The 144,179-nt window shown below is 36.5% G+C and overlaps 7 protein-coding genes, 1 non-coding gene and 1 pseudogene across 15 annotated transcripts in view; 7 read left to right on the top strand and 2 right to left on the bottom strand.

Annotated features, from left to right (window-relative positions):
• Positions 1-14,662: 14,662 nt before the first annotated feature.
• LOC132177442 (PPR containing protein) lies at positions 14,663-25,315 on the top strand. 3 transcript variants are annotated; one of them, XM_059589787.2, is made up of 9 exons: positions 14,663-15,173; positions 15,599-15,722; positions 15,833-16,007; positions 16,074-16,174; positions 16,421-16,583; positions 16,685-16,808; positions 19,716-19,781; positions 23,958-24,209; positions 25,034-25,315. In XM_059589787.2, exons 1-9 carry the CDS (start codon positions 14,991-14,993, stop codon positions 25,133-25,135), a joined length of 1,290 nt encoding a protein of 429 aa, XP_059445770.2. In that variant the 5' UTR covers positions 14,663-14,990; the 3' UTR covers positions 25,136-25,315. The 3 variants fall into 3 exon arrangements, with proteins under 3 accessions (XP_059445770.2, XP_059445763.2, XP_059445755.2); XM_059589780.2 differs by having other exon boundaries at positions 15,833-16,174; positions 19,716-19,772; XM_059589772.2 differs by having other exon boundaries at positions 15,833-16,174.
• An 11,178-nt stretch (positions 25,316-36,493) lies between these two features.
• On the top strand, positions 36,494-36,600 carry LOC148587581 (small nucleolar RNA R71). Its single transcript, XR_015911612.1, has one exon. It is a non-coding gene; the product is annotated as a small nucleolar RNA R71 (small nucleolar RNA).
• Positions 36,601-73,642: 37,042 nt separating this feature from the next.
• On the top strand, positions 73,643-79,282 carry LOC132181135 (Protein prenylyltransferase superfamily protein). Of its 3 annotated transcripts, none has more exons than XR_009440224.2 (2): positions 73,643-74,866; positions 79,265-79,282. XR_009440224.2 is itself a non-coding variant. In XM_059594222.2 (1 exon), the coding sequence occupies exon 1, from the start codon at positions 73,792-73,794 to the stop codon at positions 74,785-74,787; it is 996 nt and encodes a 331-aa protein (XP_059450205.1). In that variant the 5' UTR covers positions 73,643-73,791; the 3' UTR covers positions 74,788-75,090. The 3 variants fall into 3 exon arrangements, 1 of the variants encoding a protein (XP_059450205.1); XR_009440225.2 differs by lacking the exon at positions 79,265-79,282 and adding an exon at positions 75,365-75,567; XM_059594222.2 differs by lacking the exon at positions 79,265-79,282 and having other exon boundaries at positions 73,643-75,090.
• On the bottom strand, positions 78,986-92,804 carry LOC132167266 (uncharacterized). Its single transcript, XM_059578181.2, has 13 exons — positions 92,748-92,804; positions 91,400-92,620; positions 90,952-91,279; positions 90,071-90,326; positions 89,760-89,976; positions 89,248-89,621; positions 88,558-89,091; positions 86,574-87,771; positions 85,844-86,197; positions 85,392-85,629; positions 79,982-82,614; positions 79,741-79,883; positions 78,986-79,500 (listed from the first exon to the last, which is right to left on the bottom strand). Exons 1-13 carry the CDS (start codon positions 92,796-92,798, stop codon positions 79,170-79,172), a joined length of 7,878 nt encoding a protein of 2,625 aa, XP_059434164.2. The 5' UTR covers positions 92,799-92,804; the 3' UTR covers positions 78,986-79,169.
• A 3,551-nt stretch (positions 92,805-96,355) lies between these two features.
• Positions 96,356-97,362, top strand: LOC132167275 (uncharacterized; annotated as a pseudogene).
• Positions 97,363-97,674: 312 nt separating this feature from the next.
• Positions 97,675-98,109, top strand: LOC132185359 (uncharacterized). The gene has a single exon (XM_059599143.2). The coding sequence runs from the start codon at positions 97,675-97,677 to the stop codon at positions 98,107-98,109; it is 435 nt and encodes a 144-aa protein (XP_059455126.2).
• A 1,967-nt stretch (positions 98,110-100,076) lies between these two features.
• Positions 100,077-101,315, top strand: LOC148587580 (uncharacterized). Its single transcript, XM_088512704.1, has 2 exons — positions 100,077-100,453; positions 100,862-101,315. The coding sequence occupies exons 1-2, from the start codon at positions 100,077-100,079 to the stop codon at positions 101,313-101,315; spliced, it is 831 nt and encodes a 276-aa protein (XP_088368830.1).
• A 5,112-nt stretch (positions 101,316-106,427) lies between these two features.
• On the top strand, positions 106,428-113,860 carry LOC132164354 (Pentatricopeptide repeat (PPR-like) superfamily protein). 4 transcript variants are annotated; one of them, XR_009438371.2, is made up of 5 exons: positions 106,428-108,322; positions 109,359-109,462; positions 109,809-110,154; positions 112,093-112,423; positions 113,807-113,860. XR_009438371.2 is itself a non-coding variant. In XM_059574865.2 (2 exons), exons 1-2 carry the CDS (start codon positions 106,468-106,470, stop codon positions 109,817-109,819), a joined length of 1,866 nt encoding a protein of 621 aa, XP_059430848.1. In that variant the 5' UTR covers positions 106,428-106,467; the 3' UTR covers positions 109,820-110,274. The 4 variants fall into 4 exon arrangements, 1 of the variants encoding a protein (XP_059430848.1); XR_015911484.1 differs by lacking the exon at positions 113,807-113,860 and having other exon boundaries at positions 112,093-112,606; XR_009438370.2 differs by lacking the exons at positions 112,093-112,423; positions 113,807-113,860 and having other exon boundaries at positions 109,809-110,274.
• A 22,004-nt stretch (positions 113,861-135,864) lies between these two features.
• LOC132166067 (UBX domain-containing protein) overlaps positions 135,865-144,179 on the bottom strand; it is a 25,298-nt gene continuing 16,983 nt past the window's right edge. The window contains exons 7-10 of the mRNA XM_059576822.2: positions 138,026-138,169; positions 137,692-137,794; positions 136,522-136,790; positions 135,865-136,226 (exon numbers count right to left, since the gene is read on the bottom strand). Coding sequence (XP_059432805.2) covers positions 136,062-136,226; positions 136,522-136,790; positions 137,692-137,794; positions 138,026-138,169 — 681 coding nt within the window. The 3' untranslated portion in view covers positions 135,865-136,061. The remainder of the gene's footprint in view (positions 136,227-136,521; positions 136,791-137,691; positions 137,795-138,025; positions 138,170-144,179) is intronic.

The raw sequence follows: 144,179 nt of genomic DNA, 5'->3' as shown, positions 1-144,179 counted from the left end.
GTTATTTTTCAAGAAAGCATAAATCTATGGAAATCGACAACCACATGAAGCCTAGGGTAGGTATCTACTCCCAATTCTCCATGTTGATTAATCCAAGAACCTGTGATGGGGTTCTTTTGTCACTCTATTAAGCTCAGGACTCGGTCATCCAAATTGACTTAAGTAACAAGTCCATACCACATGCATATGATGATCAAGCACATTCATGTGAGGAATAGGGGTGCAAAGGCGGTTACGGTTAGCGGTTAGCGGTTAGCGGTTAGTGGCCGGTTAGCGGTTAGTGAAATAGATAACCGCCCGCTAACCGCTTTTTAAAAATTGAGCCTTTTTTTTTGGCTTTTTGGGCTTTTTTTTACCCTTATTTTTTTTTCTTGTATTTTTAATATCTTCTTGTGCCCAATTGCTATAAAAAGAGCCCATATTGAAAAATCAAAAATATTTGACCCAAAATTTACATTTACTTGTACTTAAAAAAAAATTTCCTTAAATATTAAATCATAACTCGTTAACTTTTTTTTTTTAGGAAAAAAAAAAAAAATCAACACAACATACAAAAAAAAGTTCAGAATTCAGATAACTATCACAACATATAAAAAAAATATATATATAAAAAGTTCAACACAAAGCATATAAAATAAGTTCAAATAAAAGCTTAAATGATACAAATAGTCAAATAAAACATTAAAACTTCATCAATCTTCTCATTTGGTCCTCTAGCAAATCCTGTGGACATCAAAAGAAGAAAAGTTATAATATTAAACATAATAATATTAAGGCACAAGCATGTACACATATCAAAAAGTGCTTAATATAATTGTATTGTAATTAAAATACTATGACAATTCAAAAAATAATAATCTTCGTTACTAACAAACCTCTAGGAATGAGATTGATTAGGTTTAGTTTAAGGTTAGGAAGAGATGAATATATATGGGTATTAAAACGACGTAGTTTTGGCTTGTTCAATTTTAAAAATTGTTCAACAAATGGTTCAAAAAATTGGTCAAAAAATTGTTAAAAAAATTTGTTCAAAAAATGGTTCAATTTCTTTTTTCATAAAATGGTTTAAAAATTGTCAAAATAGTGTTCAAAAAAATGAAAAATATATTAATACTTAAATTGTTGTTATAAGTAATTGTTGAATCTAATGCTAATTGCTTAATTTGACATTTTATGAATCACATTGTCATTGTATATAAATATTATGATTAAATATTTGAATTGTCATTGGATCATATGATTAAGTGTTGATCTTATAAACTTACAAACAAACAAAAATACTTCAATTGTAGTTATAAGTAACACATTGTTTAATCCAATGTCAATTACTTAATTTGATATTATATGAATCACATTGTCATTGTCATTGTACATGAATAATTGATTAAGCATTGGAATTGTAATTGGATCATATAGTTAAGTATTTATCTTATACATTTATATTATTCAATATGCATATAATATAACTATAAGCAATTATATATATATATATATATATATATATATATATATATATATAAAATTCAAAATTGTTCAAAATTGTTAATTTTTTTTTTTTTTCTTTCAAAAAATGGTTAAATTTCTTTTTCTAAAAAATGTTCAAAAAAAAACATTAATACTTCAATTGTGATTATAAGTAACACATTGTTGAATCTAATGTCAATTACTTAATTTGATATTATATAATCATATAGTCTCATTAAATTATATCATATGATTCATATGATTAATTATTTAAATTCTTATCATATTTACTTATAATCTTTTTTCTTTGAATTGAACTTAATATCTAATGGTAAATGGTAATGTTTAAACTCCTAAATCCTAAATTCCTAAAGTATCTAATAATGCTTTAATTAAATTGTAGACTTGTAGTTATAAGTAACATATTGTTTAATTCAATTGAATCAATTGTGATTATCATTGTACATGAATCATATGATTAACTTGTAGACTTATGACTTATGAGTTATGTCATATTATATATGTATTATTTATTATTATATAATCATATGATTTAATGATCAAGCCATCATGTGATATAATCATATCAATTATAGTGATAATATATAAATTACTAAAATTATAATGATAATACATTAATACTTAAATTATGTTTATAAGTAACACATTGGTCATTATTTAATCCAATGTCAATAACTTAATTTGATATTATACGAATCATATCATCATTGTACATTAATAATATGATTCACTTGAAGTTTTGAATAAAGTATTTGAATTGTCATTGAATCATATGATTAACTATTGATATTATACATTTATATTATTTATATACATATGTAGACTTATATAGACTTATAGGTTTATAATATACATTGGAAATAAGTCTCTAGATATTTAATTGTTGTATTAGTATGAATTGGTATACTTATGAGTTATGTCATATTATATATGTATAATTTGTTATTATATAATCAAATGATTTAATAATCAATCTCATGTGATATAATCATATAAATTATAGTGATAATATATTAATACTCAAATTGTGATTTAATTATTTTTAAAAAAAATTATGATTTAATGATCAAGTGATTATGTTATATGTATAAATATTTTTATAATTATAATTATAAAAATATATTATATAAAAAGGCGGTTAGCGGTTAGCGGTTACGGTTAGTAGACCCAATAACCGCTAACCGCTAACCGCTAGGCGGTTATGGCGGTTAGGCGGTTAGCGGTTAGCGGGCGGTTAAAAACCGCCCGCCTTTGCACCCCTAGTGAGGAATTAAATAACATAGGAAATAATCAAGTTAAGTATCAAAAATATAATTGTGGCAAAGGCGCCAATATTGAAATCTTAAAGAGACATGATTAGGGCTTCAATCGAGTCTTAACTAAAGTATTAGCTACACATAATTTGGATGAGAATCATCCTCATAAAAAGAAAATAAAAAGAAAAAGAAGAAAAACCGATAAACCCTTCTAGCCTCCAAATCTTCTCCCAAAGCTTGAGTCTGCTTCTCTCTCTTCTCCCTTTCAATTGGATGAATTGAGGATCTATTTATAGGGTTTTGATCAACCACAGACGTTCTAGTGCAGCCTAACAACTCAAAAATTAAGTTGGAATCGGATTCTAGATTTTGAAACCATGCAAAACCGTGTCAAACCATGTCCTCTGCTGCCCAGCGGATGAGTGCACTCGATCGCAAAATGCTGCATAATGAGTGCCAAATATTGCATGTTTGGACCCCTAAATTTATGTTTGCTAAGCCTTTAGCTTTATTATTTTCTAATTTTTTTGTTAGTTTTGATGTTTTAGTATTTTGTAGGTTGCTAAGGGAAAACTGTGCCTTTAAAGGAAAAAATGCAACACATTCCATTAATTCTAGGGCTTCAGACACTTTAGGGAGCATTGGCAGCAAATTTGGATCAAGTGATGATTCGCACCTGACGAGTCCCACTAAAAAGGCCATATCTAAAGTTGTAGAGTTTGGATTGAAGCGATCTTGGTGTCATTGAAAAGCTAATGCAAAGATCTACAAAGTCATGTTTCACAAGAGTAAGCTAATTCCGAAAGGTAGTGCGCTCGAGCGTACATGCTCCAATCGAAAGTGGAAAGTGATGCACAAGTGCGATCGAGCGCACCTCGTGTGAGATCGAGTGCACTCATCCGACCTGGCAGCGCTGAAACCCTAACTAAACATTATAAATATCAATTTTTCTTATTGTAAATGTACGAAGACGCGCCAGGGGCGCCGTACTTTGTCAATTTTTGACTTTTCTAGGTTTGTGGAGCTTTGAACTCCAATTTTTTTGTAAGTTCGTTAATTTCAATGAAGTATTTCAATTTCTTTATAATTTATTTTGTCATGAGAGGCTAAATCTTCACCTAAGGTTGAAGATGAAGCCTCACCATTGATTTGTTTGCATATTTTTATGATTTGTTCATACAATTCCTATAACGACCTAGATTTTAAAACTCTCATTTAAATAATATTAAATAGATTAAAAAAATAAATAAATAAATTAGAACAATGATATGTGGATTAATGATATTAAATAACTATTTAGTGTTAAAAGGTATATTACATTTATTTTTGACCCCTTTTGTATATCACTTCAATTCTAAAATTTAGCTTCACTAATATGTTTATGGGCATAATTAAACCCAATTTAGTAAATAAATTATTTATATTGGCGTTTAGTGAAGTCATAATTAATTTGAAGCTTTTAAGTTTTTAGCCTAAGAAACAGTGTCTTAATTTTTATGCTGTCTAATGAGATTAAAAGTGCTAAAGAAAGATACCAAGGCTAGCCACCTTTGTTGAAAGCTTAAAGTCTTCTAGTAATGAGGGTTATGGGAAATATCATGATAATAATAATTTAATAAGGCAAGTGGCCAAATGGGAATGCAAATAGTTAAAGTCTAAATTGAATCGGAAACTTTGTACGGGTCAAAAATAGACTCAAAGGAACTCGGATGAAGTTGAACCAAAAATATAAAATGTTCGTCTCAGAGTCCTCTATTTGCTCCTCCTTTCATTTTATTTCTTAGTTCTAAGTCAAATACCATATAGCCTAGATCTTACTTGTAGTGTTCAAGTGTTCTTATTTTTCTAAACTAGCTACCTAAAGAAGATTTGGTGGAGTTTTACTTCTAAGGATTACTGGGTAAGTGTTTCTTGTATAAATATCATGATTTATTACTTGTATCACTTGTTCTCATTTAATTGTATAAGACCCAATCAGCGTATGATGTAAAGGAGAGATAAATTGATACAAGTGAATTAATAATAATGAGTTAATGGACAAAATCAATTAAGGGCTTATGATATTATCTATATACTATTTACTTTACAACTTTTACATTCAATCATTTCTTTTATTGTCATTTAATAATAATGAGTTAATGGACAAAATCAATTAAGGGCTTATGATATTATTTATATATTATTTACTTTATAACTTTTACATTCAGACATTTCTTTTATTGTCATTTAAATTTTAGTTCATATTTTTGGCGGTACGAACTATTAGTCTCATCCCCGAAATATGAATTCAGTATCTACATTCAGTCATTTCTTTTATTGTCATTTAAATTTTGATTTATACTTTGATAGGTACGGACCATTGGTCTCATCTCTAAAATATGAGTCATGTTTTATATATATATTATTTATAATACTAGTTTGTATTTAGTGATCCTGACCAGTAGCCTCGTCACCAAAAACGAATTCAGGCATAAAAGCTATTTATAAGTGACTATCTTAGATTAATATAATAAAATGAGTAAGTAAAGATGAAGTGACGGATAATAAATAAATATAAAAAGATGAGGGTCTTTAAACAATGATATTATTTGAGAATGAACTAATATGTAAATATTGTTTGTATGTATGTATTTATATGCAGAAGTGGAGCAGAATTCTACACTAAGGAGTGTAACTATGGATATACTTACTAAATATTAGTTCTGTTTTATTGTTATAGGAATTCTTATTTTGTCTTTTTAATATAATTTTGCAATACAACTGTTGCATAATGTGTCTAATAAAATGGGCTGATAAGATAGCCACCTTAAGAACAAGCTGGGTGGATTGTGCGAGGAACTGTCGATATCTCAATGGATGGGGGTATATAACCGTCCAACAAGCCGAATATATAACTAAGCTGGGGCGATGTAGTTGCTAGCACCAAACAGGTAAACCTCTAAAGTGTGAGAGACATAACGGACGTAAGCGGGTTGAGAGCTCATGACAAGAAGTCTGAAGAAAGATTATCATAAAACACAAACTAATCTGTCATTACGCTGCATTCGCAACTCATTCATTATTATATATTTTAGCCTTTAATCTTACTTGTTCAAACTAGTCTTTTTAGTCTTTTTCTCTAGGAAAATAGATTACTCACTTGTTTGCCTATGTAAATATGATAATGCCAGCTTTACATAGAGCTTGATGCAAGAATAGAAAGTGAGGACGATGGTCCTTTTACTATTTTTGATAGTTGATAGACCATCTGCAGCAAGATTGATGCTTACTCTATGGAGCAAATCTTATTTATGTTAATCACTTTTATTACGTATGGTGATGTGTGTGAACTTAATAAATATTACTATATTAATTTGGTGCCGTCTGTGGCATATATTTGGTACACCTAGTGTGTACATATGTTGTAATGCAAACCATGTTTCTATTTTTATTAAATAAAATATCACTTCAATGTATTTTAGTCAACTCAATTGTGTTGTGTAAGTTATTCCTAGGTCATAAAAAAAGAAAAAAAAATATATATACATACTCCATTGTCAGATTGTATTTTCTAAAGTTGCAGCGTCACGACTTCGATATTTGCTAGCTCAAATATCGGGGCGTTACAATTCCGTTGTTTAATGTAATATATGTTCGTTTCAATTCAATTGTGTGACAAAATTGTGATTGATTGTTTTTTATAAATCGTGAAAATGTTCGATATTCATTATGTTTCATCCAACAGATACATCGAATGATTTGATTGAGACTTATATCCATTGTGATTTGTATATCAAACAGATACAGTGAATGATTTGATCTCAATTGGATATTCATTGTTGTTTGTAATAGAGATGGATTCATTGAATGATTCAATAGGATTTTATAAAAACAATAGAACATGCATTAGGTCTAATCGCTTGTCGGATATGTATGAACTAAACATGATATTGTGTACTTTGATTTGGTGAGGTGAATTTTGAAATCTTAGTCGTTCATCATTTGATTATTGTCATTTTGTTTAATTTATGTATGGTTATTTCTTTATTCAAAAAGTCCAAAATTCGGAACTAGGTTAAAATAGGATTAGTTTAGATAAGAATTAGTTTTTACGACACAATTTTCTGTGGTTCGACCACGCACTTGCACACATTGTACTGCACACGACTCGTGCGCTTGTGAGTAATTATAATTTGCACATCAGTGCGCATAATGCGATCGATCCTACTGGTTTGGGCGCATGACTGCACTCAAGCGCTGATGCGCTCGAGCCTACTCTGGCACGCTCAATCCCAAAGTTCCAGCTTTTCCCAGAAATATCTTTTTGTGATAGAACTTGCCAGAAACGCCTGTTTTTCTTCAAAAAACTAAAAACTGCAAGAAAACACAAAAACAACACAAAAAATAAAGCTATAGCAAAACTAAGAGATTAACATATGTGAATTAAGGGGCTAGAATATGTAACATTCAACACTTATCACACCCCAAAACTTACATATTGCTAGTCTCTTAGCAATACGAAACTAAAAATAAAAATAGCATAAAACAATAACTACTCTGCCTCCTCTATCATAGGAAACACGATTGCATTTAGCGTATGCAACAAGCCTTTTAAACCCCTAGGCATTCCTAGTAGGACGAATGATGTCTCGTGAGGGTTTAATAGAAATGTTACCCACAAACATTATGCAAAATTCATGTCATCCATAAGATTGAAGTATCACACTTAAAACAGTGATTTTCATTCATTAGCAAGCTTAAAAGGGTAAACTCCATCTTCAAAATGAATTGGAATTCCAAAGTCTACTTACAAATGATAGGCTGAGGCATCATAAATTCAATTGAATGTAAAGTGAACCAACACATAATTATGAAGCTTCAAATTATTCCTAATGTTCAATGACTCAATACCTCAAAGTTCACTGGGATTCTCATCGGACTGAATACTATGGCATAACAATAAGATCATTATTTCTTTATTCTTTTTGCTCTGGCTATGCAATGCTTGGTTCCCTTAAGCTTTCTAATTGACCCATGTAACGAATGTTAGGCCAATGCTTCCCAAACCAGATTTTTTAGGGCATTAGGTGTAAGAACACCCCTATGGGCTTACTAACTCAAGTAAAAAAAAAAGCTATGAAACCAAACTACCTATGACTTTAACCAAATTAAAATTCTCACATTTTAACATGAACACTCAGTACTTAATGAGGTAAGAGGTCCAGTTACTCAATGAAAAACTCAAAATAATCAATTTTGTTTTTTTTATATGCCAAAGTATCTATCCCACAAGTCACCCAGCTTCACCCAAGACATTGAAAGCATACACAATCAGGTTCACATGTCATACCTCACAAAATATATGCTAATGTGCTTGTGGCAGTTCAAATCGAAACAAGTAAATTCTCAAATGCCGAAAGTAAGTAACAAGACTTAGAATTCTGACCATCAGATCATGTGTTCAACATTCTAAGCTTACCAATGAAATTCGAATCACAGCTTTTAGATCAACCAAAGTCTCAAGAATAACATCAACATGCATTTTTAAATTTTTGGACAAAGTGTGTGTGTGTGTGTGTCTCCCATACCCCCAAACTTGAACTACACATTGTCCTCAATGTGTAGAAAAATGGAAAGATCATACCAGGGAGATGAGAAAACTGGTTGGAATAGGTATGGCTCGTAGCATACCCCCAAACTTGAAATAACAGTTGTCCCTAAGACAAATAAATGATACTCCAACCAAATACCAGTCAAGTGCAACACATTGTTAAAAAAATATAATTAAAGAACGAAAATGGAACAACAATGGAGAAGATAAAACCTGGAAGGAGATCATGTACCCTAGCCTGATGGAGGACTTGAGTACATATGGCTTGCACTCGAACCTATGAAGCTAACTCATTTAGTTGAAATATATGGGATCTGCCAAGCCAATGGAATCCTCATCCTTGATGCGCTCAGTGCTCTTTAGCCCTTAAGTTCAAATTTTAAGCACCAATCTTTTCTTCTCTTGGACCAAAGAGAATGAATTTTACCTATAGATAGGTAATTCCTAATGTCTGCAGATCGGGGTAGATCACTCTGAATATTCTCAAATAGTTTCTCATCCGAAGGGAATCATGAATTGGAATAAAATGAAGTGAATACTCAGGGAGTTTTTCTACCTCGATGGTCTCTTTTTGCTCGTCTAATGGCCCTAACAAACTACTCTCATAGCCTTTTGGTAAGTCATAAGCAATAATGATTGGGAAAGTGTCATATGTCCCTAAAAATGAAAGAATTCAGATTATCTGGAATAGGGTTTCAGGGCTCATCTGGCATCTCAGGAATAAGAGTTGATGTTGAATAAGCCTCAATGCTCACTTCCTTGCCTTTTTCCCTATGTAGATCCTATGAGGCCACAATTTGCTCGTGACCTCTTGGATTAGGTATTGTTTGGGCTGAAAATTCGCCTCACTTTCTTTCGCTCAGCTCCTTGGCCATCTGCCCCACTTGTGCTGCCAGTCTTTGAATAGTTTGACTTGTAGTGGCCTCCAATTTTTGAATAGATTGACTGGTCTGTGCATTGGTTTGTTGTTACTCAGTCAAAAATTTGAGCATCGCACCTTCAAGATCATTCTTTTTCAACTTCGGATTTGGGAGGACCTCTTGTGGTGGAGCCTAATAGTTATTTCCTTGCTAGAAATTCCTTTGCTACCCTTGAGGGTTCAGACCATTTTGATTGTTACTCCATGAGAGATTGGGGTGGTGGCGCCACTCTGCATTGTAAGTGTTGGAGTATAGATTGTTCTTTGGAGGGTAATTGCTTGGTCCCACATAGTTCACTTGCTCCTGATTTGTAAATAAAGACTTGGGACACATCTTAGTGGTGTGATCAAAATGGGAACATATGGTACATACCTCGACTCGTGCAATTTGTTGAACGGGGGAAATGTTGTGAGTAGTCATGGCTTTTATGAGCATATACAGCTTTTTTTCCATGGTAGCCATTTGAATTTGAGCTCCACCAGTTGTGCTCACTTCATCTACGCCCTTCCCTTTAAGTTCTTGTCTCTCTCTGGATGAGATTTGTTCATGAAATTGTGGAGCATGATTTTCACAAGCTTGAGCTTGCCACGAGAGATTAGACTGGTGGCTCTATGCTGGGTTATAGGAAACAAAATAGAGGGAGGCCATTCCCCGATCTAAAGAACGGTGTGTTCATATGCTTATAAGGATAGTTAGAAAATTGTCCCACGGTAGTGTTGTGACAAATACCCACCTAAATTAATAAGCAAATATTCAGTACGTTTTACCCACGAGGGAATGGTCTATTCAGGCCCTTACTCTTTCTCAATAGGGTTTGTGCGTTCTCGAAAAAACCTTTGGTACACACCAATGCCCTAATGTGCACAAACTAGCGGTTATCATCTCACAGCTCGACCGAGTCCAACCTTGAGTGGCCTACTGTGCTAACAATGTAGTATGTCGTAACCACTATATGAACATGATTGCGCGTGGCTTCTCAACTAGCCTCTTGGATCTAATGGCAAATCATAAATTAAATTGGATCATAAGGCCTTGTGGGTTTAATGGTAGCCCATGACACAAACAAATTTGGGGTAATTACCTTTTCCCCCATCACTACAACGCATTGTCACTTTCCCCCCATGAACTGTCAATTGTACCACCTGACCCTATCAAACTACCATTTTGTGCCAAAAATTCTCATTCCGTCAGTCAAGGGGGTTAACTTAGATGGTCAACCCGTCATATGAGGAGCATGTGCCATTTTAGCCTTTTTTGTACCAATTTTTCCCTCACTATAGATGTATCCACCAAGCTGGACCATGTGCAGCCTTAAAATGAGAAAAAAAAAAAAAAAAAAAAAAAACCACATAAACCGGCGTCATCTTCCTCCTTTTGCTTTGAATGACTACATATCAGCTGTGAGGAAGATGGCCTGTGAGATTCTTGAATTAATGGTTGATGGGTTGATGATTCAAACGAGAACTATGTTCAGTAAGCTTTTGATGGATGAACATAGTGACTCTATTTTCAGCTTAAATCACTACCCTCCATGCCTAAAGCTTTAGGCCTTGAAAGGTAGGAATATGATTGGATTTGGAGAACACACTGACCCAGAAAATCATTTCTACACTGAGATCCAACAATACATCTGAAAAAATCATATATCATTTGCCTAATTGCTTGTGCTTGTCTTTTATTTTTTTAGGGTAAAAAAAATCTCCTTGAAGGAGGGAGACGACCCACAAACCCTAGAACACACTAACCCACAAATCATTTCTATGCTGAGATCCAACAACACTTCTGGAAAAATCATATATCATTCGCCTAATTGCTTTTGCTTGTCTCTCTTTTTTTTTTTTTTCTTTTTTTTTTTTTTTTTCAAGGTAAAAAAAATCTGCTTGAAGGAGGAAGACGACCCATAAACCGTAGAACACACTGACCCACAAATCATTTCTATGCTAAGATCCAACAACACATTTGGAAAAATCATATATCATTCGCCTAATTGCTTTCTTTCTTTTTTTTTTAATTTTTTTACAGTAAAAAAAATCTGCTTGAAGGAGGAAGACGACTACGCCGGTTTATGTGGTTTTTTTTTTTTTTTTTTTTTTTTCTCATTTTAAGGCTGCCTACACGTGGTCCAGCTTGGTCCATACATCTATAGTGAGGGCAAAATTGGTACAAAAATTGCTAAAATGGCATGTGCTCCTCACATGACGGGTTGACCGTCTAAGTTAACCCCCTTGACTGACGAAATGAGAGTTTTTGGCTCAAAATGGTAGTTTGATAGGGTCGGCTGGTACTGTAAGGCCCCAGAAATTAATTAACTTGTAATTAATTCCATGGTTCATCTCCCAGTCTTATCCCTCGAGAAACAAGACTCAGAGACCTCTACTCCTCAAAACAGATGATACTAAACAGCGGAAACATCAAGATTCTATAAACATTAATCATTACAGCCAGAGCGTCTACCAAGAAACATCAAAGTAGCTAAAATTATACTATACACATCATCATTACAAGGAATCTATGTTACACCTTAATATGCAAGTATGCATCAAGCTTTTAAGTCTATAGCATAACTCAGAAGTACTAGTTACCATGAGTACCCGCCTAAGCGTGCAATAAGTCCTCAAGCATCTTTCGGGTCAAATCCTCCAAGATAACCGGATGCTTCGCAGAATCGATGCTATCCTAAATTATCTATAATAGCATAGTTGTACGTATGGAGAAACAGAGAAATAATATAAGGGTAGGTTCGATGACTTAGTGAGTATAAATGCACATGACGTACCCGTCATTAAATGGTGAACTCAGTTGTTTATAAAGCACTTGCAACATTATGAGTTGACAGTTTATCGTGGATGTGATATAGATATAGTATATGCATATGATATAGAGTAACAGTAATAGTTCAACTGAATGGTCTACCCGAGATATTATACATTCCCAGCAGGGTTGGCATTGTCCCGAGGGACCTGTAATACGACATCGGTGCCCCGGATATTGTACGCTACCATACATAACATTAGTGACACGATCGAGTCTGACCTCAAGTGGCCCACACCACTAATGATGTCCATCCTATAGTAACCACCCATTAGGGAATAGTTGCGCCTTGGTCACGAAACCATTGGATCTAAAGCCTACACATACACACATTTGAACATAAAGTTAACCTGTATAGTAAGTCCATGGCCGTTATCCTGCATGTACCGGTGTACCATGTCATACGATGCAATTAGTCTTATCAGTCTTTTACATGTATAGTTTTACAAGCCTCATTTTTATCTTGTTAATCAACACACGTTTTCACAAAAGAGAGTTCACAGTAGTTCTAAAATGTATTTCACGAGAGTTGCAAAATATGCATTTTTGATATATATAAAATAGACGTGCAATACGGAAAAAAGTAACAACAAGGATCCATGTGAGTTTGTACTCACCCCGGTTGTAAGGCTCCTCCGTAAAATTTTCTTGAGGCTCTATAACCTTGAATACTAAAAAAAGACCTATCATTAGTTCTAAATTCAACTAAAACGAACCTAGAACATGAAGATAGAGGCTATCGAACGATTGGCCAAAGTGGCGTTCTCTAGAACACTTCTAACCGTATGTCCTCCCAGAGGGCTCGTACATCCATTTTCGTGGCCATACGTTCGCTCAAAAAGTTTTAGGTAGAATCTCATTTGGTTAAACCGTCCTCCTATCCTCCCAAATCGATTTCTAAAGCTACCAAAAGGCTTTCTAAGACTACCTATCTCAAAATAATGTCTCCATGCAATAGAAAACACAATGGAATGCTAAGCCCAACTCTAAACAAGATCAATGGTATAACATGTCTAAATTTTCAAACCAACTTCTAAGCTACTCTAGAAAGCATTAAAAGAGTATAACGATTTAGAAAGAAAAGTTAAGCGCAGAGGGTTACCTCCTAGAAGCAACCTTCAAGAAAACACCTCTCCTTCTCCACAAAACACACTCACAAAAGGGTTTCTAGGAGCTTGGGGGCGAGTTTGAACGAGAAAATGGCAATAGTAGGGTTAGTATTTATAGAGGAGAAAAGCTGGAGACGCTCACCAACTCTTCTGAAAAGTAGCGGACGTTCGGTACTATAGAGGCGTGCGTCCTGTACTATTTACACAATGGTCCAAAGGCTGTAGCATACGTCCAGGTATTATCCAACCGTCAACCCAAAAAGTAGAGTACATCCTATACTATAGGAGCGTACATTCGTGTACTATTTGCAGAGTACGGCATACTATTGTTAGCGTACGTCCAGTGGTTTCCTAGCGTACGTCCTCTACTACAGACAAGAGCGTACGTCCAGCAACTCTCGCGTACATCCGGTCAAAAAGTCTAAAATTTCCAAAATGCCCCTTTAGCTGTTCTTAGTGACCCAAAACCCAAACTAATCTTATAACTAAGGTACCTAAGCTTAGTTAATTATGTGGGTCACTACAGGTACAATTGGCAGTTTATGAAGAAAAAGTGACAATGCGTTGTAGTTGATGGGGAAAAAGGTAACTACCCCAAAAAATTTAAAAAAATCATCCACAAATCCTTCCCACCCTTGATTTTGAGAATTGTTTATGGATTTGATAATTATAGCTAATTCTTATCCAAAATTAATTTGTCTCCTCTCCAATCTTGATTCAACAATAATTAAACACATGTACTAAAAGTGAGACAAGGCTCCTCTCAATTTTAAATAAAATAGATAGTATATATTTCATAATTAAAATTTAAAGTTGATGCATTTAAAGTGTATATGATGTCAATGTTAACACATCATTTTAAAAAAAATAAAATATTATTCATCATTAAATGCTCAATAATAAAATAAATACCGTAAATTTAAAAAAGGAACCTATACGGTAATTATTTCGATAATTTCTAACGAATAAACTCCAGCCATCTTGGTTGAATCTCGTGGTAAAATATTAGGGAAAACTTCACTAAGGACCTCCAAACTTCCACCCGTTTTGAAATGCCCCAAAACTTCAAAATCTCTCAATTTAGTTCCCTGAACTTTTAATTGTTCTTAATTTGGACTCTTCCGTAAATTTTAGCCGATAACAATTCAAAAAAAGACAAAAATATCCCTGATTTTTGTTTTTTGTTTTTTTTTTTAAATAAAAAAACGTTTTAGAAGTTGAAATTTTATACAAAAGTCTGGGGTATAAATGTCATGTGACGTTTAAAATCTAACGGAGGGGTTCAAATTGAAAACAATTGAAAGTTCAGGGGACTAAATTGAGAGATTTTGAAGTTCAGGTGGGGTATTTCAAAACGAGTGGAAGTTTGAAGGTCCTTAGTGAAGTTTCCCCCAAATATTATCTTTGAATTGTAATTGGGAGGAGAGCTCATGCTAACAAAGGTGAGGTTGCCCTCATGTTACCCTTAACACCCCCACAGTAGTCAATTCAACTAAGCAAGCAGTGGAGACCCTGGTGGCTTGGGAGCTGGTGTGGAGATCGGAGTGAGGCTTGGAAATCCGCTTTTGGCATCCGAAAGCCCAGCTACGGTCTCAGGTGTCAGGCTTGGATTACTCAAACCCTCCCCCTTCTCAGTCTGTATAGCCGTTGAACTTCTCCTTCCCCTTCAAAACCAAAACATCGACAAACCCTTCAATCTCTCTCCGTGCTTCACAGGAGAAGAAGATCCAAGGGGAAAGCTGGGGTTTATATCTGCAACCAATCTTCTTTCTTGGGGCTCGAATTCGAATTTCTCATAAAAAAGAAGTCTCAAGGAGGAATGGGGAGTAGGGTTCCGGTGCAGCACTATAATCTTAGATCAACAAATTCCTTCATCGGAAGCCCTTTGCATGACCTCAACACCGTCGACGCTCGGCCCGCCGACATCGAAGCCATCAGCGACGTCGATCGCGACGCCGTCACTGACGACAGCTTGGACAACGACGACGATTCCAATGCCGTTGTGAGCTTCTCTTTGTTCTTCGGTTACACTATTTTATTATTATTATTTTTTTTTGATAAGTTCGGTTACACTATCTTATAGACATCTTGAGTTTGTGTGTGTGTTTTTTTTTCTAATATAATTTAATGCTTTCTGTTCGGTTTCTAGGAAAGCTGAGGAAAGTAGAGGCGATATAAAAGAACTGAAATGGTTGAACTGGGTTTACTATAATTTGAGCTTGAAAGAATTTGTTTATGAAGAGAAAATTTTAGATTACTGTATTCCAAGTTTCGTGCTTGTGCTTAGAACTCAACATGAGTGGAATTTAAAAGATTTTTTAATTTTATTCTGAGGCTCTGAGACTTGATAGATGTCATGAATTTGTTTGTCTAAGCTGTTTATCACCTTTATGCAAATTAATGAAATCTATGTGATATTTCTTTCAGGACCTTATGCATGATTCCTATAGGACTTCTTTACCGCTTCACGGTGTAGGAGTTGAAGAAGATCGCTCTAGCCTTGAGAACAATGGACCCGTAAGGGGTTCCTATGATATCTTGACAATTGATGGTAAAATTGATTTACAAATGGAACTCTTATTTGGATTTCAAATCGAATTTCTAGAGAATATTTGTGCCTTGTATGGGATTGCTAATTTGAATTGTTCAACTTTGAACTAGATGTTTCGCCTGTTGAATCAGCAAGGGCAAGATTTCTACAAATTATTGTGGATCATTTCATTCATGATCATGTGATTGAAGTGGCTGATTCCGAGGCTGACTATACTGTTCAGTCTGGACAAGATAAACTGAATAAAAGGAAGACAAGAGAGGTCCAGTATGAAGGCGACCCGAGGTTCGCTTTACCCTTGATGTATGTGGCAAATTTGTATGAAACTTTAGTTAATGATGTAAATAATAGGCTTGCTTCCTTGAATGGTATTCGTGAGAAGACCATTGCAGTAGCCCTTGAGGCAGCTGGTGGTTTGTATAGAAGGCTGGCTAAGAAATTTCCCAAGAGAGGTATTACATTTTCCCTCTTTATGCGCCTTTGAGATAAACAATTTGAATTCATCTACTTGTATGCACTTGAACTTTGAATTTTTTTTTCAACATATTGCATCTGGGCTTCTATAATATTTCTAATAGTGTTTAATGGTAAGTAAGTTTAGTGAACTTTGATGGTTTTTTTTTTGGTCCTAGTTTTGGGTTATGACATCTAGCCTCTCCATAAATTTAGTGTCTGTATCTTAATGCTTTTGTCAACAGGACCGTGTACTTTCAGAAGGAGAGAATTGGCAACTTCTCTGGAAACTAGGACAAGATTTCCAGAATTAGTAATACAAGAAGAAAAGCGAGTTCGTTTTGTGGTAGTCAATGGTTTGGATATTGTTGAAAAACCAAATAGCATGCCAATTGATGATGCCGAGTGGTAAGTTATATGCTTGTTTCTTATGTTGAGAAGGAGTACATTTCCACTTCACTATTTGATATGTGCCTATATATTTCTAACTTGTTTGCTCATGAATGCAGGTTTAAACGATTGACTGGTCGAAATGAAGTAGTTGTCTCTCCTCGAGACTATAAGTTCTACTCTCCAAGACACAAGTATAGGCGTGTTGCATCAAACTTAGTGTCCAACATGCCTGGTTTGCCTGTAAGTATGATATGCCTGTAATTATCAAACTAAGGGGTCATCTTGAATGTGTCTTTGAAATTATATGACTGAATTGTTTCCTATATATCATTTAAATTTAAAGGTGCTTATATTAAAAATAAAATGGAAAGAAAGAAAGAGAAGTAACAGTTCATCTTCTAGAATAAGATCATCGACTGATGGTAATGACCATATTATTTTTTAGGGTTAAATGCAATTTTAATACCTGTGGTTAGGGCCAAAATCAAACAACTCTGTCGGTTTCAAAAAGTGTCACAAATGGTACCTGTTGTTAGGCGAAATACCCACTTGATACTTCCATCTAGGTTCCATCCATTTTTTTGACGGAAGTCCAAATCGCCCCACTTAAAATCATGACATGTATCTCTTTTGCCACATATGGAGGACATAACTCAGCATATTTTATGATGTGGCCATGTGTCATAGGAGGTACCTTTGTTTTCTGTGCCACGTGAAAAGCAGAAAATATTAAAAAAATTACTCAAACTAAATTTTACCAAAACTTAAACAAAAACAAGATTAAACCCAAATTGATTGAACCTAATTTGCATGTTCTTCCCAAATCACAAGAACAAAACTTTCATGTTCTTCCAAACATTGAAGAGTGGGGTAGTGTTAATTGTCGGTGATTTCCATTGCTTTCATCGCTTATCTAAGCATCATCCCTTCAATGGCCCAAACATAGTGAAAGAGAAGAGAAAGTGAAATCAGAGAGGCCTCATCGCAACACGAGCACCAATAGCCGCTGCTGCTCTCGCCATTCTTCTCTTGTTGCCATCTTTCACCTCCTCTGTCTCCTTATTTTCCAGTTCTTGCTTCATTATCGCCGCATGCTTCCTGGCCTGCTTATACACATACTCCACCAACTGCGCTGGGTCAAATGCGCCCTTTACTAACCTTTAGGACCACTATGATAATCTGAGGTTGTGTATCGTACAATTACCCAATGAATATATCCAAACATCCAGATGAATCCACAACTACATAAGGGATGCTTGCTGGCTAGAAAGAGAAATGAGTTATGATTATTCAATAGTAAGCAATATTATAAACATAGCCATTAGCAAGGGTTTGAAGGAGATTAATCACAGTTGTTATTCAGGGATTCCATAAAAGAAAAGAACAAGATCTCTATTCTTCCTCGCTCCAACCAAAAAGTCAAAAAGAAAAGGAAAGGGGAAGCATTGAAAAGTTTGTTTATTTATTTTCTGAAAATAGAGGACCAAAAAAAAAAAAAAAAAAACAAAATCAAAAAACAAAAAACCTCTTCTTTCTTCTCTTCAGGCTTGGGCTTCTCTTTCTCCTCAGGCTTCTTCTCCTCCTCAGCATTTGGTTTGAGGATGGGAGAAATGAGCTTGACTTACCTATGACTCGAGCTTTGCATTTGTCCGAAATCGCTTTCTACTTGAGTAATTTATACTCTCTCTCTCTCTACTTGAGTAATTTATCTGAGTTGTTCCTCTCAACAGAGTACCCTAGCGGCAAGATCCCCTCTAATTTCTCCAATCTGACCTTCCACTGCAGTCATCACCTTATTCAAAGCAAGTGAGTGGGTTCAGGTTGAAGAGACTCTTGGATGTTTGGAAGAACATGAAAGTTTTGTTCATGTGATTTATGAAGAACAGGAAAATTAGGGTTCAATCGATTTAATCTTGTTTTTCTTTAAGATAGGGTAAAATTTAGTTTTGAGTAATTTTTTTAATATTTTCTACGTCTCACGTGGCACAAAAAACATGGGTATTTCCTGTGGCATATGGCCACGTCATAAAATATGCTGAGTTGTCCTCCCTATGTGGCAAAAGAGACACGTATCATGATTTTAAGTGGGGTAACGTGGATTTTTGTAAAAAAAATGGATGGAACTTAGATGGAAGTACCAATTAGGTATTTCACCTAACGACATGCACCATTTGTGACACTTTTTGAAACTGAAGGGGCTATTTGATTTTGGCCTTAACCACATGTACTAAAATTGTATTTAACCCTATATTTTAATGGTAATTACCTTTTACCACCATTTTTTAACATGGCCCAATGAACGGACACTTTTGACACTCGGTTACATTGAACTACCCTTTACTTACTAAAACCCCCTTATGTTAGTCAACCTCGTTAAAAAACTTGAAATGATGCAAATACCCTAAGTTTAGATACACAATTTACATAAAATACACTTAAGAGAGGGGCTGGTGGCCGGACCACCCCTAGGTGGTTCGGGGTGGTTCGGCCACCCCCCAAGCCCATAGGGGGTGCTGGTGGCTCACCGTGCCAACCCCATGAATTTTTTGGGGGTAGCTCCCTATGGGCTTGGGGGCTGGCCAATCCACCACCTGGGGGTGGTCCTACCACCCCCCCTGGTTTTTTCTTTTTTTTTTTTTTTTTTGTTAAAAAAAAAAAAAAAAAGTTTAAAGTTTAAGTTTTGTTTTTATTTTTTTTAAGTTTTTATTTAATTCTTAAGTTTTTAGTTTATCTAAATGTTTTTATTTTTTTACTTGAAGGTATTTCCGTCCTTAAACAAGATTTAACATCTCAAAAATGAATATTCTGTTTGATTTAACGATATTTCCTAATGGCGGGGCTTTTTGTAAGTAAATGGTAGCTCAATGCAGCCGAATGTCAAGAGTGTCACTTCATGGTGCCATGTTGAAAAGGGGTGGTAGTTCATGGGGCAAATGGTTATTACCCCTATTTTTTATTTTCTTCAATATTTTTTTATTTCAACATTTTCTTGTCTCCACAGTGACGATATATCTGTTCAAAAAGTTTGTATAGAAAATATAGTGTCATTCAACTTTAGTGGGATGTTATACTTTGTTATTGCTATGCCTTACTGTGCAAATTGGGGTGGAGGTAACTTTTTGTATTTCTGATGTGCTTATTTTTCAGACGTTTCCTGTTGCGGACAATTCTTGTCCATTGGCTACTGCTCAAGATTTCCGCTCTGTAAGTGAAGTAAGAGTTGCTTTCTTGCTCAATTTTATGCAATTGAGTTTTCTAATGCGTGAGTCTATGGTTTGTGTTTAATAAACAACCACATCTATGTGGGATTGGGTCAATGCTCAGTATCAAGCATTACTAACTTACAAAAAAAAAATGCTAAAATACATTTTACTCCCTCAAACTTTGGCTGCTGTCAACTTGGTCCTTCAAGTTCCCAAACTTGCTATGAACACCCTGAAATTTTGAATTACTATCATTGTGGCCCTTTCATTAGGATTTGTCAATGCTGAGACAGTAAATACCGAAAATGAAGACATATTGGTCATTTTCCCATTTTTAACGTTTATTTTTTATTTTTTTACTTCAACCCATCTCTTCACAACTAGTAATGTTCACACGAGACAAATATTTGAAAATGGGTGAAGGAACAATTGCAAAGGAGTCAAACTATAGAGCTATTAGAGCCTGGCTTGAGGTTGACCCTCAATCATCAGAGTGGGAAGAGTTCTTTCTAGGAGTGGAAGTCAACCCTCTCCTTTGGTACTTAGTTATTATGATTTCTTTTTGCTCCTTCTAGCTAGCTAGGTATTTTCTCTTGTATACTTTTTGTGTGTCTGGGTGCACTTTACGCTTTTAATGATACTTCAATTAATTATCATAAAAAAAAAAAGAAAAAGAAAAGAGTAAAAGTCAGCCCCTCTGGCGAAACCACATGTTTGACATCATGTTCATGTCAAAGGGTTGCTAGGTTGAATCCAATATACCTTTACCAATTACACCTCTCAATCTTTCCTAGCATATCTCGAAACATTCTGTCACAAAACGTGGTAGTTGAACTCTTTTAGAGCATCTTTAGTAAAAAACTATTTTGTTGAGCTAATTTGCTGAAAATGTAAAAAAAGGAGTCCCCAGTAGCCTAGCTAAAATAGTGAGGAAGGTTTGGTGAGTGAACAGTACTCACCAACTATAGTGAGCACTCTTCACTCATCAAAGCAATAAAAAATCATTTTAATTGTTTTTTTCTCTCTCCTCCTTCTCTATTTCAATTGGACAAGTGCCTGAATAAATGTTGTGTAGATTTATCCAACATATAGTTTAATTCTCTAGCATGAATGTCTGCTCCGATTAAAACATCAACACATAGATTGGAAGAATTCTAAGGACTTGGGTTTAGATCTTATTAAAATTATTGACTAGCTTTTAATTTCATTTTCTTAGAAGGTCTTTAAATAATTTTCAAATAAATGACCACTAAGAAAAGACAAACATTCAAAAATATAGATTTTTAGAGAAAGAACAAAGAAATCTTTGAAAAATAATATTTAAATGGAATAGTGAAAGTGAATCGCTAAAATGGTGAGACTACTGGGAATACTTAAAAAAGTTGATAGCTAAAGTAGAAAAAAGTGTGCTTGTAAAATTTGGTGAGGCTACTAAAGATGCTCTTAGAGTTTCATTTTATTAGCTGAATTGTTCAGAGTTCTTTTCTGTTTTTTCTTTTTCACCGAGAGAGAGAGATTAGATTTCTTTCTAGAATTTTATGCCTTTGCCATTGTTTGCAATTGAGTTGTTGGCCTAGGAGGAGGTGGTGTTCACTAGGTAAACTCAAAACTTCCTCTCGACGATTTGGGGTTTCATATGGTGAAATAGAAGAAATTATGGTCAAAATCATGTTCAAAGACATTTGAGCTTTGGAACATCCATGGCATGTATCATGAAAGCTAGAATCTTGTGCCCAATGGGAATGATTTAGGACTTGATACAAAGTCATTGTCGTGCTTCCTTTTAGCTTTCCATTCGTGCTTGCAAACTAGGAAATTTTGTAAATCACAAGAAATGGAAATAGGGCTGGATAGTGAGAAAAATAGAGAGAGAGAGAGAGAGAGAGAGAGAGTGATTGAATTTGGTTGGATTTTTGCGAGTATATGGGGTTTGTGACTATCAATCACGGGCTTATGTTGACAACATTGGTGGAGAGGGAAATCCAACTAGTGGAGATGGGACAAAACATGATTTCTCTAGGCAGGGCCAAAGTATAAACGAGAGGCCAAACCTAACTTTGATAGGGTCAAGTCTAAAACCGGGAAGCCATGGTCCCGCAGCCCCTTGGTTTCGTCCCTGTAGGGAGAGTGGTGGCTTTTCGTGGGTGGAGGATAGAGAGAGAGAGAGAGAGAGAAGGTGAGGGCATGATGTTGGAGATCACATGCTTTATGGGTGAGGTGTGTGGGTGGCTATGTGGATCTCTGATATGAGGAGAAGGAAAAAGAGAGTGAGATATCTGACAAGGTGATTTGACTGGAAAAAAGGGTCTAAAACATCAAGAAAATTTAAAATGTGGCCAAAACATTATCATTTTAGGCAGTTAGCGGCTTGACTGTTGATGGGTCTTGAAGGAAGGGCTATATTGACAATGGTTATTAATTGCAAGTTTTGAAAGTTGAGCATCAAATTAATAGTAATACGAAAATTTGAGGGGCTAAAATGATTCTTATTCTTTGCTTAGCAAAATCACATAGCTGGTTATTAATCCTCTTTAAATTGGTCTTGCGTATTTCGTCCGATTCAGATGAGGCATTTGGTGGTAGATGTTATAGACAAGATTGTGCTTATATTACCTTATTAGCTTTGATTATGGTTTATCTTGTGGCCAAAATTAAGAATCAAGCATTACATCTTTGGCTTTGTAATGGTAGTTGGTGGGGTTTGTTTCTAGCTTCTTTATTAGTTGTCAACGAAATCCTAATATGTAGGTGAGCATACTCAGAAATTGCATGGGTAGATCTCATTCTCTTTAGATTTGTGTGAGTTCTCTACAAGGATGGCTAGGAGCCACCATATCTCCCAGACTGCCTTTCTTGGACCATTTTCGAAATGATGATTTATGTAGGTTAATGCATAATGAGGGGCAATTCCAATATTAGAAGGGGACTATATAGGCAAGTTGGGGAAGTGGTGGTGTTGTAATCATCAATAATAAGGATGACGTTTGGATCTCTTTGTGATGGAACGAACTATAGGTTGAAATGTGAAGCAAAACTGATTCCTTAGAATTCCAATGCCTTGTTGCAGCCGCCTTCCCCCCACACCCCCCCCCCCCCCCCCCCCCCCCCCCAAAAAAAAAAGATCATTAAGGAGAGTTCTTCCTCTTCTCTCTCCCCACTCTCTCTGTTAGTGATAATTTATTTTTTTTGTTTTCGTTCTTGTTACACTGCGACGTTGCCATGAACAACTATATTGGATTAATTTCAAATAACCATCTGACTCATAGGACATCGCAATCATTGTACAACCCAAATAAAAATGAAATTTCGGGCAATTTAAATGTATGGATATTTCTGTTAACATGATATGCACTTGATGCTGTTAGAAAATATTGGAATTAGGTTAATGCAAAAGTTCATAGTTGCTTAGCATCAACATCCATAGAGCTTGGCTTGTGGGCACTAGAGTATCAGGATCTGAATCTGGAGTTATAATCCCCTATTATGGTCTCAGGCGCAAAAGTTCATAGTTGCTTAGCATCAACATCCATAGAGCTTGGCTTGTGGGCACTAGAGTATCAGGATCTGAATCTGGAGTTATAATCCCCTATTATGGTCTCAGCCTAAGAGTAACACTGTAGTCGTGTTGATGCCAAACTTTTTCTTGGCCAGCCAATGCTGTGGTGGGAGTGAAGACTGACATGAATCTGAGCTGAGAGCAGTTCGTGAGCTGGGAAAATCTAATAAGTATAGGTTCACTTCTTTCCAATTCCCATGTGTTCAAACTACAAGTTGAACCAAGGAAAAATTCCAGAGATCTTTTCATGCACTGTATAGCCGAAAGAGAAGTAATTCTGAAGTGGTAAGGCTGGTTAAAGTAATTTGGGTTTATTCTGCATCCATTTGCTGGATGACATGAAAGCTTTTACGATGGGAAGAGCTCAGGTGTGGGGTTGGCCTCATTTTCATTCACTTCACACTTCAGACCAAACCTCATTTACATTTATGTACAGGCAACAATCAGAAATCAACTAAAATAATTCTTGGTTTATATTTTAGATTAATTGTGGTATCATGTTATTATGTTTGTATTTGAGGTGTATGCGTATCTCTTGATATTTTTTTCAGCATTTAATACATGAACTTCTTTGCTAATTTTTATTTTGTAATTTTTATTTATTTATTTATTTTTTTTAACTCTATGCAGCCACAAAATCAGCAGCAGACTGTTTGCAAGCATCCAATGCAACCACTTTCTCATCAACCCCAGTTTCACTCGATTCACCAGAATCATCATCAAACCATGCACCACGCATCCCACTATGCTCACAATCATCAATGTGCTCCACCTTCTCACTTACCTGCAATTTCTCATGCTCATCAACCAACCATATCACAACAGATGGCTTGCCTACAACCCCTCACAGGTGTCCATGCTGGAGGGCGCTTGCATGTACTGGTGAGGACTATTGCCTTGACTTGATCTAATATAAATAAGAGCAGCTAGTTGAATTTTGTAAACTTTGGGTTTTACATTTGTTTGCATGACAAATTGCATGTTGCTCTTGAAGATAGGATATTAGGTTGAGTAAATCGGTAATGTTGCTGCTTTAGAACACATTTCTACTGGGTCATGTTCATTAATGGTCAACTCTCTCGATGAGCATAGGAGTTCTTAGACAATTACTTAGCTTATGAAGACCCAAACTCAAAAACTTTGTGTAGTAACTGAAGCCAATTTCTCATTCTATCCAAAAACAAATGCAGAAGCCAAAACTGTTGGCAGTAATGACACCTTGATGACAATAATGGCTTCATGGTATTTAAATCAAATACATTAAATTTTGTTTCTGTTCGAGTATTTATTTGCCATCCTTATAGTAGCCAAAACAAAGTTTGTAGGAGGTGGTAGCTGCAGGATAAGTGACCATAGGACTCCTTGGATAGCCTGTTATTTATTTGTGTTTTCTTTTATAGTTTCAATGGCAAGTAACTATATTGAGGGATGTTTTAAGAGATGTATAACCTTTTTGCATACTTGTGTTTAAACTATATATCAATTTTGGTTCATTTTATAAATGCTCAATTGATTAAGAGTCTTTATTGATGCATGACTTCTTTTCTCTCTAAAAGGAATTTGCTTTGCCTGCGGTGCTGCTTTTATTTTATTTTATTCATTTGTAATGAGTGATGTATTATTTGTGCATTTTTTCTTTTCTTTTTGTGAAATATTTTTCTTTCTACCTATGTCTTTACCAACCTTTAAGATTGCTATTATTTCAGCCATCCAGCCTAGCAAAGTTTTGTGACGAATGTGGGGCCCCGTACTTGAGAGAAACTTCCAAGTTCTGCTCAGAATGCGGTGTTAAAAGGCTAGGAACATGATATGTGGCCTCCACAGTTTTTTCATTTTTGTTTGACTGTACATATATATATCCATATAAATTTTTGTGTAAAAGATTAGAGTATAGACTGGTTTTCGTTTTGCGATTATGTATCTACATGTAATAAGATATTGGAAGTACTTGTAAGAGTATTACATCTTTTTCTATGTTATTTACAAATTGGTGTGGCAGTATATAATTGCTGAAAATGATTAAGAAAAAAATTGATTTGTCAAATTTAATTAGTTAGTGGCCGACATATCAATCATACACTTTTAATCATTTTACCATTTATAAACTGCAACATCAGATTGTAAAAAAAATAAAATAAAATTGTTGTATCCCAAGCATATTGTGAGAAATTGGTGTGCAAGAAGAAGTACAACAGGTTTACTTATTCTTCTTAAAGTTCGACTTTGGCAGGAGAATTATTATTCTTCTTAAATTGCCCAAATTCCCAATCATACAGATCCTACCAGATCATATGTTGGAATAAGGAAAATGGAGCAACATACTTGGCTGAGGACAGAAATTTGCTACAAAATGGTTTGTTGCTATTTTATACGGATCCATCTGATAAAGTGACATGTGTCTCTTAATATGTGAAAACACATGTATTTTTTAATAGTTATGGGACACATGTCACTTTATTAGATGGATTTCTATAAAATAGCTACAACCCAATTTATAGCAAATTATTGTCCCCGGGGCATTGGCACCAGTAACCCAAAGATGCCCCATCATTCAACAAAGAACAGACATCAACGAATAATGAACAGATTTTAGGCAACCCAGCAAAGCAAAGAGGCTCACATTGGACCATCACAATGAAGGGCCAATATCTAGAACCTAGCAAAGAAAGGCAACATTCAAAAATGAAGCCCCACGCTGATATCAATTGTTAATATAAAACACAGCAAAAAATTCTTAAGAGCACCCACAATGAGGTAGCTATTTTGCACTTTTATGTAAAATGACTAAGCAAATAGGTAAAAATATCCCTGCATCAGCTTATGTAAAAAAAAAAAAAATGTAAAATGCATTTTTAGCCATTTGTGAACGGCATCTATTTTGCATAAACCACTGTTAGTGCTCTAAGAAAAAGCATCAAGACAACATGGTATGAAATGATGCTAAAAAAATTGCAATAGATACTCACAAAGGTGCAAGCCCACTACCACAAGGACTTAGAGGCTGATTTGATTTCTTTTCAACTTCTCACAAAAACGTGTAGGGTTAGATTTTTTAGACCTTTAAAGCTTCTCCCCAATATTTATTTATTTATTTATTTTTAATTGAATGAGGGAAAAGGGTTACAAGGGAAATCCCCAATATCTTATTAAGAGACCAAGAGTGGAGGCTCTCGAGATTGTTAATCTAATGTTTACACAAGCTCCCTTTTTATAGCTACATGTAACCTAGTGGATGTAGGACTTGGAAAAAGCCTACCCCTCCATTCCACGTTCATGGCCACTAAGCTTAGAGTAATTGTGTAATTAGGTCAAACCCAATATGGGTAATAATCAGCTTGGGGAAAATCCTAGAGGAAAGATAAAACTAGCTCCAACAAGCCTAGTACACTTATCATCTCATGACTTGTCATAGGTTACTATTAAATATAATTAATTCTATTAGATAATTGTAATTGCACTCTAATATTTATTTATTTTTGTATTATTCAAATACTCTCAATGACTTCTTATATTTTGTATTTGACCATTCCATAAAATAATCAATAGTCAAATTAAAGTCTTAGGTAAATTGTCACTTTAATTCATTATCGCCTAATCTTTGAGTATCCAATTTAATTCCATGATTAATCTTGTATTTGTGAAATCTCATTTCACTTTGTACATATAGTTTTAGTAACTCTTACTAAAACACTCAAGCTTAGATTAAAAATAATCATTCAAATTAAATCTATTTGAAGGGGATATTTCATGCCACTTTGATTAAACCAAAGGATCATAGATTCCATCTTAAGGAGTAGTTTTTTGCATAATTTTTCTTTATCCAATTACACTTTAATAAATAAAAAATAAAAAATTACAACTAATAAAAGTGGAGATAAACTCCTTATTGGAATGACTCTTACTATAATGGTTACTAAGAAGTAATAGATAAGATTATCATGTAATTATATCCTTATTTCTACTGCTGCAACATAGCCACCAAAAGACAACAATTGAACAACTAAAAGATAAATCCTTCTCCAAACTTCGATGTAACATATTCTTCCATTACATTTGGCTCATCAACTAGTACTTGAATTCCACACTTGTTCACTTCAGCTGTTGCCCAAAGTTCGATGACTACCTCAATTTTCTCTCCACTTTCAATCACCAATTCATTTCTTATGAGTGACGTCTGGTATAGAAATAAATGATCTTCTTTTTTCGGGAAAAAGAAAGAAATGATTACCATAGGCTACAGGAGAAGGAATAGTGTTGGCCAAAAAACGTGCTGGTTGCTTCTAGTTACTTTTATTTTGGATTTTCACGCGAGGAGGAAAAACATCCGAAGGATTTGACCCTTTGTTGGTTGCATAGATAGCACAAACAAGCAACCGAAGGTTTTGACCCTTTGAAATTGATGGTACATGGAAGGATATCGAAGACCCAATTCTCTTATGGCTGAACCAATTTGGAACATCATTACTAGGGATCGAGGCTAATGATACAATACGGATCATCGTGCATGGTTTGTTGTAAAATTAAATGGATGGTACAAAAATTCTTATTGATGCTAAATAATATTAATCCGAATAATTAACAATAAGATAAATAAATTACAATAAATAAAAATAGGGCAAGGAAAAATCTCACAAAATTATAGAATCACGTAAGAGCGTTATCCTTAAAAGTTGATTTCGTACCTCTTTGAGAGTATAACTTGGTGCGATCGGATCACTTGACACACAACCTCCCAGGATTAGACTATAGCGTCTTCCTTCGTTAAAAACACACTTTCAAATAATGAAGATCCAATAAACAGCACTTTTTTAAATTGAAGAGGATGAAAAATTGAGTAGCAAATAACTCTATTTTTTCTCTTTAGTAACAAAGAAAAATTTGGAGCATGAAAATGAAAATCTCACTAAAGAGTGTAATATTTTGGATGATATTTTGTCAAAGTGGAACACTTGCTTATATAGACATGTGAATCTTTTTTTCTTTTAAAGCTCATTATCATGTAATCTGTGCATTAAAAACAAACGGTCAACATATAAAAATAAACGGTCAACAAAGCTCATTATACGTTGAAGACAAATGTTTTTAATGTAATAAAAACCAACGGTTAAAAAAATAATAGCTTGTAAAAGGTTTTTATTGCCCAACGGTCATAAACCATATTTGGTTTTTCCCCAATAAAAACTCATGAATGGATCTTACTGTCAAATGGTCAAAAAATTAATAGGTAAATAAAAACAAATATTTGTAACATCACAACAATCCTCCACATGTTACAAATATTAGAATAGAAGGAGATTGAAAGCATGCATCGATATGGTACCTAAAAGTTTTAACCACACCTAGGATAAATAAGTAGGAACTTAATGAATTGTGGTAGAGTTAGACTCTTTTAACCAAATTCAAAAGTTGAGCAAACTTATTGTTGTGCAAATTTATTTAACTCGCAAGTGCACAAATCAATTGTAGTTAATGGATTGCAAGTGCAAAATCGAACCCATAGAGAATTGTATTCTTGAAACCAATTTTAAATCTAAATTAATTAAACCCTAATCTAGTTCCAAATTTTTGAGAGATTTTTTTGTTTGAATGAAAAAGCAAAAGCATGAGCAATTTAAAGTGATTGAAATCTTATGACGAAGCACTAAGGTTTCGGAATCCGCACTCACAAATTCATAACAACATAATTTCATGATCTATAATATTCCTCAAAGTTCTCACATATAAATCTTAAGTTTGTTTTACTATTGCTTCAAAGAATTAATCAAAAGATCCCATGTGTCCATTCATAACCCACATCACAAAAGAAATCCAATATTCGATCAAATCATTAACTGTATCCGTAAATCACAAGAAAATATCCAATCTTTATCAAACATCAATTGTATCCAGAGAATAAATCACAGGGAAAATCCAATTTTTAACAAAGAAAACCAAGCAATCAATTGTATTGAATAATCTTAAATAGTCAAGTATATCCTTGAATCACAAAAGATATCCAAGAGTTATTCAATCCAATTGATTAGAAGTAAAACAATAGAGCAATTAAACCATTAAATTGGGAAATATTACATACATGAAACAAAGTTGCTAATCATAAGTGAGGCTTCATCTTCAACCTTAGTTGAAGGTTTAGCCTCTCATGTGATTGAAAGACAAAACAAAATTGATTGAATTCATAATGTAAAATCGAGTACTTACAAATAAGAATCACAAAATAGAGATCCAAAAGCTAGGAAAACCTTAAACTCTCTTCTTTCTTCTCTGCAATCTTCAAATTTGTAGCCCTCCCCCCCCCCCCCCCCCCAACTAATCTGATAGACCTAAAACTTAGGGTTTACAAGTTGAAATCGGATACAATTCGTCCAGGTTTGTATCATTTAATTGCGGGATGATTTTGGAATAGTAAACGTCCGAATTAGGAAAATCCTATTTCACAATGAATTGTATTATTTTGAGTTAGCTTTCCAACGCCACTTGAATCACCTCAATCGGATATGTGAGTGAAAAGTTATGGTCAAAATACTGAGACATGTAGAATCTGAATTTGAATCCAATTCGAAATTTTATCCAATCTTATCCTTAATCCGATTTACCAATTTCTTGGATTTGGTTAAACTTAACCACATCATCTAGGTCTTCTCAAAATATGTTTTCTTCCAAAAAGTAGTTTTTCTTCAACACCTACAAAATACTAAAAACACAAAACTAACACAGAACATCAGATAATAACACAGCTAAAGGATTAACACAAGTAAATTAAAGGGTTCAAATATGCAATACTTGACACACATCAAACACCCCCAAACTTAACTTTTGCTAGTCCCTTAGCAAAACAAAATGAAAAATAGAATGAAAACAAAACAAAACAAAACATAAATCCTCTTTCGTGGGAGAGACGATTGCATTTAGCATATGCAACAAGCCTTTTAAACCCCTAGGCATCCCTAGTGGACGAGTGAAGTCTCGTGAGGGCTTAACATGAATGATACCCACAAACATTGTAGTACTATGTTGTTAACAAGAAAGAAGTTTCACATAAACCATGATTCTTATTCATGAGCAAACTTAAAAAAAAAACAAACACCATCATCACTGTCAAAAGGAAATCCAGAATCAAATCACTTATAAATGGACAATTTAGACCTCATATGTTCTGAAAAGTGTAAAGTGTAATTAGGATACAACCATGAAGCTTTCAGCTTAAACTCAAGACAAGTTCCATAAAATTTGTAAAAAACTCTATCAAATGAAACAACCAAGGCAAGATATGCATTTTTTTTTTTTTTGTTTTACAGGCTCTGCAATGTCTAACTCCCTTAAGCTTTCTAATTGACTCATGTAACAAGTGTTAGGCCAATGACTCCCAAGCCAGGTGGCTTTAGGGCACTAGATGTAGAACATCCCTAAGGGCTTATTAACTTAAGTAAAAAAGGCTACGAAGTCAGATTAGCCATATCATAAATCAACACTGAGTTTCACACCTTTTGACGCGAACACTCAATGCTTAATGAGGCAAGAGGCTCGGTTACTCAGCGGAAAACTCAACATGATCTTTCTTTTCTTTTTCCTTCTCTTTATTTATTTATTTATTATTATTATTATTTTTATATATCTTGCAAGCCAATGGTTATTTATCAATAGGACAACCCACAAATCTCAAAGAGAACAAGCTTAAGCTCAAACATCATACCTCACAGAAAACATGCTAATGTGCTCATAAAAATTTATCTCAAAACAAGTAAAATCTCTTTTACCCAAAAATAAGTCAAAGGACTCAGACTCTAAATGACATAATGATGTGTTCAACCCTTTAAGCAAGCTAATGAAATGCAAACCATAGTCACAGTTTAACTCAAACTTGACAAAAACATAGCATAATTTTTATTATTTTTTTCTATTTTTTTTTTAACATAAAAAGACAAATAAAAATAAACAAATAAAAACAAAAATAAATAGACAAAGTGTTTTTCCATACCCCCAAACTTGAATTACACATTGTCCTCAATGTAGGCAGAAACACAATACCAAGAGGTATAAGGAACCAGAGTGAGCAAAGAGACGACCCCCAAACTTACTCATAATAACACCTGTCCTGAAAAACACAAAAATAAAACAAAAATGAAGATAGACGAAACAACACAAAAAATGACTAAAAATACCAAAGAAAAAGGAATGCCTCCCATAAGCACTAAGTTTATGGTCTTCAGCCAGACTTCTCACCGCTGATGATTAGGTAGACGACGTAGGATCTTCCAAAGGCAATTCCTCACTCTCCGAAATTTCCAGTTCCAAGAACGGCTTCAACCGTTGACCATTGACCTTGTGAGTACTTCCATTCTTAGGATCCTCGATTTCGATGGCTCCATGAGTAGAAACTGCACGCACTATGAATGGTCCAGTCCATCGGGATTTGAGCTTTCCTGGAAACAGATGCAGACGTGAATTGTAAAGGAGGACTTTCTGACCAACTTCAAATGATCTTCTCAAAATGTTTTGGTCATGAATCTTCTTCATCTGAGCTTTGTATAGCTTGGCACAGTCGTAGGCATCATTCCTCAATTCTTCTAATTCATCTAGCTGTAGCTTCCTTTGATCACCAGCCTTGGTGAGACTGAAATTCAGCTGCTTTATAGCCCAATAAGCCCGGTGCTCTAATTCCACAGGGAGGTGACAAGCCTTGCCATACACGAGTCGGTAGGGAGACATGCCAATTGGAGTCTTGAATGCAGTCCGGTATGCCCACAGAGCGTCATTAAGTCGAAGAGACCAGTCCTTCCTCGTCGGGTTCACCGTTTTTTCTAATATCCTCTTGATTTCTCTGTTGGATATCTCAACTTGCCCACTTGTTTGAGGATGGTAAGGAGTTGCAACTTTATGAGTAATACCATACTTCTTCATGAGTTGCTCAAAATATCGGTTGCAGAAATGCTTCCCCCCATCACTGATGATGGCACGTGGTGTCCCAAAACGTGCGAACACATTTTCCTTCAAAAATTGCAACACGACTCTGTGATCATTAGTCTTGCAGGCAATAGCCTCCACCCACTTGGAAACATAATCTACCGCCACAAGGATGAAAAGATACCCATAAGAATTAGGGAAGGGACCCAAGAAATCAATGCCCCAAACATCAAACAGCTCCACAATAAGGATCGGGTTCAGCGGCATCATATTCCTTCTTCCAATGCTCCCCAACTTCTGGCATCTAGCACAGGTTGAATAGTAGGCATGGGCATCACGAAAAATGGAGGGCCAATAGAATCCACTTTGAAGAATCTTCGCCGCGGTCTTTTTAGAACTGAAGTGGCCTCCACATGCATGATCATGGCAAAAAGATAGGACATTTTGCTGGTCATTTTCAGGAATGCATCTCCTTATAATCTGATCTGGGCAATATTTGAACAGGTAAGGATCATCCCAAAAGAAGTACTTCGCCCCAGCCAAGAATTTTGATTTGTCTTGCCTAGTCCAATGTGATGGCATTTGGGCAGTGACAAGGTAGTTCACTATGTCTGCGAACCATGGTGCAGGATTTTGAGAGATGTGCATAAGTTGTTCATCAAGGAATGTCTCAGCAATCGGCACAGCATTTTCATTGAAGCCCACAACCAGCCTGGATAGATGGTCAGCTACCACATTCTCGGAACCCTTCTTGTCCCGAATATCAATATCAAACTCTTGCAGCAACAGAATCCACCGGATGAGACGAGATTTAGCATCTTTCTTTGACAATAGATATTTCAACGCAGCATGATCTGAGTAGACTAAGACTTTAGATCCTAACAAGTAAGATCTAAATTTATCCAGAGCAAACACTACAGCTAACAACTCCTTTTCAGTAGTGGAGTAGTTGAGTTGTGCATCATTCAGAGTCTTGCTGGCATAGTATATGACATGCGGAATCTTCTCTACTCGCTGACCCAAAACGGCTCCCACAGCATAATCGGAGGCATCACACATTATCTCAAACAGAACCCCCCAATTAGGTGGCTGAATGATTGGTGTAGAAGTTAAGATCTTTTTTAGAATCTCAAAGGCTGTCTGGCACTTGTCATTGAAATCAAAAGGAACATCTTTTGCCAATAGATTACATAGAGGTCTTGCTATCTTGCTGAAGTCCTTGATGAATCTTCTGTAGAACCCAGTATGTCCCAGAAATGACCGAACCTCCTTAACTGTCCGCGGGGGCAGAAGGTTAGATATCAGATCAACCTTAGCTCTATCAACCTCGATACCTTTGTGGGAAATTACATGCCCCAAAACAATTCCTTGTTTCACCATGAAGTGGCATTTTTCCCAATTCAGAACCAAATTCTTCTCCTTGCACTGTACCAGCACCAATGTGAGATGATGTAGACATTCCCCAAATGATGAACCAAAGATCGAGAAGTCATCCATGAAGATCTCCAGGTGACGTTCAACCATATCTGAAAAGATGCTGATCATGCATCGCTGAAAAGTGGCGGGTGCATTGCACAATCCAAACGGCATACGACGATAGGCAAACATACCGAACGGACAAGTGAAAGTAGTCTTCTCTTGATCTTCGGGGTCCAGTGGAATTTGGTTGTAGCCGGAGTAACCATCAAGGAAACAGTAATACTCATGGCCTGCCAATCTCTCCAACATCTGATTGATGAAAGGTAGAGGAAAATGGTATTTTCTTGTCACGGTATTTAACTTCCTTTAGTCAATGCACACTCTCCATCCTGACTGCACACGAGTGGGGACCAACTCATTTTCCTTGTTCTTGATAACTGTAATCCCTGCCTTCTTCGGCACCACATGAATGGGACTCACCCATTTGCTGTCAGAGATTGGGTATATGATTCCCGCATCCAGAAGTTTAATTACCTCCGCTCGAACTACCTCTTACATGGCCGGATTCAACCATCTCTGTGGCTCGCGAGAAGTTTTATCATTTTCTTCCAGATGAATCTTATGCATCACTACTGTAGGGCTGATTCCTTTGATATCTTCTATTGACCACCCGATTGCTTCTTTATGCTCTCTTAAAACTTCTAGCAGCTCATGTTCCTGATCACTATCCAAGTCGGCAGCAATGATCACAGGCAGAGATTCTATAGGATCCAGATACTTGTACTTCAGGGTGTCTGGTAGAGGCTTCAACTCCTACTTGACAGGCTCAGCTGCTAATGAAGATGGATCAGGGGACGATGTCAAAGTAATTTCTGTAATCTCCGTCTCTATCTCAGGAGTTGAGTCTAACAAGGCGTCAGCTTGTTCCAATAAAGTGTCCAGTGCCATGTCACTTCCTAGTGCAATCAGGCATTCTCCCAAGAGGTCTTCAATATCTGGTTCATTGACAGTTTTCTCTACTATCTCCTCAAGTAAGCATGTGCTTCTGACCTCCTCATACTCAAATGGCTGCTTACTGATATCAAAGATGTTCAGTTCCACTGTCATGTTTCCAAATGATATCTTCATGACTCCAGTTCTACAGTTGATTAGGGCATTAGCCGTAGCTAAAAAGGGACGCCCTAATATGATTGGAACTTGAATTTCTGCATTTTCCGTCTCTGTATCTAAGACGATGAAGTCCACAGGGTAGTAGAACTTATCAACTTTGATCAGCACGTCTTCAATAATTCCCCTTGGAACCTTCACAGATCTGTCAGCCAACTGAAGTGTAATTGAAGTGGATTTCAACTCTCCCAATCCCAACTAAACATATATTGAATATGGCAGTAGATTTACACTGGCCCTCAAATCCAACAGAGCTTTCTCAACTCGATTGTCACCAATCTTGCAAGCAATGGTAGGACATCCAGGGTCCTTATACTTTACAGGCATCTTGTATTGCAAGATAGAGCTGACCTGCTCAGTCAGGAAAGCTTTCTTGGGGACGTTCGTCTTTCTCTTGATGGTGACCAAATCCTTCAGAAATTTGGCATAAGAAGGCACTTGCTGGATGGCATCTAGGAATGGAATGTTTATTTGCACTTGCTTGAACACTTCCAAAATATCATCGAACTTCGAGCTCTTCTTTGGCGGTTTCAATCTTTCTGGATACGGAGCTTTGGGTATATACTTTTTGGAAGGATCCTCAATAATCGGAATGGCAATGTCCGGTCCTGTGTCTTCCGCAGGCTTGTCCAGGTTTTCCTTCTCTTTTGCAGCCTTAGTGGCCTCTTCAGGCATGACCACTTGATTATCCACCTGTTTGCTTGACCTCAGAGTGGTGATGGCTTGTACATGCTCCTGACCATGCATAGAGGCGGAGGAACTTCCAATCACAAATTGCCCTTTTGGGTTAGGCACGGGTTGACTAGGGAACTTCCCTTTTTCTCTTTCCCCCACCTGATTTGCTATCTGGCCAACTTGTCCTTCTACCTTGATCATGGCCTGCTTAAGTTCTTGTATGTCTCTGCTATTAGCCATGTTGGAATTCCTCAGCTCCTGTATGGCTTGATTGGTGAAACCTTTTAGCTCTTGTATAGCTTGGGAGTTGGAATTCTTGAGCTCTTGTATAGCTTGGGAGTTGGACCGGTCGACTTTTTCTATTAATGTTTTCATCATGTCTTCCAGTGATGACTGTGGTGCAAGCACTTGAGTGGTAGACTGATAAACAGGGGGTTGAGCTTGTTGAGATGACCTGAACTGATTCTGAGCTTAAGTGGTATCTCTTTGGTTCAATGGCTGATTCTGCTTCCAAGAGAAATTGGGGTGATTCCGCCACCCTGGATTGTAAGTTTCGGAAAACAGTCCAGTGGTGGGTTTTTTTGTACTCATTGAAGGCATTGACTTGCTCAGTTGGGTACTCTATTGACAGAGTTGGGCAGTTTTGAGTGAAGTGCGTTTGACTATCACATAACCCGCATGCATCAACATGGTAAGTATTTGCTGCATTCACTGGTTTGTTTAAGACCATAGTGTCAAACTGACGCCTGAGAACCTTGAACTCCTCCCTTAATTCAGCATCGTTCCTCACCTCATAGATGCTTCCTGTCTTGGGAGCGGGTTGTTGTCTGTCCCAACTATCTTGAAAATCCCATTGTTGTGCTCGTTCAGCCATTCCATCGAAAGTTTTATAAGCTTCATCCCCAATAAGACTTAAGAATTCTCTACCATTCATCGTCTCAAGTGAGTTTCGCTCACTTGGTGTTAGTCCCCTGTAGAAAATTTGAACTAGCACCTCATTCTCAACCCCGTGGGGTGGGCATTTTATAGTAAGCTCTTTAAACTTCTCCCAGCTATCGGTGAATCTTTCCCCTTCTTTTTGTCTGAAATTGGTGATCTGTAGACGGAGGGCATTGATTTTGGAAATTGGGAAGAACTTGTGGTAAAACTTGCTTTCCAACATATCCCAAGAAGTGATAGATCCAGGTCTATTGTTGAGTAGCCAGGATTTCGCCCTATCATGTAGGGACAGAGGGAATAACCGAAGGCGCACCGCTTCTGCTGGGGCATTTTGCGTATTAACAATGTCGCAAATTTCCAAAAAAATCCTCACATGAACATATGGATCCTCATTCTCTAATCCTCTAAATGCAGGAAGGTGACCTATTGTACTCGGCTTCAGCTCGAAACGAGTAGCTGGCAACACTATACATGACAGTGTGTTGGTAATGTTGGGTACGAACAGCTCCCTAAGGGATCTAGGTTGATTTCGTTCTCCCATCTTAACAGACTTTTCCGAATCAGACTCGGAACTTTGAGAATTGGTGAGTGAGTTTGGTGGCTGTCTTAGATTCTCTCTCGCTGTTCTTTCAATTTTGGGATCAAAAGTGTTTAACTCCAGATTTAAAGATCTACGACCTAACATGCAAAAAGGAACTAACAAACTAACAAACTAAAAACTGAAATTGAATTGAAGTAAATTAAATTATATTAAACTAACTAAACACAATTGCAAGCAAAAATTAATTTAAACAGAAACTAAAAACTCACGAAAAAGGACCAAAAGATTTTGGCTAAAATCTACTGAACTGTTGCGGTTGCTGTCTTGGCCACAAGTGTGCATCGATCGTAGCAGGGCTGTAACACAAACAAAACAACAAAAAAAACAAAAAGGAAAATAAAATTGCAGAAAAATAAAACAAAACAAATTGCAGAAAAATAAAATCCTAATTATAACTAGTAGAAGAATAAAACCGATCTAGAAATAAATTGGTTTCAAAAAATAAACACTTCCCCAGCAACGGTGCCAAAAACTTGTTGTGCAAATTTATTTAACTCTCAAGTGCACGAATCAATTGTAGTTAATGGATTGCAAGTGCGAGATCAAACCCATAGGGAATTGTATTCTTGAAAGCAATTTTAAATCTAAATTAATTAAACCCTAGTCTAGTTCCAAATTTTTGAGAGATTTTTTTGTTTGAATGAAAAAGCAAAAGCATGAGCAATTTAAAGTGATTGAAATCTTATGACGAAGCACTAAGGTTTCGGAATCCGCACTCACAAATTCATAACAACATAATTTCATGATCTATAATATTCCCCAAAGTTCTCACATATAAATCTTAAGTTTGTTTTACTATTGCTTCAAAGAATTAATCAAAAGATCCCATGTGTCCATTCATAACCCAAATCACAAAAGAAATCCAATATTCGATCAAATCATTAACTGTATCCGTAAATCACAAGAAAATATCCAATCTTTATCAAAACATCAATTGTATCCAGAGAATAAATCACAGGCGAAATCCAATTTTTAACAAAGAAAACCAAGCAATCAATTGTATTGAATAATCTTAAATCATCAAGTGTATCCTTGAATCACAAAAGATATCCAAGAGTTATTCAATCCAATTGATTAGAAGTAAAACAATTGAGCAATTGAACCATTAAATTGGGAAATATTACATACATGAAACAAAGTTGCTAATCATAAGTGAAGCTTCATCTTCAACCTTAGTTGAAGGTTTAGCCTCTCATGTTATTGAAAGACAAAACAAAATTGATTGAATTCATAATGTAAAATCGAGTACTTACAAATAAGAATCACAAAATAGAGATCCAAAAGCTAGGAAAACCTTAAACTTTCTTCTTTCTCCTCTGCAATCTTCAAATTCGTAGCCCCCCCCCCCCCGAACTAATCTGATAATTCCCTATTTATAGACCTAAAACTTAGGGTTTACAAGTTGAAATCGGATACAATTCGTCCAAGTTTGTACCATTTAATTGCGGGACGATTTTGGAATAGTAAACGTCCGAATTAGGAAAACCCTATTTCACAATGAATTGTAGTATTTTGAGTTAGTTTTCCAACGCCACTTGAATCAACTCAATCGGACATGTGAGTGAAAAGTTATGGTCAAAATACTGAGACATGTAGAATCTGAATTTGAATCCAATTCGAAATTTTATCCAATCTTATCCTTAATCCGATTTACCCATTTCTTGGATTTGGTTAAACTTAACCACATCATCTAGGTCTTCTCAAAGTATGTTTTCTTCCAAAAAGTATTTTTTCTTCAACACCTACAAAATACTAAAAACACAAAACTAACACAGAACATCAGATAATAACACAGCTAAAGGATTAACACAAGTAAATTAAGGGGTCCAAATATGCAATATTTGGCATACATCACTTATCACCCACATAACTTTCTCCAAAAGAAAATTAATAAAAAAAATAATAAATAAATAAAAAAAATTTGAAATGAAAAAATTGGGTTGTTTTGCAGGTTGGTGCCTTATACAAGCCATGCGCCCCTGGGTTTCATGAGTGCTCTAGAAACCTACCCAAGTCTCAAAGGAAGCAACATCAGCTCCACACTCACATAGGTGGTATTCATCAAGAGTGAGTAAAGGGAACACCCCATCCTAACAGGTAGGGACTATAGAACCATTAAGAGTTTTAAACTCATCCTTAATCACCCTGCATCTTTGTCCTGTCTTACACCATAGAGATGGACTCATCAATAATCTTCTCAACAAGATAGTGAAATAACATAGAATGACAGTACCACACTATGATCACTTGTGACTTTGTTTCTCATTAAACCTCATTCATGAGATCTCCAATCACAGAGGTTGGGTATCGATCATAGTGTCATCATTTGAGTATCAGTCATATCCCCCTCGATGTTACACTCACCAGCTTTCTTGCTAGTGGCTTGGTCAAAGGATCTGCGAAATTCCTTTCTGACCTCACAAAGTCCATGGACATTACACTGGTCTCAATAAGCTACCTCACAATATTGTGCATTAATCGAATATGTCAACTTTTCCCATTACATATCTTGCTCTTAGCTCGAGCTATGGCAGCCTGGCAATCATAATTAATACAAACAGGTGGAACTAGGTTAGCATATAAAGACAAATTGATGAGAAGCAACAAGCACCATTAAAGGATCCATTGCATGTTCTAGTTGGGCCTATTACTAGAGCAAGATCCAAGAAGGTCAAAGAAGCACTTAATGGATTGATTCAAGAGATTTGAGCTGATTCTAAAATGGGACATTCCAAGCTTGGCCTAAAGGGAGATGAATGCATAATAAATTTGATCAAAGCTATTGATGGAGTCGATTGCGCATAATTTCCTTAGCAATAACATGAATTAATGGTTGATTATGGCTGATTGACTTTCAATTACATACCAATTAATTGGATGATTGACTTGCCAAATTACATGCCAATTAATTGGTTGATTGACTTAAATCAACCTTAATTTTAGGCTTTTATTAGTTAGTATTTTTTTACCTTATTTACTTTCCCATGTTGGAATCAATTTAATTTCTTTTCCATAGCAAGTAGGTAGTCATATTTTCAGCCATGCTTTATAAATAGCATGCACTCATTGTAATTGAGATCATGAATGAAAATTATAAAAAGTAAGGTTTGCTTCTTCTATTGGTTCTTCAAAGAACTTTTGAACTTATCAAGGATTTTTCCTTGTGGCGTTCAAACTCTATACCTTCGGTTCGTGATTCCATTATAATCATTGGGTCGAGGGTTGTTACTTTATATCTTTGATTCGCGTTTCACTTATAAACGTTGGGTCAAGGTTTTCTATCCAAAAAACCATATCTGAATTTTAGCTTTCTTGGGTCCGTATTCCAATATTGTTGTTGGGTCTCAAAGTGCGTCGATTGAGGTTCGCATCATTCACCCATGTCTTTCATATCAAAATTAGATGAAAGAAATCTTTTAGCCTCATGCACAACATCAATGTTGGTTTCAAAAATAAGCAAATCATCAACATATAAACGAATAATGACACCTTCATTATTACTAAACTTGCTATAAATGCATTTATCTGTACCATTAATAGAATATGCAATAGACAACATCCCTTTGTCAAATTTTTCATGCTATTGTTTAGGAGCTTGTTTTAATCCGTACAAAGATTTCACCAATTTACAAACTTTATGTTCTTGATTGGGGATTACAAGTCCTTCGGGTTGCTCCATATAAATTTCTTCTTCTAAATCACGATTTAAAAAAGCAGTCTTAACATCCATTTGATGTACAACAAGTTTATAAATAGAAGTAATAGCAAACAATATTCTAATAAACGCAATTCTAGTAACCAGAGAATAAGTGTCAAAATAATCAATATTTTGCTTTTACTTGAAGCATTTAGCCATTAAGCGTGTCTTGTATTTATCTATTGTACCATCCAGTTTGAGTTTCATCTTGAACACCCACTTACAGGAGGTAACTCAACAAGTTCCCATGTATGGTTAGACATAATTGAATCTAATTCATTATTAATAGCTTCTAACCAAAAAGGTGCATCAATAGATTTGATTGCTTCATTATAACATGTTGGATCATCATCAACAATTTAAGCAATAAAATCATTACCGAAATTCCTTTTCATTCTAGGTCGCTTGCTTCTTCTCAATTCTTGCACATCATCAACAATTTCATTAGAAATAAAAGAAGGTTCATGCAATAATTTTTTCTTATTTTTCAAAGGAAATACATGCTCAAAGAAAATAGCATTTCAGATTCAATAATAGTATTGTAATCTAAAACATCACTCTTAATAACAAGAAATCTATAACATGAACCATTGCAAGCATAACCAATAAAAACACAATCACAAGTTCTAGAACCAAGTTTCCTCTTTTTACGCTCGGGTAGCATAACCTTTGCCAAACACCCCCACACTTTGAGGTATTTCAAACTAGGCTTACTACGTTCCCAAATTTCGTAAGGAGTTTTACCAGATTTCTTATGAGGCACTTTATTCTGAATGTGACAAACCGAAAGAATGGCTTCCCCCCACATGTTAGTGGGTAGCCCAGAACTAACAAGCATAGCATTCATCATTTTTTTCAAAGTTCTATTCTTTCTTTCAGCTACTCCATTAGATTCTGGTGAATAAAGAGGTGTAACTTAATGTATTATGCCATTTTGTTCACAAAATTCCTTAAAAGGATTAGACTCATATTCACCGCCTCTATCAATCCTTAGTCTTTCAATCTTTTATTCTTTTGATTTTCAATTCAATTTTGTATTTTATGAACATTTCCTAGGCTTCATCTTTGGATCTTAATAAATAAAGTTTAGTAAATCTAGAGTAATCATCAACAATATCACATAATATTTTTTTACCACCTTTAGTCATTGTGTCCTTTATATTGCCCAAATCACTGTGTATTAAGCCAAGAAGTTCAGTTTCTCTTGTAATAAATTCACAAGGTTTTTTAGTGATTTTAATCTCAGCACATACTTCACATTTATCCATATTGGTTTCACTTAGTAAATTAATACTTCCAGTTTCTTTCATTTTCTTGGTGTACCGAAGATTTACATGTCCAAGTCTACCATGCCAACTATTATATTACTCGCAAATATACAAATCAATTGTAGTTAATAGATTGCAAGTGCGAGGTTGATCTCACAGAGAATTGTATTCTTGAAGACAAATTTATGTCTAAATCAATTGAACCCTAACCTAGTTCCAAATTTTTAGAGATTATCGTTTGAATGAAAAATCAAAAGCAAAAGCAATTTAAAGTGATTATAATCTAATGACGAAGCACTAGGGTTTTGGAATCCATACTCACAAATTCATAGCAACATAGTTCCATGATCTATAATATTTTCTAAAGGTATCACAAATAAATCTTATGTTTGTTTTACTATTGCTTCAAAGAATTATCAAAACATCCTATGTATCCATTCATAACCCAAATCACAAAAGAAATTCAATATTTTATTAAATTATCAATTGTATCTGTAAATCACAAGAAGATATCCAATATTTATTAAAACATCAATTGTATCTATAGAATAAATCACATGGGAAATCAAATTTTTAACATAGAAAATTAAGCAATCAATTGTATTGAATTATCTCAAATCATCAAGTGTATCCTTGAATCACAAAAGATATCCAAAAATCATTCAATCCAATTGATTAGAAGTAAAACAATAGGGCAATTAAATCATTAAATTGAGAAACACTACATACATGGAACAAAGTGATAATCTTAAGTGAGGCTTCATCCTTAACCTTAGTTGGGGGTTTAGCCTCTCATGTTATTGAACAACAAAACAAGATTGATCCAATTCATAATGAAAATTGAGTGCTTACAAATAGGGAATCACAAATTTGAGATCCAAAAGCTAGGAAACCTTAGAACTCTCTTCTTTCTCCTCTGGAATTTCGTAATTCGTAGCCTCCCTAAACTAATCTGATAATTATCTATTTATAGGCCTAAAACTAGAGTTTTACAAGTTGAATTAGAATAAAACTCGTTGCCAGATCGAACAGGTGCGCTCGATCGCACACTTAGTGCACTTGAGCGCACTCGAGCATCAATTCTTCTCTGCGGTGCAAGCATGCGCGTGCGATGGGCTTTGGACTAGGCGCGCCTGCGCTCGATCATGGGGTGTTGGGCTCGAGCACAGGTGCACTTGAGCGTAGTATCTTGCGCTCAATCATAGGTTCATTGGCAGCTTCTCCAAAGTGTGCAACTTTCACATAAATCCAGCAGTTTTCCCATAGCAATCTACGAAACACTAAAGACATAAAACTAACCCAGAACATCAGATAATAACACAGCTAAATGATTAACAAAATTAAATTAAGGGGTCCAAATATGCAATATTTGACCCACATCAAGAATCAACCAAGCACAAGAAGATGAATTTTCATTAATAGATTTAGCAACATTTAATATAAAAAGATCTTGATCTTCATAGCACAACAAACACGTCATGCTTAGTTAAGGTAACAATGCCACCATTAAATAAAACCTTAAGTTCTGCCTTACCAAGCAAGTATACCAAAACAAGATTGTGTCGGAAATGAGGAACATGTAGAACATCGGAGAGTGAAAGGAAAAACCCGAAGTTAGCTTTAAGAGAGTTTTCCTTTTGCCTACCACAAGCACAGATCTATTGTCTCCAACAATTACCCGCTTGGTGTTTTCCTTTATTGGCGTGTAGGAGGATAAATCTTCTTTATTTCCACAAATGTGCCTAGTAGACGCGGAATCAATCACCCATCCTTTTACTTCTGTAGTCATGTGAGCTTCGGATACGACCGCTGCAATGATCTCTTCCACTTCTATCACATTTGCCTTGTTTTTTGATATTGATCATTTGTAGTTGTTGGTAGTCCTTTGCTTACATACCTCTGCATAATGACCTGCTTTGCCACAAACAAAACAATTAACCATTTTCTTTTGTATTAGAGAATGAGATGTGTTGAATCTTTTCTTATTATTCCAAGGTTTTCCTTTGGGCTTATGGTCAAATTTCTTGCAGTGTTGTGGAGGCTTACTAGATCTCTCTTCTACTAAATTAGCTTTGGAAATAATTTCCTTAGCTTTGTTAACTTTTTCCAAAGACATATTCATTTCTTCTATTTTAATATGCACTATGATTTGTTGAAGACTCATGAAAGTCTTCTTTTGTTTGAAATGAAATTTATACTTCTTCCAAGAGTCAGGTAATTTTTCAACAAGACATTGGGTCATAAAACTTTCGGGTAGACCATCACCCTTTTGGCTAATTCAGCCACTATGTTATGAAACTCATGAATTTGAGAAGTACTACTATTCTCATCGGTCATTTGAAAATGTAAAATGCTTGCAAGAAATTTCTTAGTGCTCTTATCCTCAATCACATATCTACCAACTAATTCACCCCATAAATCTCTAGCAATAGTAAAATTGCAATAAACATCAAACAATTCATTAGATAAAGAATTCAATATAGTATTCACATATAGTTTATTAGCCATCTCCCAATTTCTTAATTCTTCGAATTGCTCTTCAGATTCCTTATCCGGTCTAGGCTCGGTTAGAGCACTAGAAATTTTTGTAAAATCTAAAAATGCGAGAACCTTTTGTTGCCAACGATTAAAATTATTTCCATCAAAATATTCAGTTTTTGTAGCATCTGGAAGAACTTTAGCAGCAGCAAGAATTTGTGCATCCAATCAATCTTTAAGATTGTTGTAAAATTAAATGGATGGTGCAAAAATTCTTATTGATGCTAAATAATATTAATCCGAACAATTAACAATAAGATAAATAAATTACAATAAATAAAAAATAAAGCAAGAAAAAATCTCACTAAGCTATAGAATAATGCAAGAGCGTTGTCCTTAAATATTGAGTTCGTGCCTCCCGAAGTGTATAACTCGATGCGATCGGATCTTTTGACACGCAACCTCCCAGGATTAGATTATAGCGTCTACCTTCGTTAAGAACACACTTTCAAATAACGAAGATCAAATAAACAACAATTTCTCAAATTGAAGATGATGGAAAAGTGAGTAGCAAATAACTCTATTTTTTTTCTCTTTAAATGGAAAAGTGAGGATGGAAAAGTGAGTAACAAAGAACAATTCTGGAGCATGAAAATGAAAATCTCACTAAAGAGTGTAATATTTTGGATGATATTTTGTCAAAGTTGAACACTTGCTTATATAGACGTGGGGAATCTTTTTTTTTTTTTTTCTTTTAAAGCTCATTATCATGTAATCCATGCTTTAAAAACAAACGGTCAACATATAAAAACAAACAGTCAACAAAGTTCATTATATGTTGAAGACAAATGGTTTTAATATAATAAAAACCGACGGTAAAAGGAATACATTAAAACCAACGGTTAAAAAAATAATAGCTTGTAAAAGGTTCTTATTGCCCAATGGTCATAAACCATATATCTGATTTTTCCCCAATAAAAACTCATGAATGGATCTTATTGTCAAATGGTCAAAAAATTAATAGGAAAATAAAAACCAATATTTGTAACATCACAACATGGTAGATGGGCACTATTCAAAAAATATGTTCACGTCATAGAGAGGGAGAGAGAGAGAAAGCTTTGTAAGATTGGTTATACTTTGTTCTTCTTCCAAACTTGTTTGACATTACTATACTGCATGTCAAGAATAACAAGGTTGTCTAGATGGAAATTTTGTGGAAGAAATTGTAGAGGACACTTATGCCAACAAAGCCATTGTAGGTATGTAGAGAGATGTTCATAGGATCCCGTGAGATGTACATTATTGATTTGGAGTAGTCTCAAATTCTTCATATTTGTAAATGCTTATGTTTTGATGAAGCGCACATCTTTAGATACTTTAAAGATGAGACCTTCAATTACTTCTGTTCCCTAGCAAAATAGACAGTTGGATTAGCAATGCACATCCTCATCTTGCATAAAGCTAAAACAACTTTGAGTTGGAACTGGCCTATATATCCTCATCATAGTTATAAAAAAATAAATAAATAAATAAAAACGCTAGATTGATTAAGACATTATTAGAATTATTTGAAGCGTGCTTGCATACCTTTTAAGCATGAATAAGTATCAGTTGTTGACGTGATTTAGAGTAAATTTAGAATTAAAATCATTCAATTATAATTATGATGCATCATTGGCAAAATGCCCATATATATATTATGTTCTTATGTATGTGCATATATATATACCTGTGTGTGTGCATTTGTTTATATATATAAATGATGTGCTTCTTACCGTATGTTTGCGTAATATATTTAAGACATCTTCATGAAACCACAGCCTAGTACGTTTCCCTGGAAAATTGGGTGACTTTTCACGAATAATCTTCCTTCCCATATTTTGAGTAAGATCATGCATGCTCAACTTATTTCCGTGATCAATTGTCACGAGGGATCTCTAAGTAAGAATATTGATACCAACAACTGGAAAGAAACCACATGCATCAAGTATTTGGATGATGCATTCTTTATCTTTATCCATATCAACAAAGAAACATGTAATATCAAGGAATATGTCCATTGTCAAAGCTTATTCTAAGTATTTTTTGAATCTTGTCACAAGGAGTTCTTCGTAATTTTTCTAATTCACTTTTCCATTTAGCAATGTTTCTTTCTTTAAGAAAAGAACCCAAAACCACAAGAGCTAATGGAAGTCCTCTCACATAATCCACAACTTCAATTGAAAGCTCCAAGTAATCTCCTTTTGGATTAGCCATCTTGAAGGCATGCCAACTAAACAGTTTAAGAGACTCCCAATGATTCAATTCATTGACCTTATATTTATCATCCACTCCCAATTGACTTAGCAAATGTTCATCTCTAGTTGTTACAATGATTCTACTTCCCGAACCAAATCATTGCTCTTCAACTACTGCATGTAATTGTTCCAAGTCATCCACATCATCAAGAACAAGAAGAACTCTTTTTCCGTAAATTCTTCTTTTAATCAAATTGATTCCTTGATGAACATTGCCAATCTTCAAATTCTTTGTTTTTAATATATCATAAAGAAGTCGTTCTTGTGAATGAACTAAATCATTAGGCAGTTCTGAAATTTCTTTAATGTTTAAAAGGCAACTACTTCTTTCAAATCCCTAACATATTTGGTTATAGACAGCTTTTTGTTAGAATTTTACTAAACAAATCTGTCTTATTCCATAGCATGTGAACAATAAAAAGGATGTAAACGTACCTTCTTTGCTAGAAGATGAGTCTGCCATCGTCTTTCCTTTGTCCTGTTGTGTTGTGTGTGTAGAGGGCACTAGTCTCTCAACCCTAGCTGCTCTGATGACCTAATGAAGTCTAATGGGCTAACTTCATTATATATGTAGGGTGAGAGTACATGGCTTCCTCAAGTGCTTATAGAATTGGTCCAGCCCATTATGGACCCAAATATTAAAATGACTATGCAACCCACCCAAAAGTGAAATAAAATACAACAATCTCCTACTTGGACTGCATAAGTCATTTAATTACCAAGTAAACACAAATAAGCATTCCAAAACACAATCTGATCCGGATGTGTTTGCAATTACAAGTTAAGAATACATCGATAGGATGTATAACATATAACAAGTATTTACAATCACGTGATTTAGAAAAATAGAATGCAAGTATTACACACAAATAACACAAATAGCACAAATAGTGATCACTCCATATTTATTTGAAGCCCACCGAGACTAACACACAATGTCTCGTATCATAACACAAACAATGCCATGATCAATATCGCAAAACAATACATGGCAACACAAAAGACTCACGATACACACAAACATAGAACTCCCACTAACTCTAGAACAGAAGACTCCAACAACCCCATATGAGTCACATGCCCTTGAAACACTATAGGAGCCAACCCCTTAGTTAGTGGATCCGCTAACATATGTTCTGTGGGAATATGCACAACACAAATGTGAGACTCGGCTACTTTCTCTCTAACAAACAAGTATTTTATATCAATATGCTTGGATCGCGAATAGCTTCTAGTTTTCTGAGAGAAAGAAGCTGCTACAGAATTATCACAAAATATCTTCAGCGGCTTCTCAATGGTATCCACAACAACCAGCCCTGAGATAAAATTTCGTAGCCATATCGCCTGACATGTAGCCTGGTAACAAGCTATGTATTCTGCCTCCATAGTTGATGAAGCTGTAAGTGTTTGTTTTACACTTTTCCATGATACAGCTCCCCCTACCATCATAAAAACATATCCAGAAGTGGATTTCCTATCATCTGAACAACCTGCAAAATCGGCATCTGAATATCTAACTATATCAAGAATGTCGGACCGTTGATATGTCAACATAAAATTTTTAGTGCCCTGTAAGTATCTTAGTACTTTCTTTGCCGCTATCCAGTGACTTAAACCTGGATCATTCAAGTATCTCCCAAGCACACTTACAGCATAAGCAATATCAGATCGTGTACATACTTGAGCATACATCAGACTACCCACAACTGATGCATATGGAATGGATTGAGTTCTTTCATTATCATTATGAGGACATTGACACTTAGAAAATGTATCACCCTTCACAATTGGTGTCTTTCCAAGAGAGCAAGACTGCATATGAAACCTATTTCATACTCGATCAATGTAGGTTTTCTGAGACAATCCAAGAACACCTTTAGTTCTATCACGGAGAATTTGAATACCCAAAACATAAGAGGCCTCACCAAGGTCCTTCATATCAAAATGAGAGGACAACATATGTTTAGTTTCAAGCAAGAGCCCATTGTCATTTGTTGCAAGTAATATGTCATCCACATAAAGCACAAGAAAAATGTATTTGCTCCCACTGATCCTCAAATATATGCATTGATCAACAACATTTTCCTTAAAATTGTAAGTGGTGACAATTTCATCAAATTTTTGGTACCACTGCCTTGAAGCTTGCTTATGCCCATAAATAGACCTTTTAAGCTTGCACACCATATGCTCCTTTCCATTCAACTGAAAATCGTCTGGTTATACACATCTTCAAATAAATAGCCATTGAGAAAAGCTGTTTTAACATCCATTTGATGTAGCTCCAAGTCGAAATGAGCTACTAATGCCATGATTATCCGAAAAGAGTCCTTGGTAGAAACAAGGTGAAAAAGTGTCTTTATAGTCAATCCCCTCTCTTTGCTTAAAACCCTTTGCCACAAGTCTAGCCTTGTACCTGTCTACTTGGCCTTTGGAATCATGTTTGGTCTTAAAAACCCATTTGCAACCGATTGGTCTGCAACCACTTGGTAATTCAACCAAATCTCAAACATCATTTTGACGCATGGACTCCATCTCATCATGCATAGCCTCTATCCAATGTGAAGACTGTGGACCATCAGTAGCCTCTTGAAAAGTAGTTGGACCAATAGACAATCCAACACTGAACTCATGCTCCTGCAAATAAACTACATAATCATCAGAAACTGCAGGCCTACGCGTCCTTTGGGATCTCCTCAGACGAACATCATCATCCATCCCCTCATCAACATTGGGTTCAGTGTTAATAACATTTTCTTGAGCAATAATAGGAGATTGCTCTACAGGTGGAGGTACATACACCGATGATGAAATAAGATGCACTGGGACAATAACACGCTCCTCCCTAAATGAGATCTCACGAGGTATGAAAATCCCACTCTGAATATGATCCTCAAAATAAATGGCACGATCTGACTCAATGATTCTAGTCACATGAGAAGGGCAATAAAATCTAGAACCTCTTGAGCCAACACAATAACCTACAAAATATCCAGAAATAGTCTTAGGATCAAGTTTCTTTAAATGTGGATTATGAAGTCTCACTTCCGCCCTACAACCCCAAACATGAAAATGGTGTAAACTAGGCCTTTTCCCAGACCACAACTCATAAGGAGTTTTAAGAACTGACTTGCTAGGTACCTGATTCAGAATGTATGTTGCAGTTTTCAAGGCCTCTCCCCATAAAAACTCTGGTAGGCATGAGTGACTAAGCATACATCGCACCATGTCCATCAAAGTACGATTTCTCCTTTCTGCAACCCCATTTTGCTGAGGAGTTCTAGCCATTGTATATTGCGCTTCAATCCCGCATACTTCAAGAAACCTTGCAAAAGGCCCTGCATTTTGCCCAGTTTCATCATATCTCCCATAATACTCACCACCTCTGTCTGATCTTACAGCTTTAATATTCTTGTTACGCTGGAGTTCAACCATAGCCTTAACATTTTAAAAGGCTTCTAAAGATTCCGACTTTTCACGAATGAGCTCAATGTAACCATAATGTGAATAATCATCAATAAAGGTTATGAAGTACCTATAATTTCCCAAAGCAGCAGGAGTAATGGGACCACATATATCAGTATGTATCAATTCTATGACATTTTCACTTCTCCCATCCTTTTGTCTCCTTGTTTTAGCAGTAAGCTTCCCTTTAACACAATCAACACAAGTATCAAAATCAGAAAAATCTAGATTAGCAAGAATACCATCTTTAATCAACGTTTCCATTCTTGGTCTAGAGATGTGACCCAAACGTCTATGCCATAACATAGAGGATATTTCACTAGCCCTACTACGTTTGGAACCAACTACAGCACTCACAATAGGAGTATTAAGAGAAGAATAAGATAAAGAATGCATCAAGTCAATCCTGTATAAACCATCACACAATATACCATAACCAACCATAATAGAATCATAATAAATACTAACCAATCCATTTTCAATCTCAAAAGTATATCCACATTTGTCCAAAAGAGAAATAGAGATAAGATTCCTCCTAATAGAAGGTACAAAAGCGGTTCCTTTTAAATCCAAAAAATGCCCAAAGGCTAAATGAAGTTTTGCAGTGCCAATGTCTTCAACTTTGACCTTCACACCATTTCCCATGTTCACCATCAACTCCCCATCACTCGGCCTTCTGGAGCTTTGTAATTCCTGCAAGGAATTTGTAACATAAATATTTGCACTAGTATCTAACCACCAAGTGTCAGAGGGCACATCAACCCTATTAGACTCAAAACACACTAACGTAAAGGGTGTTCCTTTCTTCTCTAACCAAGCCGTATATTTATTGCAACTTGCCTTCTTGTGCCCAAATGCATGACAAAAGTTACACTTTCTTTTTAATCCTTCTCTTTTAGGCTCTAGAGAGGTGCGCACACCAGCTTGTTGGGAAAATTTATTGAATTTCTTTACTTTATATGGCTTGTTCCCAATGCTGTTGCCCTTATGAAAATTCTTCTTGAAGTTTCCATTGTTTTGTGTCATCATAAAAACAGCAAGAGACTTTCCCTTTTTTATCACCTCTTCTTCTTGAGTGACTATAGCAGTCATTTCACTCAAGCTCCATTCATCTCTCTGAGCATTGTAGGTGGTCTTGAGGGCGTCAAATTGGGATGATAAGGACTCAAGCACTTGCCACACAAGAAAACTATCTACTAACTCGACTTTCATTTCCCTTAGCTTGTTAAAAAAATGGGTGAGCTTCATAATATGGTCACGGACCCCACTAACACCATCATAAGTTGTGGTAGTAAGCAACTTCATGAAAGTTCCATTTTCCGCTTTGTCAAACTTAATGAACTTCTTCCCAACCGCAACCAGAAAATCTTTGGCACTATCAGTATGAGTAATACTCCGCCTAATAGACTTGTCAATAGTGTACTTCATGATCATAAAACAAGTCCGGTTGGAATGCTCCCAACACTCATAGTAGCTTTTCTCTTCGGCAGAACTTTTCTCAGTAAGTTTAGCAAGTGCCTCAACCCTCAAAGACAAATCAAGATTCATGATTGCTAAATTGATAGTAAGAGACTCATACCAATCTTCATAATTAGTCCTCGTCAGTGTTTTGATGGCAGATAATTGGAGAGACAGACCAGAATTGCCCAAAGCTGAGGACATCACAACAAGATTTATTATGCATGTAAAAGGAAAACAAAAAACATGCACTCATAAGGTCATCACAATTTTTCATGCTAGAGTCTTAATGCACAATAGACTCTTACACATATAGTTAATCTCAAATTTTATGCTAGAGTTTTCCATATACAATGGACTCAAACACATGATAAAGCAAAATAATTAAATACAATTACTTAAAATGACCCGATATCGAAGGGATAAGACTAGGTCATCAAGTGCAAAGTATTTAACAATTTCTTCATCGTCCTAAGCATCCTACCAAATTAATGATTTACCGATAGGGCAAATCAATTATCCGTATGGACCTTAGAAAGGCAATGATTTCAAAAAACATAACAAACTCAATTTCCCCTTTTTTTCTGATAATTTTCAATAATACCCTAATAATTTATCATGATTAGTCTCACAACAGGTGAATACATAATCAATTAAAATCATTTGTATTAATACACAACAACATTATCCAAATTGTACTGGAAGTTAATAAAAGAAAACCCAATAATTTATCATAATTAGTCCCATGAGAGATGGATACGCAACTAATCAAAATCATTCGGTTTGATTCACAACAATATTATCCATATTGCACTAAGAAAAATTGAACATAAAATTCAACTTCCAAAACACCAATATTATAAATAACATATATAAAAAATAACATGCACATCTCCCTTTGGATATTTAGCACAACACACATAAAAGGCCAGAAATAATAACAAAATAGACCTTCCCTTTTTTTTTTCTTTTTTTTTTTTCTATTTTTTGTATTTTTTTTTATATATATTTTTTATTATGACTTTTCAAGACATATATATATTCTTTAGAAAAATGAACAATGCCAAACAGTACCCACAATGCTCCTCTTTTCAAGACATATTTTCTTTAGAAAAAAAATTAACAATGCCAGCCAGTATAGTACCATGTGAGCCTCTGCCAGGTATCCACAATTTTTTTTTTTTTTTTTTTTGCAGTGGCCAGATTTTCATTCAACCAAAGAAAATAAACAAAAATATAATTTTCAGTGATAGGTCTGATGACCCATACGATTATTAGAATAATCTCCAAAAAGAAAAACAGTTTAAACACAAATCTAACGCAAATCTCATTGTTTACAAAAAATAATAATAATAACAATAATATTATTTAAAACAATGAGATTTATCACAGCCATGGAGAAAAGAGACTGAAGGCTCTGATACCAATTGTTAGAATTTTACTAAATAAATCTGTCTTATTCCATAGCATGTAAACAATAAAAATGATGTAAACGTACCTTTTTTGCTAGAAGATGAGTTTGCCATCTTCTTTCCTTTGTCCTGTTGTGTTGTGTGTGTAGAGGGCACTAGTCTCTCAACCCTAACTGTTCTGATAACCTAATGAAATCTAATTGGCTAACTTCATTATATATGTAGGGTGAGAGTACATGGCTTCCTCAAGTGCTTATAGAATTGGTCCAGCCCATTTTGGACCCAAATATTAAAATGACTATGCAGCCCACTCAAAAGTGAAATAAAATACAACACTTTTGCCATTGTTGTTTTACCAATTCCACCCATCCCATAAATGCCTACTATGTGAACACCACTTGTTTCAAGATTTAACAAATCTTTAACTTAATCAACACGATAATTTATTCTTATTGGGTGTCTAGCAACATTCAAGCCAATGGTTTCCACTTCACTGGAAACTTGTGTAACAAATCCTGTTAATGAACACTACAAAAAAAAAAAGAATTTTTTGCTGACATGCGTTTTCTAACGTGTTAGGTGGTCTGACAAGTCAAAGAAATTTTCTGGCGGGGCATTTTTGACGTGTGTCAAGTGTTAAAATTTTGGGTGTCAGAAACCAAAAATTTCTGACGTGTCAGATGTAACATGTCAGAATGTTTTTCTGACATGCCAATTTTGACATGTCAGTAAATTTCCTGACGTGTCAAAATTGACACGTCAGTAATTTAAAAATTATTTTAAAAAAATAATTTTTCTTTTTTTGAATTTTTCTGGAATTTTTTTTCAATTAAAAAATTTATTAATTTAAATTATTTTTCAATTAAAATAATTTTTTTTTAATTCTTTTCTCCACCATCGACATTCTCCCGGCCAGCTCTCTCCCTGATCTCAGTCTTCTTTTCTCCATTTTCGTTACTCCTCCTGGCTCTCTGCCTCTCTTATTTTCTCCATTTTCTCACTCTCTCTCTCTCTCTCTTCTTTTCTCCATTTTCAAGAACCCAAATCCAAAAAATCTTCAAAAAATCAAAAACCCAAATCAAAAAATCAACTTGAAAAATCAAAAACCCAAACATCAAACCCAACAAATCTTCAAAAACCCAAAAAATCTTCTTATCTTCTCTTCTTTTTCTTTTTTTTTCTTCTGCTTCTCTTCTTCTTCTCCTCTCCTTTTCTTTTTCTTCTTTCTTCTTCTGCTGCTTCTCTTCTTTTTCTCTTTTCCTTTTCCTTTTCTTCTTCCGTCTAGAGGGAGCTAGCCGGTTGCATGTGAAGAGAGAAGAGGGAGATCGAGAGAGGATTCGGAGAGAGAGAGCTGAGTCTGGGGATATATATATATAAGAGAAAAGGGAAAGAAGTTGAATAAAAGAATAAAGGGAAAGAAGAATAAAGAATAAAGGGAATAAAGATTAATAAAAGAATAAATTAAGGGAAAATAAGAGGGAAAAAGTTGAAAATCCCACTCTTTTTTTTTTTTTTTTTACTGACGTGGCAACATTTAACATGTCAGAAATTTCTAACGTGTATAAATCGCACGTCAGAAATTTCTAACGTGCTATTTTCACGCGTCAGAAAATTTCTGACATGCTATTTTAACATGTCAAAAAAATTTTGACGCGTGAAAATAGCATGTCAGAAAAAGGATAGAATAAAAAAACGCACACTATTGATCAACTGTCATTATTTCCCTTCTACAGAGGTTCTTAGTAAACAAAAAAAAAAAATGCTCTAATTATTGACCATCTTTTATTACAGAATAAATTAAAAGGCATAGCACTGGGAGATTCAAATGAAAAGAAGAGCATGATTTAATGTATTTCATTTCATCTTTTTCTTTCTGTTTTTCATTTTGCATTTTTATTTTGGACAAAGTTTTTTTTTTTTTTTTTTAAGTTAGATTACTATAAAATTCTTTTAATTCAAGCTATTAAATTGACATATGTCATTAAAACATGTGAATCTACTATCTAGCATGTAGTTTTAATGAAGGTGCAGGCTGGGGCAAAATATACATTTAATATAAAGAATTCCTAGAATTTTCTCTAGCCTAATTTGGAGAAAATTTTTGTCATCCTCGTTATCACATCACTTATAATAATTTCAAATGGGCTAATCTAAAAGGAGGATAAATTGAAATTTTGCAGTACACATGCTTAATTACAAATTCTTGGATCCAATACAAAGAAAAAACTGCGCTTCTTCTATTTGTTTGATTCTCACTTTTATTTAAAATCCTTCTTAATAAAAAACAAAAATTAAATGAAATATATATAATATAAATAAACCTGATATTAAAAAATTAAAAAAATATTGACATGTCATTTTGACACATCAATAAATATTGACGTGTCATTTTGACACGTCAAGAACTTATTGATGTGTCAAAGGGGCACATCAATATTTCTTGACATGTCTAATTTTACCACGTCAATAAATATTTAAATATTAATTTATTTAAATAAAATTTTTAAAAATTAAATTGAATTTAAATTTTTTAACATGTCAAATATTGACACGTCAGGAAATCCTGACGTGTTGAATATAACACATCAATAAATATTGACGTGGCACATTCAACACGTCAAAAAAAATTGTTGACGTGCCACTTTTGACACTTCAATAATTACTGACGTGGCAAATTTTGATCACTATTTATCACGTCATAAACCATCTTACTTTTTGTAGTGGAAGCTTGAGTCATACTTATTATTATATCGAAGAAAAGTAAAACACTTAAATAAACACAATGAAAGAAGAAAGAAATTATGAGTCATCAGCATAAAAAAGATGTTGTCATCTCAATCATTTGAGACTATTACGTAATGACAAGCGAGTTGTAATAAATTTTACATGTGTCATGGCAACAATCTTCTCCATGAGACATTATTTATTTTTCTTTTTTACAATATCATTCCTCTCATATGTGCGATAGTTTATCTAAGGGTTAAATTTACTTTACCCTATGGAGTTTTAGAAAATTTTCAATTCGAACCTCAATGTTTAAAAATTGGCAATGTACCCCCCTAATGTTTCAAAAATTTTCAATTCAGATCTTCCATTACTAATTTTCGTCTAATTAGACGGAAATCATCCAACGTGCGTCTCACATGAGATTTTGATGCCCTCTATTCTAATTTTGCCCTCATTAAAACTTATAAAATTATGTAATTACCCACAATTTCATAGGTTTTAATGAGGGTAATTATGTAATTTTATAGGTTTTTAATGAGGGCAAAATTGGAATAGATGGCATCAAAATCCCACGTGAGACACACGTGTAATGATTTTCGTCCAATTAAATACAAATTAGTAAAGGGGGGTCTGAATTGAAAATTTTTGAAACATTAGGGAGGTACAGTGCCAATTTTTAAACATTGAGGTTCGAATTGAAAAACTCCTAAAACTTCAGGAGGGTAAAGTGAATTTTCCCCTTTATCTAAAAATACCATCATATACTTCAAAATCCTAGAATAAAAGTTTCACTCGTAGCGGCTTGTTGTTTATATACTAGTAGAGTAGGCATGGAACATAAAATGATCAACTAATTCAACTCAAAACCTCATTTTTGTCAATCAATTTTAGCTCAATGTTAATATTTATCAATTTTAACATAAAATTTAAAAGAAAAGGAAGTACAAAAGAATATTAAATAAAGCATAATCGTAGCACAATATGCCAGCCGGAACAATCTGTAGCTTCAATAAGAGTTTTTCTCCACCTATGCACCCTCTTCATATCAGTTTGAAACTGCTCTTCATGCCTACCAAAGGCTTCTACAAAAGTTCGTTCCTATTTTCGAACATCCAAGGGATCCACATGATAAAATATCTGAAGAAGAGTGTGTTGCCTTTAGTATTTCTACAGTACACAATCTCTACAAGTTCATCAAGGCACCACCTTGAATAAGCATAGCCTTTGGAGAAAACCATATTAATGAAAATCCTTGATCCACGAATTGCATTGAGTAGTTTGGTAGAGATGGTCTTCCCTCTTGGAAGCTCCTCATCATCTCGGAAGGCATGAATTCTGACTCACACCAAGGCAGAATAAAGGTGATCAGTAAAGTTGTTGCGGGTGTCTTCACCTCTGAAACTCAGGAACACGTCGTAATTCCAATGAGGTCTGGAAAATGGCTCCCGTTCCTAGTTCAAGCTTTGTGGTGTCATACTGATACTTTGGCCCGTGTGTGGTAGAAGGGTAGATAGATTGGGATGGGGGGAATAGTTAGGGTTTGTGCTTCTAATGTTTGATGAATGAGAACACGGGTTAATCACATGAGGAGCATGAGATGCTTGGGTGAAATTGGAGGTTCGATCTGAAAGAGATGTGGAAGCCATGGCAGTAATTGCACTGAGAGGAAGTGGATGGTTATGTGTACCTTCATAGGTTGTCATGAGTATATATTGACATGTCCTCTAAGTATCTATGTACCTACTTGCAAAAGAATAAAGAACATGTATGAAAGGAATGAGTTAAAACCCAAGAGAAGCAAAGTTGAAATACTATAATTAACAATAACAAATTCATTTTTGGCATATTATTGTACCCATTTCGTAACTGGGCATCCTGGAGCCATTGTGCAACAATAATAGGTTCGTGGGCAAGGACTTCCTTCATATAATTTCAGCCCGTGTATACTCCAGTGGCATCAATCGTTCATCTATAGCAAATTTTTTTATTAAATTAGAATCATGTGATTGTTGAGTTTATAAAAAATGAAGAAAAGTCCACTTAAGTCTCTCAAATTATTTTATTAAATTAGAATCATGTGATTGTTGGTGATAAATTAAACTTACCATCAGGGGGGGAACCACCCCTTGGCTTAGGGGTGCCCATCCTCCCAAGCCATAGGGTGCTCCCCAAATTTTTTTTTTTTTTTTTTTAAAAAAAAAAAAGAAATATACCATATGTGGCACTGTTTGGCACGTCAATTAATTTTACTGACGTGGCAAACAGTAGCACGTCAGTAAATTTTGACGTGCTAAATAGTGACACGTCCATAAAAAAATTTTACTGACTCCTACATTTTAACCTTCAACACACGTCATAAACGCCACATCAGAAAATTCTAGTCAAGAAAAAATAGTTATTTTTAAAGGTAGCTTTAAAAATTAACTTTTGCCCCTCCCAAATTTATTTATTTATTTATTTTTAATTTTTTTTTTTGTAATTTTTCTCCCCAAACAAAAAGTTCTGGTTCCGCTCCTGCTTGCCGTGGCTACTAATTTACGTCTGACTCTGATATTAGTCCTAGCTTCCCAATTGGCTTGGCAGGCACCATGGGTTGTATTTATTATAGAAGCTGTAACTTCCCAATTGGCTTGGCAGGCACCATGGGTTGTATTAATTATAGAAGTCATAGCTTCCCAATTGGCTTGGCTGGCACCATGGCTTGTAAATCCAGCCAAATCACTCCGCTGTAGCTTGCTTTGTAGCGAGGTAAAACTTGCCGATTCTGCCTTATGCTCCTCTTGTTTATTTTTCATCTGCAAATCAAAGATTACATATTTAGGCATAACCCAATGAACAGATTCAAAAAACATGTAAAGTAGATTTAGATTTTCTTGGTTATTTTTCATGATCTGAAAATCGTGGTAATCTTTCATTGTCTGCTCTTGCTATTACCTTCCTCGACAACAATTGTTTTCTTCTTTCATGATCATGAGGTTCATCGATCTCCAAAGTAGTAGAATATGACAGACTTCTTTGACAACTTTCTTATACAATTATGTATATATTGATGCATGGAAAGAAACACGTGTAGCGTGTAAACACACAGATTGAGAGAGATAGTAATGCATGGCGATGCTTTCACTCTTCATGTTTTGTTGCTGAGATACTTCTCCTGCTGTGGCCTCAGCTGCTTCTTCTGTATCATGTACTCGATCCATGGGTGTTTGACGAAGATGGCCGGGTTTTGGCTTTGATGGTCGAGACTTGAATTACGTTTTCTGGGTAACCAAAATGAGAGAGAAAGATAGAGAAGGTTCAGCTGACGATTAATATATAAAACCTTCTCCGCGAAATTTCTCGGAGCTTCATCTTCTGCATGTTCTACTTATTATTATTATTATTATTATTATATTAAGATAAAACAAACGATTTTATAGATCTGCATGGGTCGGTGGTGATGATGAGTGAATTCATGGAAGCTGTCAAGCATGCAATCAACAAGATGCATGTTAAAAATGGGTTTTGGGCCTAACTCAACTCAAAAGCTAGTTTAAGAGTTGAGGTTTCTCCTCATCCTTATAAATGGCCCATCTCTTTCATACCCAAGCAATGTAGGACTTCCAACATGCCCCCTCATGTGTGACGGGAGGACATCCAAGCTAACGCGTGCAGCAATGGGAGACGGTAGGACACAGCCAATTCGGCCTGGCTCTGATATCATGTCAAGCATGCAATCAACAAGATGCATGTTAGAAATGGGTCTTGGGCCTAACTCAACCCAAAAGCTAGCTCAAGAGTTGAGGTTTCCCCTCACCCTTATAAATGGCGCATCTCCTTAATTCCCAAGCAATGTGAGACTTCCAACATACCATATTAGAAATGGGTCTTGGGTCTAACTCAACCCAAAAACTAGCTCAAGAGTTTAGGTTTTCTTTCACCCTTATAAATGGTCCATCTCTACAAGACGGAATGCAATATTTTATGCTTTTTATTTCTCTAATACTAATCCTATATATACAAATGGGTGAATTTATCGTTGAATTTGTGTATACTCACATGAGTCTGCAAATCTAATGATAGATTCATTGAATTTGCAAAATAAAATGGTTGAAAGAATAATGTGTAATATACATTTTCATGATCATTTAAAATGGCATCAAATCTATAAAACTGTTAAATAAATCCTAACAAAATCATATTTTTCTTACTATCCATCAATAAAAGAGTAATGTTAGGAACTATATTTTTATTTAATAATTATTTTATCATACTGATGTGATAGTCTCAATCAACATTTTGATCTGTGCTATTAAAAAAATCCAATAATTAGTTAAAACTGTTGCATCAACCTTGTGGGATCAAAATATAATGGGAAACTTTACTTAATACCCCTAAACTACTACGCATTTTGAGAAGATTCCCACAAATTTCAAAAACTTCCAATTTCACCCGCTGAACCTTTAATTTAATGCAATGTATCCCCTCGGTTAATTTTTAAACGTTACAAGTAATAAAATGGCCTTTATACCCCCTGAATTTTTTATAAAATTTCAAATTAAAAATTTTAAAAAATAAAGTTATTATAAAAATAAAAAATAAAAAAACCTACATTGGGTCACCTTGGGACCACGGGTCTCGACTAGAGACCCGCCATGGGTCAACAGACCTACAGATGGGTCTAGTCGCTACCCAGTTGTGGGTCATGGCTGTAAGACCCGAGAAAATAATTAAGTTTATTATTAATAGTCTCATAGTAATTAGATTTAATTAATGAGATAAATAGCAGATGGGACCAATTAGAATAATTGATATAATAATAATTACTCTATCATAATTGAAATATAAACAAGATTGATTAATAATAATAATATTTGTGCGATAATAATATAATAACAATATTATTTAATGATGATATATTATGTAATGTAAGTTTTAAGTGATAAAGAGATTAACTGATAATAATGTTAGTGTGACAAATGATTAATAAATAAAATAGATTAATGGTAAGTTGTAGCTAGAATAAATAAAAGTAGTGTGGGGAATAAAAGAGGACAATAAAAATAGAATCAATATGTAGTGGGGTAATCTTGCAATTTTAAAAAGATGGAGCTTTAAAATAAAAAGGAGATCTAACTAATGCCACGTGTCGGGCTACCATTGGCTATATGGGATATCCCTTATCCCTTTATCCCATCTCTTTCCCCTACTCTCATCTCACGCACACCCTCTCTCCCCCTTCTTTCTTTCCTTCGTTTATTTCCTTCTCATCTCCTTCTCCCTTCTTTTCTTTACACACACACGCACACATGGCCGAGAGAGAGAGAGAGAGAGAGAATGATGGTGACATTGAGGGAGAGGAGCTGCTGACCATGGAGAAGAAGAAGAAGAAGAAAGTGAGGAATGAAAATGGGATTTCCAACCATGGATTGTTGTTGGGTAAATCTCTAAGCTGCTCATGATTTTCTCTTCTACCCATTGGATTGGAAGCTTGAAATCATAATAATTTGGGGAATTTCTACTTAGGTCCAAAAATTGAGTGAATTTTAATGAGAAGCCTAATTCCTATAATTAGTTTGGGGGGGCTTTTGTGGATAGTGGATTGCTAAGCATGATTTAAGTTTTGGGTTATTGAATTAATGAGTTGAAACTCTAATTTTACCTATTGGTAAAGTATGGACATAAACCCTAATTGGTATAGTATGAATTAAATTGGGGCTTTTGGTATGTGAACACTAGGATGGCTAATTGGATGGGTTAATTGCATTTGAACTGTTAATTAACCCTAGGCTTTCATGGGTTTAATAGAAATTGATGAATATGGGTTTAGGTTTTAATGTCATATTAGAATCATAGTAATTATCGTAAGTGTTTATGAGTATTATAAATTGGGGTAAACGACAATGAGAATGGATATATACATGTTACGTATGATAAGGGAGTAAATAAGTATTTAATGTAATGAGTAGTAAATAGATAAGTAGATGGGTATATTGGTAAACATGTTGATAAACATAGAGTATGATAAGGTTATGTAATAAAATGATTTAAGATGAGATGATTGTATATTATTGGTTATCCAAATATAACCTTAAGGCATTAGAGTATTATATGTATAAATTGGTTATGTTGTAAAAATGCATAACTAGACTTTGAATTCACTTAGTATTGCAATTAAATATATATATATATATGTACAATAAAAGTGACATAAGCGCGTTATTGAAATTGGATTAACTTGATATGCGTTTAAATTATATAATTACCAAATATACTTTCATATCATGAATTAATAAAGAAATAAATTGCTAATGTAAAGATGGAATTCATTAAGTGTGTATTTAGTAATGAAGTTAATACATGGTGTAAGAATATGGTAACCTTGGGTGTCTTAGTGTAAAGCAATTAATTAGAATAAGGGCCTTAGTTGAGTTGGCTTATATGGAGGGTCTTTGGTGCTTAGTTAATGTCTAGGAGAGTAAGCGATGCTACGTAAGAGCATGTGGGTAGCTATGTGTGTGATAAGGTGTAGAGTTTGATAGTTTAACCAAGTCTAATGATGCGGTTAATTGCAGGCATGTAATGTGATATTGGAGGCTTAGGACTGGATCTAGTCTTCCAATGTGTGGTATGGGTAATCGGGTCGATGGAGCACTTCGAAAGGATTACTTGAGTCATGAGTCATTTGCAGGCTACAATGTAAGTATTTTACTTACTGGGCAAAAAGATAGTATGTTTTAAAGTATAAAAGATGCTTTGGATGAATGTATGACTATTTAATGATGTTCTATAAGATGTGTTGGATGAATGTTTGATGTAATGTTTCTATGAGCTTTTATGAGTTTACAAGATAATGTGATGATTATGTTGTTATGAGCATTGGATGGTTCTCATGGTTTATGACATGATTCTATGATTTTTATAATATGAGTTATGATAGTAAATGAGTTCAAGGTATTGTTATCATGAGCATGAGCAATGTAACAGAAACGGGGTTCAACTCTGGTAGCGATGACAAGTCTTATACCGTAGAGCTGGCACATGCATAACGAGAAAGGGTTCAACTCCAGAGTAATGACAAGTCTTATACCGTAGAGCTGGCCTCATGCATAACGAGAAATGGGGTGACGGCTCCCGGTAGTGATGACAAGTCTCCTACCGCAGGGCTGGCCTCATCTGAAAAAGAGAAACGGGGTGACAGCTCCCGGTAATGATGACAAGTCTTTTACAGCAGGGCTGGCCTCAAGCATAACAAGAAACGGGGTGACAACTCCTGGTAGTGATGACAAGTCTCCTATTGCAGGGCTGGCCTCATATGTAAAAGAGAAACGGGGTGACGGCTCCCAGTAGTGATGACAAGTCTCCTACCGCAGGGCTGGCCTCATATGTAAAAGAGAAATGGGGTGACAGCTCCCGGTAGTGATAACAAGTCTCCTACCGCAGGGCTGGCCTCATATGTATAAGAGAAACGGGGTGACAGCTCCTGGTAGTGATGACAAGTCTCGTACTGCAGGGTTGGCTTCATAATGAAAATTGCACAAGATGATGAGCATGAGAATGAGCATGCATGGCATATGATTGGTTGATGATCTTTATACTAGGCGTATCTGTATGCATATGTGACTGGTATGAGACAGACGCATATGTATACCGTTACGAATGGTTGCATATAATGGTATTTATGTTAGATGTATCAGTATGCATATGAAACGAGAGATGGAACCGTGCGTATGTATATCGTTATGGATAGATGATGCATATTGACTTTCAATATATTTTATTGTTAAGCTAATTAAATTGTAAGCATGTTTTTAAATGATGACTCTTTTAGATAGCCCAGTGAGTTATATACTGCTGAGCGTTTCTATTTAATGGAGATGGCGGGCTCATGAAATCTGCCTGCATCATGGGTGGTGGTGATTCCCATGGTGCAGACGATGTTGTGGATGCAGGTACAGAGACGATAGATGAGGATCCTGTCGCCATGTATTTGGGCCATGATGTTTGAGGCCTCGATGCGTCGAGGGTTGATTTTGTTGGACTAGTTATTAGTCCTCTTTGTTAGAGCATTTATGTATATGTTTAGATGTTGGTATTTTGTCTATGGCTCGTGTCGCATGTGACACTTTGTTTAGCCATTCTTTTGTATATAAAGCTCTACTCACATAGATATATTTGTCAGCTCTAATGTGTTATGTATGTCTTATGTTATTTATGTTCCGCAATAAATATATGAAATCTGATTAATCATGGACGATGCATATAGCTTTGTAAGACTTATGATATTGTCAATCAAGTTAATGCATGGGTTCGTGGCATATTGTGGTATCGTCATGCCACTGTGACAATCCGCTTTGTTGTGGGTTATTGGTTTTTAAAAGAAAAATTTTTAATCATGATTTTATCAAGCAGGTCGCCACAATGGCTAGGACCCAGCCGTGGGCCACAAGCGGTTGGGTCACCTTGTAACTCCTTTTTTTTAAAAAAAAAAAAAAAAAAAAAAAAAAAAAATCGAGATCGAAGGGTAACTTGGTCTTTCAAGGGTTTCTGTTAGGGTTCAACGACAAAAATTAATGGGGTAAATTACATCAAATTGAAAGTTCGAAGGGTGAAATTGAGAGTTTTTAAAATTTGTGAGGTTTTCTCAAAATGCATAGTAGTTTATGAGTCCTTTATAAAGTTTCTCCAAATATAATTTTTAACACTTTTCATCAATAAAAAACATCTAAAATTGCAAACCGTTGGAAAGAACTTGGCAGAAATTTTCCTCAAATTATGTTGGAGAAAATTCTAGAATCAAATTTAATAAACTTACAGGTGTCCAAACGTAGTTGTACACGTGTAACTTGATTGCCTTCAAGGTCTTAGGGGTTAATGTGCCATAACTGGTCAAACCCGTACTTGGGTTGCTTTTTTGTTAACATTGGTTTATAGTGGGTGAAAGTGCATGAATTTAGTGAGCCCTAGAAACTTGTAAAAGTTGCCTTTGTATTGCAAGTTGGTGCAAAAAAATTAGATACAAGTGAGAGACAAGAAGAATAGAAGAAAGAAGTTAAGGAAATATTCCTCTTCTTCACCACTTCTTTATGTTTTTTCAATGGGAAAAATATATAAAAGCTCCCAAAATTATCAGTTGTTTGCAATGTAGCCTCTCAATGTTCAAAAGGTACTAAAGTAGATTTATTATTTATGCTTTAGGTTTTCTTTTTCAATAAGGATTGGATTTTTCCTTTCCTATTAGGATTTATTTTCCTTTTCCAATTAGTTGTGCTTTTTATTTTCCTTGTTAATTTAGGAGGTGCCTAGCCTATATAAAGGCATCTAGTCCTTGTTATTTTTCAATCCAGTTTATACTATCAATTAAATTTAAGTCTTTTAGAGTTATTTCACTGTTTGCTTATTTGTGGCACTTAGGGATTTTCTCTTCCCTATTTGTTATTTCCTCTCTTCCTGAATTCCCTTTTCTATCTTCAAATCTTAGTTTATGCTACTTTTATATGCTGTTAGAACAATCCTAGTTCTATCTGTCGTCAGTTGGTATCAGAGCTTAGCGTCTTCTTGGGGTGAATTTTTCATCAGTTTTTATGGCTAGTGGTCATGGTCGTGGTCGGCGTGGGCAGGTTCCGAATGAGGAAGTCCCCTACCATGAACGCAATGTACGAAACTTGATGATTGAAGATTTGGAGAGGCAGGTTGCAGAGTTAACCCAGCGTCTAGTGGCGCAAAACTTGGAGAGGGATCGCGAGATGCATGATCGCGATTCAAAATCCAATTTTGAGAACCAGTATCACAATCTTGTTCTGGGTCAAGAACAACATGTTCGGGATTGGCGGCATGGAGACTTAGGCTTCAAAGTTCAGCTTCCAGAATTTTCAGGCACTTTACAAGCCGAAGGCTTCATTGATTGGCTGCATGAGGTAAAGAGGATCTTTGATTATAAGGAGGTTCCAAATCGTATGAAGGTGAAGCTTGTTGCCATCAAACTAAAAGGTCGCACATCTGCTTGGTGGGAGCAGCTAAAGCAATTGCAAGATAGATAAGGCAAGCCAAAGATTTGTGATTAGGAGAAGATGAAGGGACACTTTTTACCCTTCGGATATACACATACATTATTTCAGCGACTTCATATGCTAAGACAAGGTGCGAGATCTGTTGATGATTACACTGAAGAGTTCTACCAGTTGGTTGCTCGGAATGACTTGTTAGAGACTGAGGAGCAGTTGGTGGCACGGTACCTGGGCGGTTTGTGGCAGTCCCTACAAGATGTCCTTAGTCTCCACTCAATCTAGACGGTTTTTGAAGCCTACCAACGTGCCTTGACTGTAGAAAAGCGGCAAGCTAGGAATAATACTAGATCTACACCGAGAGGAGATCAAAATACATGAGGAACCTGTCCTTAAGAGCCTCGTCCTAATCTTCAATCTACACGAGGTCAGAGTTCCAATTCCAACATTTGTTGTTTTAGATGTGGGGAGCTCGGTCATCGATCGATAGATTGTCGAAAATCTGCTAGCAGAATGGTTAAGAATCTCTTGATTGAGGATGAGATAGTAGAAGAGCAAGTCGACATCGGAGATCCTATTTTTGATGAAGGTAATGACAGGGATATTTTGTATGGAGATGGGAACAAAACTCTTGTTGTCAAAAAAAGCTTGCTTACTCCAAAAAATGATTCCGAAGAAGACTGGTTAAGAACCAATATCTTTCATACCACATGCACAATCGCAAAGCAGGTTTGCAAGCTTATTATTGACAATGGTAGTTGTGAGAATGTGGTGTCAAAGGAAGCAATTAAGAAGCTTCAGCTGAAGATTGATCACCATCCAAAACCATACAAATTGTCATGATTAAAAAAAAAGGGAGTGAGGTAACAGTAGATAAGAGGTGTTTGGTCTCTTTTTCAATTGGTAGAAAATATTTTGATAATGCATGGTGTGATGTAGTGTCTATGGATGCATGTCATTTATTATTAGGCAGGCCTTCGCAGTATGATCGAAGTGTTATTTATGATGGGCGACGAAATACCTATACCTTGAGCATCAGGGAAAGAAGGTGGTATTAGCACCTCAACGAGAAATAATCATTCATGGACCAGTAATTGAAAAGGGCACTAATCTCCTATCAATGTCTCGATTCCTAGAGGAAGCAGAAGAAGAGGGAGTTGTATACGCCTTGATGCCATGTGAAGAAGGTGCCAATGTAGATGATGAAGTGTCCATAGAGTTACAAGAGGTGCTTACAGAGTTTGCTAATTTGATGCTAGAGAATCCACCCCCTGGTTTACCACCCATGAGAGATATACAACACCACATTGACCTCGTGCCGGGTCAAGCTTGCCCAATCGACCAACTTATCGCCTTAGCCCAAAGGAATCTGAAGAATTGCAACGCCAAGTGACAGAGTTGCTAGAAAGAGGTTACATCCGAGAGAGCATGAGTCCATGTGCAGTTCCTGCTCTCTTAGTTCCGAAGAAGGATGGGTCATGGCGTATGTGTGTCGATAGCCGAGCCATCAATCGAATCACGGTGAAGTATAGATTCCCGATTCCTCGCTTAGATGACATGCTAGATCAGTTAGCAGGTTCTAAGGTTCTTTCCAAAATTGACCTTAAATTGACCAAGCTTAATTTTAGCAATGCCTACCACCCCCAAACAGATGGTCAAACTGAGGTAGTAAATCGAAGCTTAGGGAATCTTTTAAGGAGTTTAGCTGGAAATAAACCAAAGCAGTGGGACCTGGCTTTGTCACAAGCAGAGTTTGCTTACAACCGGTCCAAGAATAGAACGACTCAATTGAGCCTTTCCGAGATCGTGTATAGGCAAAACCCATCGGGAGTGCTTGACCTCGCACCTATTCCCCGTATTGGTCAATTGAGTATTAAGGCTGATGAAATGACGGATTATCTCCGAGGAGTTCATGACCAGGTCAAGAAAGCGATAGAAGATAGCAATGTTAAGTACAAAGCACAATCTGATAGCCATAGACGCAAGGTAACTTTTGAGGTTGGTGATTTAATTTGGGCTGTACTCACACGTGATCGTTTTCCTGTTGGTGAGTATAACAAGCTACGAGAGAGGAAGATTGGGCCTTGTGAGATTCTGCAGAAGATAAATGACAATGCATACCGACTACGTCTTCCAAGTCATTTAAAGACCTCTGATGTATTCAATGTGAAGCATTTGACTCCATGTTTTATTGATGCAAACACTGATGACTTGAACTCGATGGCGATTTCTTTCCAACCCTGGGAGATTGATGTAGGAGAATAATAATAATAATAAAGTAGATTTATTATTTATGCTTTAGGTTTCCTTTTTCAATAAGGATTGGGTTTTTCCTTTCCTATTAGGATTGTTTTCCTATTAGGATTTGTTTTCCGTTTCCAATTAGGTGTGCTTTTTATTTTCTTTGTTAATTTAGGAGGTGCCTAGCCTATATAAAGGTATCTAGTCCTTGTTATTTTTCAATCCAGATTGTACTATCAATTAAATTTAAGTCTCTCAGAGTTATTTCTCTGTTTGCTTATTTGGGGCACTTAGGAATTTTCTCTTCCCTATACAATTTTCTCTCTTCCTGAATTCCATTTTCTATCTTCAAATCTTAGTTTCTGCTGCTTTTATACGATGTCAGAACAATCGTAGTTCTGCCCCGCGTCATGTATCAAACAGGCCAATTATTTCTTTTTTTATATTCATGTAATACCCATATTCTTTTAACAAATAAAATAATTGTAAAAAAAAAAACAATTTTCTTTTTTTCAAAAAAAAAAAAAAAAACAAACAAACAATTTTTTAAAAATAAAACAAAACCATTGGGTGAAAAGATAAATAAAAATAAAAATTGGAATAAATAAATTATTAGTCACTGTAGTTGTCCTAAATGACAAATTGCTTTATGTCGTATTAAAGTAAAATCAATTTGGTAGTTTGATGGGCTACTTTAATACCCTTTTTTTTTTTTTTTTTTGAATATCTCAAGAATTGTACCTTTGATTTTACTTTAATACGACATGAAGCAATTTGTAATTTAGGTCAACTACAATGACAAATTATTTATTATTTATTCCAAAAAAACTTCTTTTTTGTTTTTATTCACCCATTGGTTTTTATTTTATTTTAATTTTTTTTTTTTTACAATCATTTTATTATTTTATTTGTTAAAAGAATAGGGGTATTATAGGAATATAAAAAATAAGTGACCTTTTTTATACATTTTGGTAGTTTAAGGACTACGTACCTTTTAAACATTAGGGGGCTATATTGCAAACGGCTAGTAGTTTGAATGGCTTTTTTATATTTTTCTATTTAATTACCCTTCTTGCCTTTTGTTTTCTTTTTCTACTTTACTGCCATTTAAGTTTGTCTTACTAGATCAACCAGCCAACACAAGAAAATGGCATCAGCATTCATAGCAGCTTCCCTCTCACTTTCCATAAGTTTAGGAAACCAAACTACTTTTTACCTCCCTATTCAAATACACTCCACAATAACTTCTTTTTACGGTTCTCTATAACATTAAAATATTATTTGTTTTACTTTTGTTTTGTTTTTATATTCATTTATTTTGCATAGGAAAGTGTGAGAGTAGAAAGAATGTCATTTTATGATTATAATAAACTATATGGATTGGGTTCAACTGTAGCAAACCTAATGTATAAGGAAGATATAGGAAATTTGCTGTAGGTGAGTTTTTGTGATTTTTTTTTAGATTTTCCTTATGTAAGGTTAATGAAAATAGTTTTAGGGTAACTGTTGGTAATGCTCTAACTGTCCATGCGCAACATTAATTGACAATTATAAAACATTTGGGAAGCATAAACAGTGCTCCTCACCAGTAGAGAGTCATGTTCACTCCAAAAATGATTAAAACATAAAATAAAAAATTAAAATTAAAATTAAAAAACATAAAGAAATATTACTCAAAACCCACAAAATTACTCAAGTTCACTCCTATCTCTTTCTTTCCATTTTCATTATGTTGCCTAAATACATAGGAATATGACTTATAAATTGATAATGGTGAGGAGTTCAGATTTTGAAATACATGACCGTTAGGAAAATTGAAATTTTGAAAATATGACCGATTGACCATTAGAAAAAAAGATAAATTTTCGAAAATGAACCATTAGAGAAAAAGACAAATTTTCAAATATATGAATGTTAAAAAATGAATAAATAAATTCTTTAAAAATAATATTTAAATCAAATAGTGAAAGTGAATCCCTAGTTTAGGAAGCCGGATATAGGTGCTTAGAAAAAGTGAATAATTAAAATAGAAAAAGATGATTTTTTAGCTTAAATACATAATACATTTAGAGAGCCAAATGAGAATGCTATAAGATATAATAACTTGGTATATAATTAGTATGTGTAACATTTCTCTTATATATAATGTCAAAAGCTCGTAAAAGGGTTAACAAACTATAATTATAATTATTATTTAAACATTTGATCAGATTAAAAAAAATTATTGATTTCAGCATAAAAATATTACAGCGCATTAGATGATTTTAACAAAGAAATTTTGGGGTGATTGTTGACATGTAAAATTAGCCACGTCTTTGTTCTGATGGTTTCCTCAGCGACACACTTAACGTTTGGACAAGTGAGAACTAGTATAAAATGTGTGTGTTTTTTTTAATTAGGTTGGATGAAATTTCTCAATGTGTGTGTGTTCCAATGTTTTTTTTAACAAATGGTAATTTCTCAATTTTCACAAAATTTTATACAAATTAGGTTGGATGAAATTCTTTCAACCCTGTCAGTTAAATTGACATATATTTTTGGAGTATCAAGAATGTGATTTTCATCTACATTTTTAAAGTGCATATGAGAATTTATGTAATCCGTTAATCATATTAAAAATGCATTTAGAAATTACATGCTTTAAGAATAAATATATGTTTAATAGACTAAATTTATCCAACTTAAAACAAAGAACTTTGATATTGTGGCTTGCTCATATTGCTCACATGACAATTAAAAAAGATAAACCATGTTTGGGGCATCATCTATTTTATTTTAGAAAAAAATATTAAAAAATTCCCCAAACTAATGGTCGTTTTTGAAAGAGCTCCAAAATGTTTAAAAGGTATTAAAGTAGTGTAGTAACCCAAATAATTAATTAAGCTTAGGTAGCTTAGTTAGAGGGTTAAATTGAGTTTTGGGTCACTAGGTACAGCTGGAAAGGCATTTTAGAAATTTCAGATTTTCTGACCGTACGCACGCATGGGAACCATGCAGACGTACGCTTGCAATAGTACGCGGACGTACACATAGGGACCACTCATACATTCTCTACAAATAGTACGAGGACGTACGCATGGGGACCACCCGGACGTACGCTGACTTTTGGATAACTCCTAGTTAATGCCCGAACGTATGATGTAGCCTTTGGTCCACTGGGTAAACAGTATCGCATGTACGCCCCTATGGTACCGTACGTACGCTGCTTTTTAGAATAGCCCTGCAACACTCACAGCTTTTCTCACCTATAAATACCCCAACCCCCACGCGTCCCTTGAGCCATTTTTGCCCCCAGGCTCTTTGAAACCCCTTGTGTGAGTGTTCTTATGAGTTTTGTGGAGAAGGAGAGGTGATTCTTGGAGGTTTTTGGCTTCATGGAGGTAACCTTTTAAGCCTTACTTGTTCCTTAGTTGTTATGATGTTTAAGTGTTTTTTATAATTAGCTTAGTTGGTAGTTTTGAGTCCCCAAGGGATAGCTCAATCGGCTGGGAACCACGTCTTATGAAGCAAAGGTAATTAGTTCGAATCCCCCCTCCTCCCTCTTGTGTGGACATGTCAAAAAAAAAAGAAAAAAGAAGGAAGTTTTGAGCTTCTAGTTATGTTGTTTCCCTTTAATCTTCATTTAAGTTGGTTTAGCATTTCACCTTTGTTGAACGGATTTCCTTATGCATGGAGGCATTATTTTGAGATAGGAGGTCATAGGAATCCTTTTCGGTAACCTTAGAACCAGTTTGGAAGGATAGGAGGACGCTTAGACCAAATGAGGTTTTACTTGAACATTCTAGTCAAACGTATGGCCATGAGCTTGGACATACGCCCAAAAGCGTTCTAGGAAATGCCACTTTGGCCAAACGTCCGATAGCCTTTGCTTTCATGTTTTAAGTTCGTTTTAGTTAGATTTAGAACTAATAATAGGTCTTTTCTTAGTATTTGAGGTTATCGAGCCTCATGGGGATTTTATGGAGGAGCCTTATGACCCAGGTAACTACAAACTCACATGGATACTTGTTGTTACTTTTCCTGCATTGCACGATTATTCTATATATATCAAACATGCATATTTTGCAACTCTCATGAAATATATTTTGGAACTATTGTGAACTCGCTCTTGTGAAAATGTATGTTGATTAACAAAATAATGATAAGACTTGTAAAACTATGCATGTAAAAGACGGATAAGATTAATTGTATCGTATGATATGGTACACCGGTACGTGCAGAATAATGACCATGTGCTTACTATACAAGTTAACTTTATGGTCAAGTGTGTGGGCCTTGGATCCAATGATTTTTGTGATTGGCGCATCCATTGCCAAATAGTTGGTCATTACAGGATGTACATCACTAGAAATGTGGGCCACCCGAGGTCGGACTCTGTCAGGCTGCTAATGGTAGAGGGTCGCGTACAATGGTCGGGGCACCGGTATTGTATTATAGGTCTCTCGGGACAGTGCCAACCCTACTAAGAAGGGGTAATATCTCGGGTAGATCATATTGTTGAGCTATGACATGATTATCATATTATAGCATATATTATATCTATATTGCATTCTTGATAAACTGTCATCTCATACTGTTGCATGTGCTTTATAAACAACTAAATTCACCATTTAATAATGGGTACGTCATATGCATTTATACTCACTAAGTCGTCGGACTTACCTTTGTATTCTTTCCCTTTTTCTCCATATGTACAACTATGTTGTTATAAATAGTTTAGCAAAAGATAGATACCGCGAAGCATCCGGTTATTGTGGAGGACTTACTCCGGGTGACACTTGATGACTTATTGCAAGATTATGCGGATGCTTATGGTAGGTCACTAGTACTTTTGGGCTATGTTGTAAGTTAACTTAAAAGCTTTTATGCATGCTTGCATATTAAGGTATAACATGAATCATTTGTAAAGATGATGACTTGTATTGTGTGATTTCAACTACTTTGATATTCTTTGGTAGATGCTCTAGTTGTAATGATTAATGTTTATAGAATCTTGATGTTTTAGCTGCTTAGTATCCTCTCTTTTCAAGAAGTAGAGATTCCTAAGTCTTGTTCCTCATAGAATATTGTTGGGAGACGAACCGTGGAGTTAATTACCAGTTAATGTTTGAGGCATTACAAGTAACTTATCAAATTATCAAATTGTGTCAAAAAGGCCCACAGAGGTGCTCGGCTATCCCCATGTGGCCAAATAAGAGTGACTGAAACCACTCATGATTTGGCTAAGCCACCCCATTTATATGTTGTTGTGTTTGGGTGGGCGCAATTTAAAAAAGGGAGTGAGATTAATAAAAATAAAAATAATCAATAAATGATTTGATTGAAACATGAATATCACTTACTCTTCAAAATGTTATATATATATAATGATTAGTGTTAATAATTTGTCTATATTTCTCTTATATTATCTTATAAATTCAATCGATTAATTATTAAATTTGTGAGGTGTACCATTAACTTAATTGAAGTAGTCATAAATTTATAAATCTAATAATTAATTTATGAAATACAGTAATTATTTCTCTTATAATTTGGCAGGTGAAGGTTGGATGACCCAATTTGCATTCAAATTCCCGTTGGTAAAAGTAAGAAGTATAGGTGGCTTCACCAATCCAACACCACCTACTTCTTTCTTTCTTTCTTTCAGCAGTTGCCTCCTGGGGTTGAAGAAAGAAGGGCAACCAGATTCCCCATTTCCCCGTAAACCCTAAAAGCAAAAGAAACAACCAAACAACCATGAGCTTCTTCACCTTGGCCTCATCATCCCCAACCTCCTCACTCAACACTCTCTCCAACTTCACCCCCAACACAAGACAATCCCCATCCCCACCGCCTTCTTCACTTGTTCGTTTTCCCACCCCAATTCCCCACTCTCGCCTCACTGTCTCCGCTTCCTCAAACGCCTCCCCCCAAACACCCCGACACCTCATTACTCAAACACTTGTGAAGTACACAAAAGCCGCACTTCTCATCGGCGCCGCCGCATCCATGATCGGGAAGCTCTCGCTGTTGCCGGCGAGAGCGGAATCTCCCTCCGTAGTTGCCCAAGAAGCCCCAATTCCTGAAGAAGCCCAGGCCCAACCCAATGACCAGGCCTCGCCCTTGTCCGAATTTCTCGAATCCAATTCAGAGGCCGTCGAGGCCTTGAAGTCGCTATTGCAGCAAAAGCTCGAGAGTGGCGAGGACGAAGAGGCTCTCAAGATCCTGGGACGCCTGGTTTCGGCGCAGCCTTCGGTGACCGAGTGGAAGTTCCTCATGGCGAGGTTGTTTAACGAACTGGGCGACGCCGAGAACGCGCGCAAAGTGTTCGAAGAAATTCTGGCGTTGAACCCGCTGTCGTTTGAGGCGTTGTTCGAGAACGCCTTGGTAATGGATCGGTGCGGGGAAGGCGAGGCGGTGATTACGCGGTTGGAAGAGGCGTTGAAGATTGCGGAGGAGGAGAACAAGGCGAAGGAGGCACGGGACGTGCGGTTCATAATGGCGCAGATACAGTTTTTGCAGAAGAATGTGGAGGAGGCTTTGAGGAATTATCAGGAGTTGGCGAAGGAGGACCCCAATGATTTTAGGCCGTATTTTTGTCAGGGGATGATTTACAGCTTGCTGGAGAGGAATGCAGAGGCCAGAGAGCAGTTTGCTAAGTACCGGGAGCTTTCTCCAAAGAAGTTTGAGGTGGAGGGGTACTTGAGGACCCCATTGTCAAGGATGAAGCTATTTGGGTCGGATGAGAATTGAGTATCTAGCTGGGAACATGCCGGAATAATGATGGGGAAATGGGTTTTTCTCCGCATGGTGAAGGCAATGGCTTTTTTGGGTAATCGGCTAATCCTATGCCTTTGTCAAGTTTTGATAGTTAGTTTACTTTTTTTCATTTGATTTTTTTGCTATTGATGTGGAACCACTGTTGAAGCTTCACAGAGGATAATTAGAGAAACAAGGAAATAAGAACCAAATTTTGTGGAGATAAAGATATAACGATCTTGTTGAATAATCTGCTTCAGCCGAATGTGGTTCTTCTCTGCTTTCTCTGGTTCTTTATCATTGTTGTGCTATGTGATTTTAGTTGATTTGCATGGTTGCTAGATTTCTGTTGTGTTTGGAGTAGCTGGTATGGATGTTCTGAGGTGACTGCCATGAAGACACCTGATGCCTGATATTTTGGACTAGGAGGAAATGCATGAATGAGTGTATGGTTAAGTAAATGTCTGAAAGTGGTGTCAGAAGAATAGGCTAAGCTAAAGGTCTAGAATTCTATGTGCATAGATGGTCCGCTGCAACTCAAAATTTGAAATGCTTCTTTTGGTAAATGTAGGTGCAAACGTTGATTTTTTGTGCCAATTTTTAGATCACCCAATTCTCCGCTATCTCATTATCAAAGAAAGGTTCATAATCCACTTCAGATTTTCATCATATATTCAGGGTTGGTAAAAACATTTCAGCAATTAGAATGCTAGATCATTCTGCTTTATGATTAATTCTAAGCATATTCATGTCACATGCCATTTCATTATGGATTTATGATGTTACTTCTATATTAGAAGGAATTAGAAGAAAGGACAGGAATTTGAGGGGGGATTTCTGCAAAGTGAATCATCATTGAGTATCAAATCCTTCGGAGCATAGCATTGAATTGGACTTTTGGTGGCACGTATTACTTTAACCTCTATTTATTCTGTCGAACCAAGACAGTCACACATAAAGGGGTTCATTCTTACTAATTTCCTTGTGCTCTGGCCTAACTCTTGCTTTGAAGAGAATAAGAGTCAGCTTCAAACTGTTCTTTATTTAGGGTGTCAACCAATTCTAGGCTGCTCTTGTACGGTTTAGCCTTTAGTGTATTAGGAAGCTTGCTCAAACTCACTCACTAATATTATGACTCAGCTAAACCAGACTTTTCTGAACTCAGTCAGCCCCGAGCGGTACGTACATTTAGTACTAAGTCATTATGTAGAACATAATTTAAGGTATAGTTCTAGGAATTTTATGTATAAGGTGACACTTTCTGTTTTGAAACCGCAATTTTCCTTACCTTACCAAAGATTTCATGGAGTATTTTGCTTTTCATTTAAGATTTCGTGACTTTGTTAAAACTTACTGTCCTCCATCTTTTAGTTTCCAATGCTCTATGAAGTCTGTACACCTTTAAACTTACTGTTAACCTTATGTATCCTTGGGAAGCTAGGGCACTGTTCTGCTGCTGATTGGGCATAAAGTTTGAATTTGTAGGACAACCCAGTGTAGATGATCATTGTGCTTACGAATTAGAGAAAACGTCTAACCTACGTCATAGTCACTCGACTAAAAGATGGGCAATCTCCTTTGATAACCTTATTTCTCTATAACCTTGCGAACCATAAGGAAATATGACACATATGACATTGTAACAGCTTTCAACTCTTATACAGCGATTTACTGTTTCCAGCCTCCTTTACCCCCTCTTGTTTTTATGAACTTGCGCTTCCTCTTGTTCTTTCCCGCCTGTTTTTGCTTTTGGCTCCAGATACAACACCAGCTTTTGAAGCCTTTGGTTTATCAGCATGGATCAGATCTTGTACCCCAAAATGTTAGACTTTGATTGGGTGGATGGATTATAAAAGTATTAATGAATGCTAAGTATTACATTACTTTCTTATTAGGTGAAACTAGGCTTTTATAAGTGATTGTAAGGAGTTTCAATTGTAATTTGATTAGTCTTTTTGGAGCGATTGGATAAATGTGACCAACACTTTTCCTAAGTCATTAGAAATGGTATTAGATCAATCTAGTAACATCATGTGGCGCTAAGGTACTACACATCGTGGACCCTTACGTGGATGTTAGGGATTTAGTGGGGGAGATTATGAGAACCCAAGATTTATTGGGAAAGATTATGATACTCCAAAAAGTTAATTCTAAATTAGGTGGGTAAATTATAACGGTGCTCAATTCCTTTCCTCTTCCTTAAGAGTAAAGTTATTTACTATACTCTTGTACAATTGCCATACCATTAGATGGCGTGATAGTAAAAATCAGTCATTGAATTAGTAGTTGTAAAAAATAAAAAAAAATCAATTGTTGGTCCAAGAGCTAAATTTTACTGCCACTCGTCTAGTTATCTGATAACTGTATAGGAATCTACTAAATATAATTACTTCTTTCATCACTAATAATCTTTTACCTCCTTTTTTTATTTTCTTCTTCTTTTTTAACAAAAATTATATATTCGTTGTCAAACATCAACATTCTTGCAAGACACGACGTTATCATCATAGTGTTAAGTTGTATTACTTCAACATTATATTTTAATTTATTTGATTTTTGTACAATTATTAACTGTAAAGAATATTTACACTGTTTATAAGTTTTTTTTTTTTTGGTCAATGTTAAATATGTTTGGTATAAAATATGGCCATATATATATATATATATATATATATATTTTCTAAAAAAAAAATGAATTCAACCTCGGAAAGAAGCGCTTGATAAATTTGTTGTTAGTAATAGACAAAATATTACATCAAATTCAACTGAAGAATTAATAATTGAATAACCAATTATTTTAATAGAATTAGAAAACAATATTGAAATAAAAAAAATGGTAGTGATAATCAGAATATTATTGACAATACATGTAATAGAATTTTATTTACGCTCAATGATATCACAAGAAAGATTAAATGGATTTAGCCATATTATTTGTTGAGAATAATATATTAACAAAACTTGAATATAAAAATTTGATTAGTAATATTGCATTTTAAAAAGCGAGAAGAATAATATTTAAATAAAAATTTAAAATTTATTTAACCATTAAAGACTTAATAGGATTTAGGTTGTTTACAAAGAAAAAAAATTAAACTTATAGTGACGGAAAAATGATGTATAAGTAAAAGATAAAGGGTAAAGTTTTCCTTTGATCTAGTTTATTAAATTGACATTTGTCCTTCTAACGTACATTTTTTAATATAAACAGATATTTGTCCTTACGGTATAGAATTCTCACATGCATTACATGCTGAAAAACAAATATCAATTTAATGTTTGGAGGAAAACTATGCAGAAAGTCAAAACCAATGTTTCCTTTAGACATTGGTTATTCTTTTATAAACTGCACGCCGTTTCTATAAACTACAGTTATCGTGGCTCCGTGCCATATACTTGGTACATGTCGCTTTTAAAGCTTAAACCATGTTTTGTTCTAAAACCACATCTTTCCGCTTCGTTTCTAGCAACTTCACATCATTTTCATAAATTACATGTCGTTTCTAACTGCTTGCCATAACCTTGTGTCCCATACTTGTTGCAAACTTATTTGGTTAAGAAATTTTCGTGGGTTTCAAAGTAGAAACACCTGGTAACTTATAGTTGGTTAAGAAACTTTCTTCAAGAAGTGGGGTTTAAGGTAGAAACACCTAGGAAACTTTTCTATGATAATAAGGAGACAATTCATATAGTCCCAAACCCAGAATTGCATGAGCGCTCGCAGCATATAGAAGTCCATTGTGACTTTGTTCGTGATAAATTGACTAATAAAGAAATAGTTACTCCATATGCTAAGACAGAAGATCAATTTGCAGATTTGTTATTTATCTATTTGTAGTTGGGAATATGACATATATTCTCCAACTTGCAGGAGAGTGTTAGATTATGATTAACTATATTTTTTAACTATTTGTTATTTGATGATGGAGATGAGATCAAGTATATGTTGCTATTAGATGTATTTGAAAAACCTTTCTAGTACCAGAGACATCTTAGAATGATGAAGTCAACTTTCCTCTATTTAGTAGCTTCTAATGTAGTTAGAATCCTCTACGAAGTCCATACACCTGTAAACTTTCTGATCCTTAAGAAGCTAGGACTCTTTTGTGCTACTGATTAGGCATGAAGTTTTTACATGCTTAGAGTTGGGGGATTAGAATTTGCGAAGCTAGGGCACAGAAAAACCTCTAAGTAGAGGGAAAGACCCACATCATATTTATGCACAATCATGTTGCCCTCAAATTGCAAGTGCAGACCAAATATCGAGCTTCATTGATCTGTTCTAAAATGCTATATTGTTCAACACTTTTAAAGAGAACATATGAAGAACATTTCTGAAACATATCATGTCAGTCATAGCACCTTCCAACTCATGTTTATTTCTTCCTGCCTCCTTTACCCTTCTTTTTCTTCCCCTTGTTACCCTTCCCCTTATTACCTTTTTCCTGGCTGTTTTTCTTCTTGTCACCAGGCACAAAATCAGCTTCTAACTCCTTTGACTTACCCTTATCAGCGCCAGTATCTATCTTAGCCTCGCTACGACTGTCCTCCTTTTCATCACACTGCTCAACAGATGTCTCTACCAGAAGGGTTTTGCCATGTTGCAAGAATAGCCGACTCAAGATCGGTTCCACTTTTGGCCTTCTTGACTGCAATCTCTTGGAAAGTAATCCAATTGTTGACATATTGTTCCCAAGTTCTGGTTCACTGAGAAGGTGAAAAAGCAAATCAACGAAATAAAAGCAGGATTTTGATATTCCGTGGAAACTAACTATACTACAGTTTTAAAACAAAGTTAAAAGTGGGTCCCATATAACGCGCCAATCACAGTCATCATATATAGCATCAATCATGGGTAAGTTTGAGTTAATATTCAGATCCATGAGAAATTCAAGACATTTTAAGATTTTACCATAAAAGAAGGAAGGCGTGTCAACCTATACTGACCTCACATCCAATGAAGCAGAAAGTAGCTTTAGTTCATCAAGCATGCTGGCTACTTCATGCTTTTCATCCTCATGGCAAGTAGTGTTCTGAAGGCTTTCGTTCGTAACAGTACTTGCAAGGTGAATACTTTTGTCGACATCCACCTGATATTTACACAGGAAAAGAGGAAAATTCAGTATGGATCTCATGTGCATATGCTTTTCCTTGAAGTCACAAATAATGTTGAACAATTTAGCATTACCTTCATTGCTCGAGCATTGGACAAAAAGCTCTTTGGATCTCCACCATTCTCCAATGACTTCAATGCTTCAAACATTTCCCAAAAGTAACTATAATTCATTGGCAGCTTGCTTCCATTTATGTTGTTCAAAGCACAGTTTGAAGGTGCAAGCTTACAACCGTCCTGATTATAACTGCCTGAAGAAAGCACTTCACTGCAAGAACTACTTGCTTCCACTTCAATAATTCCAGTTTGGCTTTGCACGACTTTGACCGTCTTTGGAAACAAGACTCTTAACATGTCCTCCCTGCACTGTTTTATTGTCATGTCGACAAAAATGGCATCTGGACATTGATATTGTGGACAGTTTTTTCTCAAACTCACAATTACAAGAGGATTGTTAATTTTTTTGAATGCTTCAGCAAGAACATTTATGTGGAAATTCCTCTGTTGAAGTCTTCTCCGAAGGACATCATAAAATTCCCATGGAAGTTGCTCATAAATATAGCTCCTACGAAGCAAATGAAAAAGTAAATCTGAATAGTTCCCATAGTTCAGATGAACCAGACATAATATGGAAACCAATCTCAACAACAGCAATGGATAGTAGTCTTTTGCATATATCCTAGACATTTTGATCCATTCCAATGTACCCACCTTATTGTCAAGAAGGTTCCTAACAACATTGGCAACAAAGTCACAGACCCTTCTGAGTAGTTGCACTTGCACTTTAGCCACTGAAGTGGAATCTGGGTTGGTATCTTCCTCTTGGTAGATAAACCATTCAGTGAAAGAAGACATTGAAGTGATAAAGTAACCCTGGGAACATGATGCCAACATCAGCAGGCGCTCAACAAGATACAAAAAACAATCAGGTGAAATATAGTCCTTTTCTGTCTTCCAATCTACCCTGTAAGTATTTACCAAAGCTTCATATAGCGTCCACGGAAGGGACAACACTCTTGGAGATTCACTGCTATTGTCAGGCATGGTAGCATGTGGAACTTTTGATGCCATATTCCCACAGAGAGTTTGAATGAAGATCTTCCAGGGTGCATTTCCGTAAACCCCATCAAACCTTTTCAAAATCTCCTCATATAAATCATTGTTAAGCTTACCCAATCCAAGAATTATCATTACAACTCTTCCAATTTGCCCATAAGTCAGATTACCCCTTGAGCTGATGTTTTTTAATATGACTTGTTTTAGTAAATTCTTCGAAACATCAGTTCCTCTCAGAGAAAACATGTTCTCTGCCAATAATTTCCGCCAGTCCAGAGGAAATATATAGCCAAAGATATTAGTGGAAAGTTCAACATATCCTGACAATGTATTATCAGTATGGTACTTGATGTCCAGATATTTGGATTCCCTAAGAAACTTCGCAATCTCATAGATATGAGTAAGAGATATGCTTTGGCAGAACGTAGAGAGAGAACTCTTTAATGAGAAATAATAAAGGGCTTCAAGATTGCCCAAAACCTTCATGCCAACAGAAAGTAATTCTGAACACCAGTAATTTCGAGCAGTTGAAACAAACTGGTGAACATCAACAGAAACCAGCTTCCCATTCCGATGAAGGAATCTATTGTCCAATTCTCTCACCCAATAAGCATCAGAGTTGAGCAAAAGATAGATGGCATTATCATTTTGAAATTGCTTCCGAACTCCAAAGTAATTCAAGCAGAAATCTCCATATTCATTAACATCTTGGGTTTTAGAACATCTGAGGTATTCAATAATGTTCACAATCTTATCTTTCCAAATTTTCCAAAAGCAAACTAGTGTTTCTACAGACATCTGATTTGTAGAGATCTTCTGCTCTGAATGCTTTATCAGATCAAAAACAAAATTATCTTCCCATACATACTTTGAGGAGTTTGAATGAAGATGAGCATCTAGAATTTTTCGAGCAGATATAATTTCACCTCCAACACTCTTATGTCTCTGAGATGCATTCAAATAATTTTTCATCATGGACAAGTTACTCTGCTCATTTGACAAAACATCAGCCTCAGTACAAACAAACCCAAAAAAGTTTCCTGACCCATTCTTTGCAAATGTCCTGGCTTTTGCTAAAAGCTCCTGCTTCTGTGTAAACTGCTTCAACGGCCAGCCTTTGCTTCCAGGTGCCCAAATTGAGTTGGACAGAACATAGAAAAGAATTAACAAGGATGCTTCAGTGAAATTCCCAGCCTTCCCTAGGAGATCAGCTTCATGTAGAATCTCCCCTTTCAGTCTCGCTATGTTTGCAGCCATCAAGAAGTTTCCTGATTCTTCTTCCAACATCAGAAGCTCATCAAGGCAACCACAAGACTTCAAAAACTTGCGCATCAAATCCATGGATTGAAAAGCTTTAACAAATTTCATCATGGATCTGTTGTCTTTAAGCTTATAATAATGAAGAGCACAACTCTCTAGAAACTCTTGTTCAATTTTGTCCACACTAAAATCCGTAGTTGCATGTTTCCAATACTGAATGTACTGCAAACCCATGTCAAATAATTTTCCTTTGGTGCAAACTTTCAAACAGTCAGAGAAAAAATAGCCCCTAGCATAGACATCAGCTGCAAGTTCATAGCACCCAGCTAGAGAAAAGCATTCCCCAGCTCTTTTCAGCCCAGTCTCGCCACATTTTTCCAAATAAAGTCTCCCTGAAACAATAAATTGAAATGTTCAAAGTCAAAGTCTACTCAAACTTTGGCAATTATAAACTAGAGCATCAAAAAGTTTTTCATGCGCCACAAATAAAAAATAGCATTCATGTTGATATTTTTGTCCTCATCAAGGTACCAGTTATCCCCAGAAATTCAGAGATCAATTCAGGAAATTTCCCATTGTCACATGACAAGTTTTCAGCTACAAACTATAACAGATATTCTAAGAAGATTGCAACAAATAATGGAAAAGAGATTAAAGTAAACAGTAAAAAGACTACAGAAGTACACATTTTTATAGTGGAAGAAAAACCAAAATAGTTGGACAAGACACCAAGGCTTCAGTACACACTGATTAAGAGAAAGTGGGATGGAAAATTCTATTTTATGCAATGCAACTAAAGTTTTGTACTTGAGACAAGGGGTAGTTGCATAGTATTAATTTTCAAGGATATAACCGAGTTTACCCCACTCCAACCTGGCAACTTGATGATATTCTTTTCACTTATCAAAAAAAAAAAACTTGATGATATTCTTATCATATTTTATTTTGGTTGCAATTGAAGCTAAGACCTGGCCTTAACCCACCCAATTTAGCACTTGAGCTAAAGCCCATGCACCACCAATAACTGAAGTCCAGCTTCTTAGGATACACTACATCAATATTTTGGTTTGTTAATGTGAGCTGCTGACTGAAATAACTAGTTGCACGCAACCTAACTTCTGCACAATATTCTAGTGTCCACTGCAATATGCAAAGTCAGAAAACCTGCACATCTTATACCTGCAGGGTTCTCAAAACACACTATGGCAACAGCTTATTTTGATCAAACAGCAATAGTAAGTAAGCTATACAATTTGTGACACATTTCCCACTATAAACTATCACCTCAGTGACTCATTTCTAAAAAGTGTTATTACCCAATGCTAGTTCAATCTAAGTGGGGTCTGGAGAGTAGCTTGGATGTGGTACTACCTGCAATGTTTTCTCATGAAGTGGCCATTCAAACAGGCATGTGCACCCGTACTTGGAAGCACATAACTTTACCATTGCACCAGTAAATGGTCCCTCTCCCCCAACTTATTTCTATCATAAAATCCAGCCACGAAACAGAATTCCAACATAGATTTTACATCACCAAGTTGTATTAAAGGGTAAAACACCTTTTTAGTACCTAAGGTTTAAAACCTTTATCTTTTCTTCCCTCAGTTTCATTTCATATCAGAGATGGTACCTAGCTTGTAGCCAAAAACCAAAATGGTCCCTCTGTCCAACATTCCGTCCAAAATTTAACAAAAACCCATGTGGCCAATGGAAGGGATGACACAGCCACATGCTCATTAAAAATTAAAAGCTTAAAAACTACAAATATTAAAAAACATTAAATATATATATAAACTTGAAAAAAAGAAAATAAAGAAAAAAAGTAGCTACAACCACCCCATGGCCAGCCACGGGTGGCCGAACCATCCCAAATGGCCAAACCCTAAAGAAATTTGAGTCTAAAGCCTATAGCCATTGCAACAACCTCAACATGCCATCCGGTGCACTCACTCAGCCACGCCTTGTCACTCTGCCACTCACCAAATCCATGTTCAACTCCAGCCCTAGACTCTCTCTCGGTCTTGTATGACACTGCCTCTTCTCACTCAGAACTTATTAATATGATTATCATCATTTCTTATTCTTTCTTTTGGGTTAAGGAGAATAGAGGAAGAGCATGAGAGCAGATCTGGCAGCGATAACATGAATGGCGATTCTGGAGACGATCAAGATGTAGCCGACAAACTCTAAGAAAGAAGTGTTACCACTAATACACACCATAGCAAATCCAAGAACTCAAATCATAGAGGAAAGCATACAAGAAGGTTTTTAAGAACTCAGCCTCCAAAAATTGCAACATCACAACCATCAGAAACCCCATTCGGCTGTTCTCAAACCGAAAATCTAGAGGCCCAAATTTTTCTGCCCTCATACCCATTCGGCCAAGGCAGAAAGGAAAGAACCAAAAAAAATTCGTCTCCTTCGCCTACTCATTCAATGATGGCAGGAGAAAGACCAAGAATTTTCCTCTCCTTCACAAACCCATTCAGCCATGGCAGTCAAAATACCAACCAAGAAAATCCAACCCAATCTCAATCAAACAACATATCCATTAGTTGCAGAAAACCCAAAAGCGAATATTCAAAAACAAAATCTAAATTTTTCTCTCCTCCCCATGCCCTTATGCAGACAATCCATGCCCAAGATGTGGTGCAGACCAATCAAGGCATAGTAGAGTCCTCTCTTCTTGTTTAGATTGTTTTCTTTTCTCTTTTTTCTTTCGATTTTTTTTTTTTTTTTTTTTTTTTAAATAATAATTTTTTTTTAATATTTTTAGTTTTCAAGCTTTTTAATTTTTTAAATTTTTAATGAGCCTGTGGCCATGTGTCATCCCTTCCATTGGCCACATGGATTTCTGTTAAATTTGAACATAATGTTGGACGGAGGGACCATCTCGGTTTTCAGCTATAAACAAGGTACCATCTTTGATATGAAATAAAATCGAGGTATGAAAAACTAAGTCGGTAAACCACAAGGGGGTGATGAGTGTTTAACCCTATATTAAAATTCCAAACATTTTAAAAGGTTAACTTTCAATTGTGAGACAGATTAAAGATGATGTTTATGTTCAATAAAAATGATATAGTTGAGATAGTAGAACCTAAACACGAAAATTTTCCTCAAAGATGGTAAGTTATAGTTGACCCATGTCAGAGAATCCAATGCATACCTGCTCTTTCATGCTCCCCCAAATCAGAGAAACATTGTGCAGCAAAATCAGCCTTGCCTATGGCTTCAAATATTTCAGCAGCTTCCCTAAGGATAATATCTGCCTTTTCTGGATTTGAATGGCGCATGAGGTCAGCAGTGGCTCTAAGGCCAGAAGCCTTAGACCTTCTTTCCCAATGAGTATCTCCAGCTCTCTCAAAGCACATTGTTGCCATTTCATAGTTACACTCACGATATAACTGCAAGAAAATAGACAAAAGAGTTAGACATCACCATTCTTGTTTTAGACAGTTAATTTTTGAAACAATTGTAAGTCTCATACAAATAAAAATGAACGATCTTATTCCTTCACCATGATTTGTTCCATGCAATAACCCAATATTTTCCATTAACAACCGCAGCAAAATTTGTTTCAACAGTTGACGGTCAAAATCAATGGCATAATGTACTAACCTTAATTCCCCGTGATCTCCACTCCTCTGGGCTGCTAGCAACTTGCATCGCCTGAGCAAGTGATTCGTCCAATTGTTTGACTTGGACAATATACTTTTTCTTCCAATAGTCAAACATAGGTCTGCAGAACTCATCTTCATTCTCACAAATCCACAACCTCTGCCTCGTACGAGTGACAGCCACATAAAGTTGCTTCAGTTCTGAGCACAAGACATTGTGTTTAGCCTCATTGAACCTTGGAAAAGAGCAAAGTGAAGTTGGGTCGAGTAAATCTTGTTCCTTCATATAATTATATATCACCCTCCACTGATTTTTCAGAGGTGATGAACCAAAAAAGTTGTACAACAATACATCCTACATGAAGAGAAATATAGGAGTCACAAATGGGGAGAAAAGTATAACTCAACAAACTACTGACAAAGATATATATTTTGAACAAATAAAGTGATGATTGTTTACATCTAAAATAAATTTTGGGAGGACAAATTTTTTCATTTTTTGTTACTGCACCAGACCTCTAACAAAACTGTGTTTAGACATAAAGCTTAGAACTTTAAATTTTTGCAAGAAGATTGCCATATATGTACTTAGCCGTATTTTGATACTGGATTTTGGCAAACATACTGTATTTGTAAGAAAATTAGCAAACAAATAGGCAAATGAAACTCCTCATGATAATCACCTCCACATAAACCAGTAAAATGAATAAATAATGATGAATTATAACCACCTGAAACTCAAGGCCCTTGCACTCCACAATGGTTAGAACAAGAGCTTGCTTCCCAACAGCATTGGTAATTTCCTTCCGAACACAATCATCTCGTACCAATATTACCTGCTCGGCACCAAAGCCAACAATACTCCTTCCAGCTATTCCACTATTTCCAAATATAGTTATGATTGCATTTTGATTGTTCCCTGATTCAAGCAAGATTGGAGCTTCACCATATATAAGACTAGTCTCAGGCTGCAAAACATCAACAGATTGAGGAAAGAAATGATAAAGAAGTTCGATAACACTGTGTGATAGTTTAAGAACCCCATCATGAGTACGGAAATTCTGGCTCAAATGGAAAATATCTGAGACTATTCCTTTCTCTTTTCTTTTATCATGTCCACAGCTTTTAGATTCCAGTAGAAACTTATTGTAGAATAGAGATCGTATATCCTGAAATCTAAAATCGATTCCCCTTGCAATTGTCTGTGCTGTGTCACCAGAGAAAACAAAACCTTCTTCTACATTTTTGCAGATATATTTGAATAATGCAATTTGGCTCAATGTGAGATCCTGCACCTCATCAACATATACAAAATCAATTTCATCACCTTCGTATCTTTCAACTCTCAATCGACGATGAAGATCAATTACAAGATCCGCCATATCAAAGTCACCATTTTCAATCTTCATTTTTTCATAATTTTGAAAGAGTTCATATATTTTCTCTCTCTTCTCTTTATTTAAACTGGACACTCGGCCCTTTGATAGGGAAACATACTCCTCACGACTGAGTTTACCATCACCTGCCCCTACAGCGTGTGGGCCACCTTTTATATGAGAAATAATCTCTGTGAAAACTCTTGAAGAGTCAAGCTTCTTAGTCAATTGGGTATTGAAATGGGGCCAGTATGATGCACTAAAGCTCTCAAAATTAACTTCTTTCTTCCTTATAAATGTCTGCAAGGCAACTGATCCACCAAGAACCTTACCATGAGAGTGTTTCCTTACTTCATGAAATCTTTCAAAGAATGAATTACCCACAGTTCCATCAAGCATTATCAGAAAATTATGAAATGTAATGACAAGAGGGTATGAATTGGGTGGAACATCAAGAAAAGTATCCGGGACATCCTTGAATTGAGTTGCATCATCTAAATCATCAGTATCAATTGAACTGCTTCCTTTTGAAAAATTACCACCACAGGCAAAGCTGCACGTAAAAAAAAATAATAATAATTAAAAGGCTTATCATTAGATATAAAACAACTTTTATGCAACAAAAAGTGGATATCACAATTATGGAACAAAACAACCAATGCACATGAGGAACTAAAAGACATTAAAAAAATTTATCCAGAAAATAGAATCTGATTTGGGGTTTAGAAAACATGGTGGAAATGCTTATCAGTTTATTAAGACAATATGGAATATTTAAGCCAGAACCTAAACATTCATAGAGATGGATCTGTCCCCTAGATACCAACAAAAGAAAGACATATTTTACTTCATGCTTATGCGCTACCTTAAGCTCTAATCTCCATATCACAGATTTGAAAGCTAAACATATGCAGAAACGCTCCCGTGTAAAATTGATGGGAAAAGAATAATGATGGTCGGACATATATGTTTGAATCAAATCGAAGAGTATAATAATTTAAAAGCAACATAAACGTTTGGCTTCAATATAACATATCCACCCAACTTAAAATTATAATCCCACCCAAAAAAAAAAAAGTGACTGGGATTCTGGGACCCATCAATGGCTTATTGAGGTTTGTATGCATCCAAACAAATGTTTGGACTTTCTCAAAAAACTTAAAGAAATTAAAGTACATGCAGAGTACCATAGTTTCTAGTGAAAAATTCAAGCAATCAAATTCAAAAAGAACTAAATTTTCCCAAATTGAATGAAACTCAAGGCTTCATACTTTCACATGAGAAAAATATAGGAGTGATAGCAGATTGCAACCACCATTTCATCCAATAATCTACACACCTTTTCAAGCGAGACACATGTTGTTTGACAGCATGACACAATTTATTACTGACTGTCACGAAAAGCTGGTGCAATGTAGTTTCCTTTTTTTCTGCAATAGTCTCCTCCTCAGCCTCCTTTTCCTGACTATGCACAGGTCTATCGCTCTTGACACCATAGAAATCTTTTGCCATATGGTGCAGTTTTTCTTTCTGAAATAACTTCATAGTCAAAATAGTTGTTTTCCCAGTACCTGACCGTCCGAGAATAAAGGTGCTTCTACGAAAAAGGATTATCTCCAACTCTTGCTCATTTACCTCAAATGGAAGATCCAATTCGCTACCATCATTGTTAGAAAGCAAGTGGCCCACTACACCTAATGATAAAGAGTAGAATTTCATCAGCATCAGACTCTCACTCACCTTTACATTCTCAACATAACTTCTACCATCAGAAGCTGAATCAGTTAAGTCGATCTCATTTTCACTGTTATCAAAATTCTTAATCCTGACAATTTCAGAAGAACATGACCAACTCTTCGGAACTTCCAAATCCCTATGCGCAATGAAAAAAAATAAATCAAGGTTAAGCCAATTGGAACGTCAAACATAAAGAAGAGATGCTTATAAATGTAAAACATTCAAATAAGGCATCATTTAAGTTTCAAAATTTAGCATACAAATCAACTAGAATGCAAAAGAACCTACATACCCCTCAAGACATCTCTCTTTGCAGTGATTAATAAAGTCATCTGTGTATTTTCCAAACATACTATCAAGACGTTTGATTAATTTTGAAATATCTTCTACAGGTAATATATCCCAAATCTTCAAAACTTGATAGTAACTCAATTCCTTCATTGCGTCACTCCATTCTTTTACTATGTCATTTGCACAAACAACATAAAGACCTTCAACCTTAAATTGCTTTAAAATCTCTGAAGAATCTCCACAAATGGGATCTACATTCTTCTTCTTGGGTCTCCAGCCGCTGGAAAGTTTAAGTAGAAGGTTTAAAACTGACTTCTTTGTCTGTATAGACTTCAGCTTTTGAAATGATTTCAGAAAGTTATTACTGAAAAGAACCTGTTGATAATAGAGTACATAAGATTTAATAAGAAAAACTACAGAACCAATTTAAGAAAGAATACAAAAGTTGCCACTAATGGAAGTTACCAATATAAATATTTTGAATGAAAAGTATTACTACGGAATGCCATGTACCTTCCACCTAGCAGTTTTGAAAAGTATACTATCCCCTTTGAGCAAATCATCAAATTGTTCTAACTCTTTCTTCACATCTAATATTGCCTTGTTCAAATCCTTGTCCTCATCACCATTAAAGAAACATTGACGATTCTTCGCATCAAGGACCAAGGCTTTCCAAACAGATTCACTATTACATAGCGTTTTTTCATTTCCCAAAATCCACAGACAGTGCCTGAAAGGCATTATAGGGCCACTTATTATTCACCACACTTGTTAAAATGGAAAAGCAAAAGCAAACTTACCAAAAGAGTTTCCATAAGTATTACCTAGCCCTTGTAAGAGCAACATTAGTTCTCTGAGGATTTGATATGAACTCAATTGATGCACGACTATTAGATCTTACAGTTGATATTATTATTATGTCCTCTTCCCCACCCTGAAACCCATCAACTGATTTAACCTTCACTGCAAACCCATCAAGGTTATCATACTTCCGTCCTAGTTTCTCTTGAATTGCAACTACTTGAGCAGCATAAGGAGATATAACACCAACACTGAATTTCTGTTCCGAACCATCCCAAGCTGTATTCAGAGCAAGCGACAAAAGAAATAAAAAATAAAAGTTAATTAAAGGTTTAAGCACTAGTTTCTCTAGGAGAAGTAGTAGTATCGTCATGAGATTTGGAGGGAAAGACAATATAACAGGATAGACAGAACAAGAATCCTCAAAGACAAAAAGATGTTTTTAAGTCGTTTTAATGGATTAACACACTGACTTTTACTTTCTTTTAGACGCCACCACATGTACCAGTCCTATAAGCTGAATTAACATACTTTCAAGGTAAACATGTACATGACCTACCATTGCAAGTGTCTCATTTCATTACCGTATAACATAGGCAAGATCGTTAAGCATTTTAACAAAACTCATCAACTTACTCTGTGTACACCATCCGTGGAATTAGAAATAATCAAATCAATCTATACTGGCATCAAATTAATGACTTAAATTTGCAAAGAATACAAAAATATAACGGATTATGCAACTGGACAATAAAATAGCTTTAACAACTAACATCGTTCTTTAGAACAGTAATGTCAACCGTGTAAAGTGCTCATAAGCTACATTAAGCTGCACGGACTTAATGTTGAAATCACAGAAATATCTTTTGATGTCATAAGAATATGAGAATTCAAGTTGAGTAACCTTTGAATAATTTCTGCAGTATTTTCATAACGACAGCAACCTCAACCATGTTTCTCCTGCTACGCCCAGCATCATCCTTCTCCTCTCTTCCACCCACTACATTTATAATAGAATAGGGACCAAACATTGGCCAAGGAAGATAATGCTTTTCGTGGCTTTTTCTTTTAACATTCGGAGCATCTAAAATCTGTTCACGATAAAATTTTGAATTTGGGAACAAACTTATGGATGGATGCATTCGGTACTGTATATTGAGAAGATGCTTTGAATGACCCAATGAGCTCAACCTCTCAAATAAACTTCTTCCAAAGCCAGCTTCATCACAAATCTGTGAAAAGAAACATGATAGATTTTGAAAGAATATTAAAAAGAAAATTAAAAAGTAATAACCAGTTTGCACAAAAACAAAGGGAGGGATATGTAAGATAACCAAATGACATTTACATACATTGCTTTCAACCATTGCTGGTAATTGGCACTCATCGCCAACAAGAATAGCATGTGTTAAACCCGGAAGTTGTAACGGTATAGTTGACTCGCACTCCTTTAATTGTGCAGCTTCATCAATAACCAGAATGTTCAGTGGTTCCATTTCCACTGAGTGCAGCTTATACGAACTTGAAGCAGTGCAAAAATGTAAGGAAGCTGTTGAAAGACAATATTCCGCTATAGACCGTTTGTTCATAACACTTGGGAGGTCAAGTTCAACAAACGAACCGTTAAGTGTTCTTAAAACAGAAAGGCATTCTCTTCTCCTTTCATACAACAGGAATGGCATATCCACAAATGAATGCGATATATCTGCAGCTAATTCCGGCTGAGAAAAAAGCTCCTCAAGTACTTTAGACTCTACATTATCTTGAAAGAGCAAGGTTTCAAAAGACTCTAGTAGGCCGAAAAGAGAGACCATGTTTTGGAAATTGTGTTCCATAACATATTTTTTTGGTAAATGTCTACAAAAGACGAGAATACAATTTTTGAGTGATGATGAAATCAAAACAAATCTTTTCCTCAGAAAATCAAGAAATGACTTATACTTCCTCTCGCTACCATCACTTTCATCCCCACCTCCTTTCTCCTTGATTTCATTTTGATTGTTGAGTTCTCTCTCTTTGATAGATTCATTTTCCAAAAAGATGTTATACTGAGAAACACAATCTTCAAGAAGATCAATCATTGAAGCAAAACAATGCCTCCAACCAGTCAGAGGCCCTAAGCACTCTGTAAGCCTTTTGACCCGATAATCCAAATGTATCTCTTCAATGTCTGAACCAAGTTTGAGCCGCTCCTTATTCCCAAATAAAAGAATATCTCCCAGTGAGAGAAAGAAAGCATCAATTCCAAAGTCTGTTTCAAAGGATTCTTTCACCAGCATTAGGGTGCGAGAAGCCACTTGTGTGATTGCAGCATTGGTTGGGGCACAGGTAAGAGTCCTACGTCCCATTCTTAACAGGGTGAAGAGCAGTGTACTAGTGGTTTTTGTTTTCCCTGTACCCGGTGGACCCCATATAAGTTCCACAGCTGACTTGTGGTTACAATGCATCTTATGAAGACATGCCAGAACTGCCTTGGTTTGGGATTCATTCAGTTTAGAAGCAACACCGGTCCCAATTTTCTCATCCCAGCTCCCACCTCCCTGGGCAGAACAGAGACCACAATCTTCTTCAATCTGTTGTACAACATCAGAAAAAGCAAATAATCAATTAATGTCGGTAAAACAAATACGAATCTGGATAACCCAAAACCAGCTTCTAAAACATAAAGGAAACTACAACATTCATCCCCCAATTACTTACCAAAGGATCAGTCCTTAAAACTTTTTTGATAATCTCCAGATTCCTAGACATGTGCAACGCTTTCCATATTCTCTTGTTAGTAGTCGTATTTATCAAGAAAACCACAAACAATGATTTCTGGTGCCCAATGACTTCAGTTTCTTTCAATGCCTTGACTTTAAAACTAGTAGATGTGCTATTGTCCTCATTTTCATCATCTGGGATTTTAGAGACCGTCACAAAGGTCCATTGCCTTTCTATTCTTTGTAAATCAGAAACATGCTCAGGTTTGGCATCTGCTAAAACAAATATATCTCCGGGCAACGTTTTGTAGGGCTCCTTGCCATGAACACCGAATCTGTTTCTCCAGGAATCAACCTTAACATCATACAAGTTTGACCCATAGGGCCTAGATTCATCAAATGCAATTACTTCAGCAAAGGGTGCTTCTGATATAATCTCAATACTTGAATGCAGTTGTGCACGCGTTTCTTCCAGTAAGGGGTAAACATACGATCCCAAATACTGCTGGACAGATTCAAACAACTGTGGAATTTTTTCTACCTATAAAGAATCAAACAAGTATTCAATTCAAAAATGGAGTACCAAAAAAACTTCGTGGAAGTCAACAAGCTCAAATACCCCAATTAATCCACAGAAACATGCAACTTAATTGTGTATTTCTTTCTTGTAGATGCACCAACACTGATTAAGCCACAGATAAAAGGATGTCTGAAAGCTTCAACAAAATTAGTTTTACATATTTTCTGCTAGACATGATCTACAAGCATAGACCAAACGGTTCAAGAAGCCTAAACAACGCAAAATGAATATCCAATTATATTTGAAGGCCAACATATGTCAATTTAAATCACATTGTGTAAAATTCCTCCTACCAACATATCATTATCACTCAAATTAACCTAAGAAAATAAAAATTTAAACAAATACATCTTTTTTTTTACTAACCCATTAGTCAATTCAAAATCTTGGTGGATTTTTCCAATAATGGCATTCAAGGAACGAAAATGACAAGCAAAAAGGAAGAAGCAGTCCATAATTTTATTTCTTTGTTCTTTTTAATCTTTTGGTCTTGATATATTATACACATTGTAAAAGAAGAAAGAACAAGCGTAGAAAAACTGGGCCTGAAATGATCAAGCCCATGAAGGCAAACAAACTGGGCTAAGTATAGATATAAAATATTAACAAAAAGTAAAACTCTTTTCTTTTCTTTTCTTTCCTTTTCTTTTGCAAGCATCATCAATAAAATCATCCTCAATGTTTCATGGAGTATTAAATGCTATAAATAATCGAAAAGGGATTGTAATAAACAAAACCAAGAGAGCGAAGAGAATGTTGGATTAAAGCAAACCTGGTTGTTGTAAAGGTTTTCATTGTCAATGTCTTCAAGGGACCAAGAAAGAACAATATCTAGGAAACCATGATCATTAGCAAGTGCTGCTCTCTTTGTTTTTGAGCTTTCTCCCATCATCGTTTCCACTCTTCCTTTCTTCTGATCTGCAGGCAATTATATCAATCAATGATTTGGAAACCTTAAAAACTCTTTACAACAAGCTAGATATGTAGTAGTAGGAGAGAAATGAAGGGGGAATTCTTAACAAGAAAGCAATGAACTTTCAAAGGAGAAGGCAACTAGGAATCATCACTACAAAGGTAAAGGTAAAAAAGAAAGTTCTTTGGGCAGGTCTTCTCATTTCCTGATACCTTGTTGACCTTTAAAGCTCCTTCCTTTTCCTCGTACTATACAGTCTTTATTGTGTTCTTGGAATTTTCAAACTTGTTTGGTCGGTCGGAAAAGAAAATTAAAGGACATGTCACTTGGACAGTGTGATAAATGATTTTGGCAGGGCAAAGCAATCTCCCATTCTCTTATGTTTTTTTACATCACATTAATTATTTTTTATTATAATTTAAATAAAAAATTATTATAAAATAAATTTTTTACTTTTTTTATATTAAATATTTTTACTTTTTTATTTTTTCAAAAATAGTATTCTGACTTTTTTTAACACTAACTAATTTTTAATACAGTACAAAACCAATGCCATAAAAAAGTTTGTCAAACACACCAGGGAAATCCGCTCCATGGTTAATATACTAAAAAAAAAAATGAGGAAATTATATATATCACTCACCGTCGCTTTCAATTGATAATTTTTTTTTTTTTTTTTTTTTTGATATGACTATGAAGGAGAAGCTGAAGAGTGTGAAGAAGGCACAGATAAAAAGCTTCAACAACCAGAGGAATCCGTTGCAAAGGTCTCCATCTCGGAAAAAAAATGAAACGAAAAAAAGTCGGGTAAAGTGTAATGTGTGGGCCCTTCCACGTCATCAAGGTATCGTCATACTATGACGTCTATAGCTAATGCTAGTATGAAATGGTGGAATTGACCCGATCTATGTTTTCTCTTTTCTTTATTATTAAAAAAGAAAAACAAAAATAAAGTATACCTTCTATATATTCCTTTCATTTAGACCAAATAATATTTAGTAAGGGTGTATGTTACACATAAACCCACCGCCCGAGCCCACAGGTCATCTCAAGCCCGCGGGTTAAGGGCCCATAAGCCCAAGAAAGCCCGGCACATCCAAACGTGCTCACCAAATGTGCCCAATGCAAAACAATGGATATGACGTCGTCCCATACGCTCTCGGACAACCAGAATCCAGGCACAGGATCACTATGAACCTCCTACACTTGACGTCCGGATACACAAACAGCCTGCGCCTAGCAGGATCACCGGGACGGTTACGATCTTGCTCTTAAAGCCACCTCGTAGGTATAGGCAATCATCGGATCAACGTATGTAACGGCCTCCTATCGGTCGTAAAGAGAGGGAACACAAGCATTAACATTTCCTACCGTTACGACCAAATCCCGGATCCTCCGCACGGCCATCATAACCACCTCCGCATGCTCAACTATAAAAGGCCTCACTTCGAAGGTATGAAGGACCACGAATTCGCATACTAAGCTAATATACATAATGACTTAAGCATCGGAGGAGGAACCACCAGCCAACACCCGGCGTATCCTCTTAATGTGTGCTTTGGTTTTGCAGCTTTACTAAAAGACTCATAGAAATGCGAACAACGAGAGGTGTAGCTCGAAGACTTGGGCCCCCTTTGATTCACCATGCCGAAAAACTGCTTCAATAGTTTGGCACCATCTATGGGGACGACTATTCGTTCTTATAAAAATAAATATCCGCAGCAATGGTGAATACAAGGTCAAGAAGCCGAGCTCGCACCGAAGAACTACCGGCGCAAGATAATCAGAGACCCCACCGACGCATCAGAATGCCAGGGACAAAGAGCACATTGCTTCACTCGAAGCACAAATGGCGCTTCTGATCCAGCAGTATGAGGAGCTGCGGCTCCGATTTCTGTCTCCATCTCAAGTCAATCAGGCTGAACAGTCAGATGGGCTAAAAAACCACGATCATCACTCTGATGACTAGAACCTCCACTCTGATGACCAGAACCTCCACTCTGATGGTCACAGCAATAAAGGCGAGAGTCGCCCTCCCCCACGCAACCATACTCGCAAAGGTGAAAACTCCCATAAAACGGCGGAACCACTACCAATCACAGCTCCGCAAGGGGAGGTAGACAAATCATTGGCAGAGCTTAAAACTAAGCTAGAAGCCATGGAGAAGAAAGAGAAGTACAAGGCTGCAGTGGTGAGCAAGCTCTTCGCTGGGACGGAGACACCCTTCACCAAACAAGTGATCGATCATCCACTCCCCCACAAGTTCAAAACACCCAAATTCCAAGCTACAGTGGAGTTGGAGATCCAATCGAGCATCTGAAGAACTATCGGATACATCTGACGCTGCATGCCATTCCCGACGAGATAGCATGCAGAGCCTTCTTGACTACACTCTCGGGAAACACTAGGGAATGGTTCCGAAGCTTAGCCCCTAATTCTGTGGCTACCTTCGAGGATCTAGCTCAGATTTTTCTCACCCATTTCCTAGGTTCCAGAGAAAGGAAGAAACCGTCCAGGTACCTATTGACACTCCACCAACGAGAAGGGGAGAGTTTAAAGGAATTTATGATTCGGTTTAACACCAAAAAATTGAAGGTGGAAAATCCTACGGATGGTGTAATCTTCTCCGCCATCTACAATGGAATCTCGCCTGACGAGCCCGTGGCGAGGAAGATCGCAAGAAAGCAACCAAACACCCTCCAGGAGCTACTGGAAAAAGTAAAGGAGTTTATTAATGAAAAGGAGACCTTGAAGGCCATGAGGTCGGCCCAAAAAACTCCTAAGAAGTTGGAAGAAAAGAAGAGGAAAGATGTACCAAGGTTCGACGCCCCAAAGCATTTCAAGAAGAAGTTTAGTAATCACAACTTCACTCCACTCAATGCCAACGTTTCCGAGGTCCTGATGGAGATCAAGAAGGATCCAGAATACCGAAGACCTCTCGGGGCCCCGCAGAATCAGAACTCAGATCGGTATTGCGAGTTCCACTAGGTCACCGGGCATTACACAAAGGGCTGCATCGCCTTGTGGCACCTCATTGAAAAGTTTATCCAAAATGGTAAACTTGTGCGATTCTTGGGAGAACAACGGAGAGCGGCTCCACCTCGGGAAAACTTCGTCTGAGAAATACACTACCTTCCTCCTAAGAATCAATAGTCGCAAGAACGGTACCGAAGCAGAAGCTCTAACCGCCGAAACCAGGCCAGGTATCCTCGGGAAGAGAGAGTAAGGCGAGAAGAGCACCAAGGAAGGCCAATGCGCCCAACCCATGAGCCTCAACATCAAGCTAACCTCCGAGAAATCTGCACCGTAATTGGAGGATTCGTCGGGGGAGGAGAATCAGGGAAAGCGAGGAAGGCTAACGCCCGACAATTGGAAGGCTCTCACGAAATCTATATTGTCGGGAGGCCCGTGAAGCAGTCCTGAAGAAGCGAGATGGTGATCGGATTCTCGAATGCGAACTACCTGGGTATCTCGCACCCACACACGGACGCCTTGGTTATCACCCTAACGGTGGCAAATTATAACGTCCACCACATCCTGGTGGACAATGGAAGCTCGGCAGACATCCTGTATTGGTCTACATTTAAGAAGCTGAATCTGGGACGGGAGAAAATCGTCCCAACCAACTGCCCCTTGATGGTATTCGCGGGGGAACAAGTACAGTCGGTCAGATCAATTGAGCTACCGGTCACAGCCGGGTCATACCCAAGACAGGCATCTATAATGGTATGTTTCCTATTAGTCAATCGACCTTCAGCTTACAATGCCATTATCGGGAGGACGACTCTCAATGAACTAAGAGCCATCACATCAAACCCCACACCTCAAGGTGAAGTTCTCGACGAATCACGTAGTCGGGAAAATTAGGGGTGATCAACGGGCAGCCCGGCAGTGTTATAATATTTCTATGAAGGAATACCCGAAAATCCTAGCCCCGAGGTACGCTAGTAAGGAGGAAAGATAGCAATTAAAGGACGGTGAACCAGTTGAAGATCTTAAGGAATTCTCGGTCGGCGAACCCGACAGAATTATCAAAATTGGGTCCCAACTAGACCCAATCACCAAGAAAGAGCTCGAGTCCTTCCACCACAGTAACTGCGATGTATTCACCTGGAGTCATGACAACATGCCCAGAATAGCACCTTCAGTCATGGTGCACAAGCTAAACACTGACCCTAATTTCAAACCAGTACAACATAAGCAAAGGGGATACTCAGTTGAAAAAAGTAGAGTGGCCGTTGAAGAAGTCAAGAAATTACAGGAAGCCGGATTCATCAAGGAAATCCAGTACACCACTTGGTTGGCGAATGTGGTGCTGGTGAAGAAGTCAAGCGGGAAATGGAGGATGTGTGTTGATTTCACAGATCTCAACAAAGTGTGCCCCAAAGACAACTATCTCTTGCCTTGAATCGACCAGCTTGTGGACTCAACTTCAGGACATGAGCTGCTAAGCTTTATGGATGCATTCTCCGGATACAACCAGATTTCTATGCCTGAGTCCGACCAAGAAAAAACGGCTTTCATGACCAACACGGATCTATAATTCTACCGAGTCATGCCATTCAGACTGAAAAATGCAAGAGCTACATACCAACGGTTGGTCAACAAAATGTTTCGCAAGCAAATTGGATGAAACATGGAGGTATATGTAGACGATATGCTGGTAAAAAGTATACGGGCTGTCAATCACGTAGCGGACCTAGCCGAGGCATTTGATATGCTAAGGCACTATGGGATGAAGCTCAATCCCTCTAAGTGTGCATTCGGAGTAGCTTCGGGCAAGTTTCTCGAGTTCATCATCTCCCGAAAGGGAATTAAAGCTAACCCCGAGAAAATCAAGGCGATCCTAGACATGCAAGCGCCTCAAAGCACAAAGCAACTTCAACAGCTGACAGGCAGAATAGCAGCATTGAATCGGTTCATCTCTCGCTCGACCGACAAGTGTCTTCCCTTCTTCAAAATCCTAAAGAAAGCCTTCTCTTGGAGTCCAGAGTGCGACAAAGCTTTCCAGGCATTGAAAGAATACCTGGTCAGCCTATTGTTACTTAGCCAACCGGTTGAAGGGGAAGCTTTATACCTGTATTTGGCGGTATCTCCATCAGCTATAAGCTCGGCCTTAATCCGAGAAGAGCAAGGAGTACAAAAGCCTGTCTACTTCGTCAACAATGCCCTGCACGGTGCCGAAGAATGATACCCGTGGATCGAGAAGTTAGCATTCGCTTTGGTAACATCCTCCTGGAGGTTGAGGCCATATTTTCAGGCGCACATAATCAAGGTATTGATTGAGTATTCCTTACGAAAAATCCTACAAAAGCCAGATTTATTAGGGAGATTAGTCAATTGGGCCATAGAACTTGGAGAATTAGACATAGAAATCCGAGAACATCCTTGAAAGGGCAATCGTTAGCCGATTTCTTGGCCTAATTTTATGACGTCTCCGAGGAAGAAGGAGCCAATCCGGGAGAGACATGAGTAGCATCTATAGACGGGTCCTCAACTCGAAAATGCAGCAGGATCGGAGTGGTGCTCGAAGGACCCGACAGTGAAAAATGTGAAGCAGTTGTACAGCTAAAGTTTAGCACCACCAACAACGAGGCTGAAGATGAGGCCATGATCCTCGGTATGAACATGGCAAGAGAAATGGGGGTCAAAAACTTGGAGGTTAGAAGCGAATCCTAGGTAGTGGTCGGACACGTTCGGAACAAATATGAGGCTCGGGGAAGCAAAATGAAGAAATATTTGGCAAAGATGAAGGAGATCATGGAATCTTTCAACAAGATAATCTTTACAAAGGTTCCTAGAGAAGAAAACTCGCAAGCAGACGCCCTAGCTCTATGGGCTCCGCAGCCGAGGAAGAAATCATAACGGTCGATTGCCCAGTCCAAAAACTAGCCGAACCTTCAATTAGCCAAACAAATCAAGTGGCGTGCATTGAGGAGAAAGAGCAGTGTCCAAATTGGGGGCGTGACATCCTACAGTTTCTCAAGGAGTGCAAGCTGCCATCCGATAACAAACTAGCACGGAAGATCTGCATCCAAGCAGCACGGTACACGCTAGTTGATGGTGTTCTGTATCGAAGGGGTTACACCCTCCCTCTGCTCAAATGCCTATCCAAAGATGAGGCCACATACGTGCTCAGAGAAATTCATAAGAGGGTGTGCGGTAGCCACTCGGGAGGGAGAATGCTAGCCCATAAAGCCATCCGAGCAGGGTATTATTGGCCGAGAATGAATCGAGATTCCCATGAAATGATAAAGTATTGCGACAAATGCCAACGCTTTGACAGAATGCTGGCCAATCCACCCTAAGAATTAAGCCTAGTTTCAACCTTGTGGCCCTTCGCACAATGGGGGGTCGATTTAATGGGCCCACTTCCAATGGGAAAAGGAGGGTGTCGGTCTGTCGTGGTTGCTGTTGATTATTTCACCAAGTAGGCAAAGGCAGAAGCATTGGCTACTATAACCACTGGAAATATAAGGAATTTCCTCAGGAAAGTGATCATATGTCGGTATGGTATCTCGCATGCTTTTGTAACCGATAATGGAAAACAATTCGATTGAAAACCTTTCCAAAGTTGGTGTGCCGAGCTCCATATCAGAAATTATTTCTCATCTCCTAGACATCCTCAGGCCAACGACCACGTAGAAGAAACAAATAAGACTCTGATGAAAACTCTGAAGAAGAAAGTCGAAGACAAGAAAGGAGTGTGGGTAGAGATTCTTCCAGAAGTGCTATGGTCATATAGAACAACCATCCGAACACCAACGGGAGAAACTCCTTTTTCCTTGGCATTCGGATCTGAGGCAGTCATCCCAGTGGAAATCGGCTCGATCAGTTTCCGAGTAAAGCATTACAACCCTGAGATAAACGAAGAAGGAATAAAGCTCAGCTTGGATTTGCTCCAGGAAAAGAGGGACGATGCTCAGGCGATAATGGCAGCCTATCAACAAAGAACAGCCAGATATTTCAACAAAAAGGTCAAGCCGAGGCAGTTCAAGATTGGGGACTGGGTCCTCCAGAAGGTCAGCATAGCCACCTGGGATCCAGCGGCAGGGAAGCTCGGACCAACATAGGAGGGACCATACAAAGTTATTCGAAGCCATAGACAAGGAGCCTATTACCTATAAGATGCAGAAGGAAAGCCACTGCCAAGACACTAAAATGCCGAGCACCTAAAAAAATATTATCAGTAATTTTCCATTGCATTCATTTCTTGTAATTCTTGATTATTTATAAAGATCGATTTATGGCGACTCATTTGAGTGTCGGAAAACCCTTGGTCAAAACGACCATTGGGCCCAGTGACAAATTCCTTGTCTTGCAGGAAGCTCGAAACAAGGGAGAAAATCCTTAACAAAAAAAAATCTCCTCACCTCGAAACAAGGGAGAAAACCCTTGACGAAAAGAAAAATCTCCTTGCCTCGGAACAAGGGAGAAAACCCTTAACGAAAAAAAAGCTCCCATCTCGGGAATTACGGAGTAAATCCTCAGCAAAAAAATCTCCCATCTCGGGAACTAGGGAGTAAACCCTCAGCAAAAAAAATCTCCCACTTCGGAAACTAGGGAGTAAACCCTCAGCAAAAAAAATCCCCACCTCGGGAACCAGGAGGGGTAAACCCTTGACAAAACCCAACTAGGCCCTTAACTAGGAAGATCGAGGATTCATCAAAATATGATATTTTCAAGCACGACAAAACAAACAAACAAAGCCAAAAGACAAAGCACAGCAAAGGAGTCAAAGGTAACCATTTCATTTAAGACTTTGCATCACCAGAAGATCAAGAGTTTGAATTCTCTCCTTCCAACGTCTCAGTAGAAGGAATTCGGGGGGTAATTGTTACACATAAACCCATCGCCCGAGCCCATGGGTCATCCCAAGCCCGCGGGTCAAGGGCCCATGAGCTCAAGAAAGCTCGGTACATCCAAATGGGCTCACCAAATGCGCCCAATGCAAAGCAATGGATACGACGTTGTCCCATACGCTCTCGGACAGCCAGAATCCAGGCATGGGATCACTGTGAACCTCTCGCACTTGACGTCCGGATACACAAATAGCCCGCACCTAGTAGGATCACTGGGACGATTACAATCTTGCTCTTAAAGCCGTCTCGCAGGTACAGGCAATCATCGGATCAACGTATGTAACGGCCTCCTACCGGTCATAAAGAGAGGGAACACAAGCATTAACCCTTCCTGCTGTTACGACCAAATCCCGGATCCTCCGCCTAGCCATCATAACTGCCTCTGCATGCTCAACTATAAAAGGCCTTACTCTGAAGGTATGAAGGACAACGAATTTGCATACTAAGCTAATATACATACTAACTTAAGCATTAGAGGAGGAACCGCCGGCCAACACCTGGCGTATCCGCTTAACGTGTGCTTTGGTTTTATAGATTTACTAAAAGACTCACAGAAACGCGAACCACAAGAGGCGTAGCTAGAAGACTTGGGCCCCCTTTGATTCACCGTGCTAGAAACTGCTTCAACAATGTATAAACAGAGCGGATATAACCGTCTCGTAATCGCATAATCAATTTTGTAAGCGGTTATAAAAACTGTTAACCACCTAGGACGGGACTGTTAGCAATTTTAGGAATAGAAAAAAGTGGTTAATAACCGCTAACCGCCTACCCTTATATATAATAATATAAATATATATTAAAAATTATATTATATACAATAACCACTTTAGACGGTTGCGATTAGCAGTTTTAACCAATAATCGCAACCGCTTGAACACCCCTAAATTATTTAGCAGAGTAGAAGGTTTAAACTATTTTATTAATAAGAGTAAGCTATTTTTCTTGGATCCGGATCCCCTCTCATTAATAAGAAATATGAGATGCTCATATTCCTAATATCAGCCCTATGATGAATCTAAGGGTTCAAAATATCCCAATATCAAAACCCAACACTAAACACAACCACACTAGATTATATATCAAATTTGAATTAAAAAAATTAATTAATTAATTTTTTTAAAACAAATTGATTAAAAGGGGCGGCTCTACCCATCTGGGGGTGGCGCACGACCACCTTTAGGCCATGAGGGTGGCCGCGCGGCCACTCCCATGAAATCGAGGGTGGCATGGGAGTGGCCACGTGGCCACCCCCGATTTGCCGAGAGTGGCCACGCAGCCACCCCATGGCCTAGGGGTGGCCGTGCGCCGCCCGTCTGATTTTTTTTTTCTTTTTCATTTTGTTTAAAAATAATTAATTAATTAATTTTTTAATTCAAATTTGATATATAATTTAGTATGGTTGTGTTTATTTTTGGATTTTGATATTGAGATAGTTTGGACCCTTAAATTCATTTAAGAGTTAAAATTAGAAATATGAGGATCTCATATTCTTACTAATGGGAGGGATTCGGATCCATTTTTCTTACTCAATGAACTAGAAAATAAAGAAAAAAAGAAAAAGATGTGACTAGTCTTGACAGCTTTTCAATTATGAGTTGACAATGCACGAAAGCTCTCAAACAGCAAACGAAAATCATAGAGGGGGGAGGAGTGTTGGGTTTTTTTATTTTTTATTTTATTTTTTTATCTTAAAGAGATATCATTTTTTAGAAAAGTAAAAAATAAAGTGATTTATATTTCTCTTATTTATTTTTTAAAGAATAATATTAATCAGCAAGAGGATGCCTAACATTTCTTTAAATAAAAACACCATTTATATATTAAAAAAATTAAAAATTATTGCAACACACTGGATAAACTGAGTTGAATTTGTTCAACATCAATGGTCTGTTAATTAAGCATTTTAACATACCTTAAAAACCAACGGCCATCCAGTATTCCTCCAACTGCAACCTTTGGATTGGCTTAATTACTTATATTTTCGATCTCCGGGGGTCAACTTCTTCTTCTTCTTCTTCTTCTTCTTCTACAATCTTCTTTTTGGCCGGAGATCGAAGGTCATTTTATCATCTCGCTTAACACGGAAAAGTGGGAAAGCTTGTGACGGTCAGCGTTCCCTCTAGAGCGGGAGAAGCTCAATGGTCTGCTCTACGTTACCCGCGCCTGATCGCATCCAATTCAGGTGCATGCACCAAATGTTTTATAAATTTTTCAGCTTTAATGCTTGCATTTTAAGAAATGTACATTTCCCTTTGTTTTGATACAAAACATTTCTGTTAGAAAATAATTTCAGCTAAAAATATTTTTATAACTTTTAACCGTGGCTACAAATAGCTGGCGACTTTCGGCAACCTCAAGAAAACACCCGTTACAAAATTCCAGCGACTGTTGAAAGTGGTGACCGACTGACGAAGTTCATTGAAAAATTCCGACGACTGTTGAAAGTGGTGGTCGGCGCAACTGGTGAAATCTAATGGCAAACATCTATTTCTAGCAACCTTTGGTGAAAATAGAGAATGAATTACAAAATGGAACAAGGTTTTCCCGATCAATTGAAAATGTTTTCGATTTGACTACGAATTTTTGTCATGCCAAACACTAAAAAATATGGAAATTTTTTTGTAAAAAATCATTTTACATCAAAACAAATGGAGCCTAAGTAGAGATTTTATTGCCATATATATATAAACCCATCACCCAAGCCCACGGGTCAAAGGCCTGTGGGCCCAAGAAAGCCCGGTGCGTCCAAATGGGCTTATCAAACGCACCCAGCACAAAGCAATGGATACGACGTCGTCCTCTACACTCTCGGACGGCCAAGGTCCAGGTACAGGGCCGTAATGAACCTCCTGCACTTAACATCCAGATGCATCTATCATATTAGGGACAAGGCTCGGCTACATAGATAGCTCACACAAAGCAAGATCACCGGGACATTTACGATCCTACTCTTAAAGACACCTCACAGATACATGCCATCATTGGAATCCTGTCAACATATATAACGGCCTCTTACCGATCATAAAGAAATGAGACACAAATATTAACTCTTCTAGTCGTTATGCCCAAATCCCGAATCCTCCGCCCGGCCATCATAACCACCTCTGCATGCTCAGCTACAAAAGGCCTCACCTCGAAGGTATGAGGGACCACGAAGACGCATACTAAGCTTATATACATACTGACTTAAGCATCGGAGGAGGAACCGCTGGCCAACACCCTGCGCATCCTCTTAACGCGTGCTTTAGTTTGCAGGTTTACAAAAAGGTGAACAACGAATGGCATAGCACGAAGACTTAAATTCCCTTAAGTTCACCATACCGGAAACTGCTTCAACAATATATATTTTAGCATAATCCTTCTTTTGATTCACATTATTTTTTTATGCAATAATTAGTGTTTTGTAGTTTTTGGCAAAATTTGGTTTTTCATATCTATTAAGTTCAACTTGTGGATGAAGAACATGTTGAAAAAGCTTAAAAATAAAAGTGCATTTTTGCAAGAACAAAAACGTTATTAAAAAAAACTAGATTTTTATTTTTCTACCAAACATATTACAATTTTTGTTTGGCATAGTTTTTTATGCACTAAAAGTATTTTTTAAAGTCATTAAGGTAATCTCAAACATGTTCTTAGTTTAGTACTTTGAATTTTAATAAGATTTATGTATTTTTAGAGTCATTCTCGGACGACTAAGGCTTGTTCTTATTCTTATTCAATATTGTTTTTTTTCTTCTTCCTAAATTACCTTCCAACTTCAATATATAGGTTCCGTTTGTAATTTTACAAATAATTTTAGATGGGATAAAGTTTTACTCCAAATTAAATTAAATGAACTTCTTCTCATTTAATTTATAAAATTATTATGTATCATTTTAGTATATGAGAAGCACACATTTTTTTTCAAATAGCATGCAAAAAAACACTTTTTAAAAAAATAAAAAATAAAATCATCCAATTTTATCATTACTATAAAAAAAAAAAAAGAAAAAAAAAACGAAGATAATTTTATCATTACAATTTTATTACCTGAATTAATTAAAATAAGTTTCTCCAATTGAATTCAACCTAAGGGAAATCTTTGTCAGTGGGCCCCAACAATAATCTCTCTCATCCAAGCAATAACCGACGCAAAAATGAAACTCACGTGGCAAACTCCAGGGCTTTAGGATGTTTTCATCCAAAAATGTTCCACGCGTCAGTTTTGTAGTGGCAGACACAATTCCGTGCATCGCAAAAAAATGTTGTGGGGGGATATAAGATAATAAGGTGTATATATATATATATATATATTAATTATCATATATAAAGCGACACAATAGTAATCTCCTCCCCCACTCCCTCAAACCTTATCCGCAACATGGCCATTTCCAGTTGCTCAGACTGGCCTCTAGCTTGCATCAACTCTTGCAGATCAAATTCCCACGGATCAACACTCATCCCGGCATGCAAAATCCTCTCCATTCTCTCAGTGTCATGCTCAAAATTCCAAAATTTTCGGGTCAACTCCTTCGGCTGCTCCCCGTCGCCCATATTAGAAGAGGCTTCCGGCAGCCTACCCGTCGTCGAGTTGAACGTAGACTTTCCAGATTCCGAGCAATGCACCGTACCAGATTCTGACAATCTAAATGATCTTTTACGTCGGTTATTTGGAGATCCCAAAACCCAGGAACTCGCTTTCGATTACTATGAAAAACTGAAACAACGGCCTGAATTTAGACCCGACAAATCGACGTTAAAGCAAGTAATCAGGTATTTGTCAAGCTCAAAGAAATGGCATGCGATTTTACTTCTTTTCAAGGATTTTAAGAATTATCATGTGTTCCCAGATGCCTCCACTTGTTCTAGATTGGTTAGCAGTTGCATTAGAGCAAGAAAATTCAAAATTGTTGAGACTTTTCTTGAAGATTTTAAATCTAATAGGGAAGTCAGCACTGTGTTGACCTTTGGATCTGCAATGAGAGGCTATAACAAGCTTCATATGTATAGGAGCACGATAGTAGCATTTAGGAAAATGAAATCTGCCGGAGTTTTTCCGGATTCTGAATGTTATTGCCATATCATGGAAGCTTGTGGCAAATTGGGTGATTCTCAGAAATTGATTCAACTGTTCAATGAGCTTCAAAATAGGGATGAACTAGATTTTTATTCATCACCCTTTTGCACTCGGATTTATGGGATTCTTTGTGAGTCACTCGCCAAATCAGGAAGAGCTTTTGAAGCTCTTGATTACATGAGGGAAATGACAGAGAAAGGGATCTCCAAGGATTCTTCCCTTTACTCTGCTTTGATATGTTGTTTTGCGGGCATGCGAGAAGTAAAGGTTGCAGAAGAGATGTACGAAGAAGCAAAAAGCAAAAAGATGGTGAGAGATCCCGGGGTGTACTTAAAACTTGTGTTGATGTATGTGGAAGAAGGGCCACTGGAGAAGACTCTTGAGATTGTTAAAGCAATGAAAGATTCAGGACTCAGGATTTCTGATTGCATATTCTGTGCAATTGTCAATGGCTTCTCAAAGAAAAGGGGGTTTCTGGCTTCTGTCAATGTCTATGAAGAGCTAATATTGCAGGGATGTGAAGCAGGGCAGGTAACCTACTCATCCATTATAAACGCCTACAGCAATCTGGGCCTTCATTGGAAGGCCGAGATGGTGTTCTCAGAGATGCAACAAAAGGGGTTTGACAGATGTGTGGTGGCGTATTCTAGCATAATTGTAATGTATGGGAAAACAGGGAGGCTTAGAGATGCAATGAGGGTGCTGGCGAAGATGAAAGAAAAAGGGTGTCAACCAAATGTATGGATTTACAACTCCTTGATGGAAATGCATGGGAGGGCCAAGAATTTGAGGCAGGTTGAGAAGTTGTGGAAGGAAATGAAGAGAAGAAAGGTTGGACCAGATAAGGTTAGCTACACTAGTGTTATTAGTGCTTATAGTAAGGCAGGGGAGCTGGAAATTTGTATGAGATACTACAATGAGTTTAGGATCAATGGGGGTGTGATTGATAGGGCCATGGCCGGAATAATGGTCGGAGTTTTCTCCCGGAGTAGTCGGATTGATGAGTTGGTGAAGCTTTTACGGGATATGAAATCTGAAGGAACTCGATTAGATGGGAGGCTTTATCATTCGGCTTTGGATGCCTTGAGCGATGCTGGTTTGCAAGGCCAAGCCCAGTGGTTGCAGGAGTCCTTTGCCACCACCTACTTGAATTCTTCACGTAAATAAATAAACCATTTTCTTCTTGTATGAAATTTTCAATTTTTGACCTCGGAAACAGCCACATGAATTGCTTCGAAACCAGGTTGTTTTACAGATGATCAGACTGCCCCTGTTTTGTGAGTTCTTCGTGACAAATTCTGTACACACACACACACACACACACACACACACACACATATATATATATATATATATATATATATATATATATGTCTTAAAATACATTAGGGTGCACCAGTTTGGTAATTACCTTTTTTTTTTTTTTTTTTATGTAAGAATGATTATGTAATTACTTATTCTACTAGAAAATTGTAATTGCATTATAATATTTATTTTGATTAATCATGAACCTTCTTGACTTTTATAGTTTCATTTGACGCCTCTGTAAAATATCCATCGTAAAATTAAAGTCAAAATGAATTTATTGTCACTATTAATTTCTGCAATGGCTCTACCTCCTCCAACCTATTTACCGAGTAAATGTTAGAGATAATATGTGGGTTGTCCCACATTGTCTAAGTGAGAAGAGTCTTTGTCCATTGGCTTGTATAAAAGTCTCATCCTCTTGTCTCACATTGCAAAGATACAAGGAGCTCTTCTTCCTTTAATTTCTATATAATGAAGCTTATATATAATCAAATTATTCAATAAAAGCCAAATGTGTCTCACATTGCTAAGATACAAAGAGCTCTTCTTCCTTTAATTTCTATATAATGAAGCTTATATATAATCAAATTATTCAATAAAAGCCAAATGTGGCTAGGGCTTTAGTGTATAGATATAGACATATTATCGAATCACCTTAATTTTGTCTTTCTTATTTATATTTCTGCTTTATATTATTTTTCACATTCTTTTATGGTATCAGAGTTAATAAACTAATGCCAATTATTAGATTTGGTTTATTTATTATTTTTTAATCTGTTGTAATTTCTTACTTCTTTTGTTTTCATTTCCCTGTAATTTTTTATTTGACATTTGCTATTTGCTATTTTGCCCTTTCTCTTGTCTTTCTCCTTTTGAGCTCCACCTAGTTGAAACTCATGGCCGAAGGTAGACCAATTTCCTCACTATTATCCCAGACAGTAAGAGAAGAAAAGGCAACGTTGAGAGCCCAGATAGGATCAAGGCTATCTGGGTAATTTTCTTCTGAGTCCTTTCTCCCAATGCATCAATTTTTGGAATCTATAGCATTTGTGTTATTTTCTTTTGCATCTTTTAGATCAGATCTGTTATTGTTATCCATCTCATTGCTCATATCTATCTGAGTCATTTCGTCGAGCACCTTCCCTACTCACTGCTCACTCGTGTGAGCAAGTCACAGAGAACATCATTCCTCTTACTTCTTTCGAAAGGCTTGTGCTTCTTCCTCACTCTTCCTTTATTTTTCTAATGATTTTGCTATGATCATCCCATAATATCATACGGCAAAGCCATATGAGAGACAATAATATTTGTTTTGTTTTTCATTTTCGTTGTCGTAGATTGTTGGTAAAAAAAAAATGCCGAAGAAGACATGACCCGATCCTCCTCCTCCGGCACCTTTCTCAGCTGCCCAACCACTGGCCGGCTAAGACCAGCGGCGCCCCACCTTCGCCATCGCATACCGCGTCCTAGATGCGCCGCCGCAAGAATCCACTGCCAGCCAAGCAGGCCGCCGTGCCAGCCAGCCGGCGTCGTTCCTCCGTTCATCCTTGACTCGTCGCAACCATTCACAGGTCAGATCCAGCACCATCCCATCCTGCCGGTTCAGCCACGGAAATTGCCCAGTGCTGCTGCAGACTTCATCCCACGGATTTGTTTTGTGATTTTGAGAAGACAAAATGTTTGGTTAGAGATTTTATTTACCCTTGTTTTAGTATTTATATATTCTTATTCTAAGTTAGGAATAAGATATTCTAGTTTAAATTCCAATTTTGGTTCTGTTTGGTTATGGTATCCTTATCCCAGCGTATCTAATCTGAGATTAGAGTCTTATCTCAAAAAAAAAAAAAAAAAAAAAAATCAAAAGAGGCCAAAGATGCCCACAAAAGAGGCTCAAGTTGCCCACCAAAAGAAGCTCGAGTTACCCATATTATTTTGGCCCTTTGATTGGCCTAGTTTATTTCTCTTGGCCCTCTGTTGGCCCATTATTGTAATTTGGCATTTGTGGTATTGTTTCAAACCCATGCCAATTTTAGCCCATAATTGGCTTTTCTATTTGGCTCATAGTTAGCCTCATGTATTTTGGCCTTTGTGGTATCGTTTAAAACCTAGGCCCAGCATTTGTGGTATTATTTTAAGCCCATGCCCATTTTAGCTCATAGTTGTCTTTCATGTAAGGCCTATAGTTGGCCCATTCCGGCCAAATGTTGCCGATGTTCAAGAACCGCCGATGTTTCAAATTTTGGCGCCATCACCTCCAGTCTCCACTGTCACCGATCAAGAAGCAAACTCAAAATTTCACAAGTTTTCAACTTGAGTTTGAGAGGGAATGTTAGAGATAGTATGTGGGTTGTCCCACATTGCCCAAGTGAGGAGAGACTTTGGTCATTGGCTTGTATATAAGCCTCATCCTCTTCCTCTTGTCCCAAATTGCTAAGATACAAGGAGCTCCTCTCTCTTTAGTTTCTATATAATGAAGCTCTTATGTACAATCAAATTATTCAATAAAAGCCAAGTATAGCTAGGGTTGGCAATTTCGACACGACCCGACAACCTGACACAAACACGACAAGAAATTAGCGGGTTTGGGTTTACTTTAAACGGGTTTGGGTCATAAATGGGTCGATCCGTTTATGGGGTGTCTGGCGGGTCATGTCAAGAGTCACCCATGGGTGACCTGCTAGACACATTTACTTTTTTTTTCTTTTTTTTTTAAACCTAAAGGAAAAACGTTTATGATTTTTTCCTCTCTAGCTCTCCAGACTCCACCCTCTCCTCACACTGCGCCGCCGCTCTTCTTTCTCCATTGATTTTCCTCTCTTAGTCTCTTTCTCGGTTTCTCCCTCTCATAGACGCACTCTCTCCCGCTTGCCACTCTCTCTCTCTCTCTGTGCTCTCCTCTCGCTGCCGACATCGCTACCGCTCTCCCCCTCTCTCTACTGCGCCGCCTACGTCGCACTGCCGCTCTCTCTCTTCTGCCGATGTCGCATCTGATATGTATCTCTCTCTTCAGTCTCTTGCTCTCTCAAGTCTCATGCTATGATTTTGTGCAGTTTCTTGGTAGGCTGTTCGGTTATTGCAATGGTTGTTGTTTGCACATAAGATGGTGTCCGTGTGTTGGTGTGGCCTGTGTGGGTGTTGGCATGCATGAATCATTGAATCAACCACTCTGATAGACTGATTATAAGAAAAACATGTATATATCCCTCCCTGTTCTTGAAATGAGCATTTGACTATTTGTTAGAATTGAAAATTTGTTGTGTTTGTTGATAAATAAAAATCTATAATTGTTATTCTAGACTCTGATTCTAAGAAAAACATGTATATAATCCGATTGTTGTTCTTGAAATGGATATTTGTTAGAATTGAAATTTGCTGTTTTTGTTGATAAATAAATGCCTACAATGTATTTGATGAATGGTCTACTTGCTATTATTCTAAACTGTCAACAACCAAACGGAAATGCTTACTTAATTAATGACAACAAACAATGTGTTTGATGAATGACAAATAATTAATGCTTACTTAATTCTAGTTTTGTGGTAGCATTACTAAATCTGGTTTGATTCTTACTTAAAGCCATGAACTTATCTTTAACTAACTTAGTAACGATTATGTGTGTAGGTGACTAATGAAGATTCGGTTGTATTCGATGACGATGTGGTTGAAATAAATACAATAGAATATCCTTCTATTTATACGAATCCGATGACGAAAAAAAGGGTTAAGAAGAAGCGTAAGAAGACCTCAATAGTTTGGACCAATTTTGATGAACTTTCTTCTACAGATCCAAATGACCCAAGGATATGGGCAAAATGCAAGTTTGTGATCATAAATATATAGCTAATAGTTCACATGGAACTAGAAATCTACAGAAGTATAGGAAGGTTTGTGGGGGAAAAATGATCATGATATTCAGCAATTGCTCCTATCTAGAGGTCAAGGAACTCTGTCAGTAAGTGTCTCAAAATTTTGTCCTAAAAGATATAAAGAATTGTTGGTTGCTACTATTATTAAGCATGACTTGCCTTTTTCATATGTTGAATATGATGGTGTAAGAGAAATGCATAGATACTTGCATAGTAATGTACCATTAATCTCTAGAAATACTGCTAAGACTGAATTGGTTAAGATGCATATGTTGGAGAAACAAAAGGTTAAGTCTTTGTTAAATGTTTGTCTTGGGAGGATTAGTTTTACATCTGATTTGTGGACTTCTTTGACAACTGATGGGTATATTTGCCTTATTGCACATTTTGTTAGCAAATATTGAGTATTATCTAAAAGGGTGTTAAGCTTTTCATTTATGCCTCCACCACATAATGGTGCATCTTTGGCTGACAAGATAAATATTTTGCTACAAGAGTGGAGGATTGATAGAAAGGTTTTCTTTATAACATTCGATAATGCTTCTGCTAATGATACTTGTGTTAACTAAAACAAACATTAAACATAAGGAAAGCCTTTCTTTGTGAAGGTGAGTTGTTTCATATGCGTAGTTGTGCCCATATTTTTAATTTGATAATGCAAGATGGATTGAAAGAGATCACTGATGTTATCCAAAATATTCGAGATAGTGTTAAGTATTTTAGAGGATCAGAAGTGAGAAAACAAAGTTTTCTTCAGGCTGTCAATCAAATGTCATTGGACAGGAACAAGGGGTAAGACAAGATGTGCCAACCAGATAGAATTCGACATATCTTATGCTTGAGAGTGCTATTCACTATAGGCGTGCTTTTGTTTATTTGGAGATGACTAATAAAAACTATAAGTTTTGTCCTAGTTCACTTGAATGGGAAAAGGTGATTGATATCAGTAGTTTCTTAAGTTGCTTTTATTGTATTATATGTGCCTTTTCTGGTACCAAATATCCCACAGCCAATTTATACTTTCCCGTAGTTGCATTGATTTATGTGAACTTGAAGCAAGAACTTGTGAGTGAAGATGGATATAAGCGATTAATGGCAAATCAAATGCTCACTAAATTTGCTAAATTTGAGAAATATTGGTCAGAATTCAGTGTAGCGTTGGCCATTGCAGTTGTCTTATATCCTCGTTACAAGCTTCGCCTTGTAAAGTACTACTATACGAAGATTTATGGAGTTGATTCTAAGGAGTATGGGAATGTTTATAAAAAGTTAACCAAACTTTTTATGGAGTATAGTGCTCCTACAACTTCAAGCTCCACAGTTGTTCGGCCACAAGAAGACTCAGATAGGGAAAATGTGAATAATATCATAAGTTTCTTAGCTTGTTAGTAACTTACTAACTTAGTATATTATACATATACTCATAACCACTTACTAATTTTATGTTTATATTTTCTCTTTTCATGTAGGAATTTCTAGCATTTGATGGAGTCGATTCTGATGCACAAATGACTCAATTAGAACTTTATTTAGATGATGCGAACCTCAATCGACTTGCTTTGAGACCCAACAAACAATATTGGAATACGGACCCAAGAAAGCTAAAATGCAGATTTTTATAGAAAACCTTGACCCAACGTTTACAAATGAAACGCGAACCAAAGGTATAATGAAACAACCCTTGACCCAACGTTTATAAATGAAACGCGAACCAAAGGTATAAAGAAAGAACCATCGACCCAACGTTTATAAATGAAACGCGAACCGAAGGTATATAAATTTGAACGCCACAAGGAATAATCCTTGATAAGTTCACAAGTTCTTTACAGAACCAAAAGAAGGCGCAAGCCTTACATTTTTTCTAATTTTCATTCATGATCCTCTCATTACAATGAGTGCATGCTATTTATAGAGCATGGCTGAAAATAAGAGTACCTGCCTAGTATGGAAAGGAAATTAAATTGGTTTACAACATTGGAAACTAAATAAAGTAAAAAAGGGCTAACTAATAAAAGCCTAAAATTAAGGTTGATTTAAGTCAATCAACCAATTAATTGGCATGTAATTTGGCAAGTGAATCATCCAATTAATTGGTATATAATTTGATAGTCAATCAGCCATAATCAACCATTAATCCATGCCATTGCTAAGGAAATTTTGTGCAATCTGCTCCATGAATAGCTTGGATCAAATTTATTATGCCTTCATCTCCCTTTGGGCCAAGCTTGGAATGCCCCATTTTAGAATCAGCCCAAATCTCTTGAATCAGCCCATTAAGTGCTTCTTTGATTTCTTGCATCTTGCTCTATTAATAGGCCCAACTGGAACATCCAATGGATTCTTTAATGATGCTTGTTGATTCTCATCATTAGATGTACCCAAGTATGTGGATAAGAATGCGACGTTTGACATCCTTTCATTTTGGAAAGGAAATGAATTTCGTTATCCTAAAGTAGTTGCCATGGCTCGTGATATTTTGAGTATTCCTATTTCTACTGTTGCTTCAGAATCCACTTTTAGTATTGGTGGACGTGTGATTGATCAGTATAAGAGTTTACTCAAACCTGATATTGTTGAGACATTAGTTTGCACTAGAGATTGGTTATATGGAGAGTAAGTTAATATTAGTTATTTGCATATTTAATTTTTTTTTTTTCATTTACTTGTATTTTTTTTATCTTACTTTAATGACATTAATTTCTCTTATCTTTTGATATAGAACAAGCTTTAATGAATGATGAGAATCAACAAGCATCATTAAAGAATCCATTGGATGTTCCAGTTGGGCCTATTAATAGAGCAAGATGCAAGAAATCAAAGAAGCACTTAATGGGCTGATTCAAGAGATTTGGGCTGATTCTAAAATGGGGCATTCCAAGCTTGGCCCAAAGGGAGATGAAGGCATAATAAATTTGATCCAAGCTATTCATGGAGCAGATTGCACAAAATTTCCTTAGCAATGGCATGGATTAATGGTTGATTATGGCTGATTGACTATCAAATTATATACCAATTAATTGGATGATTCACTTGCCAAATTACATGCCAATTAATTGGTTGATTGACTTAAATCAACCTTAATTTTAGGCTTTTATTAGTTAGCCCTTTTTTACTTTATTTAGTTTCCAATGTTGTAAACCAATTTAATTTCCTTTCCATACTAGGCAGGTACTCTTATTTTCAGCCATGCTCTATAAATAGCATGCACTCATTGTAATGAGAGGATCATGAATGAAAATTAGAAAAAATGTGAGGCTTGCGCCTTCTTTTGGTTCTGTAAAGAACTTGTGAACTTATCAAGGATTATTCCTTGTGGCGTTCAAATTTATATACCTTCGGTTCGCGTTTCATTTATAAACGTTGGGTCGATGGTTCTTTCTTTATACCTTTGGTTCGCGTTTCATTTATAAACGTTGGGTCAAGGGTTGTTTCATTATACCTTTGGTTCGCGTTTCATTTGTAAACGTTGGGTCAAGGTTTTCTATAAAAATCTGCATTTTAGCTTTCTTGGGTCCGTATTCCAATATTGTTTGTTGGGTCTCAAAGCAAGTCGATTGAGGTTCGCATCAATGAAGGTGAATAACAAAGAAGAGGATATTCTGACATTGGATAGTTCTAATTCCTGTGACATTTTAAGTATATCTGGAGCATGTTAAAATGAGCATATTTGTGGATCATTCAACTATTCAAGAGTGGACAACAAATGTCAAAAATGGGAACCCAATTTGTATTTGTAAATTTGTAATGATGATGTAGTTTTTTTTTTTTTTTTTGTAATTTGATTAGACAATTAAGCCTATTAACTTATAACTATTAAGTGATTTGGTGTTGCTAGCCTGCTAGGAGTTTAATTTCAAGAGATAATTGCTAAATCTATTATTATTTCATTTAAAAACAAAAACAAATCATTTTTTTAGATAAACGGGTAAACGGGTTGTGTTGACTCGACATGACCCATTATTTTAAATGGGTCTCATGGGTCATGTTGGGTGACCCGTGAAAATTCCTGTGTCATATCGTGTCTGGTGGGGCTGACCCGTTAACTAAATGGGTCGTGTTTGGGTGTACCTTAAACAGGTCGCGGGTACCTGCAGGTCGTAAACGGGTCGGCCTGCAGATTCGTTTTGCCAACCCTAAGTATAGCCTATAGGGCTTTAGTGTGTGGATATAGGCATATTGCCGAACCACCTTAATCTTGTCTATCTTATTTATATTTCTGCTTTATATTATTTTCGCATCCTAAATTCTTTCGGTAAATAAGCTCCAAAGGATTTAGAACCTTCTAACCAAAGAGCTAATAGGGGAATATATATTAAGTCAATTGTAATAATAAAATAGTCATCACTACATCACATCACAATAAAACATTCAAATATTACAAGCCAAGTTTAATGGTCAGGATCACCAATGCCAGCAGACATTCAGTCCCTCTGTTCGGTATGACAAAACACGTTGTATCTGGGATATTCCCTTTTGCATTCTACAAGCCATCTCCTCACCATCTCTTCTCTCTTAACCTTTTTCTTCTTCTTCTTTTTGTTTTTTTTTTTGAAAAAATCAAAATGTTAAACTGAAGAGATGGTGGGGAGATGGTTTGTAGAATGCATTGTAGCATTCCTCTATTGTACCCCCATCTAGAAATGACCTATGAACTTATTACCCAAATTCTATTAATATTTGAACCACAAGTAATCTGACAAGCCAGGGCCCAACCGTAAATACTAGCTTGGCAAGGTCGGCCAAAGTCATCAACTTCCTGTCGAGCACTCTAAGTTCCACCCTTTAAAGGGCAATCCACGGTAAAACAAGAAAATTTTACAGGTGGGAACATATCATTCTGTATAACCACGACTTATCAAGTAAAGTACACAAGGAAAATGTTATTAAGGTGAACAACAATTTATAAAAGATGTAGAGATCACATGCAACATTACATAAAAGGTCTTTTTTATTTTTTATTTTTAAAGAATAACAAGGCCATGATGATGCATAATAACAAAATAATAATAATATATGTAATCGAACAAGTCATAGTTACTCCTCTATATGGTATGTTCGTACCTTTAACCTTTTTACGGTGAGGTTTACGCATCTCGGTGACAACTGGTACAACATCGTAAGCTACAATAGCCAACCACCACTAGTGGCCCAACCGAGTCTAACTTTGTGTGGCCTACACCATTGGTAATGCCACAAGTTATGTTCATTATCCGTACATGGTTGCGCTAGTCACTCTTTCCAATTGATCAAAGGAAAACAATATAAAGATAAACTCTAGACCATAGGGTTAAGTCCATATAATAGTATGCACATGCTCCATATACTTCACAGATTTTTCTAATGGAAGCCATGTCATATGATGCAGTTAATCATTTTATTTTACATGCATACACTTTTAAGACTCACTCGATGCATCATTCCTTTTTCAAACACCCATATATACAAAACAGAGTTCACAACAATATACAAAATGTTTCATGCGAGTATAAAGTATGGACGTTTAATAATAAAAATAGACATGTTATAAAACTTTGATTAAAAATTTCACGTGAGTTTCAGTCACCTTTGTTGCAAAAGTCCTCTTTGTAATAGTCCATAAATCCTCCAATACAATCTCCTGCGAAAAGGCTTTACTATTAGTCACACCTCTAAGTTAGAACACCCAAAAAAACCCTAAAACGTAAATTTTTAGGCATTTTGCTAGCTGGCCAATCGATTGTTACTAGGCAAAGTTTAATCGATTAGAATGCTTTGAAGGTAAATACAAAGACTCCAAATTACACCTAGAGGAGGGGGAGGGGGGAGGGGTGACCCAGGAAATCATTTACTATAGAAGAAGGAGAAATTACAAGTTGCTCAAACTTACAAAACCTTTGTAGTTGACACAAACCCGTCTAGACAAGTGACCCTTCTTGCCTTTTACCGTGGGTAGTTCTCCTAGAACCTCTGGTACTTCTTCTATTGACCTCCCTTGCCAGAACTTCTTACAAGTTGCAAGATATATCGACTGTTTACACACAAGTTGCAGAAAATAATTTACAGCACAACTCTAGGAGAGTATAGAGACTAAGCTCACAAACATAAAACCTCTCCTAGCACAGAAGGAAAAATTTCACTCAAGCACTTAGAATTTTTCTCTCAATTTCATGCTTCTGTCCTCCGTTTTCCTTGATTAAAATGAGCAGCATGAGTGCTCTATTTATAGGCAAAAATGGGAAGGCCCTTCAGCTGAGTTAGTTAAAGTTTCTAATTGGCCGTTCGGACGGCAGCACTAGGCGTTCGGACAACCATGTCTTCACGTGTTGAAGTGGCAAAATGTGGACATCTTTCCCAGGATTCCTGCAAGAATTTAATGTGCGGTGCTGACCACCAACGCAATGACCGTTCGGACGATCTTGACTGCCATTCGGATAGTCAAGTCTTTATGGCTACCAAACTCCATGTTTTATGGAGCATTTAAGTTGTCAGCCATTTCTAGCTGTCTTCCCACCTACTTTGAACTGTTGGGATCGTTTGCATAAATATCGAAACTTTTTCTTTTTATGCAGCGGATTAAAGAAATACAATCCCCAAGAACTTTTGCCAACAAGATAAAACATACTTAGATCTAATAACATATATGTAATATTACTTACATGTAGCTTCGGCGTCTCCTAGGCATTGGGGCGAAGGAGCGCACAATCGTTTTTCCCATGATGTAGGGCCGAGCAATTGTTGTTCCAACAAACTTGCAAACTTATGGTATGAGTCAAATACTCATTCCATGTTTTTTTCATTCTTCGTGTTCTTCGTGTTAATCGCATTTTTGATGAACTTGTGGTTGATCTTCAAAAGGATCTTAATGAACAATTTCATCTTCTTGGATTTCTCCAAGAATAAAGGATTCAATTCTTCCGTCAGATCTTCTCTTCGATGATTGAATATGACTGTGAGTGTGGGTTCACACTATTTTCTCAAGAGGCTAGAGAAAACTAGAAGCAAAGACCTAGAGAGTAATTATCTCCCTTTGCCGTGTATTACTTTCAGAAGAGAGAAAACAGTTTTTCAATTCTTCTGTAAGTCTGATGTGTTTCCACACTCAATTCATTGTGTTTTTGCTTCTCTTTGGCACCTCTATTTATACTATTGGGATCTCAGGAGAAAATTGATTCTTAACCATGTGGGACTACCACTTGGTTTAGCACTTGGGTTTAGGTTTTATCCTCAAGCCCATTGCTCCTTAGACTTAACTTTAGACCTTTGGATTTAATTCCCTTGGGCCCAAAGTTTACTTACTAGCTACAAGAATTAAAACCAAAAAACCCAAAGCTTATTTTAATTCGTTAACCTGTAGGAATTAAATCACGAGCCCAATTGCTCTATTTAATTTCCTAAGTCTAATTTCTCCAACTTGGCCCTTTAGATTAATAAATCTCTGTGGCCTATGTTTTATAAAATAAAACATCCCAAGTAAATACACATAAATATAACAAAGGCCCAATATTTATACTAGTCAATTTACATCAGCTCAAAGAGGGACCCAAAGGAAAAAATATCAATAGCTTAATAGGTCCGCGACTATGTCTACATTGATCATATCATACGACTCTATTTAATCACAATTAATACCACTACATAACTATGACTGCACTCTAATGAATATTTTTGATTTAATCAATTAATCTTCGTGACGTACTTATTATGTATGTTACCCCTCCATGGAATCATTCCGTAGTCGAATCAAAGTCTATGTACTGCCACTTTGTTCACTACATCTTTCCTTGAGTCACCGATTTAACTTCATGATTATCCTTATATACCTTATGAGAAATATTCTTACCTTGTACATGTATAAGTTTTATTCATACCTACTGAAACACTCAGGCTTGACCTTCAAGATAATCTTTCCTATTAAATCTAAAACAAGGGTTCGTTCCTTGTCGCTTTGTCTTAGCTAAAGGATTTGGATTCCTTCTTGAAATCAGTGTTCCGACAATGCTACATGCGATCACCCAACGTACCGAGGTTAGATTGACCATTAATAGGTCTCATTCTTTTAATACATCAAAGTAATCTACACTTCACATCTGAGTTCAAAGAACTTCTCAAGATTTAAAGTAAATACTATAAGCCGTCGTGCACATACATCATTGTTAAGATAATATTAGTAACAAATGATGACACATGTAGTCCTGTTCGGTGTATGGCCCAAACCTGCCAATACTCCAACATATCAACTCGAAGCCTACCTGTAACGCCCCAAAAATTAACCTTGGCTAACCTGGCAGGATTACTGGCAATTACCCTAGTTAAACCAACTTATGGCTAAATGAGGAATCACCCCTCTAAGCATTATCAGATTTAATGCATAGGAATGTGAAATAAATATGAGAAAACTATTAAATCATGAAATGGACAAGTATATTCCTCGAAATTAAGACATGGAGCAACTAACAGTAATACTAAAAAATCCTGATAACCTTTAGAGCAAAGTCTATTGTGGCAGCCACGCCACCCTTGGGTTCTAGCAACAGATTTCCTAGAAAGGTAATAATAACTGATAAGTGCCAAAATATTCATATTTTAGCCCTTAACTTATATTTGTTAATTCCTTAGTTTTGTTAGTTTATGCTATTTTATTTCCATTTTGTATTTTCTTTGTTTTATAGGTTTTTGGAAGAAAAGAAAGCATTTCGGAAAAAGTTTCAAGCTTAAAAGGCAAATTGGGAAGACCTACAAGATATGGTTAAGCTTAACCAAACATAATAGATGACCTATATGATGTTGTTAAGTTTAATCAAATAAAGGAAATGATTAAATCAGAATTTCTTAAATTAGAGTCAAAATTGGATTGGATTCAAATTTGGATTCTGCATATGTCTCGGTATTTTGACCATAACTTTCAGCTCAAATATCCGATTGAGTGAAATAGCATTTTCCTAATTCGGACTACCGCTATGCCAAAAGCAGCCCGCAAGATAGGAACGCAATTTTGGATGAATCCTATTCTGATTTGGACTTTGGTTTTCTCTATCTTAATTGGACTAGGACTTAAATCTCCAAATTTCCTAAGATTACTACGGCTTCTAGGACTCTCTTAAGCCCTATAAATAGACCTCTACGCCTCACAATTTAATACACAATTTCAAGGAGACAACTTTGGAGAGAGGAATTGGAGGCTGCTTCTAGGAGCGATTTTTGGTTATTTCTTTATCTTTTCTTTTTAGTTTTATTTTAATTATGTGTAACTAACTCTTAAGGAAGGCTATATTGAAGCCCTAATTTTGTTTATTTAATATTTCAATATTGGTGCCTTTGTGATAATCATATTGTGTTGCTTAACTTGATTAATTCTTGTTTTCTTGAATTCCTCATATGTATGTGATTGACCATTATATGCATGTGGTATGGATTAGTTAATTAAATCAATTTGGATGACCGAGTCCTGGATTTAATAAGAATAACAAAAGAAATCCACACCGGATTCTTGGGTTAATCAACATGAAAAACTGGGAGTATACACCCATGCCCTAGGTTCCGTGTGTTTGTCAATTTCCATAGATTTATGCTTTCTTAAAGAACAACTTAGTATACACCCATCTAAATCCGTTGAGAAAGAAAAGAGTTAGAGTATACACCCATGCCTAACTCGTTGCTTTGGGAAATCAATAGCTTAAGGAGTATACACCCATGCCCTTAGGTTGACAAACATTAGGTATTTATAATATGATTAGATCATTGGCATATTGTTATATTATTTGAGCATGATTAGTGGTGGATATCAAAGTCCTACCTTTACCTTATCTTTATTTTTATTTATTTTCCTTAGTATCAATATCAATCTCGGGACAATTTTGGAATTTTAATTACTTCTAAAACAAAATCAACAATCTCCGTGGGATCGATCTCGTACTTGTTGCACTATACTATCGTTTGATTTTGTGCACTTGCGAGTAAAACGTACAATTATTTGCCTATTAATTTAGGTAGATATTTGCACAACAAGTTTTTGGCGCCATTGCCAGAGATTATTTGATTTTGTTTCAATTTTTTTTTCCTTTAATTTATTTTTGTTTTAAATTTTTCTGTTTTTCTAGTTTTTTTTCGCAGTTCTTGTTCTGCCTCTGGAAGTGCGCTCGAGCGCCCAACCAGGGCGATCGAGCACACCAGTACACCGTGAGGTGCGCTCGATGGCACTTTCGGACGGCAGCATAGTTACTGTACTAATAATTGATCTGATTTTTTTTTTCTTTTTTCTTTTCCTTTCATGCAGGGTCAGTTGAGTCTGCATCTTCGTACATTTTAATTTTAATTTTGTTTCTATTTTCCCTTTTTATTTTAACCTTTTGTTATTTTTGTTTTCACACATGTGGGGCGACATTCCAACTCCCCGTATACCATGTTCATGTTGCCATAACCCTTATCACCATGTTAAAGAATGTCCTACAATGAGACAAATTTCTAACAAATTTGATGGGCACATGAACACATCATTCTCTAGACCGGGGAATGACCGGTAGTTTGATTCCTGCAACCCATCATTGAGCCAACAGTTCAATCTCTCATAGCAAGCTCAAGCTCCCGAAATTCATGCTCCACAATCTCATGGATTGCAACATCACTCATATAAGCAATTCTATGATCATGCATATTCCTCTCAATCAGCTCCACAACAGCAATATCAGGTTGAACCACCTTCTCTTGAGTTTCCTGAAAATACATTAGCTATGATCCGTTCAGCAATTGAGGAGATGAAGAACTCTCATTTGAAATCAGTTCAAAGGACAGAGGCCCACTGTACACAAAGAACAGATTTTCTCAAAAAGGAAGAGCCCCAAAGTCAGTTAGTTACCACTCTTCATGGACATTATATGGAGGAAGAGAGTAATTGCTATCATGAAGAGGAGCCATCTCCATAGTTCTATGATCATTCATAGTCTTGTCTTAGCCTCAGTCTGCGGCAATCCATTTTCAAGATAGAAGCTTATGAAGAGGTGCTATCTCCAATCAATTGGAATCAACAATACCAAGAAGAACGACATCCTCCAAAAAGTTATGCCTTAGAAGAAGTGAGTCCTACCTTTGAAGAAGCGCATGCCAACTTAGAAGAAATAATATCAGCTTCTCTTAGATAAATGGAGGAAAGAAATCGATCATTTGAAAGGAGGAAGAACTCTTGTATGCAATCATTTGAAAGGATGGAGGCTCATCTCAAGCAAATATCAGATATCCTCAAAGAAGAAGAGTGTCAAAGTCAGTTGATGAAAAACCCCAAAGGACAATACATGGAGGAAGAGTGCACCTACTATCAAGTGGAAGAGGGGAAGGAGGAGCAAACCGAAATTCCACAGGAGCCACATCAGGAAAAAGAAGAGAGCACTAAGATTTTTTCAACATTAGTTCTTATTTCTAAAACACCAAGAGGCCAGGAGAGAAGTCTGTTAGAGCTACCACATAAGCAAATTGAGGACATCAAGATAGAGAAGCTCCATGAGTTTTCTTCCTACTTTATTCCAGTTCATGATTCCCCATTGATGAGAAACTGTTTGATAAAACTCAAAGTGGTCCTCCCCGATCTATAGACATTTGGAAGCATCTTGCAATAGGAAGAATTCATTCTTTTTGGTGCAACAGAAGGAAAAATTGGTGCTTCAAGTTTAAAGTTCCACAGTCTGGCTGAAGACGTTCAATTTCGCGTTCATGGGAGGCACCTTGATAAGTGCCAAATATTCCATATTTGGACCCCTTTATTTACATTAGTTAATCCTTTAGATGTGTCGTTATTTAATGTTTTATGTTAGTTTTGTGTTTTTAGTATTTTGTAGGTCATTGAAGAAAAACTATAGCTTTAAAGGGAAAAATGCAAAGTTTGGAAGAAAGCATAATTTGAGAGGACCTAGATGATGTGGTTAAGTTTAACCAAACAAAGAAAAGGTTAAATCGGATTAAAGATTAGACTGGATTAAAGTTCAGATTGGATTAAATTTCGGATTGAATTCAAATTCACATTTTGTACATGTCTCAGTATTTTGACCATAACTTTTCTCTCAAATATCGGATTGAAGTGATTCAAGTGTCATTGGAAAGCTAACTCAAAATAATACAATTTGTTGTGAAATATGATTTTCCTAATTCAGAGAGTTACTATGGAAAAATCTCCCCGTAATTAAAGGACACAAATTTGGACGAATCCTATTTCGATTTCAGACTTCTATTTTGACTGGGAGACAGACCTCCGAATTATCTAGGTTTAATAGGGCTTCTAGGACTTCCCTAAGCCTATAAGTAGACTTCTGTACATTTAAGAAAATATATAGAATTCCAGAGAGCAAAATTATACAGTTTTTCTCTTTTTAGTTTAGGTTTTCTTTAGATGTAGGTTTTATTTTTATGTGGAGCTAAATTCCCAACTAAGGTTGGGGATGAAGCCTCACCGATGAAGAACATCAATACTTTCATGTAAGTCTTTATTTATCTGATTTTATTGGGTTTCATATTTCAATTGTTTTACTTCTTTTCAATCACATGCATATGAGAAATTGAAGAATACAGAAATTAATTAAGTTAAGCAACACAATATGATTATCACAAAGGCGCCAATATGGAAATCTTAAATAAACATAATTAGGGCTTCAATCTAGCCCTCCTTAAGAGTTAGTTACACATAATTAAGATAAAACTAAAAAGAAAAGGGAAAGAAAGAACCGAAAACCGCTCCTAGAAGTAGCCTCCAATTCCTCTCCCCAAAGTTTTCTCCTTTCAAAGATGATTATTCTCATGGTTTAGAGGTCTATTTATAGGGCTTTAGCAGTCCTTGTTATACTAGTAAACCTAAAAAATTCGTAGGGTTTAGTCCTATTACAAGTGGGACTTGGAATACCCTAATATGGAAGGAAAGGACAATCTGGCCACAGCTCATTGTTCTCCAGTGCACGGGTGCGCTCGATCACAGCCCATGTGCTCGATCGCAGTGCGACCGATTGTATGTCTCTTGTGCTCGATCGCAGTGCGATCGACCGTATGTCTCATGAGCTCGATCGCACTACCATAATGTTTTTGCTTGCTTCAAGTCTTCTAACTTTTTTCCAATTTTATCCTTTAAGTCCGATACTTCCAGGAATGCTTTCTTTTCTTCCAAAAACCTATAAAACAAAGGAAATATAAAAAGAAAGTAAAATCGCACAAACTAACAACACTAAAGAATTAACACATATAAGTTTAAGGGCTAAAATATGAATATTTTGGCACTTAACACACCCCCAAACTTACATATTGCTAGTCCCTTAGCAATACAAAACTAAAAAAACATGGAAAAATAGAAAACAAAAAGATAAATCCATCTTTCTTGGGATATACGATTGCATTTAGCACATGCTACAAGCCTTTTAATCCCCTAGGAATTCCCTAGAGGACGAGTGAAGTCTCGTGAGGGTTTTCCAGGAATGTTACCCACAAACATCATGCAAGAGTTCATGCTATCCAAAAATTAAGGCATCACTCAAAATCATGATTTTCATTCATTTGCAAGCTTAAAATGATAAACTCTATCTTCATAATGAATTGGAATTTTAGAGTCTAATTACTTACAAAAGACAAGTTAAGGCATCACAGATTCGAAACAGCGTAAAGTAAACTAGCACATAAATATGAATGTTCTAATTATTTCCAATATGCAATGTTTCAATATCTCAAAGTTCACTGAAATTCCCATTAGAGTGAACAACAATGGCATATTTTTCTTTTTTCTTTTTTTCTTTTTTTTTTGGGTGTGGTTCTGCAATGTTTGGTTCCCTTAAGCTTTCTAATTGACCCATGTTGCGAGTGTTAGGCCAATGACTCCCAAACCAGATGGTTTTAGGGCATTAGGTGTAAAACACCCCTAAAGACTTACTAACTCGAGTAAAAAAGGCTCAAAACCAACTTAACCATGACATTTACCAAATCAAAATTCTTCACCTTTTGACATGAACACTCAATGCTTTGAGGCAATAGGTCCAGTTACTTAGTGAAAAACTTATTAATGATCATCATTTTTTTTCCCTTTTTTTTTTTTTTTTTTTTTTTCTATACTCTTTTTCTCTTTTTATATATATAAATATGCCAAAGTATCCATCTAATAAGTCATTCAGTTTCATCCAAGACATAGAAACACACACATCAGACTTTTATGTCATACCCCACAAATTATGTGCTAATATGTTTGTGCAGATCATATCAAACATGTGAATTCTCAACTGCCAAAAGCAAGTAACCAAATTGAAAAATCCTATCATCAGATCATGTATTCAAAATTTTAAGCTCACCAATGAGAATCAAATCACAATTTATAATAAGATCAACCAAAATTTTAAGACAACATGAACATGCATATATTTATATTTTTTTTCTTTTTCAAAAATGGGACAAAGTGCTTATAAAGTGTCTCTCATACCCCCAAACTTAAATTGCACATTGTCCCCAATGTGTGTATAACATGGAAAGATCTTACCCGAGAGATGGATGACATGTTTGGAATGGCATGGCTCATTGCATACCCCCAAACTTAAACTGAAGCACACTTGTTCCTGAAAATTAAAACACTTAAGTAACAAAGGGAAAACAAAATGAAACTAAAAATAACCAATAGAAAAATAAAACAAATAGGAAATAAAAAGGATATGCTATGGGGTGCCTCCCATGAGCGCTAAGTTTAACGACTTTAGCAAGACTGTGGCGTTTTAAACTTGAAGCACCAGTCTTTCCTTCTCTTGCACCAAAGGGAATGAATTTTTTCTATTGCAAGGTGATTCCAATTGTTTATAGATTAGGGAGGACCACTTTGAGTTTTCTCCAACAGTTTCTCATCCGGGCGGGAATCAGGGAATTCATCTATCTTGATGTCCTCAATTTGCTCATCACATAACCCCAGCAGACTTCTCTCTTGGATTCTTGGTAATTCGGGAATATGGGCTAATGTTGAAGAAGTTTCAGTGCTCTATTCCTTTTCCCGATGTAGCTCCTTTAGAACCTCAGTTTGTTCATCTTCTTCTTCCACCTTGTTGTTCTCAGGTGTGGAATCCAATAAGGCCTTAGCTTAATCATGTATCATGTCAAGGTCCAAATCAAATTCATATGGAGCAAAGTGCTCTTCCAATGGATCCTCTAGACTTGGCTCACTAAACATCTCAGCTTGCTTGAGGAACTTGTCAAGATCTTGGTCAAATTCAAACTGATCAAAACACTCATTCAATGGATCCTCAAGACTAGGCTCATTAGAAGTCTCAGCATACTCAAGTAGCTTGTCCAGGTCTAGGTCACCTCCAAATTCATCAAAGCACACTCCCAAAGGATCCTTAAGACTTGGCTCATTAGAAGTTTCAGCATGCTCAAGTAGCTTGTCCAGGTCTAGGTCACCTCCAATTTGATCAAAATGCTCTCCCATCGGATCCTTAGGACTTGGCTCACAAAAACTCTCTTCAACAGTTTCTTCATTCCCAAGTGTGGTGGTTGTTTGCTCATAATAGTAAGTGCACTCATCCTCCATGGTGGATTGCAACCGTTGATTATTGGCCTTACAACGGCTAAGAAAAGCTGACATTGTTTCTTCTAAACTAGCAGAATTCTTCGGAGGAGGTATCTCTTCTTGGTATTGCTGAGGTGGAGAGGAATAGGAATAGTCATATATGGGAGATGAGTCCTCTTCATGAGCTACTATCTTCAAAATCGATTGTCTCAGACTGGGGCTAAGACAAGAATAGGATTGACCACATAACTGTGGAGATGGCTCCTCTTCATGAAGTTGTCGTGCTTGAATTCCAGGAGCTTCAGCTTGCCATGAGAGATTAGACTATTGGCTCCACAACAGGTTATAAGAATCAAAATAGCTGTCGTTCCCCGATGTGTTCATATGCCCAAAAAAACTCGTTAGAAATTTGTCTTATTGAAGGACATTCTCTAACATAGTGTTTTAGGTCATGGCATAATGAACATGGTCCATGGGGCGTCGGAATGCCTCCCCACATGTGTGAAATTGAAAATAAAAGAACAAAAAGTTAAAAGACAAAAAAAAAAAAAAAAAAAAAAAAAAAAAATTAAAAATAAAACTTACGAAGATGCAGACTCAACTGACCTTGCATGAAAAGAAAAGAAAAAAATCAGATCTATAATTAGAACTGTTTATGTGCTGCTGTCCAGATGTGCGATCGATTGCATCGTGAGGTGCACTCGATCGCACTGGTGCACTCGATCGCCCTAGTTGGGTGCTCGAGCACACCTCCAGAGGCGGAACAGGAACTGCGAGAAAAAACTAGAAAAACAGAAAAATTTGAAACAAAAATAAATTAAAAGAAAAAAAAGATTCTAAACAAAATCAAACAATCCCCGACAACGGCGCCAAAAACATGTTGTGCCAAATACTACCTAAATTAATAAATAATATTTAGTACGTTTTACTCGCAAGTGCACAAGATCAAACGATAGAATAGTGCAGCAAGTACGAGATCGATCCCACGGAGATTGTTGATTTTGCTTCAAATTAATAAAAATATCAACTTGTCACTAAATTGATATTGTGAAAAAAAAAATTAAAAAAAAATATAAAGATAAATGAAAAGGTAAGGATTTGATATCCACCACTAATCATATATAGATAATATAACAGTATGCCAATGATCTAATCATATTATGAACACTTAATGTTTGCCAACCTAAGGGTATGGGTGTCTAGTCCTTAAGCTGTTGATTTTCCTAAGCAACGAATTAGGCATGGGTGTATACTCTAATTTTTTTCTTTCTTAAAGGATTTAGCATGGGTGTCTACTAAATTGTTCTTTAAGAAAGCATAAATTTGTGGAAATTGACAAACACATGAGGCCTAGGGCATGGGTGTCAACTCCCGGTTCCCCATGTTGATTAACCCAAGAACCCGGTGTGGATTTCTTTTGTACTCTTATTAAACCCAGGACTCGATCATCCAAATTGATTTAATTAACTAATCTATACCACATGCATATAATGGCCAAGCACATACATATGAGAAATTCAAGAAAACAGAAATTAATCAAGTTAAGCAACACAATATGATTATCAAAAAGGCGCCAATATAGAAATATTAAATAAATATAATAAGGGCTTCAATCTAGCCCTCCTTAAGATTTAGTTACACATAATTAAGATAAAACTAAAAAGAAAAGGGAAAGAAAGAACCGAAAACCACTCCTAGAAGTAGCCTCCAATTCCTCTCCCCAAAGTTGTCTCCTTTCAAAGATGATTCTCATGGTTTAGAGGTCTATTTATAGGGCTTTAGAAGTTCTTATTGCACTAGTAAACCTAAAAAATTGGTAGGGTTTAGTCCTATTACATGTGGGACTTGGAATACCCTAATATGGAAGGAAAGGGCAATCTGGCCACAGCTCATTGTTCTCCAGTGCACGGGTGCACTCGATCACAGCCCGTGTGCGCTCGATCGCAGTGCGACCGATCGTATGTCTCCTGCGCTCGATCGCAGTGCGATCAATCGTATGTCTCCTAAGCTCGATCGCACTACCAGAATACTTTTGCTTGCCTCAAGTCTTCCAGCGCACGGGTGCGCTCGATCACAGCTCGTGTGCGCTCGATCGCAGTGCGATCGATTATATGTCTTCTGCGCTCGATCGCAGTGCGATCAATCGTATGTCTCCTGAGCTCGATCGTACTACCAGAATGCTTTTGCTTGCCTCAAGTCTTCTAGCTTTTACCCAATTTTATCCTTTAAGTCTGATACTTCTAGGAATGCTTTCTTTTATTCCAAAAACCTATAAAACCAAGCAATCAATCATGTGAAATTATCCTAAATCATCAAGTATATCCTTGAATCACAACAAGATATCCAAGATTCATTCAACACGATTGAAAATAAGTAAAACAATTGAAATAATAAACTCAATAAAATTGGAATAATAAAAACATACATAAAAGTATCGTTGTTCTTATCGATGAGGCTTCATCCCCAGCCTTAGTTGAGAATTTAGCTTTACATGACTATGAAACTAAAACCTAACCCTAAACCTAAAGAAAAACTAAACTAAAAATAAAAGCTGTGGATTACATTCTGTCTCCAAAATTGTATCCCCAAAACTAGTCTATACTTTGTATATGCATAGCAGTCTATATTTATAGGCTTAGGAAAGTCCTAGAAGCCCTAGTAATCCTAGAAAAATCATAGGTCTGTCTCCCAGTCCAAAAATAAGACTGAAAACCCAATTTGGCTTGGAAAATGAGTCTTTGCCACCAGCTATCAGACGAGTATGCTTGAGCGCATGGCTAATGCGCTCGATCGTACTCGGGCATGAGAATCTTCTCTTGCAGTGCATTGTGTGCGCGCTGATGGTATGTTTGTGGTTGTGGGTGCCCTCGAGCGCGAACCACCTGGGATCGAGCGCACATGTGCTCGAACGCAAGAAGGTGCGCTCAATCCTACTTCTAGGAGGCTCTTTTTTTCGACTTTCCTTTGAGACTTAGCAATTTTCCCTTTAAAGCTGTAGTTTTTCTTCAACGACCTATAAATGACTAAAAACACAAAACTAAAACAAAATATTAGATAACGTCACAGCTAAAGGATTAACTAATGTAAATTAAGGGGCCCAAATATACCATATTTGGCACTCATTAGGGAGGATCCATTGAATTGGTGTTACAAGGCTGAACAGTTCTTTGATCACTATTCTACACTAGAATTTCAGAGGCTGAAGATTTTTTCTTTTCATATGGAAGGTACAACTTTAATTTGGTTTCAAGAATTACATAAGTCGAATTATTTTTCTACTTGGGATGAATTTGCTAAAGCATTACAAACTAGATTTGGTATGGGGTCTTATGATGATCCAATGAAAACTTTGTCTAAGTTGAAACAAGGGGGATCTTTGGAAGAATATAAAAAACACTTTGATGTTTTAGCCAATAGGGTGGCTGATTTGCCTGAAGCACATAAACTGAGTTGTTTTATGGGGGGTTAAAAGAAGAAATTAGGTTGGCAGTGACGATGTTTAAACCTAAGGCTTTAGTGGATGCTTATTCTTTAGCCAAAATCCAAGAGGATTATATGTTCAATTTCAGGAAGAGCACTAAACCCCAATGGAATGTACTTCCTTATAATAATGCTGCCAAAAATTTTGGGGGAGAGAATAAGGGTACTAGTTTGTTGGGGGTGAAAACTAATCTCTTTGCTCAGCAAAAGAATTTGGAGAATGCTGCTAATGGTAATAATCAGATTAAGACTAATCCTCCTGTTTATGGTAAGGCAGTATTACCAATGCAAAAAATCTCTAATGCTAAAATGATGGAAATGAGGAAAAAAGGGTTATGTTACACTTGTGATGCAAAGTAGAGTCGTGGCCATGTGTGTGCTTCATCAAGGTTATTCTTGATTAAGGAGATTGAAGAGGAGGTAGACAAGTTGCAAGAGGTGGAAGTAATACTGTCATCCACCTATTGACAGTATTACTTAAAATTACCTTCACTCCAATCGATTCTGAGAAGCTGAATTCCATTTGTCTTGGTTAAGGAATTTCGTCGAACAGACGGTGGTTATCTACAACTAGAACTGTTTCTTGCAGCATCTTGTTTTCTATTTCTTCTTCTTCTTGCTCCAAGTTGTCTACATTCTCGATTTCTTGACACTCCTTTGCTTCTTTCTTGAATTCTTCTTGGGTCTCTACCTTCTCGTTCAAAGGCGACTCAATCTCTTCTTGCTGCCTCTCAACTTGCTGATCATGATAGGCAAGAGTTACAGTCTTACCCCATTTTTGCACTCTATCCTCTTCCTTGCCCACCTCCTGGTTTCTAAAAGAACCTCAAACAGGTTTTCCAAACTTGTTGTTAATCACAATACATTCCTCCTACATTCTTGCTAAAGCATATGCATCATTCAATGTTTTAGGATTAAACATTCTCACCGGCACTCTAATATCATCTCTCAATCCCCTCACAAACATACTCAATTTATGAGAATCTATTAACCTCAAAACTCTACTTGCTAACACCTCAAATTGAGTTTTATATTCCTCCAACGAACCAGTTTGCTTAAGTTTAGATAAAGTCTCCATAGGGTCATCATATGAACCCTTACCAAATGTACAAAGGTCTCCTAGGTGTCTTCCCCACCAATGAGCAGCATCAAAATGATCCGGAACCGTATTCTCTCCACCTAGATGGATAAGACCCTTATCCCTCCTATACCTGAAACGACCATCAACAGATGCTCCAATTTTGTTTCAATGGACTCAATTCTTTCCTTATTGTTTTGCTCAGTTTGTGCTTCTTCAGACATTGTGGATCTAGTTCTCATGAATACTAAAGGAAAAATCAAAAGCTAAATGGATCAAGGGCTTTGATACCACTTGTTACAGTGCTATTATGGAAAACACTGTAATACAAGCTAAGTAAGAGAAGAATGAAAGAATGGAAGAGAAGAAATGGAAAGACGAGAAGAAGAGAAGAACTTTTATTGAACAAAAGAGTAACTTCGAGGGTTACTCAACCTCCTAAGCATGTTCGAGTATGCCAAACTCCAAGTTCACAATGAACAATTGACTATCAAGATACTGATTACATTCTCATTCAGGCAATTTATACATCCTCCCCCAACTAACACTTTAACTAACTCTCAACTAACTAAACTATATTATAATTGTACCTATTACACTAGTGTAACAGGCATTAGAAGAAAGTGATTAGCTATTCAGTTAGGTTCATTCTGTTATTTCTGTTGTAATTCAGTTGAGTTAGTTGGAAGTTAGTTAGAAGTTGTTAGTTGAAGAAGGAAGTATAAATAAGGCCTTTGAAGATGAAATCAATGGCTTTTGGTAGTCAGTTGTTCATTTGTGAACTTTGGAGGTTTAAGCATCCTCGAAATGCTTAGTTTGTAGGAGACTAGCCATCTCGAATTGGCCTTTTCAATAAGATGTAGTAGTTTACTGTTACACTTGGTTAAGTGCAAGGAGGAAGTATCTTTGAGAATTGTAAAAGCATTGTATGGAGATTAGGCATCTCGAATTGACCAAGTTGATTCAATAAGAAGAAGTAATCCATTTCACTCTCAAAGTCTCTCATTTTCACTTTTTCTCTTTCATTTTCTTTCCTATTTTTGGTTTGGCAGTAACTTTCATGTTACAGAGAGACCAAAATCAAAATCAAAATCAAGTTACTAACTTACCCTGCTTGGCTTGCAGCGAGAAAACAAGAGAGACAGAGATGATGTGAGCTCACGACTACCAGAAACAGAGACAAAAACGAGGTGAGAATGTGCAAGAGAATCTAAACAAGATGGGTTGAAAACCAAACAAAACAAAGTTGAGAGTGAGAGGCGAGAGGCGAGACAGACCGTCAGAGGCGAGGCGAGAGAGAGAGGGGCAGCAATTCACCACAAAGGTGCAGAACAAAGGCGAGGATTGAGGAAGCATCTGAGAGAGAGAGGGGCAGCAGAGGTTAAGGTTAGGGTTTTTTTTTTTTTAGAGATGTATTTATAGCATCTCCTGGAATTAATCCTCTGTGTGCATTTGATAGTGAGACTGGTTCCATTGATCAAATCCAACAGCCGAGATTAAATTGGACGGCCACGATTAAATTCAATCAAAAATTCAAAATTTAAAATTTAGGAATTAGGAATAAAAATTGTGTTATTTAGCAATATTTAGGGTCAGTTTGATATTTCAATTTTAATGATTGTATCATTATATGGGTCAATGTTAATTGTTATATACTTATATAGTTATATTAAATGATCTCATGATCACGATGCACAACATATGATTTAAATTCAAATTGTGGGTCTTTAACTTACTGCAAATTGTGAGTATAATGTGTAAATTATAAGAAACACATTAGAAATTTGCCAAGTATATAATTTATTATATATATGGACTTATAACATACATTGGAAATTTGGAACTAAATCTATAGGTACTTATTGTATAATTTGTATATTTATTTCATATTATATATGTATAATTTGTTATTATATAATCGTATGATTTAATGATCAATTGATCATGTAATTATAATGATAATAAATTAATACTTCAATTGTGGTTATAACTTATAAGTAACACATTGTTAAATTAATGCCAAATACTTAATTTGATATTATATAAATTACATTATCATTATATATGAATAATTGATTAAGTATTTGAATCGTCATCGGATCATATAATTAAATATTAATCTTATATATATATATGAATTAAATTATTATCATATTAACGGGAGTCAAGTATATAATGTCAATATTAATATATATTGTATCTTATATGTAAACATTTATATACTTATATGATTGTATTATTATATAGGTCAATGTTATTGTTAATTGTTATATACTTATATTATATGATCTCATGATCATGATTCACGACATATGATTTAAATTCAAATTGTTAAGTTTTTACTTACCGTAAATTGTGATTATAATGTTAAATTATACAAAACACATTAGTTACTTAATTATTAATTATTTAATCTAATGGTAATGCTCAAACTCTAAGTCCTAAATTCCTCATGATCTAATGATCATATATTCATACTTAAAATCGTTAAATTATAGGATCATATTATCTTACAATTCATATTAATATTATCTTAGATCTAAGATCATGTGATATATGTTTTATAAGAATAAAGTATCTAACTATAATGCATTGATTAAATAACAGAATAACTTATGCAAATATACCATATCATTATATAATGATTAATGATTATGTGATGTACAATTCCAATTTCCAAGGTATAAACTATCTAATGATAATATTTTTATTAAATGACACAATAACTTGTTTCATATGATTATATCATATGATAAAATGATTAATGATAATATCAAATATTTCTTTATATATATATATATATATATATATATATAACAAAGGTTGATATATTGTCAAATGTATTGGGTGCTTAATTTAGTATCGATTTGTTTTACATTGCTTTCAAAAAAAAAAAAAACCCCCTTAAAAATATGCTTGAAAATCGGAGTACATTACACACACCCAAAAATAAAAAATAAAAAATAAAAAAATAAAAAATAAAAAGTTAAGAAAAATAATTACCTTCAAGCCAAATTTTTAAGCTAATAGATTCTGTTATTGTTAATGTTGAAAAGTGGAGAAAGAGAAGAGGTGGAGAGAAGAAAGAGATGTTAATGTTGGAGTGTGGAGAGAGAGATGTGGAATGAGAGTGAAAGACTTGGAAAAAAAAAATAGACGTTGAGATAGAAGAAAAAAGGAGATAGAGAGAGAACAAAAATATGATGGGTTCATGCCACATGTCGCAAGCTATTATATATACATATGATTTGAGATTGCATAGGAAGGCTACTAACCACGTTTAAATCTTAATTAATATATACACTCTCTTGTCATATAAAAACGAATTGAGAAATGATGGAACATTACTGTGATAATAATACAGCCACAGCTGTGACCTTTTTTTGTTGTTGAGAAATGAAAGAAATCTATAACTATAATCAAAAGATTCTATGGCATGAGGCCCAGCATAATAAATTATGCAACAGAAATACGAGAGAGAGAGCATGGACAACAGGAAATTCATGTCCCCTACATAAAGAGTATTTACATAATTACGCTTAAAGTATGTTTAAGCTTTACCATCATTTTAAATTGGGAGTTACACAAAAAGCAAAGAAAGCAAGCAAATAATTAACCACAACTCTGCAATGCACAATTCTACCAGTTGAAGAAATTCCACAAACAGTCCCCAAGAAGACGTTCTTCAGTCCCAAGTAACTGAGATCATAGAATTGGCCAACCCCGACTCCCCAAAGGTTGATTGGTTATCATAATCCAGAGAATTTGATGCTCCTGGGATCGCTTGTGTCAAGCGAAATTGCCTTGTCGCAGCTTCTTCTAGTTGAGAATAGCAAAACGACCACAGCAGCTGCCAAACAAAATTACCAAATGTGAGGAGTTTAATTTTTGATGATAGCAAGCTGCATGACAAGGTCAAGAGAATTCAGCGTCCACTCAATAGGAATGTTGAATAAGCTATTAACAAAATCACACGCAATGCCAATCAAAAAAGGGGAAAATGTTACTGGATAAGATGCCATAGTAACCATTAAGAAATGGACCATCCACGAAATTTAAAACAGAAGATGTGGACCAACTAATTTGTAAAACTGGGTAAAAGAATGAGTAATGCAACATAACCTGAGCTTCAGAAAAGTTCTTACTTGTATTGGATCAGTGCGGAAGAAATTTCGCTGGACTCTGCGTCCATCTGGAAGACGGAATCCAACCCTGCAAAGGAGGTTCCTGTCACCCTTGGGCTCTTCAGGTAGAGGTGGATATGTCAGCTTCTTCGTGGAGCATGTTTCTTCCTCCCCAGCAACAGTCACACTTGCATCTTTGTCTTTAGCAGCAACCCCACATGAGTCTTTCATGCTTTCCATAGAAGCTGCCACTGCTCGTTGCATTTCCTCATCTTCTTCATTTGTTTCATCTACAACCACCATTGCATTATTAGGTTGAATCAGGGAAGAAACCCAAAGGATTACAAGAAGAAATTGGAATCTCTCTCTACAACAAGACAACCCTTACGAAGGGGCAAGACACAAATTTTACTTTAATTTAGTCTCACTTAATTTTAGAGATCAATTCTATTCCCCTCCCCCACCCTTTTTTTTTTTTCTAGTAATTGGTCCATGTAGTTTTATTTAAGTCCTATTAGTTAGTTTAGTTATTAGTATTTAGTTTCATGTTTTATTTAATTTCAAGAGTCGAGGGTATTTTTGTAATTCAATCAATGGGCTTTGCCCAAAGTCAATTCGATTAGGGTTTTGTTGTTAGCCTATTTAAGTGCGTTTTATACTCCAATGAAGGCAGACTTTGATGAAATGAAGAATGTGGAATTGATTCGCCTCTCTCTCTCTCCCCCCTTAGCTTCTTTCTTTCTCCCCCATTTTAGCTTCTTTTTTTCTTCCCTGCTTTTAGCTTATTTATCCTCTCTTTTCCCTACTTTCACCTTGTGATTTTTGCAGGTTCTGCATCACTTACAAGCTAATCGTAACCCAAAACTTAAAAGAAACTATGTAATGCACTTGAAATCAGACAAAGAATATGTCATCAATACATCAAAACATCAAAGTCTTGAAATTCTCTCTTTCCGTTATGCTAATCTGATTACCATATAGCATGCTTTCCATTGGGTGAAGCTCATCGACAACTTGGATGTGAGAAAATTAGACCACAATAAGATTGAGGACTACACTAGCAATTTTATTATCAGTTTATCAATTGTACATTTGATCTTCTATCAGATTAAATATATCAGAAAATAGAGAGAAGCTCTATCGCCTAATTATTCATTTTGTGGGAGTCAGAGAACTGAAACCCTTGCATACCTTTACTTTTTTGTCGAGAAGTCAAAGAACTTTCTCTTGGACGTTTGTTAGACAGAGTTATGTGATGATCCTTTGGGCCACCATCCATGAAAGGCAACAGATCCTACAGTTGAAAGGACAGTTTCTAAGATCAGCAATGCGTCATAAACCAATATTGGGTGCAAGTTTTTGCTAAAAATATAACAGCTTTAGAGATCAGCAATGCGTCATAAACCAGTATTGGGTGCAAGTTTTTGCTATAAATATAACAGCTTTAGCCCCTTTTTCCAAATGGGACAAATCTTATGAAGTCATGCTACTGAAACACAAGAATACACATTGCTGAAACACAAACCTCCAGCAATCGCTCAGGTTGAACCATTCCACACCAGGAGCGCATTTTTTGACCAGTAATGGGGTCAATGACGAGGACTACAGGAATGGAATCCAATTTATAATATGTGCAAACCTTTCTGCCTTCAGTTGTATCATCGTACACCTGTATTTGCAAAACAAGATCCGAGTGTTTAAGTCAAAATCACAGTATGTTACCAGAAACAAAAGATGCTGATCCAAAATTTCCAAGTCTACCATAAGGAGCACGCAAAAGCAGCAGTCAACATTCTCACAACTATTGAATCAATTAAAAACTTATCATGGAGGTCATGCAAATTTGAGCCATCTTAAGTACTCTAGAATCAAGTAGGTGCGCATCCAATGGAAACCAACCAAACTGAATTGTGCAATTATCAATGTCTACACTTTTATGCTAACCAAATGCCTAAAAATTAGACAAAGTTGACCTGCCCATCCAAACCGTGCCATTCCCAAAAGTTCTTTTCCTTGCAGGCATCGAATTTATCTTCCTAAAAGATACATGAAGCCATCTAGTTGATTCAACTCTGAAGAGCCCCTAACAAGATCCTGTTGCCTAAAACTTCAGCATATTAGCCAAGTAATTTATAAAAGCGTAGTTTTGAAATGAGTTGTGTTTAACAATTTATTCAACATTGAACCAAACTCTTGGTTGGTCCCAATTCTACCTTTCGTCTCTCTCTCTCTCCCTCCCTCATTGGCACATACAGGCGTGTCCCGACATTTCTTGTTTGTCTATTGGTTTCCATGACATAGGAGTTCTAGTTTCTCATTTCGACTCTTTTAGATGGGGTATGTGAGTTGGTTTTATGTTGAAGCTAAGTTGTTTGAGGATGGAGCATTGGTCCTGTGGGTTTTTGAGAGAAGTAGGGGTTTGTCTAGTCCTCGGTAAAGTGGCAGTGATTTGGATGTTGGCTACTATGGAGTCTCTGCCCCAAGCAGAGGGCAGGAAAGAGTTCATGAAGTTCACTAGCGTGGGGAACAAAACATTTACTGCTCAACGTTTTGCGAACAAATTTGGTCACTTTTTGGCAGTCGCAAAGTATGCAGGAGGGGGATGGAGAGGCTTGGAGGTCATCTTGGAAGCCAAAGGTAGTAGGGATTGGTCGGGCTTTGCTCAAGAATTGCAAACTTTCCTAGCCTTTTCAAAATGCCCTCCAGCAGCGGAAACATGGCAAAGGAAGAAGGGGAAGCATTTCGCGGTTAGCCATTGCAAAGTATGGTGGTGTGACCACCAGCGACCATGGGAGCGTCGGGTGAAGTGGCTCTCAGAGATCATACAAGGAGGCTTTGGTTGGGCTGGGGAAGTGAACAACAATGCTCCTCTCCTTGCCAATTACTGCCTGTCAACTATGTCACTGCAACCTTGAAGGTACGAGGTGCTAATGGTCAAGGAGTTAGTCCAAATGTAAATCCCATAATTTCTTCTTGCACAGGATAGGAGCGACTCAAGAGTCGCTAGAGAAGCCAATTGTCACCTTCGTGACGTGCGAGTCAACCTGGAGCATTGACGAATTAAAATGGCTTATTAATTGTTTGGATGTGGGCTTCAATTTTTCTAGGTCAGAGAGTGAGGCAAGCCTAGTGGGGACCATTCAGAGGACGGTGAAATGAGCCCACTCGCCAACAACATTTTGTCGAAGAGCTCACCAACAGGCAATTAGTCGCACCCTTCCATTCATTCTTCAAGCTCAGATTTGGCCAACAGAAAGGCCTTCATGTTGCTGGTTCTGATGCGGATGCTCCCAGATTCGGTGGGTTTTCAGGCTCCAACCGGCCCAACGATCTAAATGCAAACACTAGCGTCTAAATTTATGGGTTTGGGTGGATTGGTTGCAAAAGATGAGATCTTAGGGTAAGAACAAACCAATTTACTTAACGGGGACCTTTTTGGCAATAAGGCAGAACATCAAATAAACATACGGATTGGGCATTGGTGGTAAAAAGGGGGAAAAGGGTCTCAATTTCAAGCTTTGATTCATACCCCGGTGAAAGAGTTTTTTGAGTAGGTTGTGGGGGTTGATTTCAATGTTGGTTTGGGAAAAGAACATTGTATCCAGTTTGGGGAGAGGAGGCATGTTTTCAATGTGGGAGATGTTACCTCTTCGAGTGTTATTTATTCGTTTGCCTTTGCTAGCCATGGTGTGTTTTGTGTAGAAGAGAATGGCATGCCTTGATCGAAACTAGAATTGTACACTTGGGAGGATCCCATTTTCTGTAAGCCTCTGAGTTTGACACGGGTGTGTCCAGCAAGGGTCTATTAACAATTTCCCAAGCTTCAATCCAAATAAGTACACAAGCCCAATAGAATGCTAAGGCCCAAATTGAAGAAATCCTGATGCAGTCTGGAGAGTTCTAGTGAGTTCAAAAACATCATAGCTGTCCATTACTTTATCATTTCGAACACATTCCTAAGTCTAACTTGAAGTTCAAAATCTTATCTTTCCAACTAAAAAGGTTTCAGATCATTTGGAGTCGCAAGTCAAAAGTTATGACGGTTTCAAGTGGAGTAGTCAACCTTTTCGGGAATACGCATTAAGGTGGTTGTTTGTCCCCCTGTTTGCTACCCCACGAATTAATGATTATTTTATGTCATTATTACTTGTTTAACTTCATTAGATGCTTATCCTATGCTTAGAGGGTTGTTCTAAGCTTATATAATACTTGTGTGTGCAAGTGTAGGTCAGACTAGAGTATTGTGTTAAAAAACCAGACTTTGACTTTTGTGAGGAGAGTTCTCCTTGTATCTCTGTATCTCTTTGGTGTGAGCCTTAGAGTAGTGAGTGTTCTAGTTCTGTATCTCTTGTTATAATCCTTTGGGTGGTGATATTCTATATCCCTTTGGTGTTATCTCTTGGGTGGTGAACTTCTATCTGTCATTTGAGTGAGGATTTGTGTACTTGTTTTCCATCCCCATTTTTGTTCGGTATCAAATTAGTATCATAGCTAAGGTTGCTTAAGTCTTGATTTCTATGGTTGCTCGTGGTCGTCGTGCTCAGGCTAACCAGCCCCTAGCAGCTCCACAAAGAGACCCGCGAGATATCGAAATGGACAACTTGAGGAGACAAGTCCAGCAGCTCCAAGAACGTTTACAACATTTTAAAGCCTCTGAACATGATGGCTTGGAGAATGAAGATTCCAGCGACGATGGAGAGAGTGTTAATCTTTTTCACCAAGCTCGTAGTCACACCTCAAGTGACAGCACTCCACCTCATCCTCGAAACCTAAGACTTCATGGTGTTCAATGCCATTACGATGTCAAGGTGGACATTCCAGAATTTGAAGGAAGAATACAGGCTGATGAATTCATTGATTGGCTTAACACTATTGAACGAATCTTTGATTAAAAAGATGTTCCAGAACACCACAAGGTGAAGCTTGTTGCCATCAAGTTGAGAAAGCATGCTTCTATTTGGTGGGAGCACCTTAAGAAACAGCGAGAACGTGAAAGGAAAAGCCGCATTGTGACGTGGGCAAAGATGAAGAAGGCTCTCAAGAAGAAGTATTTGCCAGATCATTATCGGTAAGATGGTTTTCTTAAGTTCCACAACTTTCAGCATAACGAACTTTTTGTGGAGGAGTACACGGCGGAATTTGATCATTCTATGATGCGTTGTGATATTGTAGAACCGGAAGAGCAAATGGTAGCCCATTACCTTGTAGGTTTACATTCTGAAATCGGTAATATTGTTCAGTTATAGCCTTATTGGACTTACAATGATGTTTGTAAGCTAGCACTCAAGGTGGAGAGACAATTGAAGGAAGGGCGCAGGAGTACCTATCGACCTTTCAATCAAGGAGGAATCACCAACTGGGGGAGTAGTTCTACTGCCAAGACCACTCCATATCCCAAGAATGTAGATGCCAAACCAGCCAAGCGTGAAGCCAAACAACCAGCCAAGAATGAAGCTCCAGCAGGTTCAAATCGCTCCAATACTTCTAACTCAAGTAGAAAATGCTTTAAATGTCATGGTTTTGGACATATTGCTTTTGATTGTCCAAATCGCAAGATAATCTCACTTGTTGAGGAAGACTTGGAAGATGATGAGGATGAACTAGTTGATGAAGAGCCTGAGGAAGACTTGACATATGCAGATCAAGGGGAGTCTCTTGTAATTCGCAGGATCTTGAAATCCACCTACGCAGAAGAAGATTGGCTTCGGAACAATATTTTCCACACCAAGTGCACCTCTAGTGGCAAGGTGTGTAATGTCATCATTGATGGGAGAAGTGAGAATGTGGTGTCTACAACCATGGTGGAGAAACTCAACTTGAAAACAAAACCTCATTCCCATCCTTACAAGCTTCAAGGGCTTAAAAAGGGCAATGATATCCAGGTAACAACAAAATGCTTAGTTCAATTCTCTATTGGGAAGAATTACAAAGATGAAGTTTTGTGTGACGTTGTTCCTATGGATGCATGTCATATATTGCTTGGTAGATAGAAGAACTTTTCATGATGGTTTCAAAAACACTTATTCTTTTGAAAAAGATGGGACCAAAATTACCTTAGCTCCGTTAAGAATGTTGACTATACCTAAACCTTCTAAAGGGGAGGGTAATAATCTACTTTCTATATGTGAAGTTGAGAGAGTTTTAACAGAATGTGGGGAAGGGTATGCTCTAGTGGTAGTTGAAAAGAAAGACCCAATTGAAATTCCTCTTATCTTACAACCAGTTCTTGAGAAATTTCCTGATGTTATTCCGGAAGAGCTTCCACTGGGTCTTCCACCCATGAGAGACATACAGCACCACATTGACCTTGTTCCAGGTTCCGTTCTAGCTAACAAGGCAGCCTATCGAATGAATCCAAGAGAGCATGAAGAGTTGCAGAGACAAGTTGATGAATTGATCACCAAAGGCCTTGTGAGAGAAAGCATGAGTCCTTGTGCTGTTCCAGCACTTCTAGTACCAAAGAAGGATGGTTCTTAGAGTATGTGCATCGATAGTAGGGTAGTGAACAAGATCACCATCAGGTATCGCTTTCCCATTCCGCGGCTAGATGATCTCCTTGGTCAGCTTCATGGAGCCACAGTCTTCTCCAACTTGGATCTTCGTAGCGGATACCATCAAATTCGCATGAGAGATGGTGATGAATGGAAGATAGCTTTTAAAACTAGAGATGGTCTTTATGAATGGATGGTCATGCCATTTGGACTCTCTAATGCTCCTAGTACATTTATGCGTCTCATGAATCATGTTTTTAAACCTTTTATGGGAAAATTTGTTGTTTACTTTGATGATATCTTAGTTTATAGCTAATCTCCATAACAGCATTTGGAGCAGCTTCAACAAGTCTTTCAAACTCTACGAGAGCAGAAGTTGTATGTCAACTTAAAGAAGTGTCGTTTCTTCACAAATAGCATAGTGTTCTTAGGCTATGTTGTTTCCAAGGAGGAATCATGATGGATCCCAGCAAAATTGAGGCAATCACCAACTGGCCTATTCCCAAGTCCCTTCTTGACATCAGAAGCTTTCATGGACATTCATCATTCTACCGGCGTTTCATCAAAGGCTTCAGCACCATTATTGCTCCCATCACAGAATGCCTTAAGGGAAGAATGTTAAAGTGGACGGGAGAAGCCCAAAAGAGCTTTGAACTTCTCAAGCAGAAAGTAACGGAGGCACCAGTCCTTGTGCTTCCAGATTTCTACAAAGTGTTTGAAATTGATTGTGATGCTTCTAATCTGGGAATTGGTGGTGTTCTCAGCCAAGAAGGCAAGCCAATTGCCTTTTTCAGTGAAAAGCTCAATGACTCCCGAAAGAAATATTCCACCTATGACAAAGAATTATACGCTCTTGTTTGTGCCTTCGAGCATTGGTGTCATTATCTACTCTCCAAAGAATTTATACTTCATTCTGACCATGAAGCTTTGAAGTACTTGAACAGCCAAAAGAAGCTCAACACACGACATGCAAAATGGAGTGAGTTTTTACAAGCTTTTTCATTCTCAATCAAGAACAAGGCAGGTAAACTCAATCAAGTAGCTGATGCTTTAAGTTGAAGACACTCTTTACTTAATACCATGCAAGTGCAGGTTGTGGGGTTTGAAGTTGTCAAAAAACTTTACAAAGATGATCCTGATTTTGGCTGTGCTTGGAAGGAATGTTATAATGGTCCTAACAACCATTTC

The sequence above is a fragment of the Corylus avellana genome, chromosome 2 (assembly GCF_965113065.1).
Source record: "Corylus avellana chromosome 2, dhCorAvel1.hap1.2, whole genome shotgun sequence".
NCBI lineage: Eukaryota > Viridiplantae > Streptophyta > Magnoliopsida > Fagales > Betulaceae > Corylus > Corylus avellana.
This window is presented reverse-complemented; position numbering and strand designations above follow the sequence as displayed.

Bases quoted from the DNA above. Each gene is read 5' to 3' on its own strand.
- LOC132177442 (XM_059589772.2), top strand. From the start codon at position 14,991: ATGGGGAGTAGGGTTCCGGTGCAGCACTATAATCTTAGATCAACAAAT. The intron at 15,723-15,832 runs GTAAAATTGATT...ACTTTGAACTAG, and splicing joins TGATATCTTGACAATTGATG to ATGTTTCGCCTGTTGAATCA. The intron at 16,584-16,684 runs GTAAGTTATATG...TCATGAATGCAG, and splicing joins CCAATTGATGATGCCGAGTG to GTTTAAACGATTGACTGGTC.
- LOC132181135 (XM_059594222.2), top strand. From the start codon at position 73,792: ATGAGCTTCTTCACCTTGGCCTCATCATCCCCAACCTCCTCACTCAAC.
- LOC132167266 (XM_059578181.2), bottom strand. From the start codon at position 92,798: ATGTCTAGGAATCTGGAGATTATCAAAAAAGTTTTAAGGACTGATCCT. The intron at 89,622-89,759 runs GTACATGGCATT...TATTATCAACAG, and splicing joins TCAAAACTGCTAGGTGGAAG to GTTCTTTTCAGTAATAACTT. The intron at 89,092-89,247 runs GTATGTAGGTTC...CATTGCGCATAG, and splicing joins AAAGAGAGATGTCTTGAGGG to GGATTTGGAAGTTCCGAAGA.
- LOC132185359 (XM_059599143.2), top strand. From the start codon at position 97,675: ATGGTGATCGGATTCTCGAATGCGAACTACCTGGGTATCTCGCACCCA.
- LOC148587580 (XM_088512704.1), top strand. From the start codon at position 100,077: ATGGGCTCCGCAGCCGAGGAAGAAATCATAACGGTCGATTGCCCAGTC. The intron at 100,454-100,861 runs GTATTATTGGCC...CTCATCTCCTAG, and splicing joins CATAAAGCCATCCGAGCAGG to ACATCCTCAGGCCAACGACC.
- LOC132164354 (XM_059574865.2), top strand. From the start codon at position 106,468: ATGGCCATTTCCAGTTGCTCAGACTGGCCTCTAGCTTGCATCAACTCT.